The sequence below is a fragment of the Dipteris shenzhenensis genome, chromosome 22, assembly GCF_047967505.1.
Source record: "Dipteris shenzhenensis isolate YYH24624 ecotype China chromosome 22, Dip_SZ_1.0, whole genome shotgun sequence".
Taxonomy (NCBI): domain Eukaryota; kingdom Viridiplantae; phylum Streptophyta; class Polypodiopsida; order Gleicheniales; family Dipteridaceae; genus Dipteris; species Dipteris shenzhenensis.
The window spans coordinates 48,708,452-48,852,630 of NC_141617.1; the positions used below are offsets into that span (position 1 = coordinate 48,708,452).

The 144,179-nt window shown below is 41.8% G+C and overlaps 1 protein-coding gene across 1 annotated transcript; it reads right to left on the reverse strand.

Moving 5' to 3' along the window:
• Positions 1-17,158: 17,158 nt before the first annotated feature.
• On the reverse strand, positions 17,159-55,778 carry LOC147888219 (Cation efflux family protein). The gene is made up of 13 exons (XM_087393326.1): positions 54,798-55,778; positions 54,052-54,118; positions 44,755-44,887; positions 44,504-44,559; positions 44,210-44,324; positions 33,829-33,886; positions 33,176-33,294; positions 32,942-33,061; positions 20,338-20,439; positions 20,155-20,227; positions 18,154-18,221; positions 17,827-17,887; positions 17,159-17,713 (listed from the first exon to the last, which is right to left on the reverse strand). Exons 1-13 carry the CDS (start codon positions 55,369-55,371, stop codon positions 17,586-17,588), a joined length of 1,674 nt encoding a protein of 557 aa, XP_087249452.1. The 5' UTR covers positions 55,372-55,778; the 3' UTR covers positions 17,159-17,585.
• Positions 55,779-144,179: the final 88,401 nt, after the last annotated feature.

Here is a 144,179-nt window from a genome sequence, read left to right on the forward strand (position 1 = left end):
TGCCCTACCCTTCGCATATGCGCTATGGCTCCAAGCCTCGCCTTTGCCTCCATGGGTAATCTACTCCATCTGCCAAAGGAGCAAGCCGGGCCGTTGTCCCACTTTTTCTATCCAATGTGAGTCCGTTGTCCGAGCATACGTCCATCCTGGTGCAAGATGATAGGCAGACGCTCAAACTCCTCTCTGCAACGGGGCTGAGCTCGGGTGAAACCACTTGCTAATCCATGCCAGAACCTATGTAGGCTCCTCATCATGAGGCAACCCTTCCCCATAAGGGGGCCTATGAGAAGATTCATCTGTGATTGCTACCACTGCCCTCTCGTGCGTTGGGTGTTCCTGAGAAGCCCTCGTTCTAAGAGGAGCTTTCGGGGCTCTGCACTAGAGGTGAGGCCGCGCACAACCAACTTGCCCAAGAGGGCTCTACTCTGCATCTTCGGATCAATGATACCCAAGTCTCCCAATGCTTGCGGCATGATCACCGTCTGCTAAGTGATCCGAGCTCTATTATTCCTCTTGCTGTCCGATCCTACCCAAAGGAAATTTCGAACCAAACGTTGGAGCTGTCCAATGCACCCTCTGTGAAAGCATCAACAGGAGGCAATCTACCAGGCCGTGAAGGGGAGCGAAAATGCTCAGGTGGTGTGCGCAGCGAGAATGGAGTGTGTTCAGCAGTAGAGAGTGCAGAGAGAGAGTAGAGACTTGAGTTGGGTGTGTACCAATGTGGCACACACAAAGAATGAAAGAATGTATTTATGTTTTAGGGTACAGTACACTTAGACCCACACGGGTGCGGTCACATGTACAAGTAAAATATATACACCGGAAGTAAAGCGAAGGGCCTTTACACCCAACAACCTCCCACTTAAAGGTCATGAGCGAACCTTTAACCAACTCCCACTAGTCGAATGCAATGCTCATGCTGAGCCTTTGCAAGACTCTTTGTGAGAGCATCTGCAGGGTTATCTTGTGTTTTGATCTTAGTCAGTGTGACTAGACCATCATCGAGAACCTGGATAAAGTGGTACCATACATCAATATGTTTGGTACATGCATGAAACATGGCATTCTTAGCCAAGCATATAGCACTCTGGCTATCACATCCAAGTATAGGTGTTTTGGTGGGCAGCCCAAAATCCTTGACCAAGCGACCAAGCCAAACAGCTTCTTTCGAAGCTTCAGTGGCTGAAATATATTCAGCCTCAGTGATAGAAAGTGCTACTATCTTTTGCAATCTAGGGCACCAAGAAACTGCCCCACCAGTCAAGGTAAATGTGTACCCGCTAGTAGACTTGCGAGTATCCAAGTCACCTGCCATGTCTGCATCACAATATCCCTGCAGATCTAATGTACCCTTTCCATAACAAATACATTTTCTTTGTGTGCCTTTAAGGTACCGGAAGATACATTTCACTGCCTCCCAATGTGCTTTGCCAGGATTTGACATAAACCTACTTACAACTCCCAATGCATGAGCAATGTCAGGTCTAGTGGCAACCATAGCATACATGAGTGACCCACAAGCTGAAGCATAAGGAACACCCTTCATAGAGCTGGCTGCCTTGTCATCTTTTGGGCAATCTGCTTTGCTGAACTTAAGGTATGGTGGTAATGGAACACCAAGTGGCTTAGCATCTGCCATAGAGAAACGATCAAGTACTTTGCTGATGTACTTTTCTTGTAAGAGAAATAAGAGCTTCTGCTCTCTATCTCTCGTCACACGCATACCCAAAATATGTTCAGCTGCACCCAAGTCCTTCATGGAAAAGGCTGAATTCAGCTGTCTTTTTAATGCATTAACCTGGCTCTTATGCTTACCAGCAATAAGCATATCATCCACATAAAGCACAAGGATAATAAGGCTTCCATCATCAGCCTTCTTTGTGTATAAGTAGTGATCTGCATTGCTTCTTTTAAACCCATGTGAGAGCATGAAGGCATCAAATTTCTTATACCACTGTCTAGGAGCCTGTTTTAAACCATACAAGCTTCTCTTAAGCTTGCACACCAAATGCTCCTTTCTTGGCATAACAAAGCCCTCTGGCTGTTGCATATACAGCTCTTCTTCTAAATCACCATGCAGGAATGCAGTTCTAACATCCATCTGATCAAGCTCAAGATCCATAGATGCTACAATAGCAAACAATACACGAAGAGTGGTCATTTTGACAACAGGTGAAAAGACTTCCTGAAAGTCAATCCCCTCTTTCTGTGTATAACCCTTAGCCACAAGCCTGGCTTTGTATTTGGGTTTGCCATCCACACATTTGATTTTGTAGACCCACTGGTTAGGAATAGCTTTCCTATCTTTGGGCAATGAAACCAAATCCCAAGTATCATTCTGATACAATGACTTCATTTCTTCCTGCATAGCTTGCTCCCACTTTTTCTTTAACTCACATGACAATGCCTCTTTATATGTGAGAGGCTCACCCTCATCTGTGAGTAAAATGCAGTCCAAAGAGGGATCAAACCTTCGTATAGGTCTCCTGACACGTGTAGACCTTCTCACCCAATGATCTTTGTTATCAGGCAATGGATCTACATCCAAAGGAATGTCAATGACCTCATGATTTGGCTGTTGAACTGCATTTTCAGGTTGCTGTAATACATTTTTAGGCTGCTGTAATTCATTTTCAGCATGCTGATTTTGTTGTTCAAACTGATTTTCAGCATCCCTTTGCTGCCCATTTGCATCTGGCTCAATAATGACACGCTGATTATCATAACCAGCATCAAATGGAGCTGAATTTTCAGTGGCTGATGGCTGTTCATGTGACTGGTCATGCTGAAATTTCACTTTCCTTTTGTCTACATCACTAGATGTGGCATTTTTCAGCAGCTTTGATTCAGTAAATACCACATCTCGGCTGCGTAGCACCTTTTTCATGCTTGGAACCCAAACTCTATAACCCATTTCACCATCATCTCCATAACCTATGAAGATGCCTCTGGGGGATTTCATGTCAAGTTTGGTTCTGCTATCAACAGGCACATGTACGTAGCATTCGCAGCCAAAGACCCTTAAGTGGTCATATGAAGCAGGTTTGCCAGACCAAACCTCTTCAGGGATGCCACTATCAAGTGCACGATGTGGAGATCGGTTACAAATATGCACCGCGGTTTTAAGTGCCTCTCCCCAAAACAATTGCGGGAGATTAGCTGTGGACAGCATGCACCGAATCTTCTCACATAGAGTGCGATTCATTCGCTCAGCCACAACCATTAGATGACGGATTATAAGGGGCTGTAAGCTCCCGTTTAATCCCATTTTCATCACAAAAACTATTAAATTGTTTAGATACATACTCTCCCCCATTGTCTGTTCTTATGCATTTCAGTTTTAAGCCCTTTTGAGTGCTAACAAATGCATAAAACCTTTTAAAACATCCAATGCCTCACTTTTCTGCTTAAGCAAATAAACCCATAGCTTTCTAGAGTGGTCATCAATAAAAGACACAAAATAACGAAAACCACTATGAGTTTTTATTGGCAAGGTACATACATCGGAATGGACTAAGTCCAAGATACATGCCTTCCTAGAGGCTCCATGAGAGTATGAACTCTTTACATGTTTTCCAAAGACACAGTCATCACAAAAGTCAAGCTTTGAGTTTTTTACATCAACTCTTCCAAGTGAAGAAAGTGCATCCAAACCCTTTTGGCTCATGTGTCCAAGACGCTTGTGCCATAGCTCCATGTGTGACTGCACTTCTGCAACTGCAACAAACTTTCCAGGAAGTGCCTTGCAGTGAAGATAATACAGAGTTCCCTTTTTACCACCTCTAGTGACCAGCATGGATCCTTTCTGTATTTTCCACATTCCACCACCAAAAGTAGTAAAGTAGCCCCTGCTGTCTAACTGCCCAACAGAAAGCAAGCTCTTCTTAATGCCAGGTACATACCTAACATCATGACGAATCAATTTTTGGCCATTTTCAAGAGCCAAGTGTATGGTGCCCACTCCTTCAATATCACATGCATGGTTATTCCCTAGGTAAACTTTCCCAAGGTTACCTGCTGCATAAGAAGAAAAACACTCCAAAGATGGAGTTACATGAAATGAAGCACCACTGTCAACAATCCACGATTGTGACAGACCATCATGAGCAGACAACAAGGCATCTATCACATCCCTTTTAGTGATATACATGTCTTCCACTGCAATAGCATGTGGATCTGCAGATGCAATCAGCAAATCGGCATCTTTATCTTCTTCTATCTCCTCAATGACTAACACTAGATACCATATTTGCCTTCTCTGTTTCTTTAGGGTTAGAGTTGACATCCTTCTCATTCTTTTTGCCTTTTGCATTAGCCTGCTTCTTGCGTTCTTGCTCCTTTTTATAGTACCTGCAATCGGGCTTTTTATGCCCTTTGCGTCCACGCTGATAGCAAGTGACATCTTGCTGTTTTTCCTTGCTTTTGCTGCGATTTTTATGCTTATTTGCAGCATTTGACTTCTTTTCAGTCCGTCCTCTAACATTATAGGCTGATCCACTGTTTTCCCCACTAGACTTGCGTCTAATCTCCTCATTGAGGATAGAACCTCGCACACCATCAAATGTCAAGTTGGGGTTGTTGCTCAATGACACAACCAATGCTTCCCATGAATCTGGCAAAGTCATGAGCAAGAAGATAGCCTTTATCTTAGGATCAAAAGCTGGGAAGCCTGCATCCTGTAACTGACTCAAAATACCAGTAAATGCAGTCAAATGCTCTGAGGCGGGCTTAGACTCATCAAGCTTCAAGTTGACCAGCTTTCGCATGAGATGAACCTGATTGATAGGAGTCGTATTCTCATACGTAGCCTTGAGTTTTTCCCAAACTGCATATGCGCTGTTGAGTCCCTTGATATCAACCAAGATATCATCAGTAACTGCCATTTTGATGTAAGTAATGGCCTTTTTATTCATTTTAGCCCAATCCTCATCTGACAAACAAGCAAGTTTTTGTTCTGCCAAAGCATCTTCACAATCCTTCAGAAAAAGTATGCCTTGCATATGATCTTTCCAAAGATCAAAGCCATTGCCATCAAACTTGCGAATCTCAAAAAGATTCTTTGTGTCAGCAGTGGATGCACTTCCAGCCATTTTCAGCAATAAATTTCTGCAATAAAATGCTGAATACAATCAGCCAATAGCAAGGTTGCTGTATATAACGGCAAATACACAAACTTGCACTTCAAAATGTGCCCAAGAAGCAGATATTTTGCTGCAATTTCAGTCCCAAGGGCTGATTACAGCATATACACAAACCAAATCTGATACATATGCATACAAGATAGCTCCCACTTCAATAATACATCACCGTAATGCACAAATGCAATAACCCGAGTGCTGTATGTGCCACTGTTTCACTGCACAATGAGCATTCAGCAATACATGTACCAAGAGAAGCTGCCTTTTCACAACATTTGATACATCCCAAGTCCAAATTTCTCCCACTCAGCAGTGAATTTGCTGTAATTCCACTATCAAAGCACCAATCAGCTCAAAATACATCACCAATGTGAAAAGCCCCAAATTTTCTGCAATAAATCTGCCCCAATTGCATTAATACATGTTCCCGAGAGCATTAAACAGGCAAATTCAGCAAAATTTCATAGAATTTTGCAAAAGCCCCGAATTTTCCGGGTCCAAGTGTGCACGAATGTCAGCCAATCTGACTTAGCTGAGCAGAGTTTCACCAATACAGCAAAAGCCCCGAATTTCTGTGCATAAATCTGCACAAATCTGAGAACTGTGCTTCTGCCGTGACCTGCCGACGTCACAAAACGTGACTGCACTGCTGGGAACGTGTCCGCCTGTGCTGAAATGTGACGTGGAAGACCTGTCGCCTGCATACGCTGATATAAAAAATGACGACTTGGCCTGTCTGGGCAGAATACGACCTGCGCTTGCTGCCGTTGACTTCTGTTGCTTGTCTATCCAGCACACTTGCCTGAAACGTGACGACCTGTCCTGCGTTGATCTGCAGAGGCTGCGCCTGACCTGTCTGGTGATTGTCGAAGCAAAAACAAACCTGGAGCACTGTCGCCTGCACAAGACGAGACCTGGAAGCTGTCACCTGTCTTGCGCGTGCTGCCGCCTGACCAACAGAGATGACGACTTCCTGATTTCTCGCGAGCGAAGAGCTGGCGATGTCTCGCACAAGCCCCGAGAAGAGCGCACACCTTAGCCGCAACTCTGATACCAGTTTGAAGGGGAGCAAAAATGCCCAGGTGGTGTGCGCAGCGAGAATGGAGTGTGTTCAGCAGTAGAGAGTGCAGAGAGAGAGTAGAGACTTGAGTTGGGTGTGTACCAATGTGGCACACACAAAGAATGAAAGAATGTATTTATGTTTTAGGGTACGGTACACTTACACCCACACGGGTGCGATCACATGTACAAGTAAAATATATACACGGGATGTAAAGCGAAGGGCCTTTACACCCAACAGGCCATGGCAAGGACCTGGATTGCTACTAAGGCACAACCTACTAGGGAGAGTTTGACCAAGCTCCAATAGAGAAGCTTGCGTCGAATACTCTCAAGAACCGAGGCAATCTACTACTTTGTTGTGATATCAATACCCACCTGGCACCTGAGGTATTCATCAGAAGCCAAAGGCACTCCCCCACGCTCGAATCTCCTGTGTCTCCTCAAATCCTGTGAAGAACCCGATGGATTTTGTCCAGTTCATCCATGCACCCGAGACCTCACAATAAATAGCCACGCCTCCTCAGACTCTCTCCACACTCCATGTGGTGCCCTTTAGATATAGGGCTATGTCATCTGCAAACTTGAAATCTAACATGTCCTCCTGTCTGATTGGGAGCCTCAACCCCGTGCGGCCCGCCACCTACGATCTCAAGTAGTAGCCCAATGCCTCCGCCACAAAAAGGAAAAGAAAGGGAGCTAGGGGACAGCCCTGGTGGACCGAGCGAGAGAGAGATAAGGCCTCGCCCGTGTGTTCATCGATAAGCATCTGACTAGAGCTCCCCGCATAAAGCACAGAGACTCCCTAAACCATCTGTCTGAGAAACCCAACCTCTGCATAGTGCCCTCCAAGAAATACCACTGCACCCTGTCATAAGCCTTCTCAAAATCCAAGAGAAGGCCATAGGCTCTGACTCCTCCCTGGCCCAATCCACTGCCTCCCAGAACGTGAAAATGTTGTCTAGGATGATGTGCTCCTATACAAAGCCAATCTGTGTATTATGGATGATGTCGGTGAGATGAGGCCACAACCGCAAACTAAAGACCATAGCAAGGATCTTGTATGCGATGTCAAGCAGGGTGATCGGCCTCCACTACCGGATGTCTAATCTATCTTCCCCTTTCTAGATCAAACAAATCCACCCTTTGCTCAGGGATTGAGGAAGGGAACCAGTGTCGAGGATCTCCTGGTAGGATGAGCAAAAAGGGCTGGAAATGATCTCCCAAAAGTTACGAAAGATGACCGAAGTCAAGCCATCTTTGCTAGGACACTTCTGGGTCCGAAAGGGCCTTAAGGGCTTCCCAAAGCCTCTAGGGTTGGCATCGTTGAATAGGGAATGTCAATAACATAATTGATTCGCTCTATTTTCTCCCTTGTGTATACATCCTTAGATGCACCCACTCATAGGAGAGCCTTGTTCCCTGCTTCCATGTCCTCATGAGTTGGACCATGGTGAGTTGAAACGTGCACGGGCTTCATGACCATGCACGTAGTCAGCCGCCGCAGTACTTGATCCTTCGACAGGAGTTGTAGAGGACAAAGGTAGGGCGAGCAGTGGACTTTCTTTTGATACAAGAGCACATGTTCTCAGCATCAAACATCCGACGAGGCCACCACCTTCTTCCGGGGACGGAGTGGAGGGATCTGCATCTCGGTCTCCCCAGGTGGTGGCCTCAGAGGTCTCTGATCATGGTGAGCTTATCCCAAGGCGGGCAATTTGGATAGGAGTCGGATTGGGATCTTGAATGTGTATGAGCCAACATGCATACAGCAATGTCCAACCTTTTAGAGGAGGCTGACAGAGTGTCTTCCAGATGTTGACTCTTGGATCGTCTGGATGCGTCTGGGAACCCACTACGTTGATCGAACCCCCTTTCTGAGGCCGCAGGATCATGCAGTGGTAGAGGGTAAGAGTCTGGGATCTCTAGGTAATTCCAGGGCCCCAATCTCCAAAATTCCCTCGAAAGAGTACACCCAGGAGCTGACGAGCCCCTTCCCCCTGTATCTCACCCCGAATGGAAGGACTGAGAAAGGGGGAAGGGGACAAGACCTTGAGACGAGGAAGCAGTAGTGGAACATGGTCGTGCCCTTGCCTATCGTAGGGGATCCGAGGCAGAGAGAGGGCTCCCCAACCAAGGGCTCCTGCAAACTGCTCCTCAACGAGTACCTCTCGACTTACTCTCTCTCTCTCCTTGCATCTAGCACGTTGCCAACAGCGGTTGAGAGCCAATTTTCTTCGTTTCATTGTATTTTTGCCCACCTGGGCCCACTCTCCCTCTAAAGGTGCCACGCTAAGACTCTTGTTGCTCGTGTCTGAGAGGGTACCAGGCCCTGGCCTATTGACTCTGCTTGTCTTACGGAGGTGGAGGGGAGAGACCCTGTCCCTGACCACGAGGATAGTTTCGAACTAAATGTCACATTTGCCTACGAAGACACTGGCCTAGCAAACCAGAGATATCCACTCTCTATCAAAGTTAACCCCCCTCAAGGGTCTCAAAAAGGATCAACTCTGGGAGGGACTCTAGGCTCTCAACCCCCAATCTGATCTTGAGGACCTGCTACCACTGATGCTACCGAGTGCCAAACGCTCTACAAAAGGAGGGCGGGATGGCTCTGTATTCCTTTGGGAGCCCTGGAAAACGGAGTGTCACCGGGAACATGGTGTGTCGTGTCCATATCCTCCACTATAAAGCCATGGTACCAAGGAAAAAGGTATACCAAATGTGGACCAAGGAGGATGGTGTAACACCCTTCTCTTGGTTCGTTCCTAAAACCCAAGTAATCACGGCGTTGGCAACTCGTTTATCCACCCAGCCAAACTCTCAAGGAAGGATTCGTCTCATTACGTATCTATTTTCGTTATTCTTTTCTCATCCTTATCCTTGAGACCCCAATCTCCCTAGATAGTTCTTGGCCACATGTCACATTTTAGGCCCTTACTTAGATGCATCCTTTTTTCACCCCTCTCTTGGAGTTCCCTTTTAAAACAATTGCCCCTTGGCAATTTACACATTAGATGCACCTAGGCCCTAGCCCTATTAGAACTATCAAGTCAATGCCATTACGCCCTCACCTTGGACCTTGGCAGTTACTTCTCTTGACCATTTAATTACGCACATTAATTATTACAAAAGTTGGCCATCTAAGAGAAAATGCCCACCGATCTATCCGAGGTCATGCTATCTCGGCTAGAGCATAACATTCCTTCCCTCTTCAAGCATCAGCGTCCTCGATGATGAAATCTGGGAATGCTCTCCGCAACTGGTACACGGATTCCCAAGTAGCTTCCGATAGAGGCTGACCATGCCATGCAACCAACACCGTGGGTATCTTCCGATTTCGTATTTGCATTGTTCCTCGATCCAGGATTCTTGTTGGTTTGCGCCTTGCAATATCCTCTATCTCCTGAAACAAAACCACACCTTCGATTAGTGAGTCACCTGTATGCAAAAATTTCTTTAAGCGTGAAACATGAAAAACCGGGTGCACCTTACACCCCTGTGGCAATTCTAATTTATAGGCTACACTGCCTATTCTCTTTAGAATTAACCACGGCCCACAGTATCGAGGTGATAACTTAGCACACTCTCCTGAAGTCAACGACTTCGAGTGCGAAGGAATTCTGAGAAAAACTTTTTCTCCTTCTTCAAATACTCTTATAGACCGATTTTCATCTGCATACACCTTGGCTCTATCCATAGCCTGGCGGATGTTAGCTCTCGCAAGTGCTAGCATCTCCCGCATCTGAACTACAAAGTTCGCGGCACTAGGCACTTTCTGAGGTACTCCAACTATAGTCGGATTGGCTGGCCTATAACCATAGTTCAGTTCAAACGGACTGAACCCAGTAGATGAATGTTTTCTATCATTGTAGGCAAACTCCAACAATGGTAACCACTTGTCCCATGTATGTTGCCTCAATGACACATATGCTCTCAGCATATCCTCTAAAGTCTGGTTGACTCTCTCCGTCTGACCATCCGTCTCAGGATGATCCCCACTACTCATTCCTAACTCAGTCCTCAGTGTCTCGAATACCGCTGTCTAAAAGTGACCGGTAAACCTGACATCTCTGTCTGACACTATGGATCTAGGCAATCCATGCAGACGAAATATATGTCTAATAAATAAATCCGCTACTTGCGGGGCACTAATAGACTCTCTAGTCGGAATGAAGTGAGCCATCTTGGTTAGACGATCAACCACCACAAGGATAGAATTATACCCTCCTTGTGTTGCAGGTAGTCCTACAATAAAATCCATGGAAATGCTCTCCCACTTACTTAGTGGTATTTCCAAGGGCTGTAAAAGTCCGGGTGGCTTCACCCGCTCGGCCTTACTTACCTGACACGAGAAACACCGTGTCACATATTCATGAATATGCTTTTTCATCTTTGGCCAAAAGAAATCTCGCTTCACGAGATCATATGTCTTCTCGACACTTGGATGTCCCGCACACGGGCTATCATGGCATTGTCGAATGACTCTCTGCCTGAGATCATTCTGACCAGGTACTACAACCTTGCCATTTCTAACTAGCATACCATCCCTTATGGTATATCTTGCATAAGTTTGGCCTTTTCTGGATGCCAGGTCATCCTTTTCACTTTCCCCGGGTTTTAACACATGAGCCTTAGGCCATAAGCTCTGAACAAACTCGTCCACCTTCTGAGTTTCTCTGATCTCGGTCATTAGAGCACTCTCTAATACCGTGAAACTCAGGTTGTGCATAATGCGAGACAACGCATCAGCCACCTTATTGTCTTTTCCTCTTCGGTACCGAATCGTTAAATTAAACTCCTGCATGAGCTCTGCCCACCTAGCTTGGCGGCCCCTCAAGTCAGGCTGTTTACAAAAATGTTTCAGAGTATCATGATCTACATCCACATAAAACTCTGAACCATACAGGTAATGCCTCCATGTTTTCAAAGCATGGATAACAGCATACAACTCCAATTCATGAGTTGGCCAATTCCTTTGAGAGGGAGAAAGCTTCTTGCTTTCGAAGGCTACTGGCCTTCCCTCTTGAAGGAGGACTGCTCCTACCGCAATGCCACTCGCATCGGTTTCTAGGAACAACGGTTTCTGGGGATCAACTATTTTTAACACCGGTCCTGAGACCACAGCTTGTTTTATGGTGTTAAAACTTTCCTGTTGATTCTGTCCCCAAATAAAAGGTACTTTATCTGAGGTCAGATCAGTCAATGGCGATACTATTTCGGAATATCCTTTGATATGCCTTCTATAAAACTGGACAAATCCCAAAAATGATCGCAACGCGGTCAGACTCTGAGGGATTGGCCAAGTTAGTATCGCAGCCACTTTCTTCGGATCCATTTCTACCCCCTGTGGAGTAATTATGAACCCTAAATACTCAAGCCTAACCATACACAGTATAGTTTTCTTTTTATTCACGTAAAGACTGGCTCTCCTCAAAGTACTGAACACTATTCTTAAGTGTTCACAATGCTTAGTAACACTTTTACTGAATATCAAGATATCGTCAATAAAATGTACTACGAACTTTCCGATATACGGACGTAGTAAATCGTTCATAAGCATGACGAAGGTCGCTGGAGCATTGGTAAGTCCGAAGGGCATTACCAAAAACTCATAATGACCAAACCTGCTTCTAAAAGCGGTTTTATGCACATCCTCGGCTCTAATCCGGATCTGATGATAGCCGCACTTAAGGTCTATCTTGCTGAAAATCACGGCTCCATGTAATGCATCTAGCAAATCATCAATCCGAGCCATCGGATACCTGTGCTTAACAGTGATATTATTCAATGCTCTGTAATCTATACAGAGGCGAAACGTATCATCCTTTTTCCTCTTTAATATCACTGGTGAAGCAAAAGGTGAGAAACTTGGTTGAATCTGCCCCAACTTGAGGTATTCTTCCAGTTGCCTACGCACCTCTGCTTCTTCAGCAAAACTCATCCTATAGGGAGGTCTATTTACAGGTTCTGCCCCCGGGATCAGTTCAATCTTATGCTGAACATTCCGCTCTGGAGGTAACCCATAAGGTAGTTCATCCCTAAAGCATTCAGAGAACTCCTCTGTTATAAGATTAGCCAGCTTGGCCATCTCACCACTTTGCGTAACATCAGTGCTAGCCGAAGACTCATCCACCGGCTCTACCGATGCGGTGCAAAGGTACAAAAACTCTACTTGAGCCTTTCTGATTTCCATCACGGAAACCAACGGTCCCTGAGGTATATCTTTTTCACCTCGCAAGACATAAAGCACATCATTCATCTTGAATTGATATACGTGCTTTTTCCAATCAATGGCTGGATTCTTACTAGAATGCCACGCCATTCCCAGGGCTATATCCGCATGAGCAAGCTTGGTCATTTCAAAATCAAGCTTCTCAGTATAGTCCTGAATCCGAAGCTCCAACTGGGTAACCCTTTGGTCCCATACTTCAGTTGAACTTCCGTCTGCCATCCTGACTGTGTACGCATAGTCAGATGGACTTGTCTTTAATTTCAGCCTCTTCACGAGCTTGGAGTTAATCACATTGTGAGTTGACGCTGAGTCAAACAACACAATGACCTCATGATTGGCCACTTGCCCTTTCATTTTAATTAACTCCGTATCGTTGAAGGCTGTATACCCCGTGGCTGCGGGCTTAGATAGAATGTTATCAGGTGCACTCGTCACTAACTTAGCAACAGATACACATAACAAACAAGGTACTAACCTCTGAGAAGGTCCCGCCAGTTGCATCTGCAAATGTTCCGCACTGGGACTCTCCTGCATTTCTACGTCGCATTCAGATATTATCATATTAGCCGTGCGACGATCTTTATTCAGTGGACAATCCTTCCACTGATGTCGCTGAAGGCAGCCGAAGCACAATCCTTCTTTCCTAGCTTTCTCTTTTTGTTCAGGGGTCAATGAGGACTTTGACCAAGCCCGGGCTGCCATTGGAGTTATTTTCCTTTTCACCCCAACGGTGGTACTTGTTTTTGTTGGTCCCTCAACCGGCTTCACCTGCTTGGTTTGGCCACTTGGCTGCAAGACACTTGTCTTTGAAACCCATTTCCTCTGAAATCCCCCTTTCCTCGGGTGCTCATACTGAGTCCCTGCCTGCACAAATCCACCAGACCTACCTCTGGCATCCTCATAGTTCAGGGCTACTGCTATAGATTCATCTAATGTAGTCACATATTTAGCCCGAACTTCCATTTTTATCTTGTCGTTCAGTCCATAGATATAGTCTTTTAACTGAACCGACATAGGGAGAGGGTCTGTTATTTTCATAACACATTCCCTGAATTTGTCAGTGTACTCTGCCACTGACAAGCTCCTCTGACGAAGACTTCTATAAGCATCCCAAGCTCGGGATTCTTCATCAGGTGGGAGAAAGTGTTTCTTGAATTCAGCTTTGAACCCTTCCCAGGTGGTTGGAGCAACTTGATCCTTCTGTTGCTTTATCCACCATCTATCCGCTGCCTCAATAAACAGGTGTGTGGCCTCGCGGATTTTCTTTAGATCGGATCTAATCTCACAAATGGCGAAGGCTTCTTCCCACTTGTGCAACCAAACCTCGATCACATCAGAGCTGCGCTCGGTCATCCGACCAGCCTACTTCTCCGGTCTATAATTAGCAATATTGGGCACTTTGACCCTAGCGCGCTCTAAGGAATGTACACTGGGCTCTGGCTCTGCTGGAGCTTTGCCCTTGTCAATCCTAGACGGTCTAGCCGACAAGGCTTGCACCATCTCCCTAATCTCATTTTGACCAGCATTCACCTGAAGCTGCTGGTTCATAATCTGCTGTAAAGCATCCTCTAATATTGAGATCCTACCAATCAATGTAGGTGCTGCGTGATGTGACATTGGTTGTGTTGACTGTACTCTAGACTCGCTAGGATTTATTCTTGAAGTCTGTCCTTCTGCTTCCATTTGTTGAAAGGGAGGTTTTTTTTTTTTTTGGAATGGATTTCCCCCTTTTCTTATACACAGAATTGAATAGACGACAGCCTCTGCTGTACAGACAACTTCGACTGAAAACTCATATTTTAATTTTTTTAACAAAAAAGAAGGACTGCTCCCTGGAATCTCCACGCAGTCCGAATTCGTGCGCTCCTGACTCTGGCGGTTACGATCTCCTCCAACAAAAGTCAAACACTGTCAAAGGATAAAGAGCTCGTGGAGGAAAGGTCGAGAACTCCGACTGAGCCTTCGCTTGGTCACCAGAAGTGCGAGGTCCAGAGGTAAGGATGGAAAGCCATCTGCGTAGAAGACAAGGTCTTCTGCAATTCGAGCGACAATTCCCTCTTCAAGTCCCTCCTGGCGCAGATTATTCCTTCGTTGATTATGAAATCGCTCCTTCTTCCAAACCACCGCGCAACGCCTCACATTAAGCAGCGCCTCACCTAAATCGTCATAGATCGTGCACGCCACTCAATCACAGGTCGTGTGCCTGCAATCCTTCATCACGACCAGTCACCTCGCCATCTTCATCGTTGTCTGTGTCTCCCTGTCTGTGTCTCCGTCGGACGTCACGCTCAGCAATTCACCCCTGAAGTTCGTCATTACAACCACGTATTCGTCCCTAGCTTCCGTCAAAGTTCACAAACCTCTTCCTTTACCTTGTGCTCTGATACCAAATGTAACACCCTTCTCTTGGTTCGATCCTAAAACCCAAGTAATCACGGGCGTTGGCAACTCGTTTATCCACCCAGCCAAACTCTCAAGGAAGGATTCGTCTCATTACGTATCTATTTTCGTTATTCTTTTCTCATCCTTATCCTTGAGACCCCAATCTCCCTAGATAGTTCTTGGCCACATGTCACATTTTAGGCCCTTACTTAGATGCATCCTTTTTTCACCCCTCTCTTGGAGTTCCCTTTTAAAACAATTGCCCCTTGGCAATTTACACATTAGATGCACCTAGGCCCTAGCCCTATTAGAACTATCTAGTCAATGCCATTACGCCCTCACCTTGGACCTTGGCAGTTACTTCTCTTGACCATTTAATTACGCACATTAATTATTACAAAAGTTGGCCATCTAAGAGAAAATGCCCACCGATCTATCCGAGGTCATGCTATCTCGGCTAGAGCATAACAGATGGGGCTCTGCTCCACAAGTGCCAAGGTAGTAGCAAGAGAGCTCAGCTGGATGAGGAAGACGCCTCTTCCGTAGACGGTGACCTCCTGGATGTGGTCGACTTCTAGTGTCAAGCTCGCCTAAATCCACTCTCACTTGTCTTTTGTGAAAGTGAGGCCCACAATTCTACCCACAATCGCCTTGTCCTAAAGTGACTAGATTGCATGCTGCACCTATTGCTTGTCGGCTAGAGAAATGATAAACCTAACGATTGTGGGATTCGAGGGTGCTGCCACAGAGCCCCTCTGGCTAGACCAAGAGTCACCACCAAGAATTTCTTCATCCGAACAAGCACTGCTACGAAGAAGGGGAAAAGAAACAGAAAAGCCACCTGAAAGGTGGGCAAGGAAGCTGCCTCACCTGCAAGAAAGGCTTAGGAGAGCCCTTGAAGAAAGAGGCACCTCGAAAAAGACCCTGTGAACCAAACCTGAACACACCCAAGACCCAAGGGTCGATGGAGGAGCCGAGAAAGGACTGAAGGGCTGAAATGAGATCAATTGAAAAGAAAGCGTAAGGAGAGAGGAGGGAATAGGGGAGAGGAAGGTGGAAAAAGAGCCGGAGGCGGGGGAGGAGGCGGAGAGAGAGGGAAGGAGGTGGGGGAGGAAGTGGAGGTGAAGGAGGCAGAAGGGGAGTCGGCAATGGAGGCGGAGAGAGGGTGGGATGGAAGCGGAGGGGGAGGGGGACGCGGGGAAGGAGGCGGAGGGGGAGACGAGATGGAGATGGAAGCGGAGGCGGGGAAGGAGGCGGAGGCGGGATGGAGGCGGGGGAGGAGGCGGAGAAGAGGCAGGGATGGATGCAGGAAATGGCGGGGGAGGGAGGAGGGAGGACGGCAGCGGGAGCAACCAGGGAGCAGCACGTCTGTAACGTGGTAATTTGCAAAAAACTCGTTCAAATCAATTCGAATATGTATGCTTTAAGACATTGAAATGGCATACCCCTACTTGAGAGAAATGAGGATGGACAAGAAACCTGTAGGAACCCAACCACCTTCTCCAAGATCCAGAGATCTGTCAAAGTATGATCAATTCAAACAAGACTCCCAAAAATTATCACAGAAAACTGTACAAATCCTTTCAATACTAGTATGCATTGCAGATCTGCAAAATCTTGAAGCTTTATATGCACATTTCAGCTTACTGTGATTTACCAACCAAAAACTTGTACTTCAGCTTCTAGTATGCATCCCAGTCCTGCAAAATCTTGAAGCAAAGACTTTCTGATATGCACATCTCAAGCCAAAAATGATTTACCAATCTGACCTCTGTTTTTAAAACGAGTTGATTTTCCCAGATCAAGGTAGATTTCCTCCCCAGTGTAGTTGAAACCCTAAAACTCAAAAAGAGCCCAGCTACAAGAGAGTCCAGCCCCGATCGTGCTCACAGCTCAAGTAGTCATCCCTAAACCAATGAATCACCCAAAACACAGTTCAAAGCCACACACATTCTCAAGTTTACACTGCTAAATGCACTATTACTGGCAGTCATGGCAGGTCATCTAATACGAGACCACCCAAAACATAGTAGCAACTTTCAAGTTGAGCTCAGCTACACAAACTCTCATGTTTACACTGCTACATGAACTATTATTTTGGCAGGTCATCAAATACGAGGCACCCAGAAAACCATGCATACAACTTGATAATGACAAGTATTCCAGTCTTGTACCTTGCTGATCAGTCAGACATCATAAGAGATTCCACTTTAGTTAGCTTTACGAAGGATGATAATGTGGACATGGATCAACGGATTATTGCACATACAAAGAACTGAATTTCCATACAAATCAGAGCCTTTTCAAATACACCAAGAAAAATATTGCAAGCAAAGACATCTACGTCCAGTGTAAGGAATATAAAATATACTAGCTTCAAATAGCTTTATATCAATTGTACACTTCTCCAGCAAATATTGTATGCCTTGCATGCAAAGCAACCAATGGTTGATTTGAAATTCCCACATTCCAAATGGAACCAAGATTTGCCATCATGTTGCCCTTTCTTACAAATATTGGAGTACCGCAGGAATACCAAGTGACACTTTATCACTTTGCTTAGTCCCCTAAATCAAGCATTCACAAAGAATACCATCTTTAAGCTGAGGCATCTTTGTCTGATAATTTCAGATTTCTGGCACAAGTTTGGCCATGTATAAATGTGGCAAGCTGGGAATCCCTGCAATGTATGCCATGTTACAAGATGTATAGGAGGGATGACAGTATCATTGAAGCTTCCCTTGGTGGGTTCCGTCCATATACAATACAAGTTAGAAAGGAGAGGGGCCGTTAGGATTGTGAGTTTCAATATCAACATGTCGAATGCCTGGAACCAATCTTTGGATTTCCCTTTCCAGCCTGTCAACTTCACTTCCAAGAGCTAAAACCACCTCCTCCCCTGCAAAACAGCATTGATTCTGACAATTCTGCTATTTTGTCTGACTCACATAATTGTCAAATAATGTGAGCAAAAAAGAAACCCAAAACAGTCTTCTGTGTCCAAAATATTACCATAATTGGACATCACCCGATCCAAAGCATGTCCATGAGGATCTTTTACAGCTTCTTTAAACTGCCTCAACATCAACCAATTGCAACAACCCCGGAAGTTTATATTATTTGAATTGGAAATTTTGCAAAACTCCCTAGATTTACCATGCATGCAATACCACACAAAAGCATTTGGCCCTAATTGCTTGTGTGTAAGAATTATACAACGACAGATGATTTGTCCTCATTTACATACCACTTAACTACCAACGACAGAGGATCTGTCCTCATTTACATACCACTTAACTACAACAACAGAGGATCTGTCCTCACCTACATACTGCTTACCTCATTTGTCCAAGCCTCCCGACCTATTCTTTGAAGGTAATTTCGCACAATTGCCACTCCATTAAAATCTGTAGGACAGCAAACGTGAATGAGAGCTCAATCTCTGCAATGTGGAAATTGAAAACCAACTCTTAAGGTAAACTTGCTGATTCAAGGCTCAACGTTTCCTGAAGATTCCATTTATATTCTTATCCGGAACATCTCAATAAAAAGAGCATGCATGGAAGAAGCCGCCTCTAGATTTATAAATTGCTAGAGGCATACCATAAAGAATATCGTCTTCTAAAGCTGCCTACCACTGCAAGAATGAGGCAAGTAGTTCTCAGAGCATGAAATTTATTTTTCAGGACCTAGAAGAGGCGCATAGATGATACATCAATTTTCACCTTCTAGAGATGCAGCACAACCCACATCCATCAATTATAGTTTTCTAGTAGGCTTCACTCTGAACTAGCATAAAATTTTCTCTTAACGAGATGCTTGGTTTCCTGTGAAGTGTCTGCACGAGTAAAGTGCTTAAAATCAGAATCTTCAATGTTCCAGAGGAACAGATGGCCTGCTTTGCCACAGGACAGAAACATAGACACTTAGGCATGGGCACGAGAGATCTACAAACCTTTGAAAACTCAGGTGGATGTACATGACCTAAGTCCTCAGAAGTAGACAGCATGAATATCTCAAACAGTGCTTCTTCAGGATTGCAACTTCACTTTAGTACAATGCCACTTGTAGGTAATTACAATGATGTGGTTACGCACACCATACCCCATGGGGAAAAGCCTCAACTTTCGGGCTCCCAAACATATAGGTAAGATGCTGCAAATTTACAACCAATGCTCCCCTCCAGACGCAAGCAAAGGTCTGCCTCGCCTAAAGAGTTTCAAATTAAAAAACGGAATGATTGGAGCACAACTTAATTTTCCCATTTCTTAGAATCTGGTACCTGCAGCTGCAATCCCAAAGTTTTGGGAGTTTTCTTTTTCGGCTGGCCTATCACATAGTGCTGCAGCATCACTCAATGCAAGCAGGCAATACTTCTCATCCAAGAAAACTCACAATTGAATTGAAAACTAGCAATTGCCACATGAAAATACGACTTACCTTCGCTACTTATAGGGTCAAGAATGCAACAATATCAAATATTACTCATGTGCAAAGGGAGGAAGCATCGCTTTTACAATGCCATGCTTACCCTGTTACCATAATCTTTCTGAACACTATGTTTCGACCATTTTTTCTGGTTATGATATTTTGCAGCTTGCTGACTGCAACAAGCTGATGGCAAATATGATATCTTGTTCCTAAGCCAAAAGCCTCTCAGCATCTTTCAAAAGGAGCAAAGAGGAAGACGATAGACTTTTCTGTCCTCACTGGTTCCTAATGTAGTTTTCTTATTACCATCACTATTGCCATGTTCATGACGAGCCTCTAAGGCAGCAAAGCTCCTCACACGGGTTTGGCTCTGGGAGACCATGGCTTCCAGCTACAATTGCCCAAGAGGAAGACCAGCCTATACATATACCTTTGTAAGACTAGAATAAGTCCAATCATACAAATTTAGAATTTTTGTTGTTCTAAAGATCAAAAATCTACAAAGAAAATAAAAGAGAAAATGAAAGAGAAGAAAAAAGAGGTAAACAAAAACTTTTATGAAAAACAAGAGGAAGACCAGCCTATACAACTCACTTCTATCAGAGAAGCCCTGAGGACTGCTAATTCAGGAGAAGGGCCAGCAGTCTAGTGACAACAAAGTAAAGCTCATGTGAAATAGCTGGAAAAGCCTCGGCCGAAGACACCATAGAATCCTTTTAAGGAAACACACATTTTTTTATAATATATGCATGACTTTTGCAGACTAAAATATTTCCAGCTGATAAGGGTAGTCTGAGATCATACCCCCACGCTTTTCCAGAACAACAATGAATGCCAACCACGGAATATATAATGAGTTCCAAGATGATGAAGCTGATTGATAGGAAGTATTGATCAAATTTTGTATACCTATCTCTGCTTTAAATCTGTACGAGCGTGGGCCAATGACCTCACTTTTGCAATCATAAACAGCATCAACTACCTGAATCAGTACAAGAACCACATAATGGTTCCAAATATTTAGTAATTAAAAATGAAAACCATTCACATAGCATTTATAAATTTGATACCTCAAGCAGAAAAGAGTGTTACCGGATCAGAGGAGAGAAAATCAAGCACGCGTTTCATGTCGTGGTTGTCCATCGCTCTACCTAACAACGCATGACGATTTCGTTGAATAAGGAATATGGCAACCTGCAGCCCCATAAAGTTGAAGTTCAAGCTAAGAATGGAGCAGATTATGTTAGAAGCCTGTAAAGATTTCAATCTTTAAGTGAGTGAGGATTCTTTTGGCCCTATTGCACATCAAGAATGTGTCATTGTAAACCATCCTAGATACTTGACTTTATTTTGGTCACCAACATAGGAGAACACTCATTTCTGCTTTCCATAAAGAAAAAAAATGGGATGAGTACTTCAAGCCAAATAGTTCATTCTGTAAAATATCACGCTCTTCACCTGAACACTCAATCTCCTAAACACAGCATCCCAAGTTTCAAGGAGTTACAAGACCAAAATAGTCAAGACACTTGACTTTGAAGGCCTTTGAATCTATTCAAACACAGCAATCAATCCCTCTTGCCCCATAGCTAGCAGCAGCAGGAAAGGGTGCCCATAGACCATCATCGACGTGATCTTCAAATTGCACTAGACGACTCTGCCAAAGTATCACACCATTCTGATGTCCTAGGACTTCATGGCATTAGCATCAAAGATCAACAACAATTTGATCACCTTTCACCTGACCATATGTGGAATGAAAAGTTCAAGCATAGTTTTTTACAAAGACTGTTCATTCAGTATCATAATAAATGGGGCTGGAATGTCAGACACGCATAAGGCCAGGGATTGGCGATCCATTAATAGAGATAGAGATCTACATGGGTATTTATAAACGGCCCACATGGGAGAGCAACACAAATGCTACCTCACCACCTTTGCGGTATGCCAATTGAGTGCTTTCGTAGTACATTCCAAGCCTTTCTCAAAGCGGAAAAGAGATGGCCCTGCAAGGAAGGTGGGCAGCCTTTTGGTGTGGAATCTTGGCTTGGAGGTGAAATGCTTCCTATGTATCAGCTTTATAGAGTCACAGATGAGGGATGTGTTCCTGACTACTAAAGCATCTACAGCACACTCCATCCCCTTGGCCTATCACTCGAGCTCTGCTTTTAGCCCAAACATCCCTGTGCACTATCAACCAAAGTAAGCAGGACTGTTTCTCAGGTATCCCCCTTGTCCCATATGCTCTCAAAACAAAGGCCCCACACCTTGGCTGGGTCTTGTCTGTTCCATTTTTTTTGAGGTGTTGATGAAGGTCTGATGACCCTTCCTCTAGAACCGGAACTAGGAAGGGGTGTCTCTGAGATGTCCATCTGAATTCCTTCAGGTAGGTGTGCAGTCTGCCTCCCATCCATGTGAATGTATCCCTATCCCACAAACTCATCCTATCAAGGATCAGTTGAATACCAAAACGCTTAGTTTGATTTCCACTCGTGTATATTCCACAAATCCTGCCTGATTATCACACCCCTTTTGTTAAGCCCTAGAGCATCCTTGATATTACAATCTCTCAAGGGAGAGACTGTCCAAATCACCAAAGACCAGATCAACCTTGTTAAAATCTGCCTTCAAAAAAATATATCATGTCCTTGTTCATCTACCATTTCCAAACCTTCCCATAGTGTAAGTATAGCTTCTAGGATGTATCTTCCTCTTATAAATCCCTTTTGATATTCCTTGATCCATAGTTGCTTTATATCTCTTAAGCAAAGTGCCAATGTTTTGGCAAAGATCTTGTAATATGTGTTAAGTACTGTCAGTGGTCTCAAGTTCCTCAACTCTTCTTTGGATCCCCCTTTAGGAACGAGCTTTATCATACCTATGTTTATCTTTTGATCAAGGAGACCATTATCCAATGATCATTTCTCAGGCTGAGCAGTTGGGGACCAATCCAACCCCAAAAGCAAACAAACTCCTCAGTGGGGAGACCATCCTCGCTTGGGGTCGTGCATTTGACCAAGCATCCAACCACCTCTTATAGTTCCTCCAAGTTGAGATCTATCCCAATACCCTGACTGCAAAGTTGGATACAACTCTTGGTCTTGCCAGATTGCATGTAGCCCTTGATACCAACTTCTCTATTGATAAAATTTCTGGTTCTCCAAATAATGGTTCAAAGTGGGAAGTCACAATATGTAATATTTATTTGTTATCAATCATCACCTTACCATTCTCTTTAAGCTAAGATATGCATTCTAAATACTCCTAAATATTTCATCATTAGCTCTATCAACTTTGCCTGGCCACCATTCCCTCATGAGTTGATATGATCTTTCTTCTTTTAATTGCTCTCTCATCACCTTCAGTTGAAATCAGTCTTGTTTTGAAGAATCTAGGAAAGAGGAAGCAATTGTTCTTCTATATTCTACTTCTATATTCTATCTCCTTTGAATTCTGGCAACAACAACTCTCTTTCTTCTAATAGCTTTCAAATAATTTTTGTCCTCTCCCGTTCTAACCCATTTATCAATCGTTGAGGTTGTGCCTCCAAAAGCATAATTCAATATGCCCTTAACCTTATCCTAAACATAAGGGATTTGAAAGAAAGAAGGGGATTGGCCTTAGACTAGGATTTACAACTTTTGCCAAGGCCTCTATTCAACGATATCAAGACCGGATTATGGACAAAAAGAGGAAGAGATAATATTGAGCTACACCTACACAAAAGGGAATACTCACTTATCAACTTGGCAATATATCGTGTCGAGCCTGGCCCTTCTATGGTTATCACCTATCTGGTTGTTGCTCCAAGTAAAGTAGGTATCTTCCAAAACATCAATGAGTTCAGCAGCTGCATAGCAACAATCTCGATGGCCCTGATAACACCTTCCAAACCCCTCCACCAAACTGACCTGCTTTCAACCATGTTGAAATCTCCTTTATTATTGCAAACACCCAAAAAGGATAGGAGTCCCGAAATGAACTGATGTAGTAGCTCAAGATCATCAAAAATGCAGTCGCCTTTTGAGAAAACTGCTCCAGGAAGGCTGCAACAGGGCGGGACAGCAAGTTGCTTAGAAGGTGCCTCCTAGGCAGAAGCTGGTGATCAAATTCCAAACAGGTGAAAAAATCAGTCGACCAGCAGTGAAAGTGGCTTAGGGAGGTTGTCTTTACCAGTCGACCAGCAGTGAAAGTGGCTTAGGGAGGTTGTCTTTGCTCTAGAAGCAGTCACTATCAAGAGGACAGCTCCACGAGCTCTCTTAGGGGGGAAAAATGGAGCTGACAGTAAAAATGGCCTCAAGATTCACTTTCTTTAGGACCAAAATCGAGGTTTTTGCAGTAGAAATGGTCCACAAGTATGGGGGAGGTGCTAGGGAGCCAAGGCAGCCTGCTCTAATATAAAATGTTAGAACAATGGGAGCGTGAGCGCAAACAAAAGGGTAGTCATAGAGAAAATTCCCCAAGGATGGACCCTAACTGGGGTCAAACATGTGTGGTGACTAACTCAACCTCTAATTTGATATAAAGGGGAAAAGGACCCCTAGCCCATTAATAAAATTGGCCACCATCTGAGAGATTGATATTTATCACACCAACAACTCTTCTTACCCCGTTAAACGCACTGATGAGATTTTGCTTACAGCAGTTGATGGCATTGATCTCCGCATCCATGATGGTTTGTATGTCTTGGGATTTGCTTTCAGTTTCCTCTTTCACTAGAAGAGGATTTCGTGTCTTCTTTGAGGATGATAAGTCTATTGTTCGTGACAAAGAGAATGATTATACATTGGTGTTAGAAGGCACACTCTGTCGTGAACTATTTCAGCTTGATGCATGTTTCTCATGCCAGGTTTTGGCATGTAAACTTTGGTAGTCTTCTGCTTTTGCAGAAATTTCATATGTAGATGCCTTAACCTCCTCCTTAGCATATATGTGAGGGGTGTAGTCTTGGAAAGATGCACAGGTTCTCATTCCCCTATGATCGTGCAGTCAAGGCTGCAAAGAAATTGCAACTAGTCAAATGTGATGTTTGCAGTCCTATGAGAACACAATCTCTTGAGGGTCACTTCTACTTTGTTAAGTGAAGAATCAATTTGGTTGCAAGACACAAACCCTACATTTAGATAGAGTGGGGAGGAGGAGTACATGTCCAAGGAATTAGCAAACTTCTTGGGTGAAAGATATCATACATCAACGCACAGCCACTATACTCCTCAACATGATGGAGTGACTGAGTTGAAGAACATGTCACTGATGGAAATCGACTATGGCGAGGTGCATGATTACAGCCAAAGGATTGCCTCACAAGCTCTTTATGGAAGCAATAATGTGCTGAAATTATATTTGAATATGCCCCACCAAAACACTTAGGGTTATGACACCGTATCAGGCTTGGTACGGACGACAACCCAATGTCAATTACTTCCATACATTTGGATGCGTAGCATATGCACACGTACCCTAGGAATTAAAGGAAAAGCTTGATGACAAAGCTGAGAAATACCTATTTGTAGCAAGGGTTACAGACTCACAATTCTACTACCAAGAAAGGTTTCACTAGTAGAGATGTTATCTTTCCTATTTGCCCCTTGCTGTATTTGACAAAAATCAGGGTTCATCGGATGCATTTGAAGGGCTGCTTAGATATTGGAGCTGATATGCATGTTGAAAATCAAAATTTGCAGTGGGGTTCACAAGTTATTGATGCCTCCGTTCAGCCCATGGCTGGTCTTGTCACTCAACAAGAATTTGAGGATGATGTCACACAATAACGTTTAGCAATGCTAGAACAATCCCTCACTGGCTCCTCATACTCTCCAGGTGAGCAAGCTCTCTGCACCACTTCCTAGCCGCACATGTCATGACAATAGAGACACTGAGGATGCCAACTGTTTTGTTTCAGCTTGAGCTACTAATTTGTTGGAAATAGATGAACCTGATTTTTTTGATGATGCATGTGATAATGTGCATTGGATAGAAATTGACTCCATTGAGAAAAACCACGATTGGACTTGGTGGACTTGCTTATGAGCAAGAAAGCAATAGGTACAAATTGGGTATATAGCTGAAACGTGGATTAGATGGATCTATTGATAGGTGGAAAGACCATATTGTAGCAAAGGGTTATGCTCAGAAAGAACATAGATTATGATAATAGTTAATGTGCGTAATTAAAAGGGTCAAGAGAAGTAACTGCCAAGGTCCTAGGTGAGGGCGGAATGGCATTGACTAGATAGTTCTGAGTGCTAAGGCCTAGGTGCACCTAAATGTGCAATAATGCCAAGGGGCAAGTGGGTTTTAATGTGCCCCAAGAGAGGGGTAAAATGGTGCACCAAGTGGAGAGGCCAAAATGCTGACATTTGGCAAGGAGAACTATCTAGGGAATTGAGGGTCTCATGGATAAGCATGAAGAAAAATAACGAAAAAATGTACGTGATCTGACGACAGCTATCTATGAGAGTTAGGCTGGGTGGAAAATTGGAGTGCCATCGCCCGTGACTGTACTAACGTAGGAGATGAGATAGAAGGGTGTTACAGATAGCATATTTGTGGTGGTTGACAGGATGACTAAGCAGGCCCATTTCATACCGACTAGGACTCGGTACTCCACTTCACAGGTTGCCTGGCAATTCATTGAGTATGTGTTCAAGCACCATGGTTTTCCTCAGCAGATTGTCAGTGACAGGGATGCTAAATTTATGGGTCACTTTTGGCAGGAGTTATTCACTGCAGTTGGTACTTCCCTTGCGCCTAGTACTGCTTATCATCCACAGACGGATGGACAATCAGAGAGGGTGAACAAGTGGTTGGAGGAGTATCTAAGGCATTACTGTCATGACACGCAGAAGTCTTGGGACAAATGGTTAGCATTGGCTGAATTTTGCTACAACAGCACCAAACACCTCTCTATTGGCATGAGTCCATTCGAGGCTATGTATGGATGCAAAGTGAGAATGCCTTCCAGGGTTGCAGACTTGGCTGTGAAAAATCAGCAAGCAAGGAATGATTTGGAGAGTATGGATGCCCTTCTGCAGTTGGCTAAGAGGAATATGCAGGATGCCCAAGCCAAGCAGAAGAAGTATGCGGATGAACAAAGGAGGTACTTATCTTTTGAAGAAGGGGATTATGTGCATTTACGTCTCCATAAGAATCGATATTCCTCGCTGAAAGGTAATACCAACACAAAGCTTGCCCACAGGTATTATGGCCCCTACAAAATCATCCGCAAAGTTGGGCAGGTAGCATATCAGTTGGAACTACCCAGTACCTCCAAGATCCATAATGTTTTCCATGTATCCTTGCTGAAACCACATGTCGGACAGCATGTCCAGGTTCTTCCTGAGTTGCCTTGGCAAGAGCAAGCTTCTCTTGATCCGTCTTGTCTTGATGGTCAAAGTACAGCTCAAAATGGCGAATCCAATTAAGGATTATATCAGCCTGCCTTGATCCATCATATTTGTTCTCTCTCATGGTTGAAATTTAACTCTTTTCTAAGGAGTATTCAAATCTTCATCTCCCAAATGCACGGGGAGTGGTGTCGGAGGCATGGAGAGTGGTGTGGGAGTGAGGGAGCTTGATTTGATACCAAATGTTGATAATGGAAGTGAGAGAACGGCGAGAAAATGGAGCTGGAGGAAGCTAGAATGAGATTGCAGCAACAACAATGAAGTACAAAGCTAGGGGACAAAACCCTAGGATGGACCCTAACTGAGGTCAAAACAGGTATGGGGACCAACTCATCCACAATTTCAACCTGGAACTGAGGTTAGGGGGGGAAAACCTTAATAAAGGAAAAAATGCCTCTAGCCGCTTATTACATAACATTGGTCACTGCCTTAAGAAATATAAAATATTCCTAACACTCTCTACATGTCTTCTAGATGCACACATAGTGACACTAGAGATGCTGAGGATGCCCACTGTTGTGCCTCAGCTTGGGCCAATGATTTACTTGAAATGGATGAACCTAATTGTTTTGATGATACACGCGATATTGTGCATTAGATGCATGCTATGCAAGCAGAGATAGACTCCATTCAAGACAACCAGACTTTGTGATGTGTCACTTGGTAGACTTGCCTGTAGGCAAGAAAGCAATTGGTAAGAGATAGGTACAAAGTCCATCTTGTTCCACAGGGCTATGCGCAAAGGAAAGGCATAGATTATAATAAGACCTTTTCTCCCACTTCTCGTTCGATTACTATTAGCTGTGTGGTTTATATGGTTGCATTTCGTGGATGGAATATCCAGCAGTCAGACATTAGAATTGCGTTTTTATTCATGAAAAAAAAGAATTGCATTTTTCAATGGGGACCTCCTGGAGGAATTTTATGTGTCTCAGCCCATCGGTTTTATGGTACCTGGCAAGGAAGACAAGGTTTGTAGGTTGAAGAAGGCCTTGGATGGCTTGAAGCAGGATCCTAGAGCTTGGTATGCAAAGATAGATGCCTGTTTTACAAGCCAGGTAATGCAGAATAGTCCAAATGAGAGCACCCTCTATGTCAAGAAAGAAGGGGGTGATGTGCTCACTATTGTTTTATATATGTCGATGACATGCTGCTCACGGGTACTAAAGCTGCAAAAATTGCAAATTTGAAGGCTGAATTGCAGAAGACATTTGAATGCCTGATTTGGGGCTGCTACATTATTATCTGGGCATTCAATTTGTGCAAGATGACAGTGTATTGGTTTGTTGCAATCCAAGTACAATGGATAACTGCTTGAACAATTCAGATTTCAGAATTGCAAGCCCATTTTGACTCCTCTAGAGCCAGGGCTGAAGCTGTCCACGGATAATGCAGTGAACCATTTCATGCCACCATTTGCAGCCACGTAGTGGGATGCCTAATTTACTTGTGTAATACGCGGCCAGACATTCAATATGCAATATCCCAGATGAGCAGATTTATGCGCAGCCCAAGACTTCACAATGACAGCTATGAAGCGTGGGTTTGGATACCTGCAAGGTACTTGGTCCCTTGGTTTGCTGTTTGCCAAGGGGGTAACTTGCGATTACATGCTTACAACGATTCAAATTGGGCTGGAGACTTTGACACTAGGCAATCAACCAATCATAATTGTTTCTACCTCGGGCATGCGTTTCTTGGCTGAGTAAGAAACAATCATAGTTGCTATGTCCTCTTCTGAAGCTGAGTACAGTGTAGAATTCACAACCACAATGGAATGTGTTTGGTGAGGCGCTTGTTGGCAGATCTACATGCATCATTGGAGGAGCCCACTCTAATTCTCACTGACAGTCAAAGTGTCATTGCCATGACGGGGAATCCTATGTTTTATGCATGTACAAAACAGATAGAGATACACTATCACTATGTCAAGGAACACTATCATAGAGATACACTATCATTATGTCAAGGACCGCATACATGCGGGGAGATCAGCTTGGTCTTCTGCCCTACACATCAAAATGTGGCGGATCTTTTCACCAAAGCATTACCTCATCCAAAGTTTGAGGCTTTTCACAAAGCTTTAAACTTACATCCGTTTGGTGATTGATATTATTCCTTGTACACTTTGACATTGTCACTGCAGGGGGGGTGTTAGAAATATTAATCTCTAAGGCAGTGGCCATGTAATAAGGGGTTAGGGACACTTTTTGCCTTTATAAGGTTTTTTTCATGACCTCATTTGAGTTTTCCTTGACCCTAGTTAGAATCCATCCTAGGGTTTTGTCTCTATGACTACCCTAGTGTTGTACTTCATTCTAGTTGCTGCAATCTCATTTCAGCTTCCATTCTCCTTCTTCCCTTACACTCCCGCTCCAGTTTTCCTAACAGTTGGTGCAAGGGACCTTCTTGCCAACAAGGGCAGATGACAGCATATCAAAGTCCTACTAGACATGATGTGTCTAGATGCACTGTCAACAAAGTACGACATATCTACAATTTCATTGACATTGAATGTGCAAGAATCCATAGAGGCATCATAACTCCATGTGAAGAAGGCCCATGATGCTCTACAAAATTTGTTGAGACATCATCCTTTCCTGCATTTGTGGTTGAAGAGCCTGAAACTGCCACACAGGACTGTTTCTTCTGCTCTTTTGCAGTGCTCGTTTGGCATTCATGAATGAAGTGACCAAGCTTTTTATAGTAGCGCCATCTGGCTTTCCTCTTAGGCTTGTCAGCATCCTTTATATCCTTACCAGAACTAAGTCTTGCATCATGCTTGGGCTGATATTTGCCTTATCTTTTGCAGCAAAAGCTCGCTCTCCACATGGCACACTCACTAACATGTACTTTCTACTCTACTCTTCTTGCAACAAAAGTCCCACCAACTCCTGAAAGGTGAGAGGATTCGGATTGCCCCTCTGGGATGTGTGAAAAGAAAGAGACTCTTGCCTCATTTAGAGCCTATTTTGGCGCAGTTTTGAACTGTTGAAACAACATTTGCTGCTATTTTTGATACTGTTACTGCACATCTAAAACAATCATCTTTTGACCTGTCTTGAAGCTTTTGGAACATTTCCTACTGGTGTTGTGGCTGTTCGACTCTTCCCCAACTTGCTGCACCAGAAATCATCATTTTTGAAAGAGTATTCATCCTGTTCCAGCCCCTACAGAAGTTGGATGAGAAAATCATCAACTAGAGCACATGTAGTGCTACCATTCAATCGCATTTGAGGAGCATTTGCTGTTTTCGATTTTGGTACTGTCCAAACAAACAACTTTTGCGTTGGCTTTGAAAGTGAGCATTCGATTGGAAAATGAAGCATCCTCAAGCAAAGCATTGGCTTTGAAAGTGAGCATTTGATTGGAAAATGAAGTGAGAGTTGAGGAGGACACGAAGCGGGAGCAAGCTGTATCGAGAATTCAGCAACGCCCCATGAGAGATTCCACTAGGGTAGTCATAGAGACAATGAACCCTAACAACAAGTCAACACATGTGTGGTGATTAACTCAACCATTAACTGTGGTTTGGGGGGAGGGAAAAGATGCCCCTAACCCTTATCACGTTGGTGACTGCCTTAGAGATTAATATGTCTAACAAAAAGTATGTAGAATGTTTCCATTAAAAAACAAACAGCAATTTCCACTATCTTTGTGATGTTAACTGTGGTTTGGGGGGAGGGAAAAGATGCCCCTAACCCTTATCACGTTGGTGACTGCCTTAGAGATTAATATGTCTAACAAAAAGTATGTAGAATGTTTCCATTAAAAAACAAACAGCAATTTCCACTATCTTTGTGATGTATAATCTCTGCCACAATTAAAAAAGGATCTAATTCCGTCATTGCAACAGCATGTGTAATTAGTGCAAAATTGAACCCTCCAAACAATATGCAGCAGTTGCCTCACGTTCAAAGGGAAGGGAGCTGTTCAACTTATATGCAAAGCCTATGTTTCAGCAAGCAACGGTAGTAGTTGACACATCCACTACGGTGAAACACATGCCTGGCATTGAGAAGCCCACATCGACCCTTTGTGTGAGGGTCGTGTTCTTCACAAACTTTGCTGCATGTGTTTCTCTGAAGCACTCAATCAGAGCTGAAATTCAGTTGCAGTTGGTGTCCAATAGGGCCCATCAACACTCCCAAGACAGGGGAGCTTCCTACTTTGTTACTTCCATTGTTGGCTTTCCAGGTCAAATACGTACTTCCCAGAGAAACTAAAATCATCAATGTTATCTCGCTTTCAGAAGTTCAAGGCAGACCCAAAGAATCATAGTGCACACAAAGTCCGATCACTTCATACTTAAATCCCTACACTCCTTTAAAAAACGGGATAGAAAAGAGGTAAAACAGAACTCCTATCAAAATTATCAAGTACATAGCGAAAGCACAAAAAGTCTCTTTTTCATTCATATATTGCCAACAAATGCCTCACAAAGGCATTAGCAAAAACGACTACATTTTTGGTATAGTATGGCTACAAATCCATACGTTGGTCATTTCAGAGAACATGACATTTACTTGATAGTCTGACACTATGTGTACTTCTGGACTTGATTCTACTCCTTGAATCAAGGCTGCCTGGACCTATCACAAGTACTACTTGGCATTTTTCCCCTCTTAAATGTGCTAACAGGAGTACCAGGGTTCTCCAGATTATCTATCCAACCGTATTCTAATCATGACTTGCTTCGACTATACCCTCAAATGTTGCCACCCGTCCAGACTCCAAACACAAAAGATTGCAGATTCTAGTCACTCTGCATATGTAAGCTTTGATAAAACAGAGGGTCCCGACTTGGGAATCATGGTATTAGTCTAAATAGGACACGATGTAGAGATATACATGTGAGAAGTGCAACGGAAATGAACGGAAGAGAGAGAGAGAGACAGAGATAACACGCCTCACACACACACTGAGAAGGACAGAAAGGAGAGAGAAAGGCACAAGAGAACTGCAAGTGATCTCTGGAGAAAACCCCGCTACAACTAGGGGGAAACCTCGGAAACAACGGGCTGCTCTAGAGCTCGGAACACACAGCTCAACAACCAGAAGAACGGCTCCTCAAGTGATGCTGTGGCTGGCTCTGCACCTCTGCCAGGATCCACTCTGTGATGGACTGAACTGCTCCACAAGATGCACAACAGGGCTGATCTGCCAGGCCCTCCAAAGTGTGATGAAATGCTCCCCAGCCCCCTAGTCGGCCAGCAAGGGGCTGGGCCGACCCAAGTTCCAACAGCCTACAGGGCTGACCCAACTGCCTCCTAAATAGGGCTGTACAAGGCCCTAAAGTGTGGGCCTGCCAGCCGACAAGCAGGGCCCTAGGGCCGACTGCCCCTAGCCCTCCATAGGGAGCTGCACCAGCCAACCGCCCTCTGCCCTCCTGCTCATTAGGGACCTGCACCAGCCGACTCCCTAGGCGCCTCAATAGGGACTGCCACACGGTAACAAAGCAGGCCTCAGGAAGGCCCCAGCCGGCACACTCTCCCGCACTGAGCATCCTGCCGAACCCTACTCTACCTATGCCTCACAAGGGGGGCAGGCACACCCACAACACTAACCCTCACTCCTCTACCCTAGCCTCACACTGGGCGGGCACACCCACAAGCAAGGCCCTCTCTCTCTACCGTGACATCAGAAGATGTTAACCTCCAACAATACAATGTCCACTCCAGAGGACATAAATAGGGACCTCAGGTGGAAGATTCACACTGTCTTATCTTCTTGGATTTTTAGCGTTCTGCATATCCTCTGGAAGCCAATGGATGATGGGTTCATGTGCCTACCATACGTGAGAGTTTGCCATACCTGATGTCACGTTTGGCATTTGAAAGTTTATCATGCATAATTTAATGTTTGATTCATGTAATGAAAATCTAAAAACAGAAATACGCTGAAAGTGTGTAGAGAAAAATTAGCTCTCTTTGATCTCTAACCACAACCAAATTTTGATAGCCATCAATAACACAGTAAAAAAGATCTTCACAATGTAAAAGCTACAGATGATATTGCATCATAGGTCCAATGATCTTTTCCCCCCTTCAACTAAATTGAAGCTTCAACTAAAAAACTAGCATCAAGTCCATTGTCTTTTCCATTTTGTAAAAATTTCATGTAGATTTGACCATGACATTCAGGAGCCTCTAAAAACACATGAACAGATTACATCAACATGCGCTCTGAACGGTAGGGATGTGGTATGAGACTATAAGCCCTCTTGTCAATAATAGGTACACCATTGTTTGCCACTGCTTCTTATCATTGAGATAACAGGAAAACCTTACCATTCCAAGCAAGTTGCCCACGAATATCGAACCAATGGGATCATATATAGGATTCCCAGTAATGAAGACTGCTACGAGCGATATCCCTGCAATCACCAGGCCAGTAACAGCTGCACCATCCTTCACATGACAACAGCCAAATGTAGCTCAAATTATAACTCTATACTCTTCAGAGTCTCAAGGGTGCAATCAGATACTCCAAAACAGCTTAAACCATGGTCGACAGAAGTCTACCTCCATCATAACAGCGACCGCAGTGGGATCATGCCCACGCCAGACATAGTCCCACAAGCTCATGCGTTCTGCAGATGCCCCTTTCCGCACAGCACTGAGAGCAACAAGAAGTGAGGCACCTGCATATGCATGGCTCACATCAAAGACCTCACACAATATGTATATACCTTTGTAAGACCAGGATATATCTACTTGTAGAAATTCAGAATTTTTTTGTTCTAAAGTCCAACATTCAAAGACCTCACACAATAATATATACCTAGATGAATCCAGGAACATTCCCAAACTCATCCTCTAAAAACACAACATGTTGCAGTTACAATCTCACGATAATCACTCATAAAATTGAAAACCATAAACTCCATCACGCATAGCAGGGACTAGCTACTATGACATCCCCACTGGCGTCATCAGCGCCCAACAATGGGTGTAGACCATAGTATAAAAATATGGTCTCACACATACAAATCCACACACCCACACATACTTGAGCATCCATTTATACAAAGTCTTTGTACTAAGTTTCTGTCGGCACATCAAAGACCTCACACAATATTGTTTAATACACAAATAAACTCTTCAAATATTTATAAACAAAAACTTTGTCAATTAATTTTGTTATGAAGCATAAAAAGGTTAGAAGCAACTGTCACCTTCAATTATCATGGATCCCCCAAGAACCAGAGCAGCCATATAGATGTTATCAGGATACTGTCAAAAAAGGTTAGTTAGATGTTTTTTAAATAAGATTCAAAAATTAGATTCCCCAAAAAAAATAAGAGCATGCTGCAAACACCCCACACTTTCATTTTCAATTAAAGCAAACATCTGCATGAGAATATAATATAATATACCCCAACTTACACGTTTTTTTAACAACAAAGGTGAGACCAAAATAATAATGACTGAGAGAGGTGTCCTTTAAAGACATGTAACAAAGCTAAAAGAAGAAAAGATGACTACTTAGTCAGTCTTGCTAGAATTAAGTTTCCATTTACAAGTCCCTTTTGACCTCGAAGGTGTGTAGCCCTTCAGTTAAATTATCATAACGAAATAGCAACCCATCTGGGTTCAACACCTCACAGCCGTAGCTCAGTACTTCGAGACACCCCTATACGCCCAGAGCAAATAAGAAAACCGTCCATTTGTGACGCTCTCAAATATGACCTCCTTGTTGCCATTCAGAAAGAAACTAATCAAAACAGGAAAACTGTTGAAGGATTTGGGCCAACTCTGCCCCATTTGAGGAGAGTGCGATGCAATGAAACCTGTAAGATAGGGAGTGTGATGACGGAAAGAGAAGCTGCCACATGCACAGCACATGGGCTGCCATTTGAAATCATATTTAGATCCTTCTTAGAGTTTTCCTTCTTGGGCTAATTCATGATCAGTGCACACATTAGGCTAGAGGCTAGACCTGTCCAACAGACATGCTGTTTGTAACATAGCCAATTTCTCTAACTAGATATATGTTGGAAAGGTCACCTCCCCATCTGTAAGCCCCCAAATGAAGAGAGCATGGGGGGGGGGACCTAGGGATGTATAGATTGCGACATGGGCAGAGAATGGGGCTGCCACATGGGCAGCACGAGCTGTCATGTGGGCAGCACAAGGAAACATACCTGGAGATTTGGGGCCTGTATGAAGGGAAGCAGTGGTACAAGAAAGCCACGTGGCTCCCAGCAACTAAGAGGACCAGATCTGATCAGGAAAACAGCATGGAACAGTGCAGGACAGATCACGCTGACATCAGCATCTGCAAGGAGGTGTACGGCTGCCTTCTCATGGCTGTACGGAACTAAGACACAGGTCCTCCGGGCTGGAAACGACCAGGACAGAAGCGGGATGAGCAGAGGGTGTAGGTGCCTGCATTACGTGACAATGGAGGAGGCCATGGGCCTCGAAAAAAGGCCTGGAAACAGGCACCTGGTTGGCGGACCATATGGCGAGGCTTGTGGGCAGATTGTGGACCTGCAACAGACCCTGCAAGTGGCACAGCAAGGAGGGGCAACCAGCAGCAGTTTGGTCGGCATCATTAGGGCCAGGTTGGGCTGGTCAGAGCCAGCCAACCAGGTCAGCTATGGGCTGCACAAAGGGGCTGGACCCCGCACAAAATAAAGGGCCTTTGTGCCCAGTTTTTGGAGGACCCCAAGTCGGTTGGGCGGGGAGTAATGAACTGACCAGCAGTCGGCCAATTTGGGTCTGCTAGCAGACAGGAGCAGCAGTTAGGGCTTTCTTGGGCCTACTCCCAGGAGGTGAAGGAGACCTACAGAGAGCTGCAGACTGAGCTAGCAAGGTGCTGCCCATCTAGGCTGATTCACAGGAAGTAAGGTGGAGAAGAACACTCTGGACAGAGAGTCTACATACGCTCGAGGTGGAGCACGCAGGCTCAGAGATCTAGAAGTGCTTGACATCTAGTACGAAAACCTTTTGGTATTGTATCCTGTCCTACTTTGTGGACGAACGGAAATTTACAGAGTTGCTTCTATATTTGTCTCTGAGCATTGTCTATTTACTGGCTTGCACATCTATGCACAGTAAGTTAAGAAGTTTGTGATTCCACACCCCACACCACACTGTGTGAGCTCCTGGGCAATACTATCAGTCTTCCGCTGTGCGTACCCTCTCTGTTGGGTCATTTCTAACAATATAACGGTCGCTAGTAGCATACCTAACTCAAGTACTTTTTGAATAAGTACAATGAATGGGATGTACTGTTTTTACAGCATCCCATAGGAGTCTACCAAACCCTATTGCTTATGGGATTATTCCACTCAGGTGCCAGGTGGCACCATCCATAGTTTCACACCCTCATATTTCAGGCTACAAAAATCCTAATTTAGCATAATACTGTTCTCAAATTATCTAACTTCTGCCCGAAGGAGTTCAGGATGGATTTCCTTTCCAAGCCAATGTGCCTGTGGCTTCCTAGCAGCTGGCTAGTGCACCTAGTGAGTGTCCACTTAATACTCCTCCATGTCCAAGAGGTATTTGGACCTTGTGTTCTAAGTTTCTTTTCAATTCTGATCTAGATGTTCAGTGAGCAGACTAGATTAGAGTCCTATTTAAGCTCTAGAATAGTAGTTTTCAAGTTTAGAAGTCTGGCTACAGTCTCAAAGTATCACAGTATGATTTTGGGCCAGATCATATGGTTTTTGTTGACATATGGGCAAGCAGGTACTGGTAAAACTTACCATTTATTGAAATGGCAAACAAGAAGGGAGTGGATTGGTAAAGCTTAGTAGAGTATGAGAAGAAAGAAACATTTGTCTTTCTCTAGCAATGATGCCCAACTTCGTCTTTTGTAGAGCAATCGCACTGAGATTCAGAGCATCTTATTGTGAGCCTAAGATTCACCTCTTGGCAATTTTATATCACCAGAAGTGTCTCCAATCACCAGTTGCCACACCCCTGGAAAATGGTTGTGCTAAGGTGTTCGGTTTTTGGATTTTTTTTTCCACATCGTGAGTTCGTATATCAGATCTCCAGAATTTGAGGAGAAATTGATGCAGTATAGCCCCAGGACAGTTCATGCACCAGATCAGCATAAAATGCAGTGATACCTGTAATCGTGCCGCCTACCAAGTTTCAGTCCAATCCTATTGGTATTGGTCAAGTTCTGATCAGATGTGACCTAGGACAATCCAGTATTTTGTTTTCTTCTATCTGTATTGCATCTATGGAATCCCTCTATGCCCTCTGATTGCATTGTTACATTGGATCTTCCGCAAATTCCTGAATCTGGGAACTAGGGCAGATTTAGAATCGAATCTATCCTATTCCAAATTCTTAGCTAGCTATCCCACGTATGTGTGTTACTCATGAATTGACAAGGAAGAAGTAAATGAGGTCATTAGATAGAGTGGAATAGCCATTCTAGGCATTGACTTGCTGAATCCTCCCATCAACAGGATAAGTTGCCTACAGGAAAATCTAGAACTCATTCACCTCAGGCCAGAAACCTACGACTCTCATGTGTGAGAGGATGGACAAAAGGAACGAGATCATCTCCTTTGAACCTATGACCAATGCATGAGGTGCCACGTCAAATTATCCATCCATGCCTCCAACAAGCATCTAGAATATGGCGGTGGGTTATTTTACCCCCCACAAACATAGCTTCCTACAACGATCATTTTCCAATAGGATAGAGGATTGCCCGAAGAGGATCTTCTTGGAGCAGATAGTGACAGAGAATTTGAAAAGGAAAATATTCAAAGCACGGTTTTACTGCAGAGACAAGGAGAAACTTCAAAATGCATGCTCATAAAGATACCAGGAACTTATCTTGGAAGCCTAGTTCATACATTTCACCAACACTCGTGTGGATAAGGAGTTCCTAAAGGAACACCATCAAAACTCGCGACATGTATCTAGAAGCTTTTTACTAAATTTGTGAAGACTGTCTCTCGTGGTTTATCAAGAGATATACACATAGACTTTGGCTTCAATAGAGACTTCAAAGACAAGTTTACATTCAAGTTTCAAAAGGGAGATTTGGTTCAACTAGTGAGCTTGAAAAATGGCTCTGTTAATGGGAACAGTACTTTAAATTGAGACCACTGATGACAGGGCTAAAATACAATGTATAGGATTGCACCTTGAGGACTATGCTCATATATTTTGGAGACATCTAATGCAAGAGGTAGTAACGGGTTAAAGAGCTAACATTAGCACTTGGGATGATTTTTGTCTTTCCAATCATTGCAAATGGTATGAGATAACTCAGCAAGCACCAAATAAGGCTTACACAAAACAATTTTGGAAGTTGTCCTTATTTGTTAAGGGTGTTGATGATGTAACATCCCAAACTAACCCTGCTTATCTTGTACCTATCCTAGGTTACATCTTAAACCATGCATAATAGGTGTTAGCTAGGGTAATTAACCCTCGAGGCTAAGGATCGTTGATCTAAACCGTCAGAGCTAGGCTCTGGGTTGAGACCGGATGTATGCAAGATCCATACTAATATAGCAATACAAGCATAGCCTAACCGGGAGTTAGAAATAGCCCAAGTTATAGATTGGAGGTAGCATGGATGAAGTCTAGATCCTGTGGGTAGTGTTAATCCAAAGAAAAGCTGATCTAGGAAAGGTAGCAATATTCCTGACAAAGATTAGCGCTGAGGAAAAGCAAGCTATTTGGGGCAAAACATTTATAAATAGAGTCAAATGCCAAAGATAGTGGGAGCTTGGTTTATAAATACAAGTCAAAAGTCTCAGTTCATGGGTGTCCTAGGTGACGATTCCCCAAAGACTGTATGAACTCTTGGCTTTAGAAGTAGGTTGGAGGCTAGGGCAAGTGGTATGGGATGCATGACTTGACCCTCAATCGAATTATCTTTGTTATAGTCTAGGCCTCAAGCTCGAGGGTGGTTCTCCCATCTACAACATATGGCTAAAGTGTTGAGCCGCTAGCTCTTCCAGATGTAATCTACACCTATAGCTTTGGAACATTATGGGAGAAGAGACAAGAATCTGAAAAGCTTCTTCCTGAGACGTTCAAATATTCGAGCCGATATGTAGATTTCGGACTGATTGCCATGTTGGTGGATTGGGGTCATGGTTGTACAAGTCTTAAGGTGGGTAGTGTTTGAGACGCATTAGAGGAAAACTGCATTTTATTTCTAAAATTTGAAGAAATCATGTTTTTAAGGTTGAAAAAAGGGGGAAGAGCAGAGAAAATATTCACATGACATGTAAAAAGGAACAGATGGGGCTGAGAAGGGGATGAGAGGGGATGAGACGAGGATCAGAGAGGCTGAGAAAGGGCTGAGACTCAAGAGGGAGGGCTGAGAATGAAAGGGGGCTGAGCCTTGAGATAGACATGGACAAAAGGGAGAAGAACGTAGAGAGGGCTGAGAAGGAGGGCTGAGACAGGGATAAGAGGGATGGCTGAAGACGAGGAGGACCAGGGCTGAGAGAGAGCTACCAGAGGGAAAAAGGGGATGAGAAGGCGCTGTGAAGTATTCAGGGACAAGAAGAGTTGCGAGGGCAAGGGCTGAGAGAGGACTAAAGAGAGGACTCACTGTGGGCAAAGAGAGGTCGAGGGGTTGACAAAGGGCTGAGAACATTTTTGTTTTTTGGACAAAGAAAGGACTTCTATTAAGTATGAAACAAACTCTAAGAGCAAAATTCGTGGAAAAAATACATCATGCAAGCATGAAAATCCAAACACCTAAGAGGAAGAGAGCTTTAAAAATCCAACATTGAGGCTGAAAATGCCATTTCAACCCTGCAAAGTACTCCGAGAAAAACGGGGAGCCATTCCACTCCAATCACTGAGAAAAACAGTCCTTCTGGCAAAAACCGTCTGCGAAGACCCCTACATTGCTCACCCAAATGGCTGTCAAGGTCTGTATAGTATCTATCCAAATACTCGCCAATGTGGGATGGATTTGGGTGCCATCCAAAGCCTCATCTAGATCTCCAAATATGGCATGCTGAAATGCTCGCCAGAATCTCCCAAGAAGTATCCTTCGAGGCATGTGCTAGTCTGTAAGGAGAGCTGGGAACATCATCCAAAGAGCATGACTCAACCAAAAGAGCCCAAGAAGAGTCATGCTTCTCATAAAATACATGAGGCACTTAAAGAGAGAGCCAAGCCACCGAGCCCTAATTCATGAAGAAAGGAAAGGAAACAAAGGTGCTCAATAGACTAGCAATTCCCTTCCAGATGATCCTCACCTATATGCAGTCCCATTAGCATTGCTGAATAGACTCCACAGCAAAGAGGCAACGAGGATAAATAAAGGCTGCCCCAAACAAGAACCTCCACTGGTTCACTACAATCCCTCCATGGATAGAAAGCCAAAAGAAAAGAGTGACTTTCTATCCTTGAAGGATTTCCAAAGTCTCTTCCAAAAGAATTTCTGCAGGTCAACAGAAATTTGAAAATTCTCCCAACGAGGAGCTTGGGTGAGCTTTCCACCTCTTAGGCTGAGCTAAACTTCTTGGCATTATTGACCTTGTGTCAAAAGAAGGGGACGCTCTTCTCTCGGTGCCCTGCATCAATCCACTCCCACTCCCCAAGATCCCACTGCAAATCCTTTATAGGAACACCTCCAAAGAGCCAAATCCTCCAATGAACCAAAGGGAATGTGATCAAGGTTAGGGTCTACATAACGTCTTGAAGCCAAAGAATCCTGCTCCACATAACCTAAAACCCAAACAGGCTAGAAAGCGGCATCCACAAGAATATCCTCATCTGCCGACCTAGACAACTTGCCCCTAGAGTGACATCAAAGACCAAGGCATCCCCATCTAAACATCATAGTCCTGCGACCTGAAGTGGGATACCTGACCTCATAAAGGCCCCAAGCCAAATAGATTGATAGTAAGACATGTCACCTATATCAATGCAATTGAAGGGTATGGCTGCATCAATCGGCTAAATTCTCCTTGCACTCCTGCTGAGGTGACTTACTACTTGGAGGTTGCGATCATCTAGAAGGTTTTTGAACATGTTTGCCCTACTCTCTGCTCGTTAAGTCGTCGTAAGCCTCTACTCTATCACCTCAAATGTGCTCGCTCTTCTACAACAATCCTCACCGTTTAGAGAGCTGCTTCTACGGGATGACTCACATTCTCTCCAGTAGAACTTTAAGGTATTATCTTCATTGGCTTCCAGTCCATTATTCTAGCCCGATCTGAATCTCTTCTCACTTCCTCTTGTCTACCCTTTTCCTTGTTTAACGATGAGAGTCCAGACTCAGCAGGAAGTAATATCACACCAAAGCTCAACTGGTCATTCATCGAGCTAGAGGATGAAGTAACCCCTACCAGGTAGCTGGCGGGATGCCGATGTCATCATAAGCGAAATGTTTGAATTAAAAAAAGAGCTTATTCTCTCTTTGCAACATACTCGTAGAGACTGAATTCTCTCATCCAACAAGCCCACGAAAGATATGGGTGGTTGGACGAGGATGACTCAAACTCTGACAGGTTAAAAGCTGATAAAGATACTGGCTGCAATTCTGATGGGGGGTCGTTCAACTCCATCAAATGATTGATGGGAAAATTTTGAGGAGAAGATGCATAATTTGTAAATAAACAATCCCTAAACCTACATAAGGGTTGTTGAGCTCTCAACGTGGAGTGAATTTGTAAAAATGTCCACAGTATTACTCGTTTATCGATAATAAAAGTATGATTTCTTTTTGTAATATTTTTAATAATTTATTTCTTGTTCTTGAAAGAAGCATATTTTCTCTTCACGTATTGAAAGAAATGTATAAATTCTTTCTCGGATTGGAGAGGATTTAACTCTTTTGTTTGGATTCACACCACATAGGTTTAATCATTCAGTGCAGCTACTTATGTCCATATGACATGGTGAGATTTACTGATATCCCAGATTGGATATGAAAAGCCACCCTATTGCCTCGTCTCTTAAAAGGCCCATTTGTGCACACGTATCATACACGTCTGGTCAGCCCGCTTGTTTTCTAGGATACACAAAATGAAACTTTGATAACTTGGAATCCACATATAAAGTTTGGATTCATATCTGACCATGTGAACATGTTGATTGGAGACCCTACAAAAGGTCAGGCATGATTGTACATTTTTTGTACAACGTATTTCTAATAGGACAAGTATAATCCACTCCCCCTACTAGATGGATTGAGAATGTTCCACGATGTTAGAAGGTGAGGAGGACATCTACTTCACTACTTTACCGGCATATTCACAGTCTCCTGAAAGTGGAGTATGACTCCAAGGAGGCATGGTCTGCATATTAATAGCCTCCCAGAACTGGCGCCTCCAAGAAGACATGTCCTTCGTTACATTAACATCACCGTTCATGGTATTCATGTGTAAAAGTTTAGCTTTTCTATGCAATCTCATGGAGACGTCAACTGAAATACCGAAATAGTCATCCTTTTGATGTCATGATGATGGAGAGCTCTTGGCTTTTGGCTAATTGCAGGATTGGGTTTACCAATGTTCTCGATTGAACAAGGTGTCATCCTGACATTGGAAGGAAATACCTTGATATCTTGGGGTTTGATTGGCTGAATGATCATGATAAGCTTGTAGTGATTACCCATATGATCAAGAAAATTAACAAGTGGTATGAGGTGTAATTTGTCTAATCACCTAAGGAATATGAGATCCAGTTTCCACGTAAGGGGTTAGATGTGATTCTGAGAATTGTCATGAAGCCTCGGCTTGTGGAGCTAGCTATACCTACAGAACTGGATCATGAGGATCCTATTGTCTCCGGGCATGTTTGTCACAATGTACATAATAAATTTCATGAAGGGTTCACTTTAAAGACGATTTGTATGCATTAGGCTAGGTCCCATTGATGTGGTATTAGGAGGTGATTGGTTGCACACATTGGGTGATTTTATTATCAATCTGCAAACCCTGAAGTTCAAACTTTGGGACAAAGGTAAGATAATTATTTGGATGCTGTCCAACCAAATAATTTTGAGATAGTATCCTAAAGAAATCTTAGGAGACTACTGAAGAAACAAGTTGCTGCTTATGCTCTCAAGGTTGAACTATGTATCGTCAATGGCAAGCCAAAGGGTGAGGTGACAGGAAGTGGACTCACATTTGTAGGGACTTTATTATCACTGGTATACCTACAAAAATAAAGGGATGGAATAGTACATTTGTAATTGTTGATAGTAGGACTATGGTTTCTTATTTCATTTGTACAAAGTCCACCCATACTGCTTCACAGGTGGCATCTCAACTGATGGAGAATGTTTATAAATTGCATGGCCTACCGCAAGAAATTGTAAGTGATCGGGATGCAAAAATTTTGGAACAGTTGTTGACTCAAATGGGGACTAAGCTTTACTCCAAGCACAACCTATCGCCCTCCTATTGATGGCCAAAATGAGAGGCTTAATAGGGTGAAGCCGCCATCTACTATAATTGACAGGGAGGGTAGTAATCTAAGTGTGGTGGATGAAATGGAGAACATGGATATTATTTTATACTTGGCCAAGGATAATATGGCTAGGGGTCAAGCTGAGATGAAGTCATATGCAGATCAAAAGAGAAGGCTTGCGGAATACAAAGAAGGCAACATTGTACCTCAGGCTACATAAGCAGGTGTATGTTTCCTCAAGGGCAACACCAAACTAAACTAGCATACAGATTCTATGGTCCTTGAAAAATCATTTGGCATAACCATTGGAACTTCCTGCTTCAGCCTGAATGCACGATGTGTTTCATGTATCCTTGCTTAAAAGCATATGTAGCAGTTCCTTCGGAATTGCCACCAACAGATGAAATTTGGCAGATTTAATGTATACCTGAAAACATCATTGGATTTCGAGATAAGGTGATCACAAATAAAGTGTTGATAGAATATTACATCAATATGGAAGAATCTCCCTGACGAGGAATCTACATGGCAACCAGAATCAGTTATCACAGAGAATCAATATGACTGATGGAGACACAACTCCGAGCTTTTACGTGATCTGTTTCCTCTTGCTTCTTGGAGGACGTTAGATGACAGCTAATGGACATGCAATTACAGATCAGCACTTGCACATAGATATGCTCTGTTTCACTGTCCCATCTTACTACAGCGATTGTCTTTTGAGAACAAAATACTCCTAAAGTGGGGAAGGCTTGTAACAGCGGTTTTCTAACCAATTTTTCTTGCCATATGTCGCTGATCCGAGCTTTGATTTATCACACATGCTTGTGCACATACATGGATAGGATCTATAACAATTCATGAACTTGTGGGCTGGTTCTCTTTTACTTTATGAGCGTTTTGTGGTTGGGCTTGGCCTAACAACCAAAGGCTCATTCACAATTAATCTCTGACAAAAACAGTGACTCCTCTTCCGTTTTCAAACTCGTAATTGCTGCTTTGCTTCATCACTGATAATATACAGTGCAGTCACCAAATTTGTGTGTACATCACCAAATTAAAATCCAAGACTGAAGAAACGTAAAAATTCCAAACACCACTGACATCAGCTGCATAGACAGAAAGACAACAGCCATAAAGATGACAGTTGAATCCACAGCTAGATTGGCAAAGGAAACGACAAACCTCTGCACTCCACAAGTTCGAGACGCCATGCACGATGGTTGCTCCAGAGCCCAGACAGAAGATGCCAACGGCAGAAATAAGAGACCAAACAAACCTCTCCTTTGAATAGCCATATCTGGCATCCATACATCCGGTTCTAGTTACTTAATATTTCCAAAATCAAGCATCTTCCTAAACTCAGCACATCCATAAAGCTGGCGACAATGACCCATAGATCCATGCATTCATAAGCAAAAGCGGACACACACAACCCCTGTAAAAAAAGGGGAGATGTGCCAAAACCACAATACGCACGGATGCAAATCATCCGGAGCTCGCCTTGAACTCACTAGTCCATATGCAAGCAATGCCTGCAAAGGTAAAATACAATGCATATTTTAACAACTTTACATATGCATGATTTCTGCAGAAAAACCCCAACTTCCACTATTCCATATTTCCCAATGCAAACATAGTGATGCAATTCACCTCTTACACTTCCCATATGTACCACTATTCTACCTTTTACCTTATTATGCTTGGGTGTCATGCTGGAGGGAACTAACCTGATTTGCAAGATCAGCAAGAGAATGGACAGCCTCAGCCAACATTACATGGCTTGTAGTCATCATCCACACCCCACATTTGAGTGATAAAACCAGGAAATTGCACCAAAGAGCCATTATAACAGCCCTCTGACTGCACATCACCACAAGAAAGCCAATTAGGTTCTGACCAACAAAAAAGTTCAACATTATCTTCTAAGTTGCAGTAGTAATTCAACAGCATGGAACTGGAATACATTCACGCTGTATTACCATGTGAAAAAACGTCACTGTACACAGATATGCAATCATAAGACTAGAGCATGCCAAAATTAAAAACAGAACATATAAAGAATGGATGACATACACACACACACTTTTTTTTTGGTAAAATCCAGTGCATTGTATTTATATTGTCATAACTTTACAAGAGGGAAAGTCTCCAAGATGGAGAGTATCCCAAAGATCAGAAGCATAAAAAGAAAAGCTCAATGCAAGAAGCATGTATATCACCCTCATGGCAGGCATCATATAAAGATTGCCGCAATGAGGCTCTAAAAGATTCATATGACTTGTGAAACTGGCGGCCCAAGTATGCCAAATTATGCTCTTCCCAGATTGTCCAAAGAGCCCAATATCTCACCCATGAGAGAAAGAGTGAGTATTGAGATAAAGACCTCCTCAATCTGCCAAATAACCAAAAATGTTTGCCAAATATGTGACTCGGGAAACGGAGGCGAAGATGATCTGAAATTTTCCCAAGGAGGTTCCGAGAAGACGGGCAGTGCCAAAGCAAATGAGGGACAGTCTCTGAAGGAGCGTGACACCGTAAGCATGTGGGTGGTGCAATGTGACGTTTGGCAAGTGTGATTCCCACTGACAATGTGCCGGTCATGCATCTCCAAAGAAAAAGTCTTTGTTTCAAAGGCATTTTACACCTCCATAATATTTGGAGATTCTTCCGCCACCATGAAAGGGGCTGCCTGATATGCCACAGAGTATTAGCATATTGATGAATCCATGGGGCAGGCTAAAGAAGCTTGTAGACTTTGATGGAGGTCAAAACTGGCAGAGGAATAGGATGAGAGCATGTAGCAGAGGGGTACAATTGCCAATCCATAAGCCTGTCTGTGTCACCCACAGGAGGAATAGGTAGAAAAGGATGCAAGAGATCAGCAATTTTCTTCCATATCAACCTATGATGCATTCCCAATGCATAAGAGACAGTGGCCTGAGGAAAAGATAAGACATGGCCTTGATCATCTACCACATCATTGATGTATCTAATTCCCAATTTCATGTATGCCCGAACAAGTTCCTGTAAAGCAAGTGGAACGTCAAAGATGGCACTCCAATGAATACTTTCTTTCCTCATTGAGTTTGTCCCCGAGCGATTATCAGGAGCCCATTTGACTTTAGAAAGTACTTGTTTCCAGTCCAGTATCAGAGCAGTAGAGAAAGGGCAGCCAGGAATCTTCCCTACAAATCTCCCAATGACAACCTCCCAATGATCAGTAGTCCAATGGCCATAAGCAGATGTCCTCATGTTGACACACATGGATGCTATCATACAAGTCCATGGCTGTTGTTGACGGAAAAAAGTATGGAGCATAGTCGACTTCCTTGCAAGTACATGATATCTGATATTTAGAACATTAAGTCCTCCATGCATCCTAGGAGAGCACACCATTTCCATCTTCAGCAGTCTCAATGCTTTCACAGCAGTTTTTGTCCTCCATAACAGCTCCATAGCTTGAGACATAAAGGCTGAGATATCTCTAGAGGACCAATGTAGCAAAGGCAAAAAGAACTGAACATAAATCATTACAATAGACTGTACTATCTGAGCCTAACATGAAGTGGCCAAGTAGAAATTTTCCAATATTCCAATTTATGTTGAAGTCTTTGAAAGATCCATTTTAGCTGCTGCTTCCTGGTGATATGCCATCCTATAGGATATCCCAAATGCTTGACTACATCTTTGGAATGCACTATCTGACCTGGCCAGAGAATAGAATGCCAGTCACATTGTTTCAGGGGAAGCAATTTGGATTTGTCAAAGTTGACATGCAATCCCGCTGCTAATCCATACAATGATAATGTGGTCATAAGCATGCGGACTTCCCGGGGAGAGTTCTGTGGCATAAAGAAGGAATCATCAGCATATGCCTGTGCCAAAAAAGATGCAGGCCCAGGGATTTTAAGACCAGTCATATGTCCTGTGCTTGTAAGATGATCAAGATACATGAAGAGGGGATGAGTCGCAATGGCATAGAAAAGAGCACTAAGGGGGCAGCCCTCTCTGACTGGTCTACCCAATATCCATGACCGAGATAGATGACTTCCGAGAATGCACTGGGAGGTAGAGCCAGAATAAAGTCAATAAATTGCATTTGCTATCTTGGGACCAAAGCCCAACTTTGTCATGGTTTGAGAGAGAAAATCCCATTGAACAGTGTCAAATGCCTTAGTGATATCTACCTGCAATATGAGCACATCTTGATTCGAGTACTTAGCATATTCAATTGCAGTCAATGCATTGGAGATATTGTCATGGATTTGTCTTCGCGGCATACTGATGAGGATGAAGGCCCGCATTCAGTATCCCATGAAGCCTATACACAATCATTTTGGCAATGAGTTTGTAAACTACAGGCATCAAAGTAATAGGCCTCCAATCTGACATATGATCGCAGAGATTTTTTTTTGGCACAAGTTTGATTATGCCATGCTTCCAAAGGTGCGGCAATTGATTTTCTTGCCAGGCAACATTGATCATTTGTAAGAGAAAATCTTTCAAATCATCCCAAAAGGAAATATGAAATTCCACCGTGAGACCATCCCAACCAGGGGACTTGTATTTGCCGAGATGGGACAATGCATTATCAAGTTCTGTGTCAGTAAAAGGTCTCTCGAGTAAAAGAGCATCATCCATTTCCACTATCTCAGAAACATATTGAAGAAATTCAGTCCTCGCATCAGTCATTTGATTTGATGGGGAGCCAGGGGTAGAGAACAATGTCTGGAAGTAATTTTGGCATTCATCTTGGAGATCAGAGAAAGAGTGCGTCCAAGAGCCATCTAGCTTCCTTACCCTTAGACATGAGTTTTTCTTTTGAGTAGCATGCAGGCCCTGGAAGAAGGCTTTTGATGAGCAGCCCTTATCCATGAGGGGCTTCATTCTTGCTCTAATCTGCCATTTGTGCAATTTCCTCTGATCATTATCACTCAGTTTGATCCGGGCTTGTGAGAGGGAATCATTTTCTGATTCAGAGAGAGGCCTTAAATGTGAAAATTCAGTCAACTGTTGTGCTGTCCTTTTTGCCCATTTGACCTCATTCCTCCATGTAGCCATGTGCCAGTTTCCATACTCCCTAATGACATTCTGTATACGAGAGACAAAGCTGTCCCAAGCATAATTCATGTCCTCCTGGGCATGCAAAGGCAAGGGATGAATTGCAAATCTGATCATTTGCTGGAAATATTGATGTCGGAGATAAGCCTGATTAACATGCAGTAATCTGCTCGAAAGAGTCGGCAAATCATCCAGTGACATACCAAATTGCAGATTTATCCATAATGGGGCATGATTTGACAAGCCCAATGAAAAATCTATGAGGAGATGAAGGCTAAAATCTGCATATTGTTGTGGATAGAACAAATACCATCTGTCAAGCCTTGCCCAGTATGTTATAAATGCATTATGATGAAAAGTATATCCGGGCACTGACCCTTGTAGAAGCAGCCATAAATCTTCAGCCTGCACAGAAAGAAGCATGTTATCCCATTTCTGTCTTTCCGATAAAAGCATATGAGATCTTGAAGTGGTGTTATCTCTCAGCAGAGGGGAATTATTAAAATCTCCACATATAAATGCATTGGATCTCTATGGATATTTGCTTAAAGAATCCCATAGAGAAGCCCTCATGGCAGAGGTCTGGGAGGCATAAACTGATGCAAGCTCAAGAATGTCACCATTGACATTACATTGTATGACTATCCATCGGCCACTACTGTCATTGAATGCTAACTGAGGCTCCAGCTCATGTCTGACCATTATGCACACACCTGAGTAGGTAGTGGTACCAGCATAATATATATCATAGCCGCCAAAGTGATCATGATGACCAGCCTTAGAGTGTTGATTATGCTCTTGCAAACAAACAATATCTGGCTGCATTTTATGTACATAATTCCAGAAAAGCCTCCACTTTGAGACATTGCAGAGGCTCTGTACATTGTATGTAAAGCACTTAAGTGTTAATGCATGAAAGAGATATATACAGAAAAGTATAAGTATGAAAAGACATATCAGAGAGGCAAAGCCTCTGCCTGCATGGGTTGCATGCTTTCATGATCCATGAAAGATATGGCATTCTCCCCTTCTTCAGAATCACATATGGGGATACCCTTCTTCAAAACCCCCACCCAATTTTGAAGGACAAGAGCTGAAGTAGAAGCCTGTCCTGGTAAGGGAGAAGAAGCATCCCATTGAGGAGATTGAAAGGGGCGTTGCTTCAATACAACCACCTTCTTAGGCTGTTGAAAACCATCCCGATCTGTCCCCACAGATTCCTTCATCTTCTCTTTTTCTTTTTCTTTTCCTTTTCCAGCAAGTGATTGATTGCACCTGATTAACTGGTTTAGCATTCTTTGCTCCATTTCGATTTGCTGCCTTGGCGTGCAAATTCTCATTCTTTTCCCTTGTCTGGGGCGGCAAGGCATTAGGAGAGGGTTGATGCAGAACCATTGGGCATTCAGAGGCTAGATGCCCAAACTTGTGGCAGGCAAAGCAAGCGCCTGCAAACACACCCCATTTCAAGTCAAAAAACTTTTTGCCCAATTGTACACCCTCAACTTCCACTGCAATAGAAGGAGGGGTAGGTGTGTCAGATGTCCCAGAGGATGCAGAATCTATTACGATTTCCCATGGGGCGTGGAGGACAAATGACCTTTCCCAATGAAGCAGCCAAGCCAGGCAATTCTTCGGGGACGAGCATTTTCTGAGCGAAATCTTCCGAGCGTCCGAGCGAAGGAAAAAAAAAGCTTCCAACTATGCATAAATATGGCAAAAATCGATTAGAAGAAAACATAGTTTCACTTAGAAATATGCAAAGTATTATAGTAATGCCTATTTTATACAAAAATCTTTAGGTGAATCTGTAGGAATGGTGAGAGCATAATGGGATGGCTTTTGAAGAAACCCACATGTAGAGTAGACTTCTCTATGAAAATTCCCTTATGATCCTTCTTACAACTTTTACGTAATAGGGGGTGACATTGAAAACCCTCTCTCAACCTATCTTCATGAAAGAGTTTCTTCAAAGAAAACTCATTGAAGCAAGCCATCCAGGTAGTTTCGCCAGCGAAACCCCTTTGAAGCAAGTCTCCCAAGGTAGTTTCGCCAGCGAAACTACGTTGGACAGCACTTTTAAAAGTGACATACTTTCATATCCAATGTCCAAATATAGTCATTCAACCACTCAAATTGATCGGAACACCCCATTTGAGCACATCTATGAAGTTATATTTTGAAAAATCTTCCATATATAGTATTAAATATTACATGTATTTTATGAGAGTGATATATAAGCCCAAGTTAATACTTATTTATAGTAAATTAAACTTCTTTAGAAACATGTCCATAAATATGCTATAAAAACACTAAAAAGATATTGCCATATGATATAAATGTGTTGATAAGTAATTATATATGCATAGTATTATTACATTGAGAGTGATTATGAGGAATGTTTCTTAAAAGAATCAACACTTTTTTAAGGTAATAACAGGGGTACAAAGGGATGTCTCTAAATAAGAAAATTATGTTGTGTAAAAATGAATGAGTGACTAGTCTGTATATTTTTATGATAAAGGGATCTAGTTCTAGTGAAAATAAAAGTGTAAAAACCATGTTTCCTAAAGAAAAACATTTTTAAAAATCTCTTGAAAAACACGCTCGGATAAACCTGCTCATAGGTTTTTGCTCGTAAAATTGACGCATCCCAATTCTTCATGCATATAATCCGGGAAGTTAACAACCTCAACCCATACAGGACAATGATGGCATATAAGACTTTGGTAATCCTTGTTTGGGGACCAAGGCATGACATGTACCATCTGCTTCCCGTAGAAGAGGGGAGAAAGCTGAAGGAGCCTCTGCTTGCACAAGGCATCTGATAAGTGCACCTCATAAAAGCCTCTGGAGGCAAAATAGACACCCTCTACAAAGCATCCTCCAAGGATAGACTTGATCCATTGCGCAACATCACTGGCGGCTGGGATTCTTCCTGGAAAGAAAATTATTACCGCGCTTTGAGATAGCTTCCTGAGAGGATTCACAAGGGAGGGCAATTTCAATTTGTATGTGACCTCCGGAACTGGTTTGCCCCATTCCTGTCGTGACTGCTGAAAGTCATCCTTAGGTGTATCAAACACATATTGAGCTTCCATAGTAAGCTCATCATCCTGTGATGCAGGCTGAGAAGGACGACGCTTGGCATCTGCAGATCTTTCCTTTCTAGCATATGTACAGACATCGGAACCTGAAGCCATGACTGAGATATGGCAAAGCAAGGAAGAAATAGAGTGAAAGATGAAGCAGACAGAGGAAATGTACGGAAAGGCACAGGGAGAAGGTGCAGAACTGTACGGCAGAGGCTGTACGGAAAAACTGTACGGAAGGCCTTGTACGGGATAGGCTGTACTGAACAACATGAAAAGCTGTACAGAGGTACTGTACGGACGAAGGAGTGCTGTACGGGAAAACCTGTACGGAGGAGCATATACGGGATGGACTGTACGGAACAGCAAGAAGGCTGTACAGAGGTTCTGTACGGACAAAGGAGTGCTGCACGAAAATATGTACGGAACTGTACGGGAAAGGCGGGGTTGTACGGGGAAGCTAAGTGCGCTGAAAGTACCGCGTTGTACGGAAGGGCTGACAAGAACCGTACGTACGTACAGAAAACGACGAGGTGATGGAGCTGTACTGGCCTGCACGTCAATCTGCAGAGGAGTTGTGACCCTACTTTTGCAGCTGGTACGACCGTCGGGAAAATCCGTACGGCGACCGTACAGACGTACGGACGGAGGGGGAGAGACCTGCAAGGGTATCTTGGCGAGGCTCTCAGCTAGCGCCTTCGCTCACACACACACTCATACATACACACACACACACACACACACACACAGACTTAAAGGATGAAGCCAAAATGGGCAGAGAGGACAATCTAAGCGGACAAGATTTTCAACAGCTACTAGACTTCAATGAAATGCCGATCTCCAGCAGAATGAGAGAAGGCAAAAAAGTAGCAGCAGCGAGAAGTGTGTCGTTAGGTGGTCTCATTGTTTGAATAAAAGTCTAGGGCAGCTAAATGTCTTCCAACAATGATATATTCTCTGCATTGGGAAGCAAAGGGTCTCTTCTCATTAGCTTCTCATCAAACTGGGTACGTACTTGGTTAATTGCAGAGCAACAGATCTGTGCGCACGCTCTCTTAGACATGGTGGAGTCAGAGTTACATATCTTTCATTAACACAATGATTATTACAAGATTAAAGGCTGGCATGTGTGTTGTTTTATAGATGCTAACACTTCATTTCATGCTTTTTAAAATGGTGGGTGGCAACCTTAGTTTTGATGCTGACTTCTCAATTGGAAAGGCCCCTATAGAGCTTTGAAACTTACCTAGTGACTTGTTGATGGCTCGAAGTGTTACATTGCTTAATTTTGGATTGGGGAATAAAACAGATTAGTATCTAAGCTTTGTCAAACCTTACTCTAGTGACATGAGCTGACACGTGTTATGGCTGGCAAAGGCTGAAGATCTTAGTTTCCAGGTAGATTGTCATGAGGCAGGACCGCCTTAGGCAATTGGGCTTACATATTAACCCCTGCTTGTTCATATTCTCACATCACATAATTATGGACAGAGGAGAACACCTACTTCTGACAAACAAACTACTACACAAATTTGTACTTGACGCCTAGCTCTCATGGCACTCTAGCAACATAAGCCCTAGCTAGCTCACTGAGAGAAGGAGCTGACATTGACAATGCATATGACTATCTGAATGTGACAGGTAGCTCCTTCTCAGTAGCTGCAAGCTTCACCTCTTGAGATTTTAAGTGAGAGACTCTTTTGCTTAGAATAATATTCCGCACAAGTCTCACAGATCCTGCCCACTTTTGGGTCATGTGCTTACTTCCAACTCTGTATGAAGTCCTTTTTAGGATGAGCTGCACTCCTCCTTATGACTTCATGTGCATAATGGGCAGGCTTGCTGAAATATGAAAGTATATGGAGATAGAAGAAAGCATCACAACAGTGTATTAGGTCCAGCTGTGTTATTCATTGTATTGCGAAAAGTGCTAAACGCCTGAAAGTGCAATGCTGAAATGACAAGACAACATGAGATTCTAGCTAGCACACGAGATGGGAGGAGGGCTGCTTTTATCAGCTCCAAGAGGGTATCTACTTGGAGTCGACCCCCAGAGCTAGCTGGGGCCCAAATTAAGTGAAATGACCTCAAATCCAGGCCCCTCCCCCCCAAAAAGAGGCTGGCTCGCCTTGGAGGGGCTTCAAAATTGGATTTAGAAACTAAAGAGCGGTGCTTCACATGTCCTCTAGTAACCAGCTTAATCTGGCATCAAACTGATGCCAATACCTACTGATATGGGCCCACTAATTTTTTGGTTGGTAATACTTCTATTCTGTTTCTATTCTAGTGACCAGCTTACTTTTTACTGTCTGGTGAACAGAAGTCACAAACTGTACTAGAGTGATACAGAACAGAAGCATGTCCACAGAATCCCGACACACAACGATACACATGCTTTGTTCCCTTGAGCAAATGGACAATGTTCTAATTCAACATATTCTAGCTGCTCCTAAGTTGGGCATATTGATACCTGCAAGAGATGCCAAGACGCTTATGAAAATCTTGTGTGTGATATCTACGGTCAACAAGACAATACTATCATTTGCATAAAGATAGACTACCGATACAGTGCCTGGATGCCAACAAAGGCTAGATCAGTTAGAATAACATTCATCTGATTAACAGCAGCAATTTGCTTTTAGTTTACAAAACACCTAGAAAAAAGCCAAAATGAATCTTCGTTATATGCATTAGATTGCACAATAATTTGATTAGCAGGAACAATAGACCCTATTTCTCAAGCAATCCACACAACTATTTCCTCAGGTAATCCACAGAAAGCAACCTGATACAATTCCTGAGGCCTGCCACATGAAAATAGAGGACGGGGAAAAGGCATGGTGGGGGACTAAAAAAGCTTTTGCTAACCCATACCTCTCATCATGCACTTCTGGGGACGCTGGCACTTCAGACGCCTCGTCCGCAGCATCTGCGCTATATGCTGAAAACATTTGAGATGTAATCAAAACCATTTGAAATGCCTTACCAAAAGTGAAAGGAAAGAGCCAGTAAATTGACTACATATGGAACAGCAAAAAGTATTTAGCGAGTCATTGAAAATGATAACTACCAACGAGGCCTGCATGGGTGTGTGCCTATTTTGTAGAGTGTGGCCTGCTCGAAGATGTGAATGAGCATGGATAAGCTTCAAGTATGCTTTTACTGGTAATTTGCTGGAACATACTTCAGAGGTTCACTTGAGCTCTAAGATGCGGTGCAAAAAACTACTGGCTTGTCATACATTCTTTACCATACCTTGTAGAGTGTGGCCTGCTCGAAGATGTGAATGAGCATGGATAAGCTTCAAGTATGCTTTTACTGGTAATTTGCTGGAACATACTTCAGAGGTTCACTTGAGCTCTAAGATGCGGTGCAAAAAACTACTGGCTTGTCATACATTCTTTACCATACCTCCCGAACATGATTAAACTATTTGAAACAGTTACAACTACAATTGTACAATTCAATTGAAAGTTCCGTCTGCTACAAGAGCCCTAGAGACACTCTAGTTGCGGTGAAAGAAGACCTTGTGACAGTATGGATAATAGTTTTCTTTGTAATCGTTTAAGGAACATCAGTGTGTGACTGGTCGAACAACAGTGGGACGATTTTTAGCTTACATCGAGACTGGGCTATACTGGATACAGCTCCAGAAAAAGTAGTGTTCTTCGTCGAACTCTTAAACCCCTCAAGTTGAGCACGTTTGTACAACCGAAATCGGCGGTTCAATACATCAACAATCGGGGCCTCTCGTACACAGAGATGATCATCCGCTTTCTCCTCTCTGCTGTTCGTTCTTTGCCTGTCTTGCCTAAAGCTATTCTCAATGTCAACTCGATTAGATTGTCCTTCATCTCTTTCGCTTGCAAGCAGAGCCAGAAAATGCGTCCATCCTTCCTTGCAGAAGCTACTAGAAGACCTGTTAAAACTTTTAGCCAAAAAGGAGGTAACGTTGGAAGCTTTGAGGGCCACTTTTCCTGGATGTGCAGGTGGTGAAACCTTCTTCTCATGCTGAGAAAAGCCAGAATGTTTTGTACGAATCGTCAAGCTTCTGAACGGGAATTCAGCTGAAGAGACCCAAGGTCGAAATACAACTGCGAAGCTGTGGGAAGACGAGATTCCACGACCGTGACCCGTGGCGCACCTGTCCTTGACACAAGGGAAAGCGTGTCGAAACACGCTTAGTATCCGCATTACCGGAGGGCCGACAGATACCGCGTTAATAATAGGAGAGAGCAGAAACAGTGTTCTTGGCCCCTGAGCTCACCGGCCTGAAGTGAAGACGCATTGCTAGCTCCCACGCAGCGTTTACTGTCAGTACATAAGTCGTGATAGGTTCCAAAACTAGAACCAGAGGAGCACAAGTAGGATAGCAGTCTGAAATGGAAGTTGGACGCGGCGCTTGGGATATTACAGACACGACACATTTGAACGGTTTAACACTCCAAGTGAGTGAGACGAATCCGAGCAATGCATCTAATAAGTGCACGAGGGTGCAGCTCACTCTGAAAAAATTCTGGACACCAGAAACAAAAAACAGAATATCCTCGCCCTTTTGGGAAAACCTTCCTCGATGGGATCCGAAGGAAGCTCCTACTTTTTCCGGGGCTTTGTGAAATGTTTTAAGACCAAGTCACCCAACTTGCAACTTTAAAACATGTGCTAAAGCAATGGTTTTGCAATTAGCAATTCCAAAACCAAACATTGCATCAACTTAGAAGACATTTTCTAATAGAAAAAATGAATTCCTTGAGTCATACACTATAAATAATTACACAAGTGCTCTTTAAATTTTTCTAAAGCTAGGAAAGGTTCATTCCCTTAGGCTTCTTGTTTTCAAGTTATTACATTCTACTTTATAAGGTTGCGTGACTTTTTTTTTAATAAAAATTTATCCTTTCCTTTTGAATATTGTAGAGGTTGTAACTATCCTTTTTGTGCCTTTTGAATATATGTACAGGTTGTAGCTGTTGTTCTAGTGCCTTTTGACAAATTGTTTGTTAAAATAGATCATTTTCTTAAAGATTTAAAAGGAATGACTCTTTTAAAGCATTCAATCACACTATGATGTGTGCAAAATTTATCATCCTTCTCTCTAAATTTGGCAAACCATAAATGACTATGAATCTTTGAAGGGTCTTAATAGTTGATCTATTTGCACTCCACATGGAATGACCACCTTAGATGCATTAAGAAAAACTTTGCCCCATGCCAACTCTCCTCAATCATGAAAATGCAAGTGATGGGATAATACTTGACACATTGTGTCTTTAATGGATTATCAATGGATGAACCAAACATCACAGTGATTTTTTAGCTAAGCCCACTGCTGACAATTTACATGGGTGTTCAAGTGATCTCTAGGTCATGTGGACCACTATAGACAGTTCATCTTGAAGTTTGCTGCAACTTAGCAAAACCCATGTAGTATCTCCTTGTTGTTTTTTAATAGATTCAACCTTGACTATCAATTCTACTTTGCGATGTAATCACATGCGATTTTTGCATGATTTACATATGTGAACATCATTTTCATGCAATGATGGGCGCAATCACAGGAAACCTCCTCGTATTAATAATTTAGAACCGGCAATCTATCACAGGTGGTGTGACAACATCTCCAGTTTCCGCCAGTAGATGATAGATTTATTATTAGTAAATGCAAACTTATCATCGCGATAAAGTACCACTACTACTAGCAAATGCCGTAAGTACCAGTGGCAAAATTGGTGGTAAATTGGACCGTTGGTACTAATGATGTTATCAGTAGTAAGGGTGTAATATCGTTGGTAACAATCATATTACGGGGCATTCTTGATGCTTTGGATTTTAGGGGTAATTCTCCTCTCTTACCATAAGCCCACCCTAGGGCTTAGCTTGGGATTGGTTCATGGTCTCTGTACTCACAAGGCAACATGCTAGATGGGACTACGTCTTAGATGCAAGTGCATGGACTCTCTCAAAGGGAGAGGTTTTTGTCATTTTTTCATATGCATGCATACATCTCATTCAATATCATGTTGCATGCATGCATTCTGTATAAGATGCATTTTCACGTTGCATGCATGCATTCTATATAATGCACAAAATGCATGCATGTTTCATATATCATGCATGCATGCATGTTCTATTGCACTTAAAAAATTAAAAGTTGTAAAATCATTCATGGCAAATTCATGTGTATGTGTCATCGTGTGTTAGAAGTGGCTCATGTAGTGAATGCACATAGGATGTTCATGGACGAGTTCCATTTAATAGGTATATGTACACCACTAGTTGCACTAACATGTGAATCTTGTGGTGTCGTGTCACAATTATGTTGGTAATTTCCAAAATTCTGCACACACAATTTTCCTACAAGATGGAGCCAAGTCAAGATTATATTAATCTAAGTACAAGTTTGCTATGTTAACAAAGGTGCAATACAAGCTAGCTCACTAGGAAGCATTTGCTAGAGTAGATAAAATGCATTTTTGAGAGAGAGATGGAGGCCACAATAAAGAACATAGATAGGTTGCAAATTTTGAAGAGTAAGGGTTTAAAGGACACAAGGAGGTTGCTAGAAGTAGATGCCCAAACTTTTTAGCTTGTCAACATCACAAAGTGGGAGTCTGATGCATTGCCTTGGACATTGGCAATGTCTACACACAGCTTAAAAAGCCATGTGCTGCAAGATTTTCATTTTTATATGATGTCAATGCATCACAAATGGAGTGATAGGATGCAATATGGGGTTTGCATAAAAGTAGAGTCCTACGATCTGACAAGAAGAGCCTCATGACTGAGACCTCAGAGAAAAAGTCAACATTAATGTTTGGGATAGCAAAGGAGGAAGTTGAGGAAGCTGCAAAAAGAGGCACTATTGTCTTGAAAGGGAAGGTGTAGGCAATTGATTTCCATAAGTATTGTGACGTAGCCTGGGTTAGATTTGGATGTGGACACTCAGAGATCCCCTTCTAGATATTTCTTCTTGCTAAGTGCAACGGGCAATCTCATGGCTCAGTAAGAATGGCTTGTTATTGCAAAGGTTTGCCACATGGTTCAATAAGAATGAGTCACTGTTGCACTATCCTCAATGGGTGGAGAATATTACCCAAATACTAAGCCTTAGGTATGGCATCACGTGAGTCTTTATGGCTCAATTGGATTTTGAAAGACATGAAGATCTTCCAACATGATGAAATAGTGGATATATGTTGCAAAAATTAGAGTTGCATGCAATTAAGATCCCATTATTGAACTAGACACTTTATTATTAATGAGATAGAGCCTTGGTGAAAATCTTGGTGGCATTTTCCTCCATTGCAAATTGGATCAACTCTAGCAAGCGATCCTCTATGAGCTCTTGGGTGGAGTGATAATGGGCCTTTGATATGCTTTTCCCTTGGGTGGAGGCCCATATAGAGTTAGTGAGGGGGGCATTAGAGATCACTACCACACGTGTCCCATAGGAGGAGGACAAAGAGGTAGATGGTGGAATAGTCTAGCTCTCCTAGAATTCTCAATGAATCCGAGTTTTGGGGACAGGTATGCCACACCATATTTTTGGTGGATTGATTCTAGATATGTAACTCAGACTTGGTTTTAAAGGTAACTCACACTTGGACCTGAATGGAAATTCGAACTTGATCCAAAGGGTAGGGGTCCTTATACTGGATCCACAGATGACATGTAATCTCATACGCATCTCAAATGGACTTTGGCATTGAATCAAGATAGGATTTCAAGATGATTCTCCAACTAGAAGTACCCTAATCACCATGATTACCAATAGGGAAACTAGATCCAGTCATGAACTAGAACCACTATCAGCTTTCAAGACAATGCAAGGGAAGGAGGATGAGCTGCATAGTGGATGGTGAAGTTACAAAGCCAAGGGATCAAAAGCGATGCAAAGAGACACTGGAGTAGCATGAGAAGATAGGACCATACAATGCAACCAAGCTAAGATGAGCTATACACCTAGAAGCTAGAGTAATGAAGAAGTAGTCTCACCTAGAAGCCTAAGGAAGCAACATAACATAGTTGCATAATAGGGACAACTCACAAGGCAAGTCAAAGATGAGAGCTGAATGAGATCATATATCCCATTTAAGTCCTCATTGGAGGAAATTTGGGCACCAAATTTGAGAGAGGCTTTAATCCAAGCTTCTAGCAAACTCTTATTTTCCAAGTGTCAAATTTCCAACACACAAATCTTTACTCTTGATCACCATTGCTATGTTGGCATTCTCAAAGTTAGCCTTCCCCTACTAATCTTCTATTTTCACTACATTCGAGATCTTCAACCAAAAGCTTCTTACCTCGCACTCTATATGTATTGTGGGAATGTGTAGATACCCAACTACTACCTAAGTGACCAATTCACCTAGAAGTTTATCATCCACAAAAGCAAATTTGGTTCGTCCTTCATTGATAGGATGATCTAGCGATGCTCTCAGTTTGTGGGCTCCAAGCTCTTCTAGCATATAAGCTCCAACCTTATAGTTAGCATTGAAGGGCCCACTTTACTTCCAATTCCTAGGGGACCAACAAGCCTTGTAATGATGGGCCAATGCATGATTGGGTGTAGCCATTTTTTGTGAATTTTAGGGAATATACTCCTTACAATAACTTGCTTAATCTATGACACATGCATTTCTTAATGGAATTTGACAAACCTGGTGTCTAAACTAATACACAGATTTTGAAATTGAATCTGAGATCAAAATATTACACAATTGGCATCTTGAATGAGGTTTGATTTTATTTGTAGCTTAATTTAACAAAAAATGGATGCCCTAGAAAAAACTCAATTTGCAATGCTCTTTAAATAAACCCAACAGTATTTATCAGTGTGCATTGGTTCCTTTTGATTCACTACCTTGCAATGAAAGGTGGTTCCATTTCTTAATCCAAAAACATCAAACCCGCTCGTGGGCAATTTTACCCTTTGCTTTTTTCTGCAATTTTGTGTTGCTATGCACTCATTCAAGGGGCACCAATTGGTGATGTGTATAGCTAAAAAACTGAGAGGTCAAATTTTTGCAAATTTTGAAAAAATCCTACTTTTGCATTTGATATTTTACTTCTCTCATGCTAGTAAATCCCAAATAAAGTGCAACATCATCTACTATGCTCAGATAATCTAATTCTCATTCTATTTATCTTAGCTTCTTCTCGTATTTGCACATGTCCCTCACTTATGCAACAAATACAAAGGGAGAGACAACACCAAGAAAATGCCTTCTTGTAGCTAGCTTGTGATGCAGTAGATGCACCCAATCTAGCAATGCCATCAGAACAAAGAAGATGAGCTATGGTCTCAAAACTAGTGGGACATTTGAGGTAGCAATGTTAGGTAATTTGAGGACCGCCAAAGTCTCGTGTCCTAAGAAACTTTACTTTGCACTTGAGGATTCATCCAATGTCTACTCTTCCAATGCCCTAGGAGTTGCAAGCCCAAGAGACTAGCCTTGGCAATGTGAGCCTTGGCAATGTGAAAGGAGTGCATACCTTAGGTCATCTAGCTACAAAGAGGGTGACATTAGCTAGTTAATTTCCTCTAAAAGAAACATGAAATAGCTTGGGTGCACAACTCTGAAGGTGTTCTCCATCATGTGATTGGCCATCATGAATAGAAGCGATATAGTCCGATGTGAGGAGGCTGTGGACATTAACTCAATGCAAGAAAATGAGAGACAAACTAAATCAAGACGTCATCTCTGCAGTGACATTGTTTTGGCACAATCACACACGAGTTTCTCCATATAAGAAGGATGTTTGTTTGCTATGGAGGGGACATAAGTAGTACAAGAAGCACATCTTTGACACAATGTAGGTCAATAGTTGGACTTCCAGTGCTGTCTGCTGTTGCTATCTTTTTTCATTGCAAATCATTATGCTAGTTAATTTTCATTTTCATCTTATGAAATATTTTTTGGGGGAGGAGGGAAGAGAGAGAGAGAGAGGGGGCGGGGGGGGGCGGAGGGAGAGGGGGGATAAAGTTCCAATCCTAGCACATGTAAAGAAACCTCCAACCTAGCCACAAAGGCAAATCGTTTGTATTGCACGTTGGCCTTTGATGAATATAGATGTTTCCAATACAATTATGCCACGGCTAATGGAACAAGATCAATTTGTGTTGTCTCCAAAATACAATGGGTCATATTTGTAATTTGATGAAAGGCCAATACAATCCAAGCGATTTATGATTGAGCTCAAGTTGAGTGTTTCTTTTATGTGTTGAAGGTCATGCAATGAAAAATGTTTGTTATCACTTTCATATCCTAGTTTTATCAACCTTGACTATGCATAATAATGGTCAGTCACTTGAGATTGTCCAATGAGTTTATAACCATGGGCCAATGCATGATGGGTTGTAGCCATTTTTTATGAAATTTAGGGTGATGATGGTGAGGCATTCAACCATCGTGTTCGTTGAGTCTCCTACTATCTTTTTTCTTCCCAAATCATTATGCTCAGAGAGAGAGAGAGAGAGAGAGAGAGAGAGAGAGAGAGAGAGAGAGAGAGAGAGAGAGAGGATATTATTTTCCAAGCGACCAATGTGATGGTTGAAATAACTACCATCGTGTTGGTTGTTTTTGCTATTGGTTCTTCTTTTTTTGAGGGAAAAAGAGGATATATTTATTTTAAACTCATAAAAGTTACATGGAAGTCATTAAATCAATTAGCACTTTAGGCCATTCTTACAAGAGATCCAAAAAGCCAAAACAATTATAGTAACCAAAGATTTAGCAGTAGCAACTAGCTGCAAGTCTTGCTAACTAAGAGTAGTAACCAGAGATATAATGGTAGCAAGTCACCTAATCTGAAAACCAAGAAAGTAACCAAAACTCAAACAATAACATGTTAGATGGTCTGCCCACATCATTCCTATTAAGGAAGTGATTTGGAGATGGAATCTACCTCTAGAAAGATGCATGGATATCTCGGAGTAGTTTTCAAGCCTCCTTCAGTAGGAGTTGGGCAAGAATGCATTCAATAAACTTTTGATGCCTTTTGAGTAATTGAAAATACTTCCAGACATAAATGAAAAAGCATAAAATATTTCTTGAATGCTTTCTTGAAAACGGCTCAGTCGAAAATATTTTTAGACTATCTTGGAACTCTTGAAAAACTTTCATAGTGGTTTTAGGGTTTGTGGTAGACATTTGAGACAAATGCAATTAACTCTTGAAGGACAATAGTATTTTTGTCTCATGCGTTTGTCACAATTCCTTAACTAGTATGAACTTTGACAACCAGATGCACTCAAATGTTATTTTCCATTTTCTCCATCAAAAGTAGTTCTAGAGCCACCACCACTTTGCATTTGGGGGAAGGGGGTGGCACATACAAAGGAGTTGGCTAGTGCAACGTTCTTTTGATTTGAGATGTTGATTTCTCAACTGTACGCTTGCAAAAAGCCCACTTTTTGGGCACTTCTAGAGCCACCACCACTTTGCATTTAAGGGAAGGGGTTGGCACTTCTTGTTTGAGAAAAGCGAGCATAGAAAATGCCTTATGCTTCTGGAGTGTGCTCAAGTAATAGGTTCAAGGGTAAAGGAAGATTGTCGGTTTGTAGAGGAAGATTGTCTATTGAATCATTGAGGCTCCAGCATGTTGGGAAGGCTTGCAAGGAAACGGGAGGGATCTACTTGTTGGGGAGCATAAGAATAGTTGTAGAAGCTAAACATGCTAATGGTAGTCATAGTGAACTATTGTTCCACTATAAAGTGGAACTAACACATGAACGTTGTCTTTTGTGAAAGGCTAAAGATGAGTCAAGAAAATTGTCAGTTTGTAGTTGCATATTACAGAATTGGGGCAGGGAAGGGCAAAGAGAGAGAGGCAATATTCTTATGCAGAAGACCAGCATGGGGGTTGAAATAACAACCACCGTGTTGCTTGTGGCTGTTGTTGATAGTGTCACAATGAGATAGCACAAAGTTCATGAAGATCGACTACACCCCAAGAAGGAAGAAAGATGTCCTAGAAACAAATGGATCCAAGGCCAACTTGAGTTGGAAAAATACAGTTCTCAAGAAATTAGATAATGGCAAAAAGTGTTTGTTCACCTTGCACTATTTGCAAGGTGCATTCAAGTGGTTAGAGAGTAATTTAATGCAATCAGATGCCTGCTCAACATCATCCTCTTCATTTGTGTGGAAAGCATCAACCCATTTTATGGATAATTTTTTGCTTTTGAACTACTACTTTTATTGATCAATTATGTGTTCTTGCAAAACTCTAAAACTTATTATCATTCACATAGCCTTCTTATATCTTTGACTCTGAGGCTACACAAAATTCTCAACTTACATCTTCTTCTCCCCAACCATAAATATACTTTACCTCACTCTTGATGCTTTCTTTTTCCCTTCTAATTGGTGGAGAGCCACATCTTGGCTTGCCTTGCTTTGCCTTCTTATCAGGTGGTGATCCACAACTTGGCTCCCCCTGCTTTACCTTCTTGTTGGTTGGAGGGTCATAACCAATCTCCCCATGGATTCCCTCGATAGCCTCTTCTTTCTTGACTTTGATAACTTCATGAGGCAAGATGTCACTTGAATACTACAATGAAATGGAGACCCCTTCCTTCATCTGCAACTCAAACAACCTCTTCATTGTAAACTTTATTAGAGGCAGTTTCCTTCTCATAACTGGCACATAATTTTCTTCCACAATTATTTCATAGTTTGCTCATTTACTACTGTGAAATAAATTGACTTGCAAGATGAAGTCTAACAGTAGACTTTGCTAATGCATCCAACTCATTCCAATCATCCTCAAACATATCTGCACGCTTAGCTCCAATCCTTGCCAAGGGTTTAATCTACTTCTTTGGAATAAGCACATCTCTTATCTGTTCTTTCCATAAAGAAAAGTTTGTTCGATCAAAATTTTTAATGCTGAAAAGCTCATTTTCAAACATGGAAGAGGAAGCCATGATGCAAATCAAACAAAATCCCAAATGCTAGTACCTGCAAGAGAGAAATTATACCAAATACCAGGTGCACCTAAATATGTCTTCCTTAACGAAGGACAGTGTCACCAAAACTCAAGGCTCAAAGCATCAAAATGCATCTGACTCATGTTCATATACTATGCATACATATGAGCAAATCTGGCCCAAAAGAAAATGCCAACTGCAATGGCAAAACAATGGCAATCCCAATGCCAATAAATGCCAAAATTCCTCAAGCATAAATGTTGTCCATGAGCATATACATCAATAGAATCTCATCCAAGAGATCGTAGCACAACCTGTGCATCCACTGCAATATGTCAAAACTATGCCTCAGCATAAAATAGCATCTGTGTGCTGAAAATCCATCAATAAAGCATCCCACAAGGCAATTTGGGCCTATCATAGTGAATCCAACAAGGACTGCAATGCATCCAAATGGCTTGTAAAGCATCCACACTACAACCCAATGCAAACCACAAATGAGCGCACACGGCTCAGACTACAACGAGAGTGATCTGCATAAGGTATATCCAAGCCCACGGCAATGATCGCTAGTGAAAATAGAACCTGGGATGCCTCAAAACATGGGCGTCACTGCATAATCAGACTCAAAAAGATAATATGCAAATATCTCTCTTCTACTGGAACTCCAAAATCCCAATTGATGAATGGGAAATGGGGAGCCAACCCTTACAATTGACCTATAAATTAAAAATCAAAGGTTTGAACCTTTGAATGGATTTTTGATAGAGAAATATACGATTCAGTGCCTCAAAGAGATGAAACTTCTCCAAATCTCCACGATATCATGCAAAAGCTAGTAGATAGGGGTTTTTGGGCCTCTCGAACACAATGGAACATACGGTTTTGAAAACCGTGGTCCCAATTACCAGGTCCAACACACGGACCAAAAATCATTTTTGCAAACAGACCTGTTTATAAACACCACCAGAGTGCGAATGATGAACAACATAGAAGTTTTAGGACCTCCTGAGTCCACCAAAACTGATAGATCTATGAATGGTTGCTTCAAACTCAAGTTTTAACACACTGACAGAAAAACGTTGAAGCATAGACAGTGAGTCAAAAATCCAACAAAATGATACCAAATTCAAGAATGAAGGTGCTTTTGAACTCCCAAAGTGCAATGGACATCAAAAGCAGGCAATGGTTGCCTCTACAGGTCATTCTGGACTCTCAGTAATCAAAAGGAATAGGGGAATAATAAAAAAACGTCATTTTCCTCCAAAATCGCCCACTGGCTTGCAAAAAACCACTCAGAGAACTTTGCGAAGGTTTCTGCACACTAGGATGCAGGTAAAGTCACCAACGAAGCTTCTCCTTCCTTCTCGAGAGCTATAGCAATAGCATACTTTGGGCTCCAGACTCACACTCAGGCTCAACTAGAACACCCACACTCTCATATCAGTTGAGAAATCTCAACAACAGAAGTGGAATGGAAGAAGGTGAGAGAGAGGGAGAGCCATAAGAGAGATCCACACAAGTTTTGGTGGGTGGTGCAAAACACCCTAATCTTCTGTCATCCATATATATATGTGTTTCAGTATTGTACAGAGCCGAGGTTTAGGTACAGTGGCCTTCAGCCCCCACACATACTGTTGCTGAGGTCAGCCGCCCTATCCACACAACCATTCTTGCTAGTTTCCCTATACATGCCTCTCCTCTCCATCCATGGACAACCAAATGGCATTGTTGTACCATTTCTTCCCGCCATGGTGGCCCTGATCTGCCAAGTACTTCCTCTCTCTCTAGGCATACTTTGCCCTAGGTATCCCTCTCCCATGCTCTCCTCATTTGGGGGCTTATAGATAAGGAGGTGACTATTCCAACAAAATAGGATTCCTAGCAACCAGTGGCCCAGCCATACGAGGCCGGTTTCTCATTTTCCTGTCAGTATCCTCTTGCCACTCTTTTGTTTGTATTATTCTTAGACTGTACCTATAACTATGCAGTGTCTTTAGTAAAATGTCTATCTTGGAATTCAAATTAGACACTCTCTTTTTGGCTTACAACCTTGTGCACAAAAAAATATATTAAAGGACACTGACAGAAAAGACACTTTCATTGAAGGGAAAACTACAAAAAACAGAGTACACAAAGAGCACTGAAATGACTCAAATGAGTGTGAAGGGAGATTAACACCAACACAAACATGATAGCGAAAGTGAGAGAGGGAGAGAGAGAGAGGAGTGCACAATATAGCTACCTGTACAATAAGTGTATTGACAATGAACATGAAGATATACATGTGAACCCCTTAGGGTTAGGGTTAGGATTTGCCCCTATGCCCTATGTGGATAGTGCAATTTACTCTATCTTTAACACCCCCTCTTAAATTGCACTGGGTAAGTAGAGGGTGCATGTACCAGACCTATTTGTGGATTTTGTTTGGTGCATATGATAGCATCCAAAACTGAAAAGAAATCAGAGTAGTGTGTGCATATGTGAGCACAGTGACTACGTAGCAAAGCATGTACAATGAGTACAACTTATGTGATCTTGTACAAGATGTGCATTTCACCCTTTTAAGTTGTGGTTCATCCTTTGCCTTTGGGAACAAAACCCAAAAGGTAGGCCGAAAGGAAGAGGAAGGAAATATGCAGAAAGTAAAGTCCACCTGGATTAAAGACTGGCCGATCAAAAGATGATTGCATGAATGGCTTCGTGTTGAACATGTCATAAGTCACCATGGACTGTGCAACTGATCTATAAAAGAGGCGTCCGAAAGTCACGTAGAATGCTTAAATGCCTTAGGATTGATAATGGTGGAGAGTATATCTCTTATGACTTTGAGCATTTCTATGACACACGTGGGATCAAGAGGGAGCTCATGTCTCCTTATACTCAAAAGCAGAGTCAAGTTGTAGAACACATGAACCGCACAATTCAAGAAAGGTTGCAATGTATTCTTTCCAATGCAGGTCTTTCTAGTGGTTTTTGGGCCAAGGCAATGAAGACTACAGTGCATGTGATCAATAGATCACCTAGTAAGAGTTTGGATGGTGGTATTCTTGAAGAGGCATGGAGTGGAAAGAGGCCCTCTTACTCTCATTTGTTTGCATATATTTGGGTGTGAGTCATATGCACATGTGCCAAAAGAGCTTCGAAAGAAGCTAGATCCTAAGTCTAGGAAATGCATCTTTCTGGGTTATGATGAAAGTGGAGACAAAGAGCACCATTGAAATTCCACACTACTATTTTCAGCCCCCTTTGTGTACTCTACCCATTGGCTCAACACACACCTTTCTCTCCCTCCTCTTTCTCTGCTCTTTTTTAAACTTTCTTGAATAATCACACCATCTCTGTATGCAAACCATTTCTTGCTCCCATCACTTTCACCATTCTCTCCCTTTGATGTTCATGTGGTAGCAAGGTGAGATCATCATCCAAAAAGGTCCTAGTACCCTTCAATGCTACCCTCATGCTCATAAGAGTGGAACTAACCTCTTTTGTCTGGAATCTCACTACCAATGATCTAGTTGGTGCATCCTCTTTACCAAACCTCCAGGGTGTCTTAGTGGTGAGGTTGATCCCTATCTTGGTGAAGAGTATTTTAGCATCTGCCATGGGAGTATCCCCTATTGGTAGGCCTCTAACAATTACATTCAAGCATTTTTTATCTTGTCTCTTGTGCTCTTGAAGGGCATCTAAAATTATCTCCTTTTTATGGGCTGATGTGCCTTTCTTAACCACATCCTTCCATTCCAACATTTTGGCTTCCCCCATACTATTTAAGTTCAATGTGCTTCCCTTTAATTGTGGCTCGCATAGCTACAATATCTTTCTTGAGGTTGGCATTCTCTAATTTACTCTTCCTTTGCCTTTCATGTCTCTTCTAGGGCCCCTTTCATTTCTTACCCTGGAGGATTGTATCGAAAGCTACTCATTCCAATCTATATTTCTCCCATTCTTCTATTTTGGCTTTCTCTTTCCTCCATTATTCTTGCATCTTCCCATGGTGTTTCTTTATTTCAATAACTTATGTGACAAAACATGTGTGCCTTAGGATTGATGGAGCGCTCTAAGGTGGATGGAACCTATGTGGAGACATGATGAAGAGAGTGCTCATGACATGTACCTCAAGTCAATTAGGCTCCAAGATAGATTAGCTTGGACTCATAAACATAATCTTGAGTGAGTGTGCATTTCTCTCTACTCAACAATACATGATAGGCCTCTTATATAGAGAGTGCCCTTTGAATAGCCAACACTTGTGGAATCCTCTGGTCCACATCTCTCCTTGTGGATATCCTCAATCCACATCTCCACATGATGTAGTCCACATCCTAGGGTGGCTACTTTAATTCTTTCCTTAGCACATACCTTAGCCTCTAATTATGTGCTCATGGCACCACAACTCTAAACACCTCCCCTTGGTGCCATGATCCTTTGGCTATTGCAAGGTGGTCATATGTGAGTTACAAGATCAAATCCTCCCCTGGGTGCTTTCATAGCTACTCTCAGGTGATAGGGGTCTTTGGAAACATATATCGATTGAGACATGGTGTACATTGAGACACATGAAAGCCTGAAAAGAGGGCTTCCCATAGTAATGGTATATATCTTGGAATAAATCCACAAGAAATAGATGAGGAGAGACAATGGGATACCAAGATGAGGAGGTGTGGCTGTCCTTTTTAGATCATAGTTGTTGAGACTACTCATATCTATGGTGTGAAGGGAGGAACATGCACGACATATGTGTATATGAGTACATCTATCAAATACATGACCGATTTTCGTCGCGGTGTGTTACTTCCCCCCCAAACACATCATATTATGCATGTGAAGTCACCACAGAGGGACACAACCCATATGAGGCTATACATGATGATATTACAATGTTTTCTAGATAGGGGGATACCCTTCTTCTTAATGACTTCAATGCATGCACATGGGATAGACAAGTTGGCTTGGTAGATTTTGGTTACAATTCTCTCATAGTACTGGAGATAAATGCAAAAGATCTTGGGATAGTGAGCAAACACTCTCTAGAGTTGGGGATAGTAAGACAATCATCTACAACGGTCTCCAAAGATGGCCATCACCTCGTGGGCTCACTTGTTTCCTGCATGGTGGAGGATAGGCACAGTGGACTACTTGTTGATGGGTCCACTAGCCTTTGCCTCATGGATAAATGATTTTATTGCTCCCCCCCTCCACTCGGTGCCAGCCACTCATATCATGTCTTCTATATTTTGGTTGCCATGCTAGCTCCATGACAAGGGCCCCTCCTACACCCACTCCACCTTAGACCAACATCTTCACCATCATTGATGAGGCAAAGACGAGACACCAAAAATTCTACACTTGGTTGGTAGAATTTTGGAAGGCCTTTGACAATGCTCCTGCTTGATCAAGAGACTACACAAGTTGGTATCTCCCTAAGTTTATGATCTAGGGGATGATAAGCCTATATGAGTTCGTTAGAGAGAGAGTACGTGCCCCAAGAGGTCTATAGGATTTGATTGAGAGCACTATTAGAGTGAAGCAAGGTTGTCCCATCTAACCAACTCTTTTGGAGCTTTACATTGATGAGATTACATCCTTTGTAGACCATCTGGGAGGAAAGGGTTCACTCTTGGCTAGCTTCATGCTACAAAAATTGTTGTACATAGATGACATAGTTCTCATTTGATCCTTAGCTGAGGGACTACAGAAACATCTGAAGCATTTGGAGGTGAGCCCAAAATTTTGAACGTGCTCTATTACCACGAATCGTCCAATTCAACATGAAAATTGCCCAAGGTAGCAAAGGAGCAACACAAGAATCAACCCCTACAATGCTGGGTGTTACACAAGAACCTCCCTCCAAATCCAAAGGCAAACCCTCAAGGGTAGTTGCGATCATACTATCTCCAACGATGCTGTCTGACTCATGAGAGCAAATGTCTGCACCGAAGGTGGTCACACAAGAACCTGCTTCTCCCACACAAAGGGCCATCTTGCGACGACTATCATACGCCAATGTACCTATGGCATCCAAGGTAGGACACAAGCTGGACACATGCTCTACATGGCTTTTAACATGCTATGTGGCAACATGACGCCCTCCAAACAATCCTCCACTGTAACCCCGATCACTACTACCCCATTCTCGCCATGTCCTATTTTTCCTTAGATCTTCAACCATCTAATCTCTCTCTTCTCTGCCCCTCTGACCTCCAAACTCTCGCCGCTCATCCCATTCTACTCAATTTCCAAGCTTGGTGCTGCATCATCACGGAGTCCACTAGTTATTTGATGGGACAATGATGTGATGCAAATAGCAAAGCCCGAGGAACTCAGCCCATGGGTCTACACCCCCAAAAGTCTACAAGCCGACATTAATTGGATGCAGACCTATGGCTAAGTCTCCACAATACAATCTCAAGGGCATCTTGCAACATACCAATCCACCACCTACAACCCCCTCGGCATTATAATCCTCTTTAACCGGGTGCTACAAGCTCTCCAAGATTCACTTGAGTCCTTGGTGAGAAATTTTGAAACAATACATGTAGCATATCCCGAGGAACTAGCCAAGGAGGAAGGCCAAAAAGCCATCACAATATTTAATTCTATCACCCCACCTACCAAAATCCCACAACCACTTCCTTTGGATCCCACCCATCCCACCCAACAAGCCAACCTCTCCTTCCTTGCACAACTCTGCCCGAATATTCTTCCAACGCCTCTAGCACCACCATCGCACAACACAGGGCCTCCCCCTCCATCTCCTCTAACAGCTTCGATAACCTACTTGAAGAGGCTCTCAACATGCCACTCAAAGTAGTGAATTTGGTCCAAACGGCTGCTCATACAATGCCAATGGGCATAGCAAAGGAGGAAACCATGCTCATTGAAGATGACGAAGCTCCGCAATCTCATCCCTTCTCCCTGCCCAAAAATGTACAACGGCACCCCGACTTGCAGTCATTACAAAAATTGCCAGATACTGCACTTATGCACCATTAAAAGTGCCAACTCGAGGGCTCCCATCTCTACCTCTATGAAATCTTAGAGGTGCACCCCTCACACAATTCATCACCCAGTCTTTCGATGACTAGCAACGCGTGCATCCAAAGCTCACAAGAGGAGGATACAACCTTGTTATCTCTAGGCTGGTCTCTGGGCCAACATGGACTTAGGTAGAACAGAATGTGTGTGTAGAGTAGCAGCAAAGCTCCGCTTGTACTTGTGAAGAGAGTGGGAGAGAGGTAAGGAGTCTCACTTGTAGCTTTCTCACATACACAATGGGGGAATACACACAAAGGTGGAGGCTGAAAATAGTTTTCCTCTTCTTAGTCATGAAAGCCAAAAGAACTCTCTCTCTTAGTACAAAAGGAATAGATGAACCCTATATGTGGGTCTCAAACCAAACTTAGCTAACCTAGATGGCATACTAACTGAACCACTAACTAGAGTACATAAAGATAGCTGTCATACAACTATTATTCATGGGCGGTGTACCAACCGCATTTGCAGCTAACAAGTCGGTGATATAAATGCACAATGGTCACCCTGGCATATCACGAGTGGAGCTCGATATCTCAACACTCCCCCTCAAGCTCAATCCCAATTCCTGCACACCAAACAGGTCTTTGAACTTGCGCAACTTCTCTATGCCCAATGCATTTGTGAATATGTCAGCTACCTGATCCTCTATGCTAACATAAACTAGATCAATAAAACCTACTAGAATCTTCTCCCGCACATAGTGGTAATGCACCTCGATGTGCTTTGTTCTAGCATGATAGAGTGAGTTATTTGCCAAGTGTATGCAGCTCATGTTGTCACAATAAATGACAACTGGCCCATCTGTAGACTTATGCATATCATAAAGTAGCTTATGCAACCAAGCTGCCTCACATGTAGCCATTGCTGCACCCCTGTATTCAGCCTCTATGCTTGACAAGGCAACTGTAGGCTGTTTCTTGCTGCTCGAAGTGACTGCAACACTCCCAAAAGAAAACACATATGCACTGGTAGATCGTCTATCAGAAATACTACCGGCCCAATCAACATCAGTGTATCCATGCAACTGCCTCTGAACCCTAGTCTCATAAAATAGTCCATACTGCAATGTGGACTTCACATACCTCAGTATGCATCTAGCCACTCCAAATGCGATTTCCTTGGAGCCTGCATAAACTGACTTACCAACCCAATAGCATAGCTCAAATCTGGCCTGGTAATAGTCATATAAATCAAACTTCCTACTATGCGTCTGTACATAGTAGGGTCTTCTAGAAGCTCACCTACATCTGAACTCAGCTTTACATTCTGATCCAAAGGAACTGAAATAGGCTTATAGCCTGTCATCCCATATTTGGACAGCATGTCCAATCCATACTACCTCTGCAAAAGCCATATACCACTTGTGGATCTAATCACCTCAATGCCCAAGAAGTAATGCAACTCTCCCAAATCCTTCATCTCAAACTTCTGCTTCAATAGCATTTTCACATGAAGGATATCTTCATCACTATCACCTGTGATGATCAAATCATCAACATAAATTACAAGCAACATAATACCTTTCTCTGTTTTTCTCACATAAAGTGAGAAATCTATTGTGGAAGTCTGAAAACCAATAGTGACAAGACACTGTCCTATCTTGTTAGACCATGCTCTGGGTGCTTGCTTCAAGCCATACAAGGCTTTCTTCAACCTAGAAACAAACTCAGGATGAATAGGATGCACATAACCTGGTGGCTGCTCCATATAGACCTCTTCTTGCAAATCACCATGCAAGAAGACATTCTTTACATCCATGTGATGTAAAGACCATCCCTTCGATGCAGCCATAGCAATGACTGCTCTTACAGTTACCATCCTTGCAACCAGACTGAATGTTTCTTCATAATCAATGCCATATGTCTCTGCATACCCCTTGACAACTAATCCTACCTTGTATCTGCTCACAGAACCATCTGCATTGTGCTTCACCTTATAAACCCACTTGCAGCCAATTGCATTCTTGTCTTTAGGCAAAGGCACCAATTCCCATGTAGCATTTGCTTCCAAGGCATCCATTTCTTCATCCATGGCCTTCTCCCATTGGCTAGATGTGGAAGAAGAAGAATGAGGCGATGGAGTGGGTTTTTATAGGAATGGGTTTAGGGTAGGGTTAAACCCTAAACTCTTCCTGGGCCATAACTTTTTATGGTTAACTCAGATCTCTCTTCTGTAAAATGTAGCATTTGCTTCCAAGGCATCCAATTCTTCATCCATGGCCTTCTCCCATTTTTCTTTTCCCATGGCTTGCTCAAAAGAAGTGGGTTCTGGTTCTTGTATCACTTTGACCATATAGGCATAGTGAATGGCTATAAATCCATCATATTTCAGCCTATCCAGAGGATACTTGACTCTGGTAGAATTGCACAAAATAGTCTCACTACCAGGTGCTCTCAAAACATCCTTTGTCTTCCTTACTCCAGGTGTAACAATAGAAGGAATACCCAACTCATCATCAAGGCTCTGTTTTGAGCCACTGGATTCACCATCCACATAAGAATGACCTGCATTCACATCAACCATGGGCTGATCTACTTTCTCTTTCCCTTTTTGTGATACTTGCATACCACTATCTGCATTTCTTTGAGGAGATTTTCCTGATCTCAATCTGCCTATCCATGGCAAAGTATGTGAACCATTACTAGAGGACACTACAGGTCTACTAATATTTTGTGATTGCTACTGTGAATTCTGTGCAGCATTACCATTTTGTGCATCTACATCATCAATCACATTTATATTGGGATAAGTATGATCAAGGTTTTGCTCTATGGTGCATGTGTGCATCTAGGGGAGTCACATGTGTGTTGTAAAGGCACATCAAGTGCTATGATGTGTCTAGTGTGTGACCTAAGTGATGATGTAAGACAAAGGCAATCCCATTGATGTAGGGATTGATTCCCATTGATGTAGGGACTGATTGCCACTATGTAGGGAAGGTATTACCTTCTCCCCCTTTCTATAAGAGAGAGTCCTCTCTCTCACAATCATAATAGAGATCTACCATTTTTCTTTCACTGTGCTCTCACACATTTTGCAAGATGCATCTATTCTATCCTACGGGATCCTACAATTGGTATTAGAGCTTTAGGTTCTAGATCTAGCCTAGCCTAGCATTAGATGCTATCTCTAGCATAAACTACTAGTTTCTCATCTTCTCCATTTTCCTTCTTCTTCCCCAAATCTTTGAGAGCTCTGTTCTCTGCCTACAAACGACCATTGCCCAAACCCTTTGAGCTACAAACTCCTCACATATGGGCAAACTTTCAGTTGCAAGCATTGAGAGAAATTTCGATTGTACGTGCAACGCCAACACTCACACTCTCTGATGAAATTTTGCGCAATGCTACCTCTATACTTACCTATCTGCAATTCCTATGAGCTCATGTTGGATGACACTGAGGGCAAGCTACTGCTGAAATATAAGCTCATTTGGACAAGAGATGGAGGAGAAAATGATAAAAAACCAATCTGTCTTCTTAAGCCTGGCTATGGCGACCTGGCACAACATTTCGCCCCTCCTTGCTGGTAGCCCTTCTCTGGTATAAGTCCCTTTTTCCTGCATAAAAATCCCCTTGAATAGAGCTATGAGCTATGAGAATTGCACCCTCCAAGTTCTGGTCTCTGTTTTAAATAGTTTTGACAATGTTGTGAGTTTGATGCTACATTAGATGCTACTATAGCATTTTTGATGTTTTAAAGTGTTGAATAGCTTCAGTACAACTATGGATACAGCTTTTCTTTAAGTTGCTACACCTAGATTTGCTTGGAATACTTTTATTTAGCCACCTCTATGAAGCATGCAAGTGAAAGCATCATTGATTTGTAGTATGGAATTTGGTTACAAGTCTTTGCTACACTAAATGCTTGTACTTTGAAGGATTATTTTTTATTGCTCATATTTTCACTTGTAAGGCACTAGACACTGCCCTCGGGTAAGACCTTGCCATGGAAGCTAAGACCTTTTCTGATAAGTTTAATGGAATTAGTTTCCATATTTGGCAAACAAAAGCCAAGTTTATGCTTATGAAAAAGAAGATATGGAATGTTGTGAATGGAAAGAAGTCTACAAAGAAAAAGCTAATTGGTTGATCAAAGACAAGAAGGCTCTTGTTATCATAGCTTTGGGATTAAGTGGCTCATACTTTCACCACATTGATGAAGGGAAGTGCTTCAAATATATCTTGTTCCTTTGCCTACAATTGGAAAAGGGAATGTGTTATTCCATGAAGAACAACAAAGAGAATCAAGCATTTCTTATGAAGAAGGACTACTTCAACAACAAAGCAAATCTGGCTGAAGGAAGAACTCCATCAGCAAATGAAGAAAATGAAGACTATGCTTTTTAGGCACTTTGTCTTTTTTGTTTATCATCACTTGGTCAAATTTTGAGGTTCTCTGCCTGGAGTAGTACTCCAAAAAGAATATGTTATGTAAATCACCTCTGGTCACCATATGATGTAGACCATGTGATACATGTTTTGTCTATCCCATTTCTATGAACCTCACACCCTTGGGAACCCTTGCTAGCATGAGATCCTAGCCATAGATTTATCCTTGACCACCGTGAGATGGCATGAGAAACTATGAGACTAGATGTATCCTTGATACTACAAGAGGCAAACCCTTGAGGGAGGGTTTGTTGGGATAAGTATGATCAAGGGCTTGCTCTATGATGCATGTGTGCATCTAGAGGAGTCACATGTGTGTTTGTGTGTGTTGTAAAGGTGCATCAAGTGCTATGATGTGTCTAGTGTGTGACCTAAGTGATGATGTAAGACAAAGGCAATCCCACTGATGTAGGTATTGATTCCCACTGATGTAGGGGCTGATTGCCACTATGTAGGGAAGGTATTACGTTCTCCCCCTTTCTATAAGAGAGAGTCATCTCTCTCACAATCATAATAGAGATCTACCATTTTTCTTTCATTGTGCTCTCACACCTCTTGCAAGATGCATCTATTCTATCCTACGGGATCCTACAATTTACTGGTTTATACGAGCTGCTCATCTCATTAAAAACAACATCTCTGCTCACTGTAAACTTACGAGTAGAAGGATTATAGCATCTATACCCTTTCTGTTGCAGAGAATATCCAATAAAGATGTACTTCTCAGCTTTTGGATCCAACTTAGATCTCAACTCATCTGGCACATGATCATAGGCAATGCAACCAAAAACTTTCAAATGAGAAATATCTGGTTTCTTACCAGTATACCTCTCCTCTAGCGTCATGCCATGTATTGCTACAGTGAGAGTCCTGTTCATTATGTAGACTGCTGTAGCAACTGCTCACCTATAAAAGGGAGGTTCATTTGAAGTAATATCAATCAAGCACTTTGCTCTATCTCAAGATTCTCTTTATGAGTCCAAGCTAATCTATCTTGGAACCTAATTGACTTGAGTTATAGATCATGATCACTCTTAGGATTCATCCACCTTAGATTAGTGTTGTCATTAGGGTCCACAGGAGAGCTTGGTCCATGTGCTTTCACATGGTATTAGAGCTTAGGTCCTAGCTCTCCTAGATTAAATGTAGATTTTTGATTGAAAGTTCTCTTCTACTCTGAGAAATTTTTGTCATGCATTAGAAATTTCCGTTCGTATTTCTTGAAAGGTTCATGAGTGATTTCTTTGTGAAAAGAGGGTGAGTTCTTCTCTTCTGAAGAGAGAGATCCCTTGTGAGAGAGAGATCTACTCTCCTCCTATTTCGAGAGGAGAGATGGGCAACAACTAGCAAGTAGCCTCACCAATGAGCCATCCTCACATATTCCAAACCGCACATGCTCCTAGTAGCTACTTCTGTCCATCAAGGGAAATGGGCACTCTTGCTCCATAGGCGCTCCATTCATCGAGGTGACTCAATGGACTAGCAGACAGCCGCATGCAGCCCAATCCTCGTCTAAAAAGCCTACTCAACACTCATCAACGCTTGTCTCCAAGCAGCCTATTGAGGCTTCTACACCTCCAACTGATAAACCAGCTCTAGCCACAACAATTCAATAGTTCTCTAGCTACCTCTCAATGAGCTACAGACGACTGCCATCTCTCTGGCAATGCCTTAGCCTTCTCATAGAGCATCGTAGGTGAAGAAGGAGGCCAGCTACTTGTGTTTGCTCTTGCTGAGTATCGTAGCTGAAGAAGGAGGCCGGCTGGGAAGTCTATAAGTCCATATGGCCTCCACCACGTCTGCATACAACCACCTCTCAACAGCGACCCAACCAAAGGCCAGTAGACTAGCAGCTCTCAGTCCTTCACCGTTTGACGTAAGCTTCTCCATCCATAGCATCCAGGCTTCCATGAGCACCATGCAACGACCACTGAAGCCGATGAAGCCACTCCAAGCCTGAGAGACCTTCCAACTTTCGACTACTCTAGCCTCGAACTGTCGACCACAGTTGTGCTCCCACAAGGAGCTCTCAGCAGCGCATCTATGCTAGCCTGACTCTATGGCACTCCTTGCTCTGTGACTGCGCAACAAAATTGCTGAGCTCCTCTGTCAGCATAGCTCGTAGCTCTTGAGCTCCTCCGTTACCATCGTCACAGAAGGCTCAAAGCTCTTCTTTCTTCCTTCTCCAAGGCTTACCTTAGGCCACGTGGAAATGCCACGTGGTAGATAAGGTGGTTAAAAATGAACTATGGTTAGGTTCAACTGCTAGATTAATTGAACTATGGTAAAGTTTATGTAACCTTGGGTTAAAAGGTCACCACAGTGCCACCTAAGCACAACAACCCTTGCTAAGCACAATATGAAATTCTGCATGTGAATCCCTATGCCACATTAGCAAAGGCCTTCTCTTCTTCACAGAAACTTCGACGAGGTGTAACTTGCAATCTAGGAGGAATTTGCACACACTCCAAAAGAGAAAAATAATCAATTTTTTGAGCTCTACGCGCTTGTCAACTCAAATTTTTTCTATATGCGATTAGACACTGCCAAATTTGAAAGCATCGTCAACTGGTAAGACCTTTGCAATGGCAATACGCACCCCAAATGTTGAGAAGTTCACGGGGGAAGGATTTTACACATGGTCTACACAAATGAGATATCTCCTGATGCACCAAAAGCTTTGGAAGACTGTAAAAGAAGACATACCCACAACACAAAATGATGCGTGGAAGGAAAAAGACAAAGCAGTGCTATCACTCATTGGATTACACTTGGGTCCAAACTTAATTCATCATATAGACTCCAAGGATCATGCCAAGGATGCGTGGGATGAGTTGAACACAGTGTTTGGTGCAAAAGCCAAAAACCAAGAGATCCATCTTAAGATTGAATTCTATGGTATGCACATGGGCTTCAATGAATCCATGGCACAATTTGTCAACAAAATCAAAAGCATTATGACCCAACTAGAAGGCATAAATGAAAAAGTAGGGGAGAAGGATGCACTTGCAATTCTCCTTAAAAGCATGCCTGCAAAGTACAGTGCACTGACAACCACTTTGAAGAATTTGCCAAATCCAAAGTTTGAGGAATGTGTATCCTCTCTTCTTGAAAAAGAAAGAGAGTTGAAGGCATCGACATCGACATCGACATCTACATGCAATAGCTATAATGAAGAACAAGCACTATTTCGTAAAACATCAACGAAGTGCTACCATTGCAGAAGGATGGGTCACTATCAAAGTGACTACAGAGTGAAGAACAAACCAAAGTGTCACCATTGCAAGAAGTTGGGACACAAGGAAGAAGATTGTAGATTAAAGAACCAGTAGGTCAACTACACATCATCGTCATCAAGCGATGAGCCAAGCCATGAGCCGAAAGGTGAGATCAATGGAATGTATTGAGAAACAAAAAAACCTTGCCAACCTTGCCTATATTTTGTAAATCAAACCTGACCACCTGAGAGTATCCATGTAAGCACCCAGGGGAGGATTTGATCTTGTAACTCACATTTGACCACCTTGCAGTAGCCAAAGGATTATGGCACCAAGGGGAGGTGTTGAGAGTTGTGGTGCCATGAGCACATGTAGAGCAAAGGTATGAGTAAAGGGCAAGTTGCCACATGGCATGGAGGAGATATCCCACATGTGAGAAAGTATATGGATGTAAGTACCCTCACCTATAAAAGGGAGGTTCATTTGAAGTAATATCAATGAAGCACTTTGCACTATCTCAAGATTCTCTTTATGAGTCCAAGCTAATCTATCTTGGAACCTAATTGACTTGAGTTATAGATCATGATCACTCTTAGGATTCATCCACCTTAGATTAGTGTTGTCATTAGAGTAGATTAGGGTCCATAGGAGAGCTTGGTCCATGTGCTTTCACATCAAGGTCCCAAGGAAAATCTGAGTCATCATTGGTATGGGTACCTTCTTCAGGTTCATTATCCCACTCGAGGTCGGCCATAAAGAATGGCACCTATAGATCGATTGGTTCTTCATGTGTGAGTGGAGGATCTAGCTATATCACCTTAGCATTTATCTATGAGAAGATGGGGTCTAATGAATGGCAATTGTCAATGGTGGTTGCCAAGGAGGGAGCAACGGGGAGGAGAGGTAGAGGGAGCGACGGAGTAGGGCGGAGGGAGTGGCAGAGTACCAAGGAGGGAGTGGCATGGCCGACAGAGCAGGGGGAGACGAGGCCACCAAAAATAGCATGCCATCACGTGCGCTCTGCCATTGGCAGGCATCTCATAGGCTATGTCATTGATTGAGGCATGCGCCACTAGCGAGAACATTGGGCTACCTTGCAGCCTTGCAAGCAAGTGCCTTAGGCCCTTAGATAGTAAGGATAGGGAGAGGAGGGCGGTCGACAGGGGGGGGAACGGGGGGTGGGAGGGGAAAGGGGGGGAAGAAGGGGGAGAGGGGGGGGGGGGATTAGAGAAGCGGGGGGCAGAAAGAGGGGGGGGGATGGAGGGGGTGGTGGTGGAAGGGGAGGGGGGGCAGGAAACGAAGAGGAGGGGGGTTGGAGGGGGTGAAAAGGGGGGGGGGTTGTGGAGTGGGGGGGGAGGGTGGAGGGGGTGGTGGAGGGTGGGGGGAAATGGAGGGGGTGGGGGGTGGAGAGGGGGGGGGGGGGAATGGGAAATGGAGGGGGTGGACAGGATGGAGGGGGGAATGGGGAGGGGGGGTGGAGGGGAGGGAATGAAGGTGGAGGAAACTTGATGGACAAAAAACTTTGACGAAAATCCAAAGGGAGGAAGAGATGGTCACTTGAACGCTCTCCAAGTCTTTCTCGATGTAACACAATTGTTGAGGGCAAATGGATGGTGGTTGTATGGCAGCTAGGTTATCACTATGAGAAGGGCTCGAAATAACTCATTCTGTGAGGATGGGAGTAGTGTGGTGGTCGATGGAGAGGGAGGAGGTTCTTTCATAGGACTCGAAATGGGAAAGAGGATGGAGGCTAGATGTGAAAGAAGAAGAATGAGGGGGTGGAGTGGGTTTTTATAGGAATGGGTGTAGGATTAGGGTCAAACCCTAAACTCTTCTCGAGCCATAACTTTTCATGGTTAGCTCGGATCACCCTTTTAGAAAAAGGTGAAATGATGGAAATTGCAAGCTCTACACATTCATGTCCATTACCTAGCTTGATTTGTTTTTGAAGTGGCTTCTTTTTAAGAAATAAAGAGAATTTCTTAAGGTAGTAACCAAAGGTTGATGCTTGGGGTTGATATGTTTGGCTAGAGTTGGAAAAATTTCTCTCCTTGCCCTTGAGTTTGATGTTCATGAAAGTTCATAGTAGTTTTCTTTTTTTTACATACTTGCATATGTTTACTTGTTACTTGAGATGCTAGTCTCCCCGATAGTGGCATCAAATGTTGACTCTTTCCCACGGCTTTTACAAGAAGAGCAGGGTAATCTCAGTATGCAAGGTTCCGAGGCTTTTTATCACCTACAGATATATCGGTGTTGTTGTTTGTAGTATAAGTGTAGCTTAGGACCTCAAGTCATATTTCAATGAGAGACGTCTACTTAAGTGTGGTAAGCAAACATAGTGCATGCATGTGTGAAAGGAATGTGCATGTTGGCTCTTTCCTATTGCTTTCGTAGGAAGAGCTGGGTTTTCTTAGTATTGTCGGTTGTAGTATATGTGCAGCTTAGGACCTTGAGTCATGTTCTGGTGAGAGACGTAGGCTTAAGTGTGGTAAGTAAACAAAGTACATGCATGTGTAAAAGGAACATGTATCATCTTGATTGAGGGAATGAAGGCTTTCACCTTCATTGGGGGTTGCAGGGTTTAGGAAGAGTTTAAGGGTTAGAAGGAGGTTCCAAGGTTTAGAAGGAGGTTCCAGGGTAGAAGAAGTTCCAAGGTTTAGAAGGAGGTTCAAGGGTTAGAAGGAGTTCCAAGGTTTAGAAGGAAGGAGGATCCAAGGTTCAGGGTAGAGTACATGGTGGAGAACTCGTCTCCCTCGTAGATCATGGAGTTTAAGGGTTGAGGAACAAAAGGTTTAGGGGGAGCATAGGAGTGGGAGAGGAAGAAGGTGTAAGAGCATGGGGGAAAGAGGAGAGAGGAGGGAAGAGGAGGAGAGAGGAGGAGGAGGAGGAGGGAGGAGGAGAAGGAAGAGGGAGGAGGAGGAGGAGGAAGAGGGAGGAGGAGGAGGAGGAAGAGGGAGGAGGAGGAGGGAGGAGGAGAGGGAGAGGATGGGTTGCAAGGTTGGAGGAGAGGGGAGGAGGAGTTGCAAGGTTAGGACATGCTTTTGGACGTGGAGTGCAAGGTAGCATGGACACTTGAGAAAGTTGCTTGGAATACCAAAGTAAAACTCATTCCATTATGGGGTATTTATACAAGCTGGAGAGCTTCTCTCTCTGCATGTAAGAATTGTAACACATTCTCTCTCTACATGTAGAATATGCATATAGAAGTTGCATGTAGAAGTCATATGTAGAACTTGCATATAGGACTTGTATGTACAAGTTGCATGTAGGAGTTGTATGTAGAAGTCGTATGTAGAACTTGCATGTAGAACTCGCATGTACAAATCATATGTAGAACTTGCATGTAGAACTCGCATGTACAAGTCGCATGTAGAACTTGCATGTAGAACTCGCATACATAACTCATATGTACAACTCGCATGTAGGAGTTGTATGTAGGAGTTGTATGTAGGTCGTATGTAGAACTTGCATGTACAACTCGCATGTACAACTCACATGTAGGAGTTGCATGTAGAAGTTGTATGTAGAAGTCGTATGTAGAACTTGCATGTAGAACTCGCATGTACAACTCGCATGTAGGAGTTGCATGTAGAACTTGCATGTAGAACATGCAAGTTGGATTTCTAAGAGGGATTATTTCTAGCCTTATGCAAGTACAAGCGGAGCTTTGCCACTACTTTACACACACATTCTGTTCTACCTAAGTCCATGTTGGCACAGAATCAACATACTCCCAGATCCATTTTATTACCCGTCCTTGGGTTATGTTCTTATTTTGATTTTGGAGTTGGGATGCCATGCCTAGTGCCTGTTGAGCTTGTGGCATGCGAGTCATTCCTGCTGTAATCCTTTTACACTATACAATTTATGGTCTACAGTTAAGAAGCTTATCTCCTCTTAAGGAGGGGTAGACAGTTGTGAATGTCAGAGGAGGTCTTGTTGTTGAGGCTGCAGAATCTTTTGCCAATTCATCTTGAGCTTTGGCATAGCTTCTTGTCCTGCTTGTGAATTCATTGCATGCTTTGAGAGTATGAAAGTGTGTGATACTATTATTGAAGCAATCTATTATGTGCCTATGCAAAATCCTATGAGTGCACGTGATGTGTCTAACTATATGCTTATTTGTGGGATTTAATAGGGAAACTAAGACTCAATCATCCCTAATACGAAATTGATTAGGTCTTCCTAAATGTGCAAAAATGTGCATATGCCAGTGAGTGTGCATGTAACAATCTAGTGCAAATTATATGTGCAAAAATGTGCATATGCTAGTGAGTGCTCGTGGTACAATCTAATCCTAACTAAGGAAAACTTGGTTTCCCAAATCTTCATTTTTGTTGGGGATGGCTTGCGTGTTGATGTAGTAGCGCTTCAATCGGCTCCCATTTATTGTTGTGTTAAATTAGACTCCATCCAATGTTTCTAGCAGCACAGCTCCGATGGGATTCATTTTTCATACTCGATAGGGTCCTTGACCTAGATACTTCAGTTTCCCCTTGTGTACTTTGGCACTGTATAATAGGACTAAGTCGCCTTCCTTGATGTCTTTAGCTTTTAGATTTCTATCAAACCATGCCTTTCTTGTGTGTTTTTCTATTGTCATGGCATGGTAGGTGACTAGTCTTGTCTCTATATGCTTCTCCAACTGATAGAGCCTTTCTTGTAAGGATTTATGGTCTCCCATGCATTCTTGTACTGCTATGCATAGACTTGGTATTACAAATTCGAGTGGGACCACAGCTTCAAGGCTATACACCAATTGAAAAGGTGTGTTCCCTGTACTAATCTTGAATGTGGTTCTGTATGCCCATAAGGCTACATTCAGTTTCTCTAATCAGAATGTTGTGGTTCTACTACCTTGGTGAGGATAATGCATATTATTTTGTTGGTGGATTCAGCCTGTCCATTCCCTTGGGGGTAGTAGGCTGTGTTTTTTCTATGGATTACCATGAAGCTAGACAAGAGTTCTTGGATTACCTCATTGACAATATGTGTGCCTCTATCTGACATAATTTCAATGGGGCATTCGAATCGGGTGATCACATTTTCGTATAAGTATCTTGCTGTGCTTCTGGCATCTTCCTTTTTGATTGCTTTAGCTTTAGCCCATTTTATAAAGTAATCAGTGGCCACAATGATGTAGCGTGCCTATGTTCCTTTTGCTGCTGGATGTATGGGACCCACATAGTCAATCTCCCATTTTTCAAATGGTTTTTGTGCAACAACTGTTGTTAGGAGATTGAAGTCTTTGTGTTGTGGTTTAGTAGTCCGTTGGCATACATCACAACCTTTTACATATTCATAGGCAGATATCTGCCCACAGTGTTGGCCACCAGTAGTTTGCGAGGAGCACTTTTCTTGCTATGGCTTCCACTTGGAAGTGTCCTCCTACAATGCCTTCATGGACTTCACTCAGGATTGGCATGACCTCATGAGGCATTACACATCTTCTTAATATCTGGTCCTTGCCCATCTTATATAGTTGTCCTACAATGAGTTGATAGGGTGCAGTGTTTAGAATCAATTTTCTGGCAACTACTGCTTTCATTTCAGGGGGTGGTCTTCCTGCCATCAAGTACCCAATGATATCTCCACACCACTCTAGAACAACATCTATTTGAAATAGTGTGGCATCTGGTAAGTCATCTTCTACTTCAGTGGCTTCTTCTCCTGACTTGACATGAGACATGTGATCGACAATGTAGTGTTGGGCACGTTTGCAGACCACTATTTTGAAGTTGAATTCTTGAAGCAAGAGGAGCCATCTGGTTATTCTTCTTGTTGTACACAAACAGTTCATAAGATAAAGCAATGCTTGATGGTCGGTGTAGAAGACAAAATCATTTGCGAGTAGATAGTGCCAAAATTTATTTATACTTATACTATACACCATTGCTAGGGCTTCTCTTTCTGTGGTGGTATAGTTGATCTCTGCATCATTGAGTTGTCGACTGGCAAAGTAGAATGGGTAGTCTTTCTTATGTGCACCAGGTTGACAAAGCACACTCCCAATTGCATACTTGGATCCATCATTATGAACATGAAAATCAATATCCCAATCACGAGAGATAAGGATGGGTGCTGTGATTAGGTGCCACTTTAAAAGCTCAAAGGCTTGGTTGCACTCTTTGGTCCATAAGAATTCCACTAATAATTTGTAAAGTGGTCTAGCTATCATGGCATACCGTAATTAAAGACGTGTACACCTTTGGAATTTGTAGGAAGAGGTAATTCCATGATGATTTTGATTTTGTCCATGTCAATTGCAATCCCATGTTGAGAGATGGTGTGTCCCAAAACAACTCCGTGGGTGACCATGAACTGGCATTTTGTTGGATTTAGGGAGATGCCATACTCCTACATTTGATTAGTACTTCTTAAGAAATTTGAAGTGGTTTTGTTTGTTTGAATGGAAGCACAAATCATCCAAAAATACCTATAAAAACTTATTCAGAAATGACTTGAAAGCTGTGAACATGACTCACTGGAATGTGGCCAAGGCATTACAAAGGCCAAATGGCATGACTCTATATGCAAAAATACCCCATTTTGTAGTGAATGCTATTTTTGATTGGTCTTTAGGAGCGATTTGCACTTGATTATAGCCACTAAAGCCATCTAAGAAGCTATATATTTCTAAACCTGCCACCTTTTCCAACACTGTTTCTGTTAAGGGTAGGGAATAGTGATCTGTAAGTGTGGCGGCATTCACATTTTTTAAGTTTACGCATATTTTGAGCTTCTTGTTGCATTTAGGCACAATGATAGTGGGTGAAACCCAATCAGTGTACTCTATCTCGTAGATGAATCTGGCATCTAGGAGTTTTTCTAGCTCGTCATAAACCATGGTGCCATATTTAGGATTTGTGCGATAAGGTCCACATACCTTAGGGTAAGCACCTTCCCTTATAGATATCGTGTGTACTGCCACTTCTAGTGAAATTCCTTTCATCTCTTTGTATGACCATGCTAGGCAGTCGCAGTATTCCATTAGGAGTGCTTTGAGTTTGGTTTCATCTACTTGTCGAAGTTGTTTCCCAATGAAAACCAGCTTTTCTTCCTCCCTTTCAAAGGCGAGGTTTATTGTGTGTGTTTTTTATGGTCCCTCATAGATTGGAGTTTCTCCAATGCTATCGATTTCTTGAACTTCAAATTCTCTTAGTGGTCTTAGCATTGCTATTGGCGCACTGCCACTTGTATAATTCTTAAAGTATTTCGACACTTCTCAGAGATCGGCCTCTGATGGTGTTGAACCAGCTTGACATGTGTCATGTGTACTAGGTGGCATAGTTGCATTTATTAATTTGTTAGGCTCTTCTTGACCTTCTTTTTTTGAAGTCTCTTGATGGAGCTTCATCCGTACATTGGCTTATATTTAGTTAGTCTATTAGTTAGAGAAGATTTAAATGTTTCTAAGGAGTTTAAATTAGATGTTTTAGCATTTACTTACATAGAAACGAAAATCCAAAGGGAGGATGAGGTGGTCACCTGAATGCTCTCCAAGTCTTTCTTGATGTAACGGGATTGTTGAGGAACAATGGATGGTGGGTGGATGGCTAGGTTATCACTGCGAGATGGTCTCGAAGTGGCTCAAAGTCACTTATAATGTGAGGATGGGAGTAAGGTGGTGGTTGATGGAGAGGGAGGAGTGTCTTGCATAGGGCTCAGAATGAAGAAGAGGATGGAGGCAAAATGTGAAAGATGAAGGATGAGCGGGTGGAGTGGGTTTTTATAGGAAATGAGTTTAGGTTTAGGGTTAAACCCTAAACTCTTCCCGAGCCGTAACTTTTTATGGATAGCTCAGTTTGCTCTTCTGCAAAAAGGTGAAATGATCAAAATTGCAAGCTCTATACATTTGTGTCCACTACCTAGCCTGATTGCTTATCAAGTGGCTTCTATTTAAGAAATAAAGAAAATTTCTTAAGATAATATTTTCCTACTATTTTCATAGGAAGAGTTGGGTTTTCTCAATATGCAGGGTTCCAAGGCTTTTTTTGACCTACAAATATATCAGGGTTATTGGTTGTAGTATATGTGTAGCTTAGGACCTCGAGTAGTGTTCCGATGAGAGACGTAGGCTTAAGTGTGGTAAGTAAACAAAGTACATGCATGTGTAAAAGGAGTGTGTATCATCATGATTGAGGGAATGAAGGCTTTCACCTTCATTGGGGGTTGCAGGGTTTAGGAAGAGTTTAAGGGCTTGAAGGAGGTTCCAAGGTTTAGAAGGAGGTTCCAAGGGTAGAAGGAGTTCCAAGGTTTAGAAGGAGGTTCAAGGGTTAGAAGGAATTCCAAGGTTTAGAAGGAGGTTCTAGGGTAAGAAGGAGGATCCAAGGTTCAGGGTAGAGTACATGGTGGATAACTCGTCTCCCTCGTAGATCATGGAGTTTAAGGGTTGAGGAACAAAGGGTTTAGGGGGAGCATAGGAGTGGGAGAGGAAGAAGGTCTAAGAGCATGGGGGAAAGAGGAGAGAGAAAGGAAGAGGAGGAGAGAAGAGGAGGAGGAGGAGGGAGGAGGAGGAGGGAGGAGGAGAAGGAAGAGGGAGGAGGAGGAGGAGGGAGGAGGAGGAGGAGAAGGGAGGAGGATAAGGGAGGAGGAGAGGGAGAGGATGGGTTGCAAGGTTGGAGGAGAGGGGAGGAGGAGTTGCAAGGTTAGGACATGCTTTTGGATGTGGAGTGCAAGGTAGCATGGACACTTGAGACAATTGCTTGGAATGCCAACGTAAAACTCAACACAATGCCCCAAAGAGTGTGGGCTTCATTCCATTATGGAGTATTTATACAAGTTGGAGAGCTTCTCTCTCTGTGTGTAGGAATTGTAACACATTCTCTCTCTACATGTAGAACTTGCATATAGAAGTTGCATGTAGAAGTCGTATGCAGATGTTGCATATGTAGAATTTGTATGTACAAGTTGGATGTAGGAGTTGTATGTAGAAGTCGTATGTAGAACTTGCATGTAGAACTCGCATGTACAAGTTGCATTTAGAACTTGCATGTAGAACTCGCATGTACAACTCACATGTAAGAGACTAGAGTTGTATTTGCATGTACAACTTGCATGTAGGAGTTGCATGTAGAAGTTGTATGTAGAAGTTGTATGTAGAAATTGCATGTAGAACTCGCATGTACAACTCGCATGTAGGAGTTGCATGTAGAACATGCAAGTTGGATTTCTAAGAGGGATTATTTCTAGCCTTATGCATGTACAAGCGGAGCTTTGCGGCTACTTTACACACACATTCTGTTCTACCTAAGTCCATGTTAGCATAGAGTCAACAATGCACCATCATGGTTGGGGGTAATGAAGGCTTTAAAAGCCTTCATTGGGGGTTGAAGGGTTTAGGAGGAGTTTAAGAGTTAGAGGGAGGTTCAGAGTTTAGAAGGAGGTTCTAGAGTTTAGAAGAGGTTCAAGGGTTAGAATGAGGATCCAAGGTTCAAGGTAGCGTACATGGTGGAGAACTCGTCTCCCTTGTACATCATGGAGGTTAAGGGTTTAGGAACTAAGGGTTTAGGGGGAGCATAGGAGTGGGAGAGGAAGAAGATGTAAGAGCATGGGGGAAAAGGAGAGAGAGAGAAGAAGGGAGGAGGAGGGAGGAGGAGGAGGGAGGAGAGGGAGGAGGAGGAGGAGGAGGAGGAGGAGGGGGGAGGAGGAGAGTGAGAGGATGGGTTGCAAGGTTGGAGGAGAGGGGAGGAGGAGTTGCAAGGTTAGGACATGCTTTTGGACATGGAGTGCAAGGAAGCATGGACACTTGAGACAATTGCTTGGAATACCAAAGTAGAACTCAATACAATGCCCCAAAGACTGTGGGCTTAATTCCATTATGGGGTATTTATACAAGTTGGAGAGCTTCTCTCTTTGCATGTAGGAACTGTAAGACATTATCTCTCTACATGTAGAACTTGCATATAGAAGTCGCATGTAGGAGTTGCATGTAGAAGTTGCATGTAAAACTCACATGTAGGAATCGCACGTAGGACTTGCATGTAGAACATGCACGTAGGAGTTGCAAGTAGAACTTGCATGTAGAACATGCATGTAGGAGTTGTAAGTAGAACTTGCATGTAGAACATGCATGTAGGAGTTGCAAGTAGAACTTGCATGTTGAGGATTCCTAAGAGAGATTATTCCTAACCTTATGCAAGCATAAGCAGAGCTTTGTCGCTACTCCGCACACACATTTTGTACTACCTAAGTCCATGTTGGCATAGAGAAAACACTAATGTATGTGTGCGGAAACCAATACCAAAAATAGTCAATAAATATGACTATACATGGGTGGCATATGTGCATGCAGAGGTGCAACAATACTGAATCTGAGGAGGAAGATCACTCTGCCAAGTCTTCAATTGAGTGATGAAGTGCCAAAGCCAAGAAATTTGAACTAGTGTCAATTTGTGAATGTGTATATACGATGAGACTGATGCAGCTCGGTGCACTTCAAAGGATCAGGAGGTGGTTTCGATGAAGAGGTTTTGATGATGCTGACCTGTAAAAATGTCAAAAGGTAGATCTAAGGCAAGCTAGCACGTAATTTTTCTTTTTTAAGCACCACGAGATTCCCTCTGGATCAAAAGATACAACCCCCTTAAGGATAGAAAATTTTTGATCCCAAGAAGGTGATAAAAATTGATGATGTGGCATATGTGGTGACATGGCAGTGGGTTTCACATGCTATTTACAAAATTGTGCTGGTGTGGAGGCAACTGTGCCTATCAAGGGTTGTGCCATATGGCAAAGCTGAGTGCACATGATGTTACATAGGTGTGCTTGTGAAGAGGCAAGTGTGCCTACAAGGCACTAATGATGTGGCTTTCCAGGCCATACTTAACCAAAGGTGAACTTTCAATTGACCTTGGTTAGATTCTATCTACCATGTGTCTGGTGACTGGATTGCCACATGTAACCATTAACTTGACCAAGCCCTAAAGTAACATGATGGGCATCTCCGAAGACCATTAAACATGATCAAGACATGGACAATCCCATAATCAAGTAGATGTCACCCATACCTTGTCACATGTGGTGCATCTGCTGATTTTCTCACTATCCCAACCTCTAATGCATCTATCTCTAGCACTATGAGGGAATTGGCATCAAAGCCTAGCAGGCCAACCTGTCGTTATGCATGCATTGAGATCCGTTGTGCCTCAAATGAAGTCAGGTGCCCCAAGGCATGCTCATGTGTGAAAGGAGCTCTCATCTCTCTAGACTCATTGTCAAACTAAGGGTTTTGGGGCATCTTTTCATCTAGGACACATGCAAATCGAGTCATGGGAAAGATGTGGTGGCCGCATATTGTATCATTGAGACAAGGGTATCCAAGGCATGGGAAAGTTCCATATCATCCCAAGTAGGGTTGCGAGCTTCGAGGCCACGTGACTCACGTATATTGGGTTAAGAGCACAATCAAAGTGGATCCATTAGGGGAGATTTGAGGTCTCAAAAGGGCCTCGTAAGGAATGGACTAGCAAAAGATCAATTTTCCTAATGCAATCCTAAGTGTAGGGGTCATAAAGGAGGACAAAGTGGTTTTAGAAGACTGTACATGGTTTTGCCTTGCATTTATGCTTAAGGATTCATGAATTATTTTATATTTCATGTGGCAAGGAGAAGTGTCATATCCACAACTCTCTTTGTGCCATGAATGAGTGCAATGGTTAGCGCTCTTTTACCTGCCTATTGTGATCTTTAAAACAACCTGTGGTATGGATACCATGCATGAACCCTCAGTTCTAGTTGTCCTAACATCCACCATTCTTACATCCATGCTAGTAGAGGCTTATAGCATAGCTTGACACTGCCAATTGTCCTTGGGGTTCCTCCAAGCCCTTGGAGTCATGGACCTCCTAGACTTGTAGCACCAGGACATTTTGATGCACATCCATATCAGACTTACATTGGTGCTCCTAGAAATAAAAAGACCAACTCCTGTGATTGCACAACATGGTATTTTGCACCTAAACCTAGACCAATTCCTAGAAAAGAGTGACTATGGAGCTCCACCTCCACCAGAGAACGAATAATTCCATCCATCATTGTGCAAGAAGACCTATTAGACTTTGCAGAGAGTTTAGTGTTGGCATGCACCTGCGCTCCCACTTGTGCGTTCACACACAACACGGCCAAAGGATAAGATTGAGCTTGCATCAAATGACATGTAGGTGCATTACCACCGTCAAAATGCATGATCCACAAGAAAGTGCAACTGAAAAATATTCCATAATGCATCGTTGTTGCATGTCACATGGCGGTGCATGCTAGGACCCCTGTGCATTGCTCTTTTGGCTATTTGATCTCAAGATATGTAAATAGGCTCACCTGTATGTGAACGCCACTCATGTTAGGGTTAGGATTTTATAGTTAGGTATAAAAGGCTATTTTGTTCACTTGTTTGGGATCTCACCATTTGCTTGGTTTGAGAAATACAATTGCTAGGATTGAGAACTACAAAAAAAGCTTCTTCCTCTTCTTCTTCTCCACCTCTTGTCTTTGGCTTCTCCAATCTTACTCTCTCTCTCTCTCTCTCTCTCTCACACACACACACACACACACACACACACACCCACCCACCTAGTGGCCAAATCATCAAGTCTCGGAAGGCATGGCGTATTGCCATGCTCCCATTTTTGTGCATTTTGTCGATCATTGAGAAGCTCGGTGGCCATGGATGTGGTCTCTAATTTGATTTACTGAGCCCCATGGCAGCTTTTCCCTTCCTCTGCCAGTGATTTCAAAGACACCTGTTGGTTCAAAATTGGGAAATGGAAGTGAGGGGAGCCCTACAGACCTTGATGCTCCTGCAAAAAAAAATGAGACAGAAGTTTGGAAGAGGTAAATTCAGTTGGCCATTTCCTTTCTTTGGTAATGATGGATGCATCTTGTGTCCATTTACTAATTGATTGTTCTTGCAAAAGAAACTACCATGACAATTTAACCTACCACAAAGAATGACACTGGTCAAGATGCAAGGGAAGGTGTGCTACTTCCAAGGACGAAAAATGCTTGCCTTCATAGTTGTTTCTATCGGAAGCTAGTATTGTAAAAAAAATATCTTTCAAAAGACTATGGCTACTTTTGGCTTTGTAATATCCCACTGACAATCATTTTCAATGGAATTTTGTGTCCTTCAATGTCTTCTCTTCTACCCCATTATCCAATAAAGTTGTCTTGTGCATTATAATGTAGCACTTTGACATATGTTCCTCGTACTCCCTATCCTGTACATCATGAATATGTAGCCTTGATTGTACAAGTAGTTGTAAAATAATGTTGTGTGTCCTGATACAGTGATTTATGTTATGAACTATCGCTAGAAATTGCCATGGGGAGTGAAGGGTATGGCAATCCTGCTGGACAATGGTTTTGGCTTGGACTTGCATCATGTAGCCAGAGATGTATTGTGTGCCATAAAAGATACACCAGTAGGGTGTGATACACATGGCTCATGAGAGGAAGGCATGGATGCATATTAACAAAGCTATGAACAAGAGGTGAGTGTTGAGGATTCCTAAGAAGGCGTATAGTTTTTTGCGCCAAACTTTTTTGGAAGTTGCCATGGGGATAGAGAGGGATGTCAGTGGTCCTAGACTCTTGCAAGGACCAAGGTTTTGGCTTACACATGCTACATGAATGTGGGGATGTACTTCGTGCCATAAACGCTGTGGCTATTGGGTGTGATCCACCATGCACACGAGAGGGAGGCATGACTGCATATCGGTCAAATAATGAACTTGAAGCAATTATTGTGGATTCCCCAGAAATCTCACCAAAGAGTAAACAAGAAGCAAGTGATCAGGATTCCTCACAAGGCACACTTGCATTTGTGGAAAGGAGACTTGCTCATATCACGGATGCCGATGAAATGGAGGAGGACAGTGTGTAAGCACTTACTTTTCTCAAAAAGACTATTCACATTGCAGCCCCTAAAGTGCTAGTTCTGTATATGAATGGTTTACTTTTGCTAAGGTACAGGCAAATTCAGGGCGTGATGGAGAATGTTGATTTCAAGGTAGCTGCACTTAAATAGAAGGTTCACAATGTAAAAAAAGCAATTTTGTACAAGCCATGCCTTCACTTACATCATTTAGCCTAATGCGGAGCAGTTTGTTCATTCTTTCTCTAAAGAGCTTATTCTATGCTTATGGTCATCTTTCATGAAAAATAATATTAAACACACACTAGAAGATTTCTTTGAGAACTTGCATCCGAGTATTTGTAGCGATATCCTATCATAGGAGAATTAAATGGAGGCATCTTTCACACTCGCGCAAGTTCTGGGCTTGGATCAAAAGAACCACAACAAGCCAGTCTTCATGAAACGTGTGAAGGACTTGATTGCGAGGCATCCTGAGTGGAGAATATATGAGGTGTTGCTAGTTGATGACACCAAGTACAAGAATATGCTGAATTCGTCTTGGTCAATGATTTGTCTGACATCGCTCGACCCAACGGATGATGAGCATGACTCTTTCCTCCTCACCAATGCTCTATTGCCATGGTTGCTTAAATGGAAAGAAGTAGAAGATCCACGAGCATATGTGTAGTAGTAGAATATGCTATGTAATGAAAAGGATATGGAGTCCATGTATTTAATGAAGCATTGGAAGGACTTGGAGTCATGTCGCAATGTAACGAAAAAGCTTACAATCTGTTGATACTTTTTGTAATTACTTTTTGATACAACCTTTTGGGTATTATGTGATCCAAGGCAATGTATTTCACTTATACATGAATAAATGGTGCTTTTTTTAGTATTCTATCAACATGTGGTATTTAATATTCTCTTGAAGAAAGTGTGTATAGCATGGTTACACACAACTTATTGAAAGATTGAAAATTCTAGAATCTTAGGATTGTTTGTGTACATGTTTTTTTTGGAAGGGGTTTGAGTTAGTCAATCGGTTAATTAGCTAGTAGATACCATCATAACATAGACCTGAATTTATGATAGGTGGTTGCTAGTGATCGAGTTGGAGGTAGCTACCATCATAAAAGTGAGCATAATTTTTTCCAGGTGGTAGCTACCACCACAATAGAGAGCATAATTTTTGCTAGGTGGTAGCTACCAACATAACAGGTGGTAGCTACCACCACACATAATTTTACCTAGGTGGTAGCAAGCCATAAACTAGCTGGAAGCTAGCATCATGAGAGAGATCACCTACTCTGGGGAAAATTGATAGCAACCACATACAATGACATTGCTCACAGTATTAACCCTCTTCTTTGACACTAGGGTAGCATGAGGCACATTGACTCCATGCATTGAAATGTGGATTCCTAGTCATTACAAATGTGTAAACCTATTTAGCATTAAGTGCCCCATTTTCATGTCTTGCAAATGAAATCAATGTCATGGAAAGAACCAACTAAAATAGAGAATAGAATGTATTTCATTCAATGGAAGTTATCAAGCAAGTAAGCGGTATCCTACACTTATTCCTATTTTTTGTCTATGCTAATTTATCGGATTATGTGATATCATTGTATTACATGATGCTTGTTCTACATATCAAATGGAATGTTGTTATAAATAGCTTCATACACTTTAGAGGACAATACATATGTTCTCACACTTCCTTCTTGCTCAATTGGAAACTTGATAGCTCTGACAAAATTGGACTCGATGAAGATTTCAGGCTCCAACATTAAAAGCCTACACTTGTATGGATTTCCTCGAGTTTGCTTGTACCAAAGTCCCCTGACCACAAATGAGCCTCGGCCACAAACATTTCCCCTAGGCATCTTTAAGTGGAACGCCTGTCTTTTTCTTCCCCTGTGTGTATTTTAGAATATCAAAATCCACAAGCTCATCATTGTCAGGAGGAGCTATAACATCAAAATTATCACCAACACAAAGTCCATCACTCAAGGCATCACGGTCTCCTTCAAATGCTAGATCATCAGTTTTGTCCTGATCTTCAAATGCTGGATCATTAGTTTTGTCCTCGTCTTCAATGATATTCTCTTAGGGTTGTAGGGTAACATACTCGCAAAAGGGCACGTGTGATGTATTGAAACACCTCCATTTTCCTTGCAGTAGGCACTACAAAAACATGAAAATTGCCTACACCTTAAAGCTGTTCCATTTGTTAAAGAATAGCATGACATACAATACAACTCATATGAATTAGGCATAGCTTTACAACCCCAATTCCTACTTCTATCCACATCACCTTCCTTGATTGCCCAAAACACTCGAGTAACGGGTCGAGCCTTTGAGGGGTATGTGGCATCAGCCCCTTCGAACAATGTCTCTCTTAGAAACAACACCACTTCCTTTGCAGATTGGAGCTTTGCACCATTTGGCTTTAGCTGCTCATGAGTGAGATGCCTTTTAAGAACAGCCCCTACACCATCATGTTCACCCTTTCCATGTCCTAAACCAAAAAAATTATTTGTCATTTTCATTCCTATCATTGTGCCATATCGAGCAACGAAGTAAAAATCCCTCTTTGCTTTGAACTATGAGGATGCTTCATCTGACCACACCCAATGTTCGTTGACCTGAATGCTTGACCTTTTAGCCATTTATAATGGAGCATAAAGCAATGCTGAATAAAAAGAGTGCCATGCATCCTATCATCAGATATATAAAAGTGATAGTATTTGTGGACGATGCTTACAATACGTAATTTAGACAAAGATTGTAACTTGGTTGGAGTGCCAATGCATGGATTGGATCTTGTTTTGTTCTTTGAAAGTGTAGTTATCTGCAAAATCCATGACAGATACCACCACTTCTTTGGGGAAGCAAACAAGACACTCCTTGAATTGCTATGCCTGCCATCTGTTAACAAAGTTATGATTTATAAAATTGCTTAAGTGGTCCTTAAACATTACCAAAATCTCCTTTCATTGCATCTCTTTGAATGAAAGAACTTTTCTTTTTTTCTTTTTCCCATCAATTGTGGTTCCAACTTGGACATCCTCAAATATCTTTACAAACACTATACATGTAGTAAATGATTCCTCCCTTGGGCAACATAGCATTTTTTTTGCTCCACATGAAGAGCATTGTCCCATTAAGCACTTAAGGGCATCGTAGCTGGCACAGATTGCTTTTGGGCAAAGGATAGATTCCCAAAGCACAATTATGCCTACGAAAGTTTTCACACCTGTATTGCAACTTTCACTTGAACCACAAATTTCACATCTGTAATTGCACTCTGCTCCATGCACACCAAAAGAAACCTATCGTAAGTGGTTTACAACATCCTTCAAAAAGACATTTGCACATGTGTGATGTAGCAACAAGTGTAAAGCTCCACTTATTAAGTAAAAACATGTACTCAATCAATGTAGCTGATGAAAGCATCTCCTAAGTTACATTTTTAAATAAGTGTTGAATCTTGAGTGTAGCGTGTTCCATCCAATGATGTTTAATCTGGTCACATTTGGAGATGTACAGATAAACCCTTTGGTCACCATACTTCAAAGCTAAATTTGTTCTTGATTACCAACTAAATTGTCTTTTTGAGTTATGGCTGCTCTCACTCAGTGGCAACAAGTAGTAGCTTCCACTCAAATAATTGCTTTGCTTAGTGGCAGCAAGTGGTAGCTTCCACTAAAATAATTTCCTCGCTTAGTGGCAGCAAGTGGTAGCTTCCACTCAAATAATCAATGTAGCTAATGAAAGCATCTCCAAAGTTACATTCTTTAATAGGCTTTGAATCTTGAGCGCACCATGTTCCCTCCAATGTGACAATCAGAGTTGCATGGCGACCGTTGTTCCACGCTCGCACAAAACACATTGAGATTCAATATCACTTTGTATGCGAGCTCATCATGGATGGAGAGGTCGACTTGGTGTACTGTCCGACTACAGAGAATGCTGCAGACATCTTCACGAAGGCTCTTGGGAGACTTGCTGGAGAGGCATCTTCATCGACTTGGCATTGGGTTGAAAAAGTAAGTTCACTTGCGGGTGGACATTGAGGGGGGGTGTTAGATATCAATGCTCCACTCTCATGTAACTATGCAGGAACCAACTAACTCTATTTGTAAGCCCCCCCATATGAGGAGAAGGTATTTGAGTAGCTCGGTTATCCAGTAGGTCCTGGTTTGGACACCAGATGGGGGCCATGTGTTGCCTGATGGCTGGACGGCTTTAGATAGAGTTGGCACACCGCCAACTAGGCTACATGCAAGTGTGGGAAGGCATCCCTTGACTGACTGCACTAAGGGTAGATGGAGCATTTCCCATCGCAACCCACTCTCGGGTTGCGGGGCTCATTTGGAGCCTCAGATGATCCGGATGGCTCTGGGTCGAACGGAGACCATAGGCAAGTTGCTCTGTTTTGCGCACCGGTTCTATCGTATGATCAGTGGCCTATTTCGATAGCGACCCCCAATCGACGGTTTTGGGCAAGCTGGGTCGGTCATCCAATTGATCCTAATCGACTACGACTGGTGGCTATATAAGAGCAAGCCCGTGAAGCCCATTTCATCACTGGCTACAGCAACCCGAATTCCTTAGCATCCAGCCTTTGTCTTCTACTATTTCTAGCATGCCATCGAAGCTTCTTTCACAGGAGTGCACGGTTGGGAGGCAGCACCATCTATTGTATCAGTTCTACAGTAATCAGATTTTTGATTCTCCATACTATCTTGTTTTCTCTCTTGCGTACGAGATCCTGTTATCTGTTGAGCATTGACGTTGTATTATTTGAGAGAGAGAGAGAGAGAGAGAGAGAGAGAGAGAGAGAAGCATGCTCTATTCCATGGAACATATCTTCATGATCGGGACAAGAATGCAAAAAAGAATCTTTGTGGTAACCTTCACTATACTCTTTTTAACATTGTTTTAAGGATTTAACTTTGATGAATCTAATTTATCTTTGCTGTTGTCTGACTTGATTAAAGATCAATCAAAGCATGCTAGAATAAAAAGAAGCCTGGAATGACTTTGGAGGATGCTAATCCAGATGTTGATGATAGAGATCATTATTTTCTAGGTATATTGAATGCCTTTTATTGATTTCATCCCTCTCTCTCTCTCTCTCTCTCTCTCTCTCTCAATGTCGTAGTCCTTCTGTCCATCCTTTATCTCCACTATCTTTCTATTTGAGTAGAATGGGGTAACAAATTTTAGATTTTGTGTTGGTTTTACTTTCTCTATTGTCAAGATGATGGCAGCAACACTCGTGTCATCAAGAAGACCAGCATGTTTGTGTTCCTTGATGAGCACAAGCAAGATTTCATGCCATTTAGTGGATATCATCATTGCTTGGCCATTGTGGGTGACTATATTTCCTTAGGTAGAGATTTTGCACGTGGTGTAAAGAACTCGATGTATACACATATCCATGAGCACTTTAGGCGATACTTTAGTGCATATTGTCCTAAGGGTAGACAATACATTCGTAAGGGAAAACCTTGAGTTAGGCTACAGATGTGGTTCTTCTAGAACTTCCATTTGATGGTGTGGTTTATGGCCCCAATGCTAGTCCCTCATGAGACACTCTCTTTGAGGAGCATGCACGCTATGGCATCTTAGTGGTAGCAGCTTCTATGTCTGATAGCATATGGTTAATGGTTATGAGCTCTCATGTAGGTTAGCTAGTTTGTTTTGGCAATATTATTTATTTAAAAATTTTCCTTTTGTGTTATCCATGGATCTTTTATGCAAATGCCTTATGTAATGCATTATAGTCCTGTGCATCTATGCTATTCCTAGTTCATAGGCATGGATGTGAGCCTCCCATGTACTTGGAATCTAGCAACAATCTCTTTGAGGCACTATATCTTAGTCCTTTGGATTTGACCATTTACCATCACTTGCCTTCTAGTAGTAGGGCAAGAGACACAAATGGTTGTGATTGGAGAGGTGGCATGTAGAGAAGCCACACCTTTGTGGCATGTTACTTGGAGCTTCTTTGTTGTCCTGCTGGGATTGCACTTGAGTTGGGGTGTGGTGTTTCTCCCTTGCTACAAGCTTGCAGACCGCATGTGTGTGGCCATGGACATTGATGATGCGCTCATATCATCACATGTGGTGGCTCTTTTTCATTGGAAGAAGAGAGAATTGGGAGATGGAGCAATTGGGGTGTGGTGTTTCTCCCTTGCTACAAGCTTGCAGACCGCATGTGTGTGGCCATGGACATTGATGATGCGCTCATATCATCACATGTGGTGGCTCTTTTTCATTGGAAGAAGGGAGAATTGGGAGATGGAGCAGTTGGGGTGTGGTGTTTCTCCCTTGCTACAAGCTTGCAGACCGCATGTGTGTGGCCATGGACATTGATGATGCGCTCATATCATCACATGTGGTGGCTCTTTTTCATTGGAAGAAGAGAGAATTGGGAGATGGAGCAGGGACGTCCCATGTCATGGATGATGAAGTGGATGTTTTCGTAGGTGTCTCTCCATATGATGATGACTAGTGAGCATCTGGTCTCTTGTTCATGTCGCATCTTTTGTGGGCTTTAACTTTTTATGCATTTTAGTATCTTTGGGCTGATCTCACCTTTGAGATTAATTTGTTGGTTTTTTGTTGCATGAGCATCAGAATATTTTGATCACAGAAATTGACATATTCATATCTATAAGATACTTTTCAAGCCAATCTATCATTTTATAGCCTTTGATTGTAAAGCTCCAATTAGAATGTGTGACACCAATTATGTTCTCTCTTGCTCATTCTTGCAATGGCTCCAGTCCCCCTTGCTTGTTGTCTAGGGTACCTCATGATAGAGGTAACTAACAGGGGATCACCTGTCAAGGAAATTACATCCAAGCTACTAGATCTACCCCTTAAGGGAGAAAAGTCCAAAAAGAGGGAATGTTGTGATTCCTATAGAATTAGAAAAAATAGAGTGGGAAATCCCACTGGTTGATGGAATTTGGAGCACTACAGGTAGTAGATATCATGAAGAGGTATGTGGATGTGAGAGCAAAGGAAAGTAGGGAGCTCCAACATATGTATCAGCAGATGGAAGTAGAAAGAGAAGTGCATAGAACACATAGGATAGGACATGAATAGTTCAAAAATTAGATGCATATGAAAATCAGTCAAGTGAATGTGGAGATAGCTGGGCTCCAAGAATAGAGGAAGTTGTGGGATAAGGAGAAACAGACTCTTTTAAAGGAACAATAGGATATCCAGGATAAGATGGACTTGATGAAAGCACAAATAGAGCAGGAACTTAGAGAAGCCAGGAGGACTAAACAAGAACTGAAGATAAATATACAAATTTGCAGAATTAGGTAAAAATGAGAAGTGAATTAGTGGAGATGGTTCAATCTTGGTTTAGAAAAATGAGATGGATATCTTAATGTAGATTGATGGTTTGGTGGAGGATAATGCTCAATTGAAAACAAAAATAGTAGAACTGTAAGAGAGGGTGCAGGCCCTTGAGGGGGTTGAGGAGAGATTAAAAATAATGATTGAGAAGGAGGATACATCAGAGATAAAAGGCAAATTTATGATCTCTAGAGAATTAGCTGACATGCAAGTTGAGTTAAAAGAGTACATGAAAGAGATGTGGCAGGTGGAGGAGCTCCAGAAAGAGATCCATAGGTTAGAAACTAGGAAATTAATTTTTGAAGCTATGGAGGATGAAGAAAAGGCATTATTGGTGGAAGCTAGGGGTTTTAGAGCCTAGATAGTGGGGGATTTCTATGGAAGGAAGAAAATAGATATAAAATTGTTGGTGGTGTCTCCAAAAGACTGAAAAACACATACACATATCCACTCCTGGCAATGGGAATGCTAGGGTCAAACTTAAATTTGACTAGTGTCAGAAAAGGAAGAGATAGCACAAAACATGCAAATAGTCGAGACCATCATTTGTAGAGTAGAAATATTGCTTATAGTTTGTATTTCAATAGATAGCAATAACAACCCTAATGCAAGAGATGATGATCAACTTATAACAACATCCGATGGTATTCTAACCTTAGTCGGATAACAATAAAAAATAGACATAGTCCCAGAAATGATGTGGTCGATAAGGCCACTACTATTGGCTATTAGGGACAATTATAAACTGTCCCTATAGTTACCAAAAGTATCCACTACTTGCTATTGTAACCCCCCTTTACTAGAGGTCTACTAACCCTCCTTGGTTGAGGTCCACATGGGTGGAGGGGTCATCCTCAACACCTGGCACACTCAGTGGTAAAACTTTTTGCAAAAAAGTGGAGGACTCAAACCCTTCATTGGAAGTAATACATCAATTGAACTTTGATGGTGTGGGTGGAGTTAAGATCTATGACTGCTCCCTTAGTAGCAATTGGGTCTGCCTCATTTGCATCTTCTTTGCAGGTTTTGATCAGTTCTGGTTCCTCCTCAAATGTTGTTTGTTCTTTTGCAATATCTACACTGAGGGTTAAGGCATGGCTCGGGGTTGCTATGATTTTTGTGTCCTCATATGTGGCATCCATGAATGTGGTGTGCTTTGCATCCAATTGTGTTGATAGGCTTTGATGTTGTGTTGCAGCCGGCTTCTCAAGCTTTGCTTTCAAATCAAACAATGTTGTGTCATCATGCATGGGCATCTGCCTCTATTTTGCACCCTATGCCTTAGATCAAAGCGTCTCTAATTCTTGTGCCATGATATCATATGCATATGCAGTAGATGCAAAGGCATCATAAGGTCTTTGAGTAATTACAAACATGTGTTTTTTGAGATTTGACCATAGGTCTTGAGACGTCTTTACCAGCTCATTCTTCATATTTGTGATTTGGGAGGAACTGAGGAAAACTCCATCTATCTCTTCTGCCATGTCCTTGAGTTGTTGTTCAACTCCTTCCAATGCATGGATCCATTCCTTCAGTATAATATTATCAATATTCAAGTCTGTGTGGCCTGAATCTAATTGCAGAAAAAATTTTGCTTTCAGTTCCTCTAACCAAGTTGTCATAGTTGGTAGGCATTCTTGTTGTACTCTCACATGGGTAGTGAGTTTGGAGACTTTCTTGTCCTGCACTGCTCTGTATTGGGCATATTCCCTCTTGATTTCCTCTATTTCCAACTGAGTGGCGTGGAACTTCTTTTGCATTTTAGAGTGTTTAAGCATATATTTGTGTCCGGCCTTCTTATCTTCTGTCGATTCCTACACTTGTTGTTGTAGCTGCATTTGTACCTTTCTCTTCTTATCAACATAGTTCTAGGCACTCCATCCGATCTTTGATCTGGTATGTCCCTCTCATCACCTCATCTGACTTCATTAGACTTGTAGATTTCCCTTGGAGTAGTGATTGAAGAAGACCATTGGATTGCAATCTATTCTGCAATTGAATAGGTACTAAACTATAAAGAACCATGCTTCTACAAGAACGATCAAACCATCCCAAAATTTTGCAGTAGTTGTCGTATTACTTTGCACCACAGGATCAAATGCTCCCAACTCCACATAGTGATTCTGCTCCGTTTAGAATATTGCTCAACAACATGTTGCATGATGATTCTATATCACACAGAGATGGCCATGTGAAGAGAGTCGGAGAGAAGGAAGGAGTCTCACTTGCCGCTTTCTCACATACACAATGGGGGAATATACACAAAGGTGTAGGCTGAAAATAGTTTTTCTCTTCTTAGTTGTGAAAGCCAAAAGAACTCTAAGTACAAAAGAATAGGTGAACCCTATATGTGGGTCTCAAACCAAACTCAGCTAGCTAAGGTGGCATACTAACTGAGCCACTAACTAGAGTACATAAAGATAGCTATCATCTAGCTATTATTCATGGGTGGTGTACCACCAACCGCATCTACAGCTAACAAGTCGGTGACATAAGTGCACAACGGTCACCCTAGCATATCACGAGTGGAACTCGATATCTCAACACTCCCCCTCAAGCTCAATCCCAATTCCTGCACACCAAGTAGGTCTTTGAACTTGTGCAACTTCTCTGCACCCAATGCCTTCGTGAATATATCAGCCACCTGATCCTCTGTGCTGACATAAACTAGATGAATAAAACCTACTTGAACCTTCTCTCGCACATAGTGATAATGCACCTCAATGTGCTTTGTTCTAGCATGATAGACTGGGTTATTTGCCAAGTGTATACTGCTCATGTTGTCACAATAAATGACAACTGGCCCATCTTTTTGCCAGATGCATATCATAAAGTAGCTTATGCAACCAAGCTGCCTCACATGCAGCCATTGCTGCACCCTTGTACTCAGAACATATATCCACTTGTAGATCGTCTACCAAAAATACTACTAGCCTAATCAGCATCAGTGTATCCATGCAACTATATCTGAACCCCAGTCTCATAAAATAGTCCATACTGCAATGTGGACTTCACATACCTCAGTATGTGTCTAGCCACATCCAAATGCAGTTTCCTTGGAGCCTGCATAAATTGACTTACCAACCCAATAGCATAGCTCAAATCTGGCCTGGTAATAGTCATATAAATCAAACTTCCTACTATCCATATATACATAGTAGGGTCTTTAAGAAGCTCACCTGCATCTGCGCTTAAGTTCACATTCTGCTCCAAAGGAACTGAAATAGGCTTACAACCTGCCATCCCATATTTGGACAACATGTCCAATCCATACTACCTCTGCAAGAGCCATATCCCACTTGTGGATCTAATCACCTCAATGCCCAAGAAGTAATGCAGCTCTCCCAAATTCTTCATCTCAAACTTCTGCTTCAATAGCATTTTCACATGAAGGATATCTTCATCACTACCACCTGTGATGATCAAATCATCAACATAAATGACAAGTACCACAATGCCTTTCTTTGTTTTTCTCACATAAAGTGAGAAATCTGCCTTAAAAATCTGAAAGCCAATAGTGACAACATACTATCCTATCTTGTCAAACCATGCTCTGGGTGCTTGCTTCAAGCCATACAAGGCTTTCTTCAACCTGCAAACAAACTCAGGATGAACAGCATGAACATAACCTGGTGGCGGCTCCATATAGATCTCTTCTTGCAAATCACCATGTAAGAAAGTAGTCTTTACATCCATCTGATGTAAAGACCATCCCTTTGATGCAGCCATAGCAATGACTACTCTTACAGTTGCCATCCTTGCAAATAGACTGAATGTTTCTTCACAATCAATGCCATATGTCTATGCATACCACTTGACAACTAAGCTTGCCTTGTATCTATTCACATAACCATCTGCATTTATGTTTCAAAAAATACAGCCATGTATACTGGCTGAAATCATCAATAAATGTGACATAATATGATGAACCTCCCATCGAGGTAGTCTGAGCTGGAATCCATACATCATTATGAATCAACTGCAAGGGTCTATTACTTTCCCGCATATGCCTAGTAAATGGCAACCTGAATTGCTTCCCAAATTGGCATGCAGGACATACATACTCTAAAGCATTATACTTAAACTTTGGTAGGCCAACAACAATGCCTTTATGCTGCATATTTTTTAGCTTTTGAATATTAATATGACCAATGCATTTGTGCCAAATTTCCAAATCAGAGACAACACAGGTACCATGGGTAAACATGGTAGCCTTTAGTTCCAACATGCCTGCATCTAAAGTAACAATCTTCCTTGCCTTTTCCCTTTCACAATCAACTTGCACCCATTACCAAACTCCTCAATGAAGCATCCATCCTTATTAAACTAGACTTGCAAGTTCTGCTCAACCATTTGTCCAACAGACAACAAGTTCTTGGTAATCAAAGGCACATGCAGTACTTCATGCAGCTTCTTGGACTGACCATCATGCATCACCAGAGGTACAACACCTTTGTGTGTAATGTCATGCTATGTATCATCTCATCACCAGGGGTCATCTCATCAAACCACTCTCCATGTGGTGTCATGTTGATAGGTTTACACTACCAAGAGAATAGCTTCATCCGTCAGTGAATGTATTGTGGTGTAAGTGTGCAAGGGGATTCATCTACCAGGTCCATTTTAGCCACTTGCCTAGCAATGCCCGGCCTTCAAAAGGGCTTTCCACCTCTCTACACAAACCCATGGAGAGTATCTTACAGCTAGTCTATGTGAATAGGGGTCTTAGCACATCTCACGCTGTTAGAGTCCACATTCTCACTTCTAGCTATGAGAGTAACTCTATGGCATATGAACTCAATCAATAATTGTAACTCTGTTGCATGTGAACTCAATACTACAAGTGAGAAGATTGGCTTGCTTTGTTGAAGATTTTGGTCCGAGGTTTTCATGAGCTTTGGGATTGTGTCACTTTACAAAGGAGTATAGAGTTTGTGAGCTATAAGCTATGATAGAAAAAGCCAGGCCATGATAGCAAGAGCCAACAAGCCAAACATCTCGTATAAACCCACTTGTAGCCAATTGCATTCTTGTCTTTAGACAAAGGCACCAATTCCCATGTAGCATTTGCTTCCAAGGCATCCATTTCTTCATCCATGGCTTTCTCCCATTTTTCTTTTCCCATGGCTTGTTCAAAAGAAATGGGTTCTGGCTCATGTATCACTTTGACCATATAGGCATAGTGAATGGCTGTAAATCCATCATATTTTAGCCTATCCATAGGATACCTAGCTCTGGTATACCTGCGCAAAATAGGATGACAAAATATGAAGAGGGGAGAGGAGAAGAGTGGAGATGAGGAGAGAGGGCACAGCTAGAGAGCACACCACAAATGACTAACTGTACACTAGATTTAGTTGAAAAAATAGAATATATACAAACCCTTTTAAGGTTAGGGTTAGGGGATCTAACCCTTTCCTTTATAGCACTCTATAAGGTTAGTGATATGCACATATGATCACGTGATGGTGCTATGCACACATGATTACATGATGTTGAGCGTGAACTCTCAACACCTTCCCTCAAGATCAACATCATGAAGTAGGCCTTCCCTCAAGATGATGATTCTGGGGAATCGAAGAAGGACTGAGCATTACATTCCATCACACCCCTTTAATGGGAATGTCCTTCCTTTGCATCGAACCAAGAGCTAGTCGATGTTTCTCGAATAGCTCTTCACCGAGTGGTTTGGTAAAGATGTCTGCAACAATTTCTTTGCTATCACAATGCTACAGTGTGATGTCACCAAGTAACACTCTTTCTCTGATGAAGTGCTCTCTGACATCAATGTGCTTTGTCCTGGAGTGATATACTGGATTTTTGGCCAATGCTTGAGCCAATTGATTATCACAGTATATTGTTGTTGGCTTTGACTCATCAAAGTAATGTGTTTCTGACAATAGTCTTCTGAGCCATATAGCCTCACATGCACCTGTAGTGAGTGCTCTATATTCTGCTTCAATTGAAAACAAAGAAACAGTTGGCTGTTTGTTTGACAACCATGATATAGCACCTTGACCAAGGAAAAATGTATATCCCTGTGTCGATCTCCTAGTCTCATGATCTCCGGCATAGTCACTGTCACAGTATCCATGCAACCGTGGATGACTTCCTCTATATTCTATCCCAAACTGTCTTGTACCTTTGATGTATCTCAAGACTCTTTTGGCTGCATTCCAGTGAGACTGTTTTGGATTTGCCATAAATTGTGCTAGTGAGCTTACTGCATGACAAATATCTAGCCGTGTGATTGTCAGATATATAAGAGATATTCTATCCCAAACTGTCTTGTACCTTTGATGTATCTCAAGACTCTTTTGGCTGCATTCCAGTGAGACTGTTTTGGATTTGCCATAAATTATGCTAGTGAGCTTACTGCATAACAAATATCTAGCCGTGTGATTGTCAGATATATAAGAGATCCGATGAGTTGCCTGTAGTATCTGTCATTGACTGTAGGCTTTTTTGAATCTTTAGTAAGTTTCAAACTCTGTTCCATGGGAGTGGCTGCAATCTTACAATCTGCCATATGAAACTTCTTCAGGAGACTATCAACATACTTGAGCTGATTTATGAATGTGCTATCTGAATCTCTCCAGAACTGAAGTCCAAGACAATAGTGCATAAGTCCAAGATCTTTCATGTCGAACTCTGCAGATAAGTCTTGTTTTTTTAATTTTCTGATGAAGCTATCCTTGCTTCGTGTCAGAATCAGATCATCTACATACAAAAGTGCAATAGTAATGTCTTCCCCTTGAACTTTGTAGTAGAGAGTATGATTTGCATTGGATTTCATGCATCCCAAATCAGCAAAATACTTGTCAATTCTACTGTACCAACTTTTGGGTGCTTGTTTTAAGCCGTAGAGACTTTTCTTGAGATGGCAAACCTTTTTCTCCTTTCCTGGTTCAACATAACCTGTGGGTTGTTGCACGTAGACTTCCTCGTCTAGATAACCATTGAGAAATGCATTCTTGACATCGAGCTAATACACATTCCATTTACTGAGTGTCGCTAGTGATATCAAGAACCATATGGAATCCATCTTTGCTACGGGAGCATAAGTCTCATCATAGTCTTGACCAAACCCCCGAGTCTGTCCATTTTTTTTTTGAACCTTTCTAGAAATCAATCCCATCTGTCTTTCATCTTAACTTTGAAACCCATAGGGATACCCAAAAGTTTGAAGATTATCCATGAGGAATTCTCTTACAGCCCATTTGTTCCAGAAGATTTTGGGGGTCTCTAGATAACAAGGCATAACTAGTTTTTGAAGGATTTATTTTGGATCCAAATGCAGTACAAAAGATATCCATAAAATCCATAGGTCTTTGTATATCTACATCTGTGTTTCTGATGGTCAGAGTAGTATCATCTACAAATTGCTGGTTTACTAGCTGCTTTCCTGAAGGGAGCTCTATACCATTGATTTCCCCGATTACCACCTGATCTTTTATTAGCCATCCCAAAGCATCTGTAGCTATAGCAAATAAGAGAATATTTTGATAATCTTTCGATTTCAAGTCCAGTGGTACAAGCTAATATGGCCCTTATCGATAACAAGGAGATACACAAAAAGATCATTGAGCATGACATGGTGGCAAAGGAAGTAGGTAATAACACATTGTTACATACCCTTGGCATTGAAGAATGGTCATTGGTCCTTGATACAAGCCAAAAGAGTACAAAAATAGCCTATGCACTACTTTCTGAAATGGAAACTATGATAGATGAAATCATTTGCAACGATGATGTCAATGTGCATCATCATGAATAAATGCTGCCTAGAATTGAAAAGGCTCTATCTTCTACCATTATACCTAAGGTCACTACCGAACTTCCTTGGTTCAAAAAATTTTCTCTTTCTTGACCTGAGCAAGAGAAGTTGGATACTTTCTCCATCTTACTCACTACTTCAGTAGAACAGGAAGCTATGGACAATCTCACCATGCCACAAGGATCATCATGCATTCCTACGTTGCCTACTCAGGAGGTGGAATTTGATGTCTTAAGAGACTTATCAAAACAAGATGTGGACTCTTAATAATTTGAATTTATTAGCACCTTTAAGCATATATATCTTAAAATTTTGGGGCTCACAATCTAATGGGGATGTGGATAAATGCAAACAGGCTGCTCTCAAAGGAGTCACATTAACATCTTTAAAAAAGGTAAGCATTCCTTGTGCACCTGCACTTTCTACAATGGATGTTAGGAAATGTTCTAACTCCAAAATACTATTACTTGTTCGGGGAGACTTTAACTATAGTACAGAAAGGGCTGCAAATTATAAATCCTTGTGGTGGAATTGGTTACAACCATTCCTCAGGTGTGCTTGTGTTTCTGACAAATGTGGTAGCTCTCTCATTTGGACAGACCATGTTATATGGTATATGGTGAATCACTTGGATTTCTTTTACCCAGATATGAGTTTAGGAGCTTCCTTTACTGCATTCCTCATTTGGTTGAATGGACCGACAAAATCCATAGTTGAAAGTCTTATCACTTTCATCTTTGTGAGAGAGTTTATGGTTCAATTGGTCTTGGAATATGTAGAAAATCCAAAGGCCAAACTTTTTTCTTCACTGGATAATGAGCAAGGACTCACTATGATTGAAAAATTAATCAAAACCCCTTCCTTTTCAAGAGAAAGTGCCAACCTTATGAAGCCAAAATATGGTGGTAGAGACAATGTGAGAGGTAATCCGGTCCCTTTTTGAGATGGGGCCAAATCTAGAAGAAGTTTCACAAGAGAAGGGCATCATAATAGTGGCCGTGGATCTAATTTTCCTCGCCAAGACATTGTGGATGTATCCACACCACCCTCTAATACCCCAAGCAATGTAGTGCTAATAATTGGTGATATTACTCCAGCTTCAAGCTCTAGCTCCAATAAGGGAAAAAGGCTTATGACCTACAATAATAGCAATGCTCCTACCTTGGCAAAAAAACTCAAACGGTCTTCTGTGTGACACAGGTTCTAGATCTCTGATGGAGTCTTTTGGAAGATTGGTTTTGATACAAAGTTCTCTTAATAAAGAAACCACTGGCATCTTGCATCTTTATTACTCCTCTTGCTTTAATTAGTTCTATCCCAATTCAGCTATTATACTTTCCAATCTCATTTTTGGATGGAGGTATGATAAACCAATAAGTTAGAAACTTCTTAACTCATTCAAAAGAGGTATTCCATACTTTGTCATGGGAAATGGAAGAAGATAAGTGTAAATGCTCTACTTTTAAACAATTTAAAATGTTTACTATGGAAGTGGATGAGGGATCGGGATCACATGTTCAAACATTAGATATTAAGATGTTTCAAAGTAAAGTTATTTGACAAACACTTTAAAAGGGCTTAAATCACATCCTTTGTAAACCTTGTCTTTTTTCTCCAGTCGTTAGGTCCCTCAGTAATTTTTGGATGGAATTTTTGGCAAAATACAACTTGGTTAATAAACAATTAGCTATGTCATCTTTCTTAAAGGACTGTGCTGACCAACTTAAAACTTTCAATATTAAAAATTTCAAAAAATATGAATTTTGGTTAGACAACAAGGATGTTTTGAATGAAATTGAATGGGTAAAATCACATTTGTACATTTCAAGATCAGACAAATGCTATAACACTATGATATTTGAATGCATTCACTGGATACATGATATGGCTAGCCATAGACTTAATGGGACTGGACTTCAACGCTTGCATGGATGAAAATACATGGACCATCCCAAAACAAGGTGCCTCTAGTCTCTTTAAGGATTTAGTTCACCTTTTACCTAGTGTGACACCATCTCATGATAATCTACCTTTCTTGTGTTCAATATTTAAACCACACAAAAGATCTCATAGGTGGATTACCAATGCTCATAGCTGCATCTATTCTTCCCTTGAATGTTTTAAAGGAATGGGTACATAGCACAACCTTGATTGCTAAAATCTTTTTAAAGGCGGATTCATCTTTATTATGGATTGTCAATTCTATATTTGAGGTATCTCTTAATCTACCGACAAAGGTCAACTCTGTCTTTTGTACAGACATAGCAAAATGTTATGAATCTTTACCTCTATATGGGGAGGATGAATTAGTTACCATACTTGCTAATGTAGTTAGTGTAACCTTTAAGCAAAAATCCATGCATCCCTTCATCTTGACACATCTTAATGAGAAAAGGAACATGGGGTAAACCAAAGTGGTATAATATACGACAAATACACAAGGTTCTATTTGCCTAGACAAAGATAAATTGATCTTATTACAAACATGGCTTCTCACTCATTTTGTACAATGTGGTGATAGAGTTTGGAAACAAGTTAAAGGGATTCTAATGGGTTTTTCATGTGCCCCATTATAGTGCAATTTATATTCCTTTTGGTATGAGTCTTCTTTCATTTTAAGGTTCATGAGACTTGGTAAAATCGATTTGTTACCACTCTTTAAACATGTGTTTAGATACATTGATGATATTCTATGTATTAGAAACAATTATATAAAATATTTTCATCATCCAAATGCTATCAGAGATCCAAATAGTCCTTTTTAAACTTATCCGCTACCTATCATTGAGATTAAGGAAACCATTCTATCCACAAATTTTATGACTCTCTCTATTGAAATTTAGGGAGATGGTAGCTTTACAATGGATAAGTTTAATAAAACAAAAGCACTTCCTTTTCCTATATCCAAATTTATCCACTTTCAATCTAATAGACCTATTGGCCAAGCCTACAAAATGATCCTTTCCTAGATCTTTCCTATTCCCTACGTACGCAACAATAATGCCAAGGCTGTTATTATAGCTTTTTTAGAAATGGTCAGATTTATGACCAACAATGGTTTCAAAAAGCAAAAAATATTACACCTCATACGACATTTCCTGACATCCTCGGCCTAACATCCTCGGAGTTTCCTGGAGCGCTACTTAAACTACTAGAGAACTCCTTGAAGGTATGATTCTATATAAAGAGCTTTATTATGGAGAATGGTAGGCACTTCCCATATTGGGGTGTCTACCATCACAATAATTATGGTGTTGTGCCCACCATGGGATAAGGGTGGGTACACACACACATACACACACAACGTGATATTCTAGGGAAGCTTGTGATACATGATGCATTTACATAGCAGATGTTGAGGTAGCCGCATTCCGCGATATGTTGAGCAAAACGTTTTATTGTGAGCCCTTAAATGGCAATGGGGTGCTCTGCAATTATGTCCATAGAAATATCGTTGTAGTCAGATAATCACCCATGCTTTATCCACATAGATTACATCCCACTTCTCTGTTCTAGCAATCACGATTGAGAGATGCACAGGTATTTTGAAATGCCATCATGATCACGATCAATTAACAGGGCTTAGCTCTGAACGACAATCGAAAGTACCAACACATTCACAAATATGGGATGACAGAGTGCTTCCTGTGAACACCTAGTCAAAAGGCTACAAGAATGTAAGAACGGGACTGTAGTACATAGAGGAAGGTATATTGAGAGGTATACGTACATGCGATTAAGATTTTGTACAGAGCAATGAAGAGCCTTTGAGCCATTGAGCTTTCCGTGTGTATATTTTGTTTGTTGTTGGAGAGGGGATATGCAGAGGCCTACTGGAGATATAAGGCGAGCCCTCCAGCAAAAAAGCTAGCACCTCATACCTGAACATGTATGTAATACAATCTGAGATCTCTGGTAGCGTAGAGGCTAGTGGAGGGTCTATATGGACCATAGGGAAGCATATCAAACTCATAAAAGATGAATACTAACAAGTGCGGCATAGGAACATGGTTTCGACTACCTTTTACATCTTTTTAGAAGTACGTAGGAGGATAAGTAAGAGTTTTGGTTATACGAACCAGCCTCTGCTAAAACACAAGTCTTTGTTGTAAACGTAAATAATGTTCTAGAATAGTCTTGCCGGTGAACGAAATATGCCCAGGCCTAAGGATGGCCACCCAAGGATGAGGTTACATTATATACCCTAGGATATCCAAGCACCAGTCGGATCCCGTCTATCCCGTCATCACGAAAACATACAGATGACTGATGAGGGATGCAGATGGGAATATGACCCTAGGTAAGATAGCTTGAGAGGTTTGGAGGAAGAACATCTTTTTACTGTTGACCAGATACTAGTAGCATAGTTGATTTTCACACATTATTTTTCGATTGCTGCGAAGAGACCCCCATCATAAGTATGCAAATTCCGAGATAATAAGCCGGAAAGTAGTTATATAGCAATCACTATACAAATAGAAGGGATCGACATCTTTTTATGAGGAGTTTTCTCTCAATCTGATCATCTTGCATGAACCCAAGAGGGAGAGTAAAATGCAATACACTAGCTTCTCGGATCCTAGGAGATGCCTCCCTCAAGCTACACTACACCACTGCCCTTGTACTACATGATATTATGGTTGAACGATATGAACCTGGGGGATTCACTCTTAATTAAAGGGGGATGTCACCTACGTGCATTAACTTCAAGAAAACCCCCTATTTAAGATCCACATAGGGTGATAAAACACCCCCTTAACTTAAATTCAATATTGGGAAAAAATAAAAAGGATCCCCACCCCTAATGTATAAGCTTATGCCTCGTTTTAAAAAACCCCCCTATTGTACACTCACGTGATATTATAAGTTTCCCCCTATGAATCCTTCGGGGATATGAACAAAAAACTAGAGAGGAAAAGTTACTGCATCTAGGAAATTCCCATAGTACTGCTTAGAATAGTTTGTAGATCACTATTAAAGAGCTTATTTGATCATGACTCTGGAATCCATTTGATGATGCCAGTATATTTGTTACCTTCCAACCATTATTATATGCAGAACCCCCCTGATATAGTGGATTTACATGTAAGTTGTGATTGTATCTTTTAAAATACATTTTTGTAATTTGATGTGATGAATGCATTATATGGCAGAAGATATTACAAGACCGACCTTGAATGACTAACTTCCCTATTGAACTGAAGTTTTAGTATGTTGCATTTTATAAGAAACTTGGATAGAAATTTAATATGAAGAAGTCCTTTTCCTACTTACCAACAGTGAGAGAAACTTGGGACAACGATGATTGTGTCCCTTGTCACAATTGTAAGTGGATATGAAATGGCATACACAAGTGCCATTCTATTGTGTACTCTTTATTGATAGAATTTTTATTGCTATTTACTGAATGTTTCTGTTATCATTCATTTTTCTGGGGGTTCAAGTGCCAAAATATGAACTATTGCAAGTTAAGTTGAGGGACATGGATAACAACTGTGTGCCAGCATGGAAGCTTGTAGTCCCACATTTAAAGGTCCCAGTTCTAACTTGTCCTTTGTGTGGATGGATGCAGGTGAGTTGGCACACTTCTCAACCAGATTTTCAGGTGAATGTTTTTTATTATCGCACTGGCACATTAACTACTACTGGCGAGATGGATGAACACCTCTAATTATCCTACAATATTACTACTTTTGCGTACATCCTTTGGATTAGACTGAGAGATTTGACTTAGGAGCTGGCTATATGTGGTTGTACCACACTCATAATTGTTTTGGTAGAACTCAAGCAATTTTTTGGAGTTCGTATGTATACCCTGGTTCATAGGTTTTTGTCAACACAGCTAGCTGCATCAGGGTTTTTGGTGAAGATGAATGGTGATGACAAATTTGGGGCAGCTTTTGTCTCCTTATCACATTATATGTTAGCTTATGCCATAAAAACTTTATATCCAGCACTGATTATATTGATATTCCTTTCTATAATGCATTTGCAATCTGCTATGATGGAAGTAAGAGAACTTGGAATATAAGGGATTTTGGAAAGTTTCATGGAAGATGGATAGGATTTTTGGAAGCTTTGAAGGGTTGAATTAAAAGGAATAAATAGCTTTGAACATATTATTTGAGGGCTCCTTTAAGGAATGGATTAAACAATTTTGAATCTTTCAGTGTTATTTGATTGAGATATGTAGATAAGTAGTTGAATTATAGGATGAACACACACACACACGCACACACACACACACACACACGCACACTTTCTAGCTAGTTGACACAAGTATTTAATCACACACAAGTACACATACTCACGTACACTCATACTATACTCTAGCTTTTTTCACACACAAATATACATGCTTACATATTAATTTACTAACTTTCTCAAATAATTAGTGTTTAGAGTTCAACTTTCCTATAGACAGTTACTAATGTTCTAATGTGGTGAATTTATGCCTCCGGTAATTGCTTTATGTTGCGACTATATGGCTCTTAACTTAGTCCTTTGTTTGATTACATTTAAAATTATACGCTTATCTAGCATAGAGTTATTTGTCATGAATTAAAATAGAAATAATTGGCTAGTAATATCTCTAACTTTGATGGATTTTACTATTACCATATCCTCTAAAAATATAACTGAGAGATATTTTTTGTTTATTTGATGTTGTATGCCTTCTAATACACTTATATTATAAGATTGCAATTGTGGATTAATATTAGACACTATTTTGAAGATTAATTCATGTTAGATTTAGTGAAAATCGACTTTAACTAATGCATGATATATATTCATGTATATTTATACTATCCACAAGCAAAATTTGACATTAAGAAAAGCATGATACCACTCAGTTGGCCAACCTTACTAGCTTTGACATGACTCTCGGTTAATTTAAACTCACACCCCCTAACCTAACCCTACCATCTGCCTACTGCCACTTAGCTGTTTCCCCACCACTCTCACCCACTCCTTGTTGGGATAAGTGTGATCAAGGGCTTGCTCTATGGTGCATGTGTGCATCTAGGGGAGTCACATGTGTGTTTGCGTGTGTTATAGAGGCACATCAAGTGCTATGATGTGTCTAGTGTCTGACCTAAGTGATGATGTAAGCCAAAGGCCCCCACATGGGAGGTTCCTTTGATTTAGGCCAGTCCCACTGATATAGAGGCTGATTGCCACTGATGTAGGGAAGGTGCCACCTTCTCCCCATTTCTATAAGAGAGAGTCACCTCTCCTCACAATCTATAGTGAACAACATTTTGGTTACATCTTGTGCTCTCACTCCTCTTCCAAGATGCATCATTCTATCCCACATGATTCTACATTTGGTATCAGAGCTTTAAGTTCTAGATCTAGCTTAGCCTAGCATTAGATGCTCTCTCTAGCATGAACTACTAGTTTTTCAAAGATTCCTCATCATCTCCATTTTCCTCTTTCCTTCTAAAATTTTGTGTGAGCTTGTTCTCTACCTACAAGCAACCATTCTCCAGGCCCTTTGTGCCGTAGAACAATCTCTGTAGGGTGCCCCTTTAGCTTGAAGCTTGTCGCGAAATTGTGCCTCCAACACCTGTGCCAACAAGAAAATAGTCTGCGGATGTATTGCATAATGCTACCTCTATTGTCACTCATTTCCAAATTCCTCTGAGCATAAGTTGGGCGACACTATAAGCAAGCTTTTGATGAAGTTTGAGCCCGTTTGGTCAAGTTTTGGAGGAGAAATAGACAAAAGACCAGTCGATTTTACTGAGCTCTGACTATGGCGACTTGGTGCAACATTGCATGCTTCCTTGGTTGAGGACCTTCTGTAGTATAAGGCTTTATTTCTGCATAAAAATACCCTTGAATAGAGCTACGAGCTATACAAATTGCACCCTCCAATCTACCTTGGTCTCTGCTGATAGAATTCTACATGTTTTGGTCAAAGGGTGTTGAGCAATCACCATAAGTTTGGGGCTTCTAATATTTACTACAAACTTTCATTGTTTTGCTTGTACTTGAGTAGTAGAACTCAGTCATGGATGCTCATAAGTGTCTTTATACTTTGCATTTAGAATGATGACTATGTGATTCTCATGATTGATGAGTACTTGAATTGTAAACATGACTAAGCCCGAGCAAGTAGAGAAGTTTGATGGAACTAGTTTCCATACTTGGCAAACAAAAGCTAAGTTTGTGCTTATGAAAAAGGGGATATGGAATGTTGTGAATGGAAAGGAAACGAAGTCTACAAAAGAAGAAGATAATTGGTTGATCAAAGACAAGAAGGCTCTTGCTATCATTGCTTTGGGATTAAGTGACTCATACATTCACCGCATTGATGGCTTTGAAACTTCACATGAAGCTTGGGATCATCTTCTCATAGTATTTGGTGCACAAGGGAAATGCTTCAAATATATCTTACTTATTAAGTTCCTTTGGCTACAATTGGAAAAGGGAATGTGTTATTCTTCTTCAGAATGTGTTATTCCATGAAGAAGAACAACTCCAAAGAGAATGAAGCATTTTTTGTGAAGACGGGCTACTTCAACAACAAAGCAAATCTGGCTAAAGGAAGAACTCCATCAGCAAATAAAGAAACAAACTTTGAAGATAAAGACTATGCTTTTTGAGCACTTTGTCTTTTGAATTTGCATTTATCATCACTTGGTCAAATTTTGAGGTTCTCTGCCTAGAGTAGTACTCCAAAAAGAATGTCATATGTTTTGTCTTTTGTAAATCACCTCTGGTCACCATATGATGTAGACCATGTGATATGTGTTTTGTCTATCTCATTTTTGTGAACCTCACATCCTTGGGAACCCTTACTAGCATGAGATCCTAGCCATAGATTTATCCTTGACCACCATGAGATGGCACGAGAAACTATGAGACTAGATGTATCCTTGACATTGCAAGAGGCAACCCCTTGAGGGGGGGTATGTTGGGATAAGTGTGATCAAGGGCTTGCTCTATGGTGCATGTGTGTATCCAGGGGAGTCACATGTGTGTTTGTGTGTGTTATAGAGGCACATCAAGTGCTATGATGTGTCTAGTGTGTGACCTAAGTGATGATGTAAGCCAAAGGCCCCCACATGGGAGGTTCCTTTGATTTAGGCCAGTCCCACTAATATAGGGGCTGATTGCCACTGATGTAGAAGGTGCCACCTTCTCCCCATTTTTATAAGAGAGAGTCACCTCTCTCACAATCTATAGTGAACAACATTTTGGTTACATCTTGTGCTCTCACTCCTCTTCCAAGATGCATCTATTCTATCCCACGTGATTCTACACTCCTCACCGCCTACCTCCCACTGCTTGTGTTTAGCTACCCTCAATGCATGCACCTGCTTTCCTTTAACTGCATGTTACACTCCTTTGCTACGTATATTGCTTAGCCATCCCTTCTTTGCATAGAGATTTCCCCTTGGCATATTTTTATGTCCCTACTTTGCTGCTCAGCTCCCTCAGGTGAGCTCTCATTTTGTGCTCCTTCTCTGTCCATTGATATTCTTAAATCTTTCTTCTTCATTGCCACCCTGCGCAACTGACTCATTGCCTTGCCTTCTTGTCTATGATGGACTCCCTTAGTCGCTGCTTATTGTGATAAGTTCCCATGTGCTGTGTTCAGTGATGGTCTTCCTCATCAATCGGCTCTGGTTTCCACGTGTCCTTTACCAACCTATGGGATGTACATCTCTACCTTTGCTACCAGACTATCGTGCTTTACCCCTTATATAATTATAGCTTCGACCCCCTCTAGATCTTCTTACTTGTGTCGGTTTCCATCGTATTTTCATTTGGTAGCCACTTTTTTGCATCGGGTGCACGGTTATGCTGTCTCCTGTGCTTTATGCTTCCCTTTCTTATTGAGATTGATCGCAGGTTCTTACTTCTTCCATAATATGGCAGTACCTTCTCTCAAGGTTCCTAACAGACGTCTCCAGTTAAGGGCCTTACCACTCTTCTTTCACCTCTCACAGGCATCGTTGTGCTTCCTTAGTTATCATAGATGGTTGCCATTTGTAGTCTCTACAGCTACGTGTGCAACTAGTTGTGTCTTGGCTACTACTTGTTTTCGCCCATCAATTCCATGTCCTCAAATTAGGTTTATTGGACTTTCTAAAAAGAAGTGACTGACTAGCTTTACATTCCTAGCTTTCCTAAGTTCATTTTATGCAAAACTAGTGTTCGGTGGTTCTGCTAATTTTCTATATGTTTTCATGATTAATGTTTCGAGCTATGATCTATTCTTTCTATGGAGATAAAGTTGAAAAAACCCATATTATCTCTAGTTGTTGGCTAGAAATCTATAACTATCTATATAACTTGACGATCAACCCCTTATCCAACAAAGGACACTCACTTCCCAACCATACAGATGTTCCATTTGCTGTTTAATTTTCTCATTTATATTTTGCCTAGAGTAAGCATGTTTTTAATAGTAATTATTTGTGACAACAATAACAAGTGTGTGGGGATGCTTGGATACCTGTCAGCCACACAATAATCAATTTGTTCTAACAATGATTGTTGTTTGGTTGGCTGACAAGTATAGTTCCTCACTCCTCGAATAATTGGTATTAAATACGTGGCTGCTCTGGCTTCTATTGTAACCTTGTTCTTCTTTGTATCATTAATTATTTACCTTCTTTTAATATATTTAAGCAAGTGTCTTAAATTCTTTCATATGAACTATTATTTTGGCAAATCTATTCTGAATTGATTGTATGGTTCATATTATGATGGAATATTTGAATCTAAACACACACACACACACACACACACATGCACACACACCCACACACACACCCCCCACACACACACGTGCACACACGTGCGCGCGCACGCACACACACACACACACACACACACACACACACACACACACACACACACACACACACACTCTCCTGACAATCAAATGCTAGAATTGATGTACTATATAATCGCCATCTTTTGGCATAACATTTAACAAGTTGAAAAGCTCGTGGCTTGTTATGATCAAAGATTGACTCTCTGTGTAGCCAAACCCAACAAAAGTGTTTTTTGGGACTTTTAATGAGTCATGAGGCTATAAGGAAAAATGCAAAAAGAAGAAGGGATAAAAGCATTAAACCATGTAAAATTCAAGTCATATATTAATTAACGTATAACCTTTATTTGTGAAAAAATCACTCAAACAAAAATGGTTGCTTATTGAAATAAATAGCATATTATTAACCGTTGCTTATTGGTTAAGAAATAAGAATTTATGCAAAAGAGCTTAATTTGCAAATGACCCTTAACTTTTCAAGCGGAGGAATAGGAAAGGGCAATGTGGCCTTTCATTTCATTGGTGACCCTTCATTTCTTAGGGGACCATTTATGGTGGGGAGGACACAACTATATATAACATGTTGGGAGCATAGAAATTCACGGCATGGTGGAATAGTCGACTAGCCATATACTTTGATCATGGACTTCATAAGTTGTCGTGACCTTCTGCATCAAGTGCTCAACAGCTTTAAAGGTAAGAGCATACCGTCCTCCTAATGTACATGCCTATGACTTGTATAGTGACTATGTGCTGTGACCTACACCTACTAATCTCGACTCTTAGGTTGAGGCATTAGGTACTTGTTACACAAGTTTGTGGGTTGAGGCGACTTCTAGGAGCCTATTACCTTGCAATTAGCTTGGAATTCATTATAGAATTGATGGGCTACATGCTGCACATTGTGCACGATAACCAGAAAATGGCTATGAAATAATACAATATGGGGTAGCAGTTCAGTTTGTATCCTCGTACAAGGACGCGAATCTACATGATACATAGAAGCTGGGTCATGGTCACTGAGCAAAAAGAGCTACGGTTGATGCTGCACTACCACACAAAAGACCATCATACGCCGAAAACACATGAGCTATGCACAATATGCATGGGCATACCATTAATGGACTGTGCGTAGAACGGCAAGGACTGCATAGATTCCAACTAAAAGACTATGTAGACCAGCACGTTTGGCACGGGAATCTAGATTCCAAGGGATCTTGGGTCTTGTGGTGGCCACAAGCCGTGGGAAGAACATTAAGGACATTTAGGTTACCTGATGCTTTTCTTATGTTAAAAATTAATAAAATCTATTTGTCTAATTTTTCTAGGCCCTTTAAGGAAAGTTTAGGACCTATTATTTATATAGAGGATGGTAAACGTTCTATTGGAGGCCATGCAACTGATGAGATACACAATGGAGATGCAAGCATGATGGAGATGGCTATGGAGTAAGAATAGTGACAAGGTTAATGACATGATTAACATGTTTAGCACTGATCAAGAGACACACATGCAATGGAATGGCCTTAAGCCAACACACATGAGCCAAGGGAAGAGAGGTAGGAGCTCTCATTAATTAAGTACAAGAGCACTACTCCACTAAGGGGACTCTCCACATTTTTAGGTACACACATTCTCTCACAAATAGGTTCACTACTTCCTTTTCATACTTGAGCACAAGGGAGAACCTCACTTTTGTAGCCTATATAAAGGCATCCTCTAGATTAATCAAGTCTCTCCTTTTTGACCTTGAATCAACTCTCTTCTAGGTTGTGCATCTTTGCATGCTAATCTTTTCGCACCCTTTTTTTTTAAGTGCTACAACTATGTTGCAACTACTTAGAATTCCCCTGGCAGAGATGCCAATGTGGTAATGGAGGATGTGTTTAAAATTCTAATGGAGTTGCCATTGTGGCAAGAATAAATAAATCATCTAGTAAATAGCTTGTACAATTTTTTGTTAGCCTGTGAGGCCTATGTGCATGCTAATCTATTTGTATAAATAGACTAACTTTGTGTGTGCTATGACTACAATGGTAGTAGTAGGGCTATCATCATCGAAACCTTACATTAGTAAGATAATAGTAATTTTGTATAGTAGACACAATCCTCAGACTCTCCCAACACATTAGCAGAGTAAAATAATAGTCCATGGACTCTTGTTGGTGTCTGAAAGAGTCCCCAACATCTCTGTGTCCATGGTTGTAGTGGAAGTCCACAATAACTAGCACCATTGCTAGGGAATCGATCCGAATGCTTGTGTGATGGTTATAGAATTGTGACTATAGAGTACCCGATGCTCAATAGGATTGGACTATATTGATTTGGAGAGCTTGATGAAGAATATGATTCATCTACTATTGTTTACTATAGATTTAGTTATGGTTGCAAATTAGGTTGAAAAATAGCTAATAGGTCATTTTAGAGGCTTACATGTTCATTCCATATCAGATAACTCATATCACTAGGTGGGTAACATGACACAAATATGTCCTAGGACATAATTATGTTATGTTATCTCATGTTTCTTGATAAATTAATTTGGTAATGCACAAACACCTCTCATCCATTTCTTGATTTCCCTTGTTGCCATTAGACATGAAGAGAACTTGACATTTTTTATGCTGATCAAATCATGTCAAAAGTTGATTAAAAATTCTACTAATTGGATATACTAGTGTTAAACCATTTCACATTTAAAGCAATGGATATCTTGTTTGTGATACATAGAGAATAATAGATTTTTTCTTGACTCAAAGGATCCACTAACCCATTTATAGCATGGAGTCTAGTTCATTTATTTAATGCTTGTAAATAGGATCCTTTTTCGATAGAAAATATACCAAGCTTTACTTTGGCACCTTATAATGAGCTTAGTATATGTTATTCCTTATCCCAAGTACTTTTAAACATTCAAGGTACAAACTTAACTTTATAAGGGCTTTCATGAGTTTTGAAGTGTAGCACGAGTGGTGAATTTTTGCTAAACATATGAAAGGATAGTTTTATATCCTAGAGTGTTCCCCACCAAGTGATACATGTTGTGCTAGGCTAAATTACTGTAGTATACTTGTTAACTTTATGCATTAGTTTCAACATTTTAATTGTAGGTACATCAAATTGTGCATCATTGAAAATGGTTGCTTGCATGATTTGGAGGTGCTGCAAGCATATTTTTCCTTTCTTTATATATTTCCTTTCTCACTATTTTCTTTTATTTTCTTAAGTTTGCATCCTTCTTGATTTTTAAGTTACATATATACATATAGCTATAATTGTGTAAATATTTAATTCCTAACGTTCAAGTTCTCTACTTCTTTTTATTTTTTCTTTAAGCTAGCTACGTAAATGTTTAATGTTGTCCTTTACTTTAAATTATTTAATGTCTAATCTAGTTAATTGTGTCTTATTTTTTTTCTTCATATTCTTTAATTTCCTTTTTGTACTTATTTTTCTCACTGCTATATTCATTTTCTTAAAGATTTCCTTGACTTTTTAGCTATTACATTTATAATTGTGTATGTATTTAATCCTTAACATTCAAGCTCTCTACATTGTCACTTTTCTTTTACTTATTTTTTTCCTACTTTACTCTCTCCTCTCTCAAATTGCCTTGAAACATTTTTTTGTTAATGTTCTTGTAAGTTGCATTTCTTAGGCTTTAGCTCTCTTATTTGTTTCTTTAAGTTTTTTTCCATTAATTTTTAAATTCTTTTCTACTTTTTTAAACCTTTCATTCAAGGGAGTGGATTACCCCCCTTCAAAGATTTTTTCAAAAAATTAATGGGTGTGGATTATCCTCCAAGTTTAAATAAAGTATGCACGTACATGTTTGATCACTTTCTCGTTTGATGGTTAGAGAAGTAGCTCTTGAAGACCCCAACCGCTTGGAGATCCGAACCATCAACTCTTACAGCTAACCTACCCTCCCACACCCCTCTAGGTCACTGCTGCTAACCGACATGGTTATGCAATAACACATGGCACTCACGGTGGACTGTACAAACCACACATGCACATCCCCGAATTGAAGTCAGATGCATTACATATGGTGCAAAGGGTATGTGCTTTAGGCATAGCCTCGGTAGAGAACCAAGTGCGGTAAGTTGAATCTGATCCTTCACTCAATACACAAGAATTACAAAGCATCTCATTCCGAAAACATTTAGAAAAACATCCACACTCTGTAGTCGCAATGCCTATTTGAACGTCCTTTCTTATTTCTCTTGCCTGTCCAAAAGCATCTCCGCATTTTGGACTTTTTAATGTTGCCTGTCCAAAAGCATCCAGCATTTCGAACATCTCCAATCTTTATTCTGCGAGGCCCTTCTGCAGCCCATCGCCGTAGTTCTACTCTTCATCAAAACTAGAAATGTACACAACACGTGCAACAATTCCACCCAGCTTGCTCAGTCCCACATCACTGCTCTCAAGTAACTCTGTCTGCAACTACATCATCACTCCACTCAAACCAATAGCCATCCGCAGCTGTCTATAATTGCCTCTTCTGCATGAACATCTTCAATCTTCAATCCTACTCTAGATCCATCAACCCCACTATAATGGATTCAGCTTGGATCTATCCATGACTTACTGTTCAAGCCACTGCTCTGTGGGTAATACTTCATCTATCCATGCACCGGGTAGTAATTTCTACTGCCACCATTCTTGTGCTGTCACAGGTCTTTGAATCACCATTGGCTCATAGGAAGGGGAATCTGGGAACCTCAAAATATGTGTGTGCTTATTATAATACTTCCCCAGAAATGTATCCGCCTCTTTCCACCAAGGAGGGCAAGGAGGTAGTGACAGAATGAAAGAATGGGCGCACAATTCCAACCACAGACAAAGTGAATGCCTCTGCTGCTTCAATGCATCTATTATTTTGCTATTGCAAAGAACGGCTTCCACAATGCCTTCTGCCAGCTCTTCATATTTGGCTTGCCAATCCTCTTCAATCTACACTGACACTCCTTTTCCCTTATCTACACCAACGCCACCAGAAGAAGTACTAGACCCCTTTGGTCCAGAACTAATCGACACCTGCGGACCATGTTGTGCTAATCAGAGCCCACACCAGCTCCCGCATCTCCATTTGTCCTGGGTTGTTGTTCATGTGAAAGCAGCTCTTGATAGGTCTACGGAACAATAGCTACACTCCATCAGTGGCGGGGTCTCTGGTGCGACGAGGGTATTAGCAGCATGCAGCCAGCAAATCCCTCAGCTTCATCTTGTGCAGGCCCCTCAGGTGCAAGAGTAAGCATCGAGGCAGTCGACCGTCAAGGCATTGTAGACTCCAGATGCATGGGAGCAGAATCTCTAGGACTTGCCTAATCTTGGAATTCATTTTCTGCTTCTTATCTACTGATGTCACCACCCGTAAAACCTCTGCATGAATCTGCTCCTTTAGGATTCAAGCCCATGGCACTGCCCTCTCCTCAATGACTGTGATCATCCCTCGAGTCCGAGGAGTGATGGTGTACATTTTGGCCTGCAAGAACACCGACTCAAGTATCCGATGATATAGGTCCCTCATCTGAGCATCCGAACACCCACTTACCTTGTACTCACCCCTAGTAGGAGCTCTAAACTCCGCCTCCATCACCATCGCTGGTGTACATGTTGGTTGTGCAATCATCCCTCCATGTATAGGCAAAAAGAGATGATGATGAATCAATTGCACTGTCAGCTCCCGATGCTCATCCAAGAACTCTATAGTAGATCCTACCGCCAACTGCTGGCAAAGCGCCATTGCTAATGGATGAACAGCCACCCTCTACCAGTCAAGACTAATGAAACTTCAGATCCGTAGTGGTTGGAGGCGAGCATCAATTGACTGGGAATCAATATACACCAACGGAAGAAGAAGAACATATTGAGCATGAGCCATTCCCATGGTGAGGAGAAGGAGAAGAAAAGAGATAACAATGAATGCAGATGAGAGCTCGAAGGCAAATACACTCAAGAGAACTGCAAGTGCGATGAAGAGAAAGCAACACAAGCAACTGGAACATGCAAACAATTGCTCAAGAGTTGTAATTTAGATTGCCAATATCCCGCCCTTACGACAGTGAGTTGCATGGCAGCTAGGCTAGGACCTCGCAAAAGACTGCTGTCATCATGCTTCAAACCCTTTTGCCACATGTCCTCATGTGATAACTCTATCGCCTCCACCTCAACCCAAGAAATCTGTGCCTCATTAGAGATGGGGAATGGGCACTGAAGACTGTCGTCATGATGGTATGGATGAAGCTGAAACCCATTAACTAGATGTGAAAGTACGTGCCTTGCAAATTCGCAAGATAAAACGATGTCGACCTGCAATCATGAAAAACCTAGAATGGACCTGACCATCGTAATTTCAACTTCCCTGGCATTTCTTCAAGGCGAGTGTTGAACAAAAGAACCAGTTGACCGTGCTTAAAATATTTCTTCTTGGAAGCCAAATCCACCTGACAAAATATGAAGAGGGGAGAGGAGAAGAGTGGAGATGAGGAGAGAGGGCACAGCCAGAGAGCACACCACAAATGACTAACTGTACACTAGATTTAGTTGAAAAACTAGAATATATACAAACACATTAAGGGTTAGGGTTAGGGGATCCAACCCTTTCCTTTATAGCACTCTATTGGGTTAGTGCTATGCACATATGATGGTGCTATGCACACATGATCACATGATGTTGAGCGTGAACTCTCAACACCTTCCTCAAGATCAACATCATGAAGTAGGCCTTCCCTCAAGATGATGATTCTGGGGAATCGAAGAAGGACTGAGCATTACATTCCATCACACCCCTTTAATGGGAATGTCCTTCCTTTGCGTCAAACCAAGAGCTAGTTGGTGTTTCTCAAATAGCTCTTTACCAAGTGGTTTGGTAAAGATGTCTGCAACATTCTCTTTGCTATCACAATGCTACAGTGTGATGTCACCAAGTAACACTCTTTCTTTGATGAAGTGCTCTCTGATGTCAATGTGCTTTGTCCTGGAGCCCACGTTGAAAATCTCTTGGCATGCTAGTCAAAAAGGGGTGGAGATAATCTCCCAGAAGTTTCGAAAGAAGATTGGAGTTGAGCCATCCTCGCCAGGACACTTCTGGGTCAGGAGAGCCTTGAGGGCTTTCAAAGCTTCTCATCCGTGAAAGGCTCCTCCAGCCTGTTGCATAAATCCTGCGAGACTACTGCTAGAAGGTGATCCCAAACTACCTCTCGAGCCACAATACCAGCTCGAGTCCTCCTCTCTATCTGAAAGAGCTGGCTATAAAAACCTGTGGTTAGGTCTAATATCTCTTGCGGGTCAGTGTGCATGATGCGTTGCGGATCCTGGAGATGCTGCAACTGTGTGCCTGCCGATCGGGGCCCAGTGGTCTAGAAGAATTGCTTTGTCATCCTGTCCCCCTGATGTACCCACCGGGCCCGGGAAGAGTGATAGGAGAACTCAGCCTCTGTCGAATCTCCATGTCCTGAAGCTCAAGGCGAGCGCTCTCGAACTTGTCACTAAGCCACTGAGAACCTGGGTTCTGCTCCTTGAGCCGCTCTATGGAGGCGAGGTCTCTCCTCAAAGCCTTCTCACGCTCCTGAAGCATCCTCCTTTGCCTAAGGGTGTGAGCTTGTAACTCCTCATTGCTCCTCTTGATCACATGAGCCACCCACGAAGCCCAACCCTCGCCCGGTGTCATCTTTGACTGCTCCCAAGTCCCTGCCATGACCTATTGGATCTTCTCGTTCTGCAGGAGGTCCTCTGGAATGCGGACCCCCTTTTGGGGGAGACCTCGGCGGGGCTGATCTAAGTGAAGTACTACGGGAGAGTGTTCTAACATCGTGGTACCTGCCAAAATCTCGGTAGAGCCACCTCTGTACAGTGCCCAATCCCCAACGTAGAAATGGTCTAGTCTCTCAAGCAGTCCATTGTGTCTCCTCTGTCCAAAAGAGAAGAGGAGGCTGCCAAGTATCCTGCTGAACTTTGTCTCTCACCATAGGTCCCTACCACTGATCCTAAAAATGACCTGCTCACAGGTGCTACGCTCTGCTACTGGCATCTCAGAGAAGGAGGCACCGCCCTGCTTGTATTCCCCAAACTCCAGGTTGTTGAAGTCCCCTCCAACAATCCAGGAGTCTACATCTAGAAGACACTCTATCAGCCTCCTCCAAAAGGCCGGGCGGTGGTGTTTGCATACTGGGGCATACACGTTCAGGATCCAACAAGGCTCTCCTGCAAGTGGGTGCCTATTCCAGAAAGACTGCCTTATGTGACTTTGCCGGGGGTTTGGAGGGTGACTAGTCCGTGTCTGTGCGACGAGGTTCTAGGGTGGATACCGGCTCAATGCCGATCTTCCGTGTCCACTTCATCATGGAGACTTCCATCTCGAACCGCTCCGCACAATTCCAGAGGGGCTAATAGTATGCATGATCCACCATTGCATCAAGCGGCAATCTAATAACTCCCACCGCCAAACCACACATCAGCTCCTCTCGCGTAAAGCTCAGCTGAAAATTCACCTCCACACCATGGGCGTACCAAAAATTCACTCCCCATGCTCCCATCCACTTGTCCATCATGCGTGAATCTGTATATACTAGATTCTTGGCCAATGCTTGAGCCGATTGATTATCATAGTATATTGTTGTTGGCTTTGACTCATCAAAGTAATCTGTTTCTAACAATAGTCATCTAAGCCATATAGGCTCACATGCACCTGTAGTGAGTGCTCTATATTTTGCTTCAGTCAAAGACAAAGAAACAGTTGGTTGTTTGTTTGACAACCATGATATAGCACGTTGACCAAGGAAAAATGCATATCCCTGTGTCGATCTCCTGGTCTCATGATAGTCACTGTCACAGTTTCCATGCAACCGTGGATAACTTCCTCTATATTCTATCCCAAACTATTTTGTACCTTTGATGTATCTCAAGACTCTTTTGGCTGCATTCCAGTGAGACTGTTTTGGATTTGCCATAAACTGTGCTAGTGAGCTTACTGCATAACAAATATCTGGCCGAGTGATTGTCATATATATAAGAGATTCGATGAGCTACCTGTAGTATCTGCCATTAACTGTAGGCTTTTCTAAATCTTTAGTAAGTTTCAAACTTTGTTCCATGGGAGTGGCTGCAATCTTGCAATCTGCCATATGAAACTTCTTCAGGAGATTGTCAACATACTTGAGCTGACTCATTAATGTGCTATCTGAATCTCTCCAGAACTCAATTCCAAGACAATAGTGCATAAGTCCAAGATCTTTCATGTCAAACTCTGCAGATAAGTCTTGTTTTAGTTTTCTAATGAAGCTATCCTTGCTTCCTATCACAATCAAATCATCTATGTACAAAAGTGCAATAGTAATGTCTTCCCCTTGAACTTTGTAGTAGAGAGTATGATCTGCATTGGATTTCATGTATTCTAGATCAGCAAAATACTTGTCAATTTTGCTGTACCAACTTCTGGGTGCTTGCTTTAAGCCATAGAGACTTTTCTTGAGATGGCAAACCTTATTCTCCTTTCTTGGTTCAACATAACCTGATAGTTTTTGCATGTAGACTTCCTTGTCTAGATAACCATTGAGAAATGCATTCTTGACATCGAGTTGATACACATTCCATTTGTTGAGTGTCGCTAGTGATATCAGGAACCTTTTGGAATCCATCTTTGCTACTGGAGCATAAGTCTCATCATAGTCCTGACCATATTGCTGTGCAAATCCTTTTGCAACTAGTCTAGCTTTGTATCTTTGAATACTGCCATCTGAATTGTACTTTACTTTGTATACCCATTTTTTTGCTATGGCCTTCTTTCCTGGTGGAAGGATACATAATTCCCAAGTATTATTCTTATACAAAGCATCCATTTCTTCATTCATAGCAATTTGCCATTCTGGCTTGTCTACTATGTCTTTGAAGTACACTGGCTCTTTTGTAGCCATGATGGTAGTCGTAAGAGCATAGTTGGTGGTTTCCACCTGAATTGCTTTGCCTTTCTGAGCATATGTCAATCTAGCTGGAGGTTGCTTTCCCTAGTAGACTATCTGAGCTAGTGTGGCTCTGCTTGGGGTGTTGTTGGCAATTCTTGCTCTTCTTCATCAACCTGTTCTGTAGATGACTGTGAAGTCAATGCTTCTATCTCCTGTGTAGGTGAGGTTTTCCATTCTGATTCCTCATCAAAAATTACATCTCTGGAGATAATGACCTTGCAGTTGATGGGATCATATAATTTGTATGCTTTGCTTTCTTCACTATAGCCAACCATTATGCATTTGTGTGACTTCACATCCAATTTCCTGCAACGATGATCATCATGTATGTGGGCATATGCTATGCAACCAAATATGTGGAGATGCCCAATGTGTGGCTTGTGTCTAGTGAGTGCTTCATAAGGAGTCATACCTTAAATCAGTTCAGTAGGAAGCTGATTAAGCAAATAGTTTGCAGTGGCTATTGCTTCTGCCCAATACTGATTTGGAAGATGCTTTTCACTAAGCATTGCTCTAGCACTGTCTGCTAAAGTCCCATTCTTCCTTTTAACTCTTGCATTTTGTTGAGGATTATTTGCACATGTGAATTGTCTTCAAATCTCATGATTTCTACAAAATTTCATGAATGATGAAGACATGTATTTACCTCCTCTATCTGATCTCATGTCTTTGATCTTTCTACCTATCTGGTTTTCTACCATGGCTTTGAATTCTTGAAATGTGGAAAAGACTTCAGATTTCTCTTTCAAAAAATAAACCCAACAATATCTGATGTAGTCGCCGATGAAAGTCAAGAAGTAAAGTGAACCATTGATGCTGCGGGTCTGGGCATAACCCCATACATCTGTATGTATTAAATCAAGAATACCTCATGCACGAGAGGTACTTCTAACAAAGTTGGTTCACTTTTGTTTGCCGAAGTAGCATGCTTTGTAAACTTTTCCAAGAAACTATAGCTTTGGAATCCCAATTGCCATATTCTAATTCCTAAGATCTAACAAGTACTTGAAGTTCACATGACCATATCTCTTGTGCCATTTTGTAGATAGTGGCATCTATTGCAGTTGAGCTGACATGCATGCTTATCTGGTACTGTAGCTAGCATTCTGTATAAGCATCCTTCCTTGACACCTTGTGCTACTAGCTGGCATCTTTTGGATTTGTCTCTGATATCGCATTCATCTCCATGACTCGATAATTGTGTTCCATCATTTGACCTACTGAACAAGAGGTTCTTTTTGAGTTTCAGAACATAGAGCACATCTTTCACCAATCATTTTGTACCAGTGAAATTGTTCATAGTGATAACACCTGTCCCTTGAGCTGGATTTGGTGTATTGTTTGCTGTGTAGATGACATTCTTCTGTCCTTCTAATGGCTTCATTTCTGTGAACCATTCCTAATGATTTGTCATGTGAGATGATGTACTGCTGTCAATGTACCAAGGATCCTATTCCACTTGGTCGACTTGATTAGCTAAAATCCTCTTTGGGATTGTAATCAGTGTTTGGGTACACTGTATCAGTTTGCTGTATTTCCTCATTTGCAAGAAACATATTCCCATGTTCATTTGCAAAATGACCGTGACTAGAATGTCCACCATGATGATTTCCTCTGCCTCGAAAATTCCCTCGATTGCTGCTGGATTGACCGCCTTGGTTGTACTGCTTCTTGCAGCATTAATCTCTTTCATAGTGTCCAAACTTCCCTCATCCTTGAAATCTTCCTCGGTTGGAATGATTTCCTCTTTGCTATTCTGATGTTGGTGAGGATGATGCTGATGCTGATGCTGATGCTAATTCTGGCTTTGCTGATGATGACCCCTTTCTTGGTATGATCTACCTCTGCCTCTGCTTGTGTCTAAAGCTGTGAATGCTTGATCATTAGAATGACCTTTTTGTGCTTGAATGGCCTGAGTCCTGAGTTCTTTACCAAGTAGAACTGACTGAAGTTCTTCCAGTGTCAGAATTTGCCACTGGACTAGATTCTTGTATCCCTCTCCTAGTCCATTTAGGATTAATTGAACCATTTCCACGGGGTTCATAGTCTCTCTTGCTGTGCTATTGCAAGTTGATTGTTGTAGTCTTTTATCCTGAGCACATAAGCATGACTAGTTTCGCTGGCTGATGTTGTGAAAACTCTGGTTGATTTGGTTTCTCAGTCTGAGAATCCTGAATGTGTTCTTAGACTTGTAGAGAGCTGCAAACATATCCCATGGTTCTTTTGATGTCTTGACTGTGTTGAGCTATCCTAGCATGACATCTTGCACATTCTGCTTGATTAGATGATAGGCATACTTGTCTTTCTAATCACATTTCGCTTGGCTTGGACAATGGCAGGATCTGCTATAGGTGTGGAAACTGTTTGTGTAGCTGTAGGAGCCGTTGTAGATCCCACTACTAGTGTTGTGACAACAGGTGGAGTAGAGCTACCGCTGGCTGGATCATCCAATGGTCTAGGTGTAGACCCATCAACATACTCCCATTTGTCCTGAAGTACAAGAATGGTCTCCATCTGGTATTTCCATGTACTATAATTAGCGTTGTCTAACTTAGCAGATGCCTCCATATTGAGGTTACTAGTCATAGACATGGTGCAAGAAATGTACTCAAAAGTGTCATGAAAATCTTTGTATGAATCAACTACAAATACAGTGACTGTGCCACATAAAATCTCTGAACTGTCGATGAAGATAGAACTACATTATATAAAATATGATATGTATTACAAGGCTTGTGGCAATGATGCTGGGAATAGCCAAGAGGCTTTACAAGGCTGAAACGATGTGCACAATGCCATGAGATAGCTGAATAGGCTTTACAATTGGTGGCATGTGTGTGTGAAATCAAGTGCTATCTACCCACTGAAACAATCTGCAATGCCTCTACTTTTTGAAGTCTGCTCACTGAACTAATGAACATAAGGTTTCAGGTAATGTAATGATGTGAAGCTGTATGTGAGCATATGGACTAACTCTGAGTAGATACTAGTCGGGAATTTCAGGCATGGCTTAGATTGGCAACTTGGGGAAATTCAAAGCATCCCCTCTATGGCAATCTAGTCTACTCTGATCTAGATCTATACCAACCGTTGATCAATGAAAGAACAACAAATAATTCCTTTTCTTTTGCTTTTTAAGTGCTGGGTCAGATGCATCGATGTAGAGGCGAATGTGTGTGAAGGAAGTGGTTTTGCCAGTGAGGCTCAAATGTGAGTGTAAATTCCATTGAAATGTGCACATGATCTGATGACCACATAGAGCACAAAAAATTGAGCGACTTTCCTTTTTGGAGCACCCTCAAATTCTTTCTGAATCAAGAGATACGACTTGATCTAGGTGGAGGGGCAAAAGGAGTGCAAATGGTGCTCAATGATGATGTGTCACTGTGGGACACATGCAGTGATGATGTGGCACTGTGCCTAGTAAGAGGTGTGCCTATGGAGCCCAGTGCTGAGGTGGTAGGAGTGGTCACATGCAGTGACTGTGGAGCACTGTGTGTGCCTGCGGAGGGTCAATGTGCCATGTGGCACTGATGATGTGGTAGATGATGTCAACAAAGGTGACGTGGTAGTTAGCATGGATTGGCATGCATGTGAACGTGCTACAGCCATTTGCAGAGGTTGATGGAGCCAGTCATTGGAGCTAGGCCATGGGCTCATTGTGCATCACCTATAAGGTTGTAGCAAGGATCGAGCTGGCAGTGCAGAGGAGCTGATGAAAGACTATTTGGTGCTTGAGTCACAGGAGGTAAGTCAGTCAGTTGGAGGCTTTGTAAGAGCGGCTGGAGATCGAAGCTGGTCATGGAGCTTGCTATTGCTCTAGTCGTTGGAGCAGTAGAGTTGTCGATAGAGTGGGCTAGATAACTACCTTGCAAGAGAAGGGCCGTAGTTTTTGAGTACCCAGTTCTTTACGAACATACAGCTAGTAAAGGCTGTAGAGGAACTTTTTTGTTGGTGCAGAGGTTATGAAGTAGTGTCGCGCTTTGGCATTGCAGCAGCTGTTGGGTGCTGGCTGGCGACATCGGGCTTGTCTTGTAACCCGTTGTGCTGCAGAAAGTTGTTTGTGTGTGCTTTAGTCAAGGCCGTGAGGCCGTCTTGTAGAAGGGAAGTCTTGAAAGCGCATTGGTTGACCGTGAGATGTAGGAAGCTCGTTGCTATGGCGTGTCAGGAGTCCACCGTGCTGTGAGGTATGGAGCCTTAGAAGGCTAGCTATGGGCCAGTGGAGCCTCTTTTGCAAGCCGGCATGGAAGAGCACTATGGGCTTGTAAGCCATAGGTAAGGCATAGCAGCCAAAGCCAAAGCCATGAAGAGGCTACTTGATAGAGGCTTGTTGAAGAAGGTTGCTCATAAGAGCCGTGACCCACCTTAGTATCTCACTTGCATGTGGGTGCTTTGATAGATGGCGTTGCAGGGCAGCTCTTGGGTCGAGGCTGGAGCTCGCTTTAGCAATGCAGCTAGTTTCTCGTCGATGTAGTTTGTAGAAGCAGCTAGGCTGAGCACTTTGCAGTCAAGGCCTTAGAGTAGTTGGAGAGGTTGCTTGCTCCTCTCTCTCATAGAATCGACTCTCAGAATTAAAATCTCATGCAACAGAGATATGAGACTCTCTTTCTTAATGAATCTCTTAAAGCGGAATGAAGGAAAGCTTCTCAAAAGAATCCTCTCACAATATACAAATGGAAATTCTCTCACATAAACGGAATTTCTCTCAAGTGGACAGAAATCTCTTTCATTAATGGAATGAAAGGATGCTCACTCAATCACTCTCAATCTCTCTCACGCTCTCATGAATCGCAATGCCTTAGTGGAAGGCAAGGAAGCTCTGATACGATGACAAAATATGAAGAGGGGAGAGGAGAAGAGTGGAGATGAGGAAAGAGGGCATAGCTAGAGAGCACACCACAAATGACTATAACTGTACACTAGATTTAGTTGAAAAAATAGAATATATACAAACCCATTTAGGGTTAGGGGATCTAACCCTTTCCTTTATAGCACTCTATTGGGTTAGTGCTATGCACATATGATCACATGATGATGCTATGCACACGTGATCATATGATGTTGAGCGTGAACTCTCCACACCACCCTCCGCTTGTGCTGCCATGCTTGAGCCTCCAACGTGAGATAATAGCTCTCCAGCTGCAAATCGTCCAATTGGTCTAGAACATCCAACTGGAATACCATAGAGTTCTGCGAAAGAAGCCTGTCCTCCACCGCAATCCTGAGACTCGGAATAATATGCTCAATTGGCGTGATTGCTTCCAGCCCAAACACCAACTTAAAAGGAGTCAACCCTGTGGCCACCTTGAATGATGTGCGGTATGCCCATAATGCTGCCACCGTAACTTCTCATCCCAATCCGTGTGGTGCTCATTCACCAATAGTGACATGATCTGCTTGAAAGTATGATTTGTAGACTCTGCCAATCCATTCGCTTGTGGATAATAGGGGGAAGACTTCTTGTGAATCATATAACAAGAATTCATCCGCTTGATGACTTTGTTGACAAAGTGAGTCCCCCTATTACTAACAATCTCAATTGGACACTCGAACCAAGTGAACACATCGTGGCAGTAAAGGCACTTTGTGACCGACTTTGCGGTATTGTCCTGCAAGGCCCAAGCTTCCACCCATTTGGTACAGTTTTCCGTGGCTACCAGAGTGTAGCAATTCCTTGTGCAGGCAGCTGCGGGCTTGAATGGACCCATGAAATTCAAGCCCAATTTTTAGAATGGCTCCAGAGGCAAGATGGGATTAGGTGGCATGCAGTCTCGATCAGTGGGCTGTCCCAACCGTTGGCAAAGGTCGCAACTTTTTGCAAACCATCGAGCATCCTTCTACATGGTTAGCCACCATAACCATGCCTACAAAACTTTCTTTGCAGTGACTTCGCCCGCAAAATGGCCACTTGAAACCCCACAATGGGCTTCCATTAGCACTGCCTCCTAGGAGCTCATGAGGTGGAACACGTCGCAACATCGCCTCAGTCAAGTGTCATCAGTACAACTGTCCCAGGATTACTTCAAAGGATTGGCTCCGCAATGCCAAGCATTTCCTCTAATCTCAATTCATGTACTTGGGCATGATTCCATGCATGGGTAACTGTTTTATTGCAAAACCAAACAACTTGCTCCATGATGCCATTGGGATGTTGTCTTCTACCCTTGAAGCATGGAGCTGGTACACCTTCTGTAGACCTCCTACCCAACTCATTGATCATAGCTCCACATCACCTACACACATCTGCCAAGTACCCAAAGCATGTGACTACACTATTGGCATTTGTTTGTCGAATTGCCCAATTAGCTTCATGCACATCTATCTCTTTGCAAACTTTTTGTTCATTATTTCCATGCATACCAACATGTCTTCTTTTTCCTACTACTCTGTTTGTTGTCACGGTTATATATTTAGGAAAGTCGTATTCCTACACGAGCAACATCCATCATGCTAATCAGCCCATAAGACTTTGCTGCTTCACCAAATATAACAATGTGGAATGATCAACATGGAAGACAAACGGTCGGCCCACAAATAATGCCAAAATTTCTTGATATAATAGATCATGCCCAGTCCTTCACGCTCCATGACAAAATAATTCTTTTCAGCCATTGAGAGCTATCAGCTTGCATAGTAGAGTGGGTGATACCATTTATTCACATCTTCTTGCATCAAGACGCTCCCAATAGCTCTATCCGAGGCATCCACAAACACATGAAAATTCTTCTCCCAATCTGAAGACAGCAGCACCAGTGCCTTGGAAAGCTGAATCTTTAGCTGCTGGTACACTAAGTGGTCACACTTTGCGGTCCACACAAATGCCTTCGGTTCCACATGTGTCAATGCATTCAAGGGAATTGCCATGTGAGCCAAGAACCGTAGATGTCTGCCATGCCATCAAATTGGGCCCAATAACTGTAAGCATTCCTGAGGCGTTGGTGGTGCTGGGGCTTGCATAATTACTACCACTTTGTCTGAATCCACCGCAATTCCTTCCGTCGAGATCACATGCCCTAGGAGTTGGCAACTGAATGGTGCGAATGCGCATTTCATCGGATTCAAATTGAAGGAGACTTCCTTGCATTGTTGGAAGCATTTTCGCAAGTGCTCTAGTTGCTCATGGAATGTGCCAAACACGTGGAAGTAATTGTGACACAGGTAGGTTATACTTACTTTGACACAGTGCGAGGATAGATGCTATTGAATTGACAAAGAAACATTGCTTGGCTAAGATGTCCACAGTCACCAAGCTCTAATGCGAGCTGCATTATCAATTAAGAATAATTATTATTTGACATAATCCTCCACAATGCAAGAGATAAGCTAGGTAAGGATAGATACTCACTCCTTGTGATATGCAGTAAAGATATTTCTTGAGATGAGCTTCCTATGTTCTCTACTCCAGCTATGTCCTCCTCATCCTTCTCCTTTTCCTCCTCCTATAAAAAGATAAAATAATTATGAGATTCAAATATTTAAATTAATTATAGTTAAAAAAAGGCTTTTTAACTAAATGAAGAAAATTAAGGTTAAGTTTCATACCTTTAAATATCTTTGTGGTCTTTTTATATAACCTTTTGAGGCAAGGTCAGTGTCATATCCATCTCCTTCAGCTTCCTCACTATCATTGGTGTTCTTACTGTCATATCCACAACTTTTAGCATTTTCATCCTTTTTCTTGCTCTCATTATACATGGCCCATCTCTATGTCAGCATCCTCTTGATGTGAGATCGAACCTTTTTTATCATACTTCATTGTGAGAGCAGCCATGGTATCAAGGTATTCCAAGAAAGTAGGGCTCTCAATAATATCTATGGGGTGTCCTTTTCTGATAAGAGCTTCAAAAAAACGTCCCATTCTACACAATGTGACTTCCCATCCAAGCAGCAACAAAAATTCCATCATACTAATTAAAAGATCAACACTTTTTGTTGGTCTTTCATAGTGATTGGCATTACAATGGAAGAGACTTAGAGCTTCAAAAAAACGTCCCATTCGACACAATGTGACTTCCCATCCAAGCAGCAACAAAAATTCCATCATACTAATTAAAAGATCAACACTTTTTGTTGGTCTTTCATAGTGATTGGCATTACAATGGAAGAGACTTAGAGCTTCATGCTCTTCCAGCATTAATTTCAATCTTTTTGCATTCCCTCTTATGTTGTTCTATAAGGAGTGATCATTGTAAGGGCTCTTCATGCATAAGAAAATGGTTTCAAGACTCTGTATCTTGAGACTGCATTCTCTGTTGTCCCTCTTTTTTTAGTATATACTATTGTAAATCTTAAGCTCATTTCCATATTGTTTTTCTAGGGTAGCAGACATTTTTTCCTTGTCTTCTTTATCAGCAAATATGACGATGTTACATAGTCCCACTCTACCAATGGTGGTATGTAATATTCTATCAAGGAGTTGACGAATATTGTCAGGTGATATTTCATAGACAAAGAAATGCTGAGGCCTCAAGCTGAGGCCTCTCCCAAGCGATGTCGTCGGACAAGAAGTCATTTAATGAAACTCCCTTGCACTCTACACTCTTTCTAGAATCTAAAATTATCTCATGTACGAAAAAAAAGCCCTTGTTCAAAGTTTTTGCTTTTCTAAGAGTGTGCTCATTGATGATTTTTTGTGCATGTGTGCATGTATTTTCCAAAATGTCATTTGCATAAAAGGAACTTTTGACCCATCCTCTTCTACCTTCACCTATTTGCGTGCCCAAGCCTTCTGTTTAGTCGATGATAAAGCTGATGCTATCTGCTTCACAATACTATGATCAAATTTACATTGACTGATTGGAATATTTTTTTTTGCCAGCAAATATTCAATCACACCCTTTATTGCATTGCGCTTGACCTGCTAGATGATGCAATCTTCCATGCAATGATCTTTATCCCTTTTGCCAAAAAACCATTTTTTGGACATTATTTTCTTTGCAGCAATACTTGCGTATTTGTTTTGCAAGTTTCTTATAGGCCTCCACATCCGAGCCGTCATCTCTTTTTTCTCACTGTGGAAAAGTATACTTGTGTAGTCTTGATACTTGTCCCTTCTTGTCTTAAAGCTTGTCATTTCATTTGTCCTTTCTTGCTTTCCTCTTAGTACAATTGCCCTCAAGCGTGTGTAGAAATAAAAAAGACAAGGATTTAAAAAGTACTTTTTAAAAAATAAAAATACGTACTTTTTAATTAAAGATCGCGGCCTAATGTTGTAAACATAAAAAATGCGATTCTTTACACCGGTTGTCAACCAAAAGACTACCGCACGGTGTACGCCCTTACCCCACGGTACCATAGTGTGAATATTACGCTGTAGCTAGCCATACCAAGGGGTATCATTTGCCCCACATGGTTCCTCATTTCTACTGCATGGTGTTTTTTAGCCCACCAATAGACACCACTGGTAACCTACATGTACTGTGCGGTAAGTGTCCAATCAACATGTGTGACACCCTAGATCATCCAATTTGGAAGGATAAGAAATCCTATATGTTGACATATCGGCGGTGTCTGTGAGAAGTCCTATAAAAGGACCCCGCTCCTGCCACTACCGCCTTGTCAAACATATTGCTTTCCTATCGAAGCTCCTGCTTTTTGCCTTTTGGTGAGATTTTAGGGCTTTTAGAGTCGGTCAGTCGGGAAGCAATATTCAGTATTTGACTTTGACTATAAACAATGAATATTACAAATGGTTCTATGAATGTATCAAAAGCAGGGATGAGATCAACAAAGGACTATTCAGTATTTGATTGTCACAGTGATAAGATCAAGGATGCAACATCCCATGAAAACAAAGTGACAAATAGATCTTACAAGGAGAACTGCATAAATCCAAATAAGAATGTACAGAAGGCCCCAAAATAGACATATAGATGCATGAAACGAAAGCGAGTCCAGGAAGATATAGAAAAGCAAGCAAAGAGAATAAGAATAATGAATGAAGATGTTATGCTAAAAGCAATGCGATCTACATGCCGTAAGCATAGATGTATGTGATCCATTAACTTACATGACATCAAGGGCTATAGAGAACATGTCTGGCAAAGGAAAGGGAGCAGAAGAAATGAATACCTACTCACAAGACTGTCTTGCTTTCTTGTAGATGACAGGAGAAGGCAAAGTTCAGGACAACAAATAATTGTAAATTGAAAAAGTATTTGCAATAATGCATATCGCATTATTACAAGATTATCACATGGCACATATTGGAATTTGGCTAATAAAGCAAAGTATGGAGTAAAATTTAACATTCATGGAAACATAGGAAGGCCTAAAACAAGAGCCTCAACGATTGCGGCAACAACAATTTGGAAAAATTACATTCATGAAAATGCTTTACCGCAACCCCATCTATTAGAAATGCATCTTCTGATAGCTTTGACAAAAAAAGAAGTATTTAAGTCTATTGGAGATATATAGAGGCAAAGAGGGCATGCTCCGGCATTTTTTCATACTTTGTATACTCTTTGGAAAAAAAGCTTTGGACATGTTAAAATCCCAAAGAGGCAAAAAATGTCAAAGTGCAATGACTGTGATGATCTAAAGCGAGCACTTGACAGTGCAACATCTCTAGAACAAAAAAAAGCATACAAAAAAACAGAGAATTTCATCATGGACTTGTTCAACATTCTAGAATAAAATATGCATTTTGGAAGGAGTAAGCTATTTCTCATCCAAATGAGTACATGTGCATTATTATAGATGGTATGGATCAAAATACAACAACATTACCTCGATTCATTAACACTCCACCTAACCTACAAGGAAAATACCTTTTAAAGACACATCTATGGGGAGTGTTAGTGCATGGATTTAAGCTTTTTGCAGACATATGGATTGATTCCTTGCATCTACAATGTACATGATATCAATCAAGTTGTAACACCCGTTATGGCAATTCACAATGTACATGCGAAAAAAGGTTGCCTACTAGTAGCTTTGAGAGTACAAGCAAACAATTGCAGATGAGAGAATAAGAATGTACTCTTCTTTGCATTTTGCTCAATGCTAATCACTCATAGAATCTTCAATGAGATTGAATTTGGGCTTTTGTTGGTTGGGCACACACATGAGGATATCAATCAAGTATTTAGGATGGTCTCAAGAGAACTAAAACACAAGGACATGGAGATGATGGATGACTTTATAAGAAAATGTGGGAAGCAAGGTTGTGGCCGCAAGGAAGGAACAGTATGCTCAATGGTTGAAAGGATGTATGATTGGAAGAGCTTTATTCTATCTTTCATACAAAAAGGTGGTGATGCCCTTCAGTTATCATTATTCCTTCTTCCTTGTGTCATATCTTCTTGATCTCCATTTTCAGAGTCTCTCATGGGTTCATTCCCTATAGGGGCCCACATGTTGAAACATACCTCTATAAAGAGAGTGGGAGAGAAGGAAGGAGTCTCACTTGCAGGCTTCTCACATACACAATGGGGGAATATACACAAAGGTGGAGGTTGAAAATAGTTTTCCTCTTCTTAGTTGTGAAAGCCAAAAGAACTCTAAGTACAAAAGAATAGGTAAACCTTATATGTGGGTCTCAAACCAAACTCAGCTAAATAAGGTGGCATACTAACTGAGCCACTAACTAGAGTACATAAAGATAGCTATCATCCAGCTATTATTCATAGGCGGTGTATCAACCACATCTGTAGCTAACAAGTCGGTGACATAAATGCACAATGGTCACCCTGGCATATCACGAGTGGAGCTCCATATCTCAACACTCTCCCTCAAGCTCAATCCCAATTCCTGGACACCAAGTAGGTCTCTGAACTTTTCTCTGCACCCAATGCCTTCGTGAATATGTTAGCTACCTGATCCTTTGTGCTGACATAAACTAGATCAATAAGACCTACTCGAACCTTCTCTTGCACATAGTGATAATGCACCTCAATGTGCTTTGTTCTAGCATGATAGACTGGGTTATTTGCCAAGTGTATACTGCTCATATTGTCACAATAAATGACAACTGGCCCATCTGTAGACTGATGCATATCATAAAGTAGCTTATGCAACCAAGTTGCCTCACATGCAACCATTGCTGCACCCCTGTACTCAGCCTCTGTGCTCAACAAGGCAATTGTAGGCTGTTTCTTACTGCTCCAAGTGACTGCAGCACTCTTAAAAGAGAACATATATCCACTTGTAGATCGTCTATCGGAAATACTACTAGCCCAATTAGCATCAGTGTATCCATGCAACTGTATTTAAACCCCAGTCTTATTAAATAGTCCATACTGCAATGTGGACTTCACATACCTCAGTATGTGTCTAGCCACATCCAAATGCGGTTTCCTTGGAGCGTGCATAAATTGACTTACCAACCCAATAGCATAGCTCAAATCTAGCCTGGTAATAGTCATATAAATCAAACTTCCTACTATGCGTTTGTATATAGTAGGGTCTTCCAGAAGCTCACCTACATCTGCGCTCAACTTCACATTTTGCTCCAAAGGGACTGAAATAGTCTTACAGCTTGTCATCCCATATTTGGATAGCATGTCCAATCCATACTGCCTCTGCAAAAGCCATATCCCACTTGTGGATCTAATCACCTCAATGCCCAAGAAGTAACGTAGCTCTCCCAAATCCTTCATCTCAAACTTCTGCTTCAATGGCATTTTCACATGAAGGATATCTTCATCACTATCACCTGTGATGATCAAATCATCAACATAAATGACAAGCAGCATAATGCCTTTCTTTGTTTTCTCACATAAAGTGAGAAATCTGCCTTGGAAATCTGAAAGCCAATAGTGACAAGATACTGTCCTATCTTGTTAGACCATGCTCTGGGTGCTTGCTTAAAGCCATACAAGGCTTTCTTCAACCTCCAAACAAACTTAAGATGAACAGCATGAACATAACCTAGTGGCTGCTCCATATAGACCTTTTCTTGCAAATCACCATGCAAGAAGGCATTCTTTACATCCATCTGATGTAAAGACCATCCCTTTGATGTAGCCATAGCAATGATTGCTCTTATAGTTGCCATTCTTGCAACCGGACTGAATGTTTCTTCATAATAGATGCCATATGTCTATGCATACCACTTGACAACTAATCTTGCCTTGTATCTGTTGACACAACCATCTGCATTGTGCTTCACCTTATAAACCCACTTACAGCCAATTGCATTCTTGTCTTTAGGCAAAGGCACCAATTCCCATGTAGCATTTACTTCCAAGGCATCCATTTCTTTATCCATGGCTTTCTCCCATTTTTCTTTTCCCATGGCTTGCTCAAAAGAAATGGGTTCTGGTTCATGTATCACTTTGACCATATAGGCATAGTGAATGGCTATAAATCCATCATATTTTAGCCTATCCACAAGATACCTAGCTCTGGTATACCTGTGCAAAATAGGCTCACCACCAAGTGCTCTCAAAACATCCCTTGTCTTCCTTACTCCAGGTGTAACAATAGAAGGAATACCCAACTCATCATCAAGGCTCTGTTCTGAGCCACTGGATTCACCATCCACATAAGAGTGACCTGCATTCACATCAACCATGGGCTGATCTACTTTCTCTTTTCCTTTTTGTGATACTTGCATACCATTATCTGCATTGCTTTGAGGAGATTCTCCTGATCTCAATCTGCCTATCCATGGCGAAGTATGTAAATCACTGCTAGAGGACACTACAGGTCCACTAATATTTTGTGATTGCTGCTGTGAATTCTGGCAGCATTACTATTTTGTGCATCTACATCATCAATCACATTTACTGGTTTATACCAGCTGCTCATCTCATAAAAAACAACATCTCTGCTCACTATAAACTTACAAGTAGAAGGGTTATAGCATCTATACCCTTTCTACTGTAGAGAATAACCAATAAAGATGCACTTTTCAGCTTTTGGATCCAACTTGGATCTCAACTCATCTAGCACATGAACATAGGCAATGCAACAAAAAACTTTCAAATGAGAAATATCTGGTTTCCTACCAGTATACCTCTCCTCTGGCATCATGCCATGTATTACTGCAGTGGGAGTCCTATTCATTATGTAGACTGCTGTAGCAACTGCTTCAGCCCAATAATAATCTGGCAGGTCTTTGTCATTGAGCATGGCATGAGATACCTCTCCAATATGCCTGTTTTTCCTTTCTGCAAGTCCATTTTTCTGTGGGGTATGACTGCATGAATATTGCTACTTTATGCCATGCTCCTGTAGAAAACTTGCAAACTCATTTGAGAGGTACTCTCCCCCTCCATCTGACCTTAGGCATTTTATTTGCAGGCATGTTTCCTTTTCAACCATAGCTTTAAAAGCTTTGAAATGCCCGAACACTTTACTTTTCTTTGTCATAAAATACACCCAAACTTTTTTGCTGTAGTCATAAATAAAAGTGACAAAATAATGATAGCCTCCAATAGATGCAGCTTTAGTAGTCCACACATCAGAGTGGATTAATTCCAATGGCCTCTGACTCTCTTGAACATGTCTAGGAAATGGTTTCCTTGCCTGTTTTCCAAATTGACAGGATTCACATATCTTATGCATTTTTGCAACCTTGAACTTAGGCAATCATGCAACAATATTTTGGGTCTGCATTAATTTAAGTCACTATACATTAGCATGACCAATGTGTTTATGCCAGATATCAATATCTGCAAATACACCGGTCCTATGTGTAAACATTGCTGCACTCAATTCAAGCATGTCTGCATCCAACGTAAACATCCTGCCCTTCTTCTTCCCTTTTGTTATCAAGCGACCTTTATTTTTTATATCCTCAACAAAGCATCCATGAGGATTAAATCGGGCCTGCAAGCCTTGCTCAACCATTTGACCAACAGAACCCTGGTTCTTGGTGGTATTCGGGACATGAAATACATCAGACAGGTATTTCTTTTTCCCATCCTATGTAGACAAAGGAATTTTACCAATTTGCACAATAGGATGTGCAGTATCATCACCAGTCTATACAAATATCTACACAAATATTGGACTTTCCATTTTCCTTGCATCTTGCATCCATTCTGCATGACCTGTCATGTGGTTTGATGCGCCTGAGTCAACATACCACACATCATTGCTTTCTTTTGCACTTATCACAGAATTGGTCATGTGTTGCACCATAAACAAATGCTCATTTCTGTCATCACCCTGTCTATTAGAGGATGCATAATTGCCTTGCTGCAATTTTCCAATCATGATGTCATTATTCTGCTTTTTATAACAGTCTTTAACCATATGACCCATTTTACCACAGTAGTAGCATTCAACATTGTTGTTTGCATTTTGGCCTCTCTGCCATCCACCATGACCTCTTTGGCTCCCCCTGCCTCTAAAGTTACCATGTCCTCCTCCATAGGACTGTTTTTCTTAAATTTGCTGCATATTTTGATTTCTGCCACAGCCTCCAAATCGGCTGCTCTACTCTGTCTCTACCTCTTCTAGCATTTGAGTAGAAGATAGCTTCTTTTGACATTTCTCCTAAAGAAGATGCACTATTATTTCTCTGCTCTTCAAAAATTAGAAGAGCAATCAACTCCTCAAAATTAGGAAAATTCTCACGGATGGCAATGGATGTCTGGAATTGTGCATAATCCTTTCTTAGACCATTCAAGGTCACAAAAACTAAATCATCATCTTCCATTGGCGACCCAATAGAAGCAAG

Bases quoted from the DNA above. Each gene is read 5' to 3' on its own strand.
- LOC147888219 (XM_087393326.1), bottom strand. From the start codon at position 55,371: ATGCGGATACTAAGCGTGTTTCGACACGCTTTCCCTTGTGTCAAGGAC. The intron at 33,887-44,209 runs GTTTGTCGTTTC...CTTTTTTGACAG, and splicing joins CGAACTTGTGGAGTGCAGAG to TATCCTGATAACATCTATAT. The intron at 17,888-18,153 runs GTAAGCAGTATG...ATGTTGAGGCAG, and splicing joins GGGAGGCTTGGACAAATGAG to TTTAAAGAAGCTGTAAAAGA.